We start from the raw sequence: 112,536 nt of genomic DNA, 5'->3' as shown, positions 1-112,536 counted from the left end.
TAGCCAGAAGTATACTCTTTTAAACCCATTGACTTGAAGTGAATTAACAGTGCAGTCCTGAGAATGTTTTCTCAGAAGTCCCATTGAGCCCAGTGGTTTTCATTTCTTTGTGTGCTTAGGAGTGTGATCTTAAACAGAGTTACACTTTGCAGTCCTAACCAGGCACACTCTTCTAAACCCACTTACTTTAATGGGTTTAGAAAGGTGTAACTGTTTAGGATTGCACAAACACACAAAATACTAAACATTTTGAATAAACATTCTCAGGACTGCACTAATTCGCTTTTGAGTAAATCTCATTTTTAATGCCTAACACTAACTCTAGTAATTATTGAATGGTAAATTTATCATTTGACAAGCATTAGCCTGTCATGTCATTAGAGGATTTTTTTTTGCCATCAAGTCACAACTGATTCATGACGACCCCATAGGATTTTAAAGGCAAGAGACCTTCAGAGGTGGTTTGCCATTGCCTGCCTCTGTGTCACCCTGGTATTCCTTGGAGGTCTCCCATCACGGTTAGAATAATCTAATATTTTGGAAAACTTAATTTTTTAATGGGACTATGGATATTACTTGATCTAATCCCATATTTACACTTTCTATTAATTTTATATTAGATATTGATTTAATTGTTAGATAGGATAAGAATATGTTAATTAAAATAGCATTGGGGTTAGCTCTGTTAGCAAAAGTGTATACAATTTATTTTAAGATAGAAGAGAGTGGGGGGGGAAGTCAACTTGCGATTAATTTAGTAATATTATAGAATTTTTAGCATTATTAGTTTTTGTTAATATTGGATACTATGCTTATATGTTGATATATTAAAATGAGAAATATATATATATATATATATATATTTTAAAAGTATAATCTTATACAAGACTTCTGCACCACTCAGGACTGCAAACTGCACAGATTAATGCCTAACGTCTGTCTACCCTACATTCGATTAAAGATGCAGGAGCACTACAAGAAAAAAAATATATTGGCAGCTCTACCTCTATCAGAGAAAGGAAGTAAAGCAATTGCCCGCGTAGGTGAGTTTCAGTGTGAAAATCATCAGAAGATGAAAGCGCCAAAAGCCCCTCCCCCGCCTCGGGTCGTGCGAGTGAGGTTTTAAAAAACAGGGCACCACTGGCCTCCTTTGTGCAAGCGCGTCCCCCCGGCCACTGGCTGTTCCTGCACTTTGCCCGAGGGAGGCGCGCACAATGTGCACCGCGCGCCAGCCGCCTGCACGCCCCAGCAGGCAGTCTGCGTGGAAGCTCGCTCGCTTCTTGCGCTGCCATGGACCTCGCCCGCATTTTGCACCTGGTGGTCGTCTTTTGCCTGACGTGGACGCTGCTCAAAAGCATCCAGCTGTACCGGCAAAGACAGGCGCTTCGGAAAACCATGAGCAGTTTCCCGGGCCCTCCCGCCCATTGGCTATACGGCCACATACGCGAGGTAGGTACCATATACCGCCATGAGACTGAAGCGTTCATTCAACAGGGACAGAAACATCCCTCTAGCGGTGGCGGAGTGCTTGTTTCAAGGCTAGGTAAATGAATGCAGCGGTTCTTGCAATTTACAGCGTATATAGTTAATCCTGTAAGCATTACAAAAAGCAAATGGGATGGATTGGCCAGTTTAGCAATGTATTGGACCGCCAGCTGATTTTCAAAATTCCGGGAACCAGAATTTCGCTTCCATAAAACTATTGTTACTGCTTAACTGTGTAGGTACATGATCAGGTCACACTGCTCCCCCAGTCTTCAGCTTTGCAGAATAAATTGGAACATAAACAATATTAATTTGACAGTGGGTAGCCGTGTTAATCTGTCTGCAGTAGTAGAAATGGGCAAGAGTCCAGTAGCACCTTAAAGACTAACAAAAATATTTTCTGGTAGGGTACAGCGTGGCTCACGAAAGCTCATACTCTACCAGAAAATATTTTTGTTAGTCTTTAAGGTGCTACTGGACTCTTGCCCTTTCCTAATATTAATTTGAGATTGCAAATAGTTAGCTGTTGCTGAGGGAAGTTAAGTTATGTGGACATTTCACAATCAAGCAATACAGGACAAAATAAAGCCGTCTCCCAGGTAATGTGTATGCTGTATGTGACTGAAATTATGCGTATCCAAATGCTGTTTTCAGTGTTATTCTCTTTCCATGTTGTAATTTATTGTTAAATTTAAATTGGGGGTGGGTGGGTGAGTGCTTCTTTTAGAGACGCTGGCTGCAGCCCTGCCCATAGTTACATATTTATGTGGAAAATGTATAGGCCACTGTATCAGAGACCTGCTCAAGGTGGCTAGCAAACACATATTAAATATCTCATCCAACTTAAATCAATAAGATTTTTTCACCTAAATAAAAACTACCTGGTTGCACCAAAAATACACTTTTTTGTTTTTGTTTGAGGTCATATATGTTAAGGACAATTCCACGTTTTATTGGGTCATTACTAAAGCAATTTGAAATTTTAAGAGGAGACTGGCCATTGCCATTGATGAGGAATACACGTATATTGAATAAATTATTTCTTTTTAAAAGTCAAGCATCATTTCTCCATCACTGCACTAATACAATGTCACTTCCATTGTGAACCCAGAAGTGATATCACTGTATCAGAGTGACCCTTTAGGATTCACCTGAAATTCTAGGGTAAAACCATTCTATAGTAAAACCATAGAATTTTGGGTGAATCCTGGAGTATTGCCCCAATGCTGCAATTCACTTTCAGGTTCATGCCAGAAGTGATGTCACAGAGTCACTGTGCTATAGGACCCCCCCCCCCATTTTGCTCCTGCTACTCTACCAAGCAGCAGTGGCAGTCTGGGAGGGTGGAGCAGGATATCTACCGCCAAAGTGTGAAACCTGATCTACCTATTTTCCCCTGTATCCCCTCTTCCACTATTTCTTCTTTCCCTTCCCCAGCAGTCCCCATAGTCTCTTCCCTTTTCCTACTTCCTTCTTTTCTGCTCAGCCACCCACCAACCTACCTCTTGCTATTACAACTGATCTTCAGCTGATAGAGTTCACCTGGAGTAAATGGGCACTTTGGCAATTTGGCCCTATGGCATTGAAGTCCCTCCCCAAACCCCTCTCTCCTCAGGCTCCACCCCAAAAATCTCCAGGTATTTCCCAACCCGGAGCTGACAACCCTATCCCCAAGAAAGATCCAGCCAATTTACAAAATGTGTACAGTGACCAAGATTAAGTTAATTCATGCCATCATATTCCCTATTACTATGTATGGGTGTGAAAGCTGAACATTGAAGAAAGCTGATAGGAAGAAAGTAGATTCCTTTGAAATGTGTTGGAGGAGAGAGTTACAGATACCGTGGACTGCCAAAAAAACAAATCAAGCCTGAACTGACCCTAGAAGCTAAAATGACTAAACTGAGGCTATTGTATTTTGGTCACATTATGAGAAGACAAGAGTCACTAAAAAGGACAGTCACACTAGGAAAAGTTGAGGGCAGCAGGAAAAGAGGAGGGCCCAACAAGAGATGGATTGACTCAATAAAGGAAGCCATAGCCCTCAGTTTGCAAAATCTGATCAAGGCTGTCAAAGATAAGACATTTTGGAGGACATTGATTCATAGGGTCGCCATGAGTTGGAAGTGACTTGACGGCACTTAACTCACACACACGTACATGGACCACCAGGCCTAAGATGTGTAGTAGCCATCATGCTAGAATCATGCAGTAGCCGTTGGGGCCAGCTAGACCTCCTTCATCAGGAATTATGACTGCAGTGGGAGTGGGAACTTTTCCAGGGTTGTTTTGGCCTCCCAGTACACCCCACCCCAATTGGTTTGCTTTGTAGAAACCAAGTCTTGGAAGGCCCAGCAATAGGGTTGACGGGTCCCTCTTTGCCACCTGCGGGAGGTTTTGGGGGTGGAGCCTGAGGAGTGAGGGGTTTTGGGAGGGGAGGGACTCCAATGCCATGGAGCCCAATGGCCAAAGCAGCCATTTTCTCCAGGTGAACAAATCTCTATCAGCTGGAGATCAGTTGTAATAGCAGGAGATCTCCAGCTACTACCCGGAGGTTGGCAACCCTACCCAGCTATATTGTTGTAGTTTTCTAGCACCCCCTACAATGGCTACTGAGAACTCAGTGGGCATTCTTTTCTGAAAGCTATAGGTAGCTGAAGATAGGTAGAGTTGTGGATTTGGCTAAGATTATCAGTACTCTGGTCCCAATCAATTTAAGGTTTGAAAGATAACAACCAGCAATTTGAATTACCCATGGAACTGAATAGGCAGTCTGTCCAGGTCTCTGAAAACTAGTGAGATAAATTCCATGTAATTAATGCCAGTTAGTAATCTATGTGCCTCATTTAGTACCAATTAAAACTTCTAGACTGCCTTCAGCGGTACCTCCACATAACATTACTGTAATCTGGGGCTGGCAGCCTTCAGGTGGTAGATGGAGATCTCCCGCTATTACAACTGATCTCCAGGTGACAGAGATCAGTTCACCTGGAGAAAACGGCTGCTTTGGAAGGCGGACTCTATGGCATGATACCCCGTAGATGTTCCTCCCAAAACCTCACCCTCCTCAGGCTGTACATCCAAAATCTCCAGGTATTTCCCAACCTGGAGCTGGAAACCCTGTTGTCATCTAATCAGAGTACAAATAATCTTGGCCAAATCCCATCTCACTTAAGAAAGTTGGTAAACCAACCCCCCCCCCAAACAAGAAAAATCCCCAGCAAAATCATAAAATATCTGTATAAAAACAGACAGATGTCTTTGATAAAGCAAAAGAACGCTCCAGTCCTCTACCTCCTAAAAAAGTCTGATGTGTGCCCTACAAGCACAGCATATAGGTGTCAAGAACAAAAAATAATACACAATATTGCAAAATTTTGATCATATATAAATGTAACACCTATATATTGTTTTTTAAAAATGAAAAATTGTATATCATAAGAGAGCCAAAATTGTACTATATGTATACCACAAAAGAGCCAAATGGGGTTTGGCAACTAGCATTCTTCAAAAGCACATATTATCAAAACGTTGTAAATATTGTCATGAACACACCACAATATGTAGGTAAAATCATTGTATAAATAGTTCTGATCAGATACAATAAATGTCTCAAGATTAACTAATCAACTCCTCATAACATATAATTCACAGTGGGAATCAACAGATCCTTGTGGTAATCTCATCTGAGTTACAAGGACAGTACTTATAAGCATATGTAGGTGCTGGATGCAGTCATCCGCAGATGTTCTCTTCTGTGTTTATCAGTCATTAGTAGTAAAGTTTATCTTGTCCAGCACAGAAAGTATGTTATCGATTGTCTCCTTCACCTCCACTCACTCTTGTACTATTGCAGCTTTTACCCATGTCCAGCATTTTGAAGAAAGTACAATCCTGGAGCTGTGTTTATCCATTTGCCTTTCCTTTGTGGTTTGGAAGCTTTTCTGCATGTTTAACAATCACACACCCTGATTATGCTAAAACGTTGCTTTCTAGAACAGGTAAGGATAACGTATTTCTCTCTGAATAGTCAGTGGGTTAGGAATGTTTTTGCAACCATATCCTCATGATTGTGGTACAATAAGGAAGCTTAAAGGCCTTGAATTGTTCCATAGAGGAACAATTCAGGTTTTGCTTGAGGTAGTAGTTTCCTCTGAGAAGGAACTGTTTTGAATTCCCTATTTTTACACAGGCAGAAAGGGAGCCAATTCTGTGGAGCTCTTTCTCACAATGCCATGGCCACCTGAGAAGACCTGGGTCCAGATGGGACTTGGGAGAAGCTTCCCCATCCCAGTGTTGCTGTAGTGTCAAGAAGGGGACATTGGTCTGAGGAGAGGCTGCAACGTGTCTTGCTTCCATATGGCCTGGAGATTTTCAGGGTCTCAGCTGTGTAAGGAGTCAATCTCCGACACCACTAGCATAATGTAAGGGGGGGAGGGGGGTTAAGACATTTTTATAAGTAATCTGTAATATACCTGTGAGGAAATTTGAGAATTCTACTGAGTACGATTGACAGAAAATTAGTATAATGCTTTTTTTTTTCTTCAAAAAAATGAGGGTGGGGTAGAGATTGGAGGAGAGGGAACATAAGGGGATTGGGAAATGAGCGAGGTGCTGACTGCTGCTGCTTCAGCTGGCTTCTAGCTCAATATAGAGAGCAGGGATATCCATGATGGCCTGCATGAGTCTCCCAAAAAGGAGCAGGGAGGGGCTAAGAGGGTTGGCTTTATTATTGTAGACGTACACAGCATATTAAAAGTGATTCTTTGGCAACCCCTTCAGCCCATTGTGTGTTATGTGGGGATTTAAAACCTTACAACACCTGACAATAAATGACAATATAATAAATGACAATGGCCTCATAATACATGACAATGTTTGTTACCTACTAGCATATCCCTTTAGCATTTCAAATGTGCAAGTCTGGATTTTGTATTGCAGTAACTTGTGTAATTCCTTCATATATAACTGTTATTATCTCTCAATCAACTGTATGTTGCTTTACTACTTTAATTAAATTCACCACTCATAGCTTTATGATCTGTTCTGTACATACTTCTGAGTGCTATGAGTTAATACTGAAGATTCCCCCCTTTCTCTTGCTCACTTGTCTCTTACAGAGCCAAAAGATGCTTTTGCATATCAGAGTATAATTCCATGGATTGGTATGTATATTCAAGGTTTTCTTGATAAGGAATTTAGTTAAGAACAGGACATAAATCAGTTTTTCTGGTTCTCTGGATTACAGGTATCTGTATCATAGTGGTCTAGAAACTCAAAAGAGCACTGCTATCCATTAGGATGGCAAACTTGAAGCTGGTCCTAGTCCAGATAGTATTTATTACACATAAATAAAAATCTACTAGTGTTTTGGTTACAGAGGAAACCTCACTAATGGGTTAGTCCTTGCCATTTCAGGTGATCAGACAAAAGATGGAATTCAAAGTCTATTACTGGCCGTGCAAAATTAGACTTTTGTTTTCATGTGGGGTTTTTTCAGTTGAACTTTGAGATACCGGAATGAAATTTAGGGAGCATGCTTAGGGCAAAATTCTGAGTTTTGTTTTAGAATTCCAATTTGACACCCCTCACACCCATTTTCAAATGAAAAATGTAACACAATGCAATATTTCTGTTGATCGATAAGATATCAGAATGGAATGTAAAGCTTTTATTCTGGTCTTGGAACTAGTATGTGAAAAAAAGCATTGAGAAGGAAATAAATTACTAAACTTTAGAAATGGTAATTCAAAAGAATGGTGGAAAATTCATAATTGGAAATGTATGATTGAATGGTATCTGAATGTTATCTTTCTTGTCCAACTGCACTGAAACATAACCCTTTGTACCAAATAACCCCTGTGAAGAAATTTAAAAAGTATATTTTTGTATATATATAATTGTAAGCAGAAAAGTACCGTATTTTTCGCTCCATAAGACGCACTTTTTTCCTCCTCAAAAGTGAGGGGAAATGTCCGTTTGTCTTAGGGAGCGAATGCCGGCTGGGTGCGTGCGCGTCGGGACAGCGCGAGCCGGCGTTCCCCGTCCCGACAGCCAGCTGGGAGGTGGGCGGGGCCGCACAGAGCGAGCCTGCGCACGTGCCCAGCCGGCTCTGTGCGCCTCACCCACCTCCCAGCTGGCCGTCGGGGTGGGGAACGCCGGCTCGCCCCGCCAGCTGGGAGGCGGGATTCGCTCCATAAGACAAGTTTTTAGAGGAGGAAAAATAGATTTTTTCTTGTTTTCCTCCTCTAAGAACTAGGTGCGTCTTATGGAAAGGTGTGTCCTATGGAGCGAAAAATACGGTATACATATTAGAATGAATTTCAGTACTGTATTTTTCTGTCTATAAGACCCCCCATTTATAAGACGACCCCTATTTTTTTGAACTCAAAATTAAGAAAAAAATAGGGGTCGTCTTATACATGGGGGCGAAAGAGTCCTGCCGCCCTGGTCAGCCAGCGTCTGGCGTTCAAATCGGTTGTCACCCACCCCGCCCGACAGCTGATGGGCAGGGTGGGCGGCGACTGGTTTGAACACCGGACGCTGGCCGGCCAGGGCAATAGGACTCTTTGGCCGCTGGCTCTCTTCCCTACCTGTCAGCTGACGGGTGGAGAAGAGAGCGAGCAGGGAAAGAGGCCGGTGGCCCTGGCCGGAGTCCGGCATTCAAACCGGTTTGATAGGAGCCAATCAAAAGTTAGATGTTTCAGTCCCCCTTCAACCTATATGTAAAACTAGCTCAGTCAGCCAAAGAGACAGAGGAAGAGCTCTGAAGGGCTTTAGAAAGCAGGGTAACTAGAAATAGCAGAGACTTTCCTTTACTGTGGAAAATGCTGAGAACCACAATAAATAATTCAGTAATCTATCATAACCGTATGTCTGTATAGTCTAAAATTGCAATTCGTGTGCTCCTCAGGGAAAGGTTTGTTGGTGCTCTATGGGCCAAAGTGGGTGCAGCATCGAAAACTGCTGACTCCAGGTTTTCATTATAACATTTTGAAACCCTACATAACACTGATGGCAGATTCCACAAAAATGATGCTGGTAAGTGGTGTCACAGGAATTGTGGAATTTAAAAAGCTGTGTGCTGGAATATACTTAGGGTGTCATATAGTCCATACTACCCATGCAGAATTATCCTGTGAGAGGAGGAGCACCCAAATAAATGTGGAATACTATAGAATAATGAGCCAGTGTGGTGAAACCCAGGTTCGAATCCCTACTCTACCATGGAAAATTGCTGGCTGACCTTGAGCCAGTCACACTCTCTCAGCCTCAACCTTGGCAAGTATTTGGATGGGAGACCTCCAAGGAAGAAGAAGAAGAGTTGGTTTTTATATGCCGACTTTCTCTACCACTTAAGGCAGAATCAAACCAGCTTACAATCACCTTCCCTTCCCCTCCCCACAACAGACACCCTGTGAGGTGGGTGAGGCTGAGAGAGCTGTGACTTGCCCAAGGTCATCCAGCTGGCTTCATGTGTAGGAGTGGGGAAACAAATCTAGTTCACCAGAGAAAGCCGGAATGAAGGGAGAGGGTGGGTCGATCACGCAGGCCGTGCGTGAAGCCTCATTATATTCGCGACAAGCCAGGGAGTTTAGAAGGATAAACGGCCATGCATAAATGGCCTGAGTCTACAAAACAGAGATAAAAAGAGAAACCAACAAGATATAAAAACCTGATAAAGTAAAACAAAAAGCAAAAGACTAGAAATGAAATTAAAATAAAAACTACAGCAATTTGAGATAAACAGAAGAGCCCCAGAGATGGAGCACCATCTTGTAACATTCTGCAATTACACAAAATGGCATCTTGTGGGGTGGAGCCAGTTACAAAATGGCAAGTCGTTCAAAAATTGAAGTGTTTCACAGAAGGTAGTGCTCAAGTGAAACCTTTTGTTGTCCTTGATTTCCTGAAGCAACCTCCCCCGCCCAAATTGTAACTTGCCCTTTAAAGGTTCCACAGCAACTTCTCTCCTCTTTTTTTTTTTTTTGAGTGAGCAGTGTGAAATATGCTCCTCCATGGACTAATGAAGTCACATAATTTATTTGGACAAACAGTCTAAATTTCTTTTGCACTCTTTGAGGGACAAATGGGGAATATGAGCTCTGAACCATTTCCGTCTGACAGGATAAATGGGAACAGCTGATCACACAGGAGACATCAGTGGATCTCTTCAAACATGTGAGCCTGATGACACTTGATAGCATCATGAAATGTGCCTTCAGTTGCGACAGCAACTGTCAAATGGACAGGTTAGTATTTATCACCTGTGACCTATGAGTGAAGGCTCCTTAGTTGGCTTGAAATATATTGTGCAGTGATTTCAAATGATGCAACTGGGTATCCCAGACACTGAATTTCCATTTTACATAATGGTACACTGTTGTGAAATGCACAATAGATCCATCTTATGCTCATAACTTCTACTGTATATAGGAGAGGATTGGCATGTTAATAATCCATTATAGGAGTGTTCACCAATTCCTCCCCTCCTCCCCCGCCTGAGCCAGTGTGGCACAGTAGTTAGAGTGTCAAGAAGACTCCGTTTCAGATCTTTTGGGCAAGTCACTATTCTTTTGCTTAACCTACTTCAATGGGGAGGGGTCATATATGCTACCCTGTGCTGATTGGAGGAAAGGTAAGATAAAAATATGAATAAATAAATCCACTTGTTTATAGTCTCAGTAAGCACTTTTAGTATAGTTGTAGTTTTAGTAAACACTGTTTCTATAGCTGTAGCTTCCATTGTGGAGCACTTATTTTTCATATTATATTACAACAATAAAATACAGAATGAAGGTATATTGTGGTCTAAATGCTGCTTTAGAAACAGGTTCTAGTAGCAAAGCTCATTGGTAGTATTTTGGGGAAGGGCCGTGGCTCAGTGGTAGAGCATCTGCTTGGCATGCAGAAGGTCCCAGGTTCAATCCCTGGCATCTCCAGTTAAAGGGACTAGGCAAGTAGGTGATGTGAAAGACCTCTGCCTAAGACCCTAGACAGCCACTGCCAGTCTGAGTAGGTGATACTGACTTTGATGGACCAAGAGTGTGATTCAGTATGAGGCAGCTTCATGTGTTCATGTGTGTTTGTTTCTTCCTCAGAGAAAACTCCTATGTTCAAGCTGTCTTTGACCTTTGCTTCTTAGTAAATGAAAAAATGTACCATATCCTGTATCAGAATGATCTTATTTACTGGTTCAGTCCACAAGGATATCAGTTCCGGAAAGCCTGCCAAATTGCACACCGCCATACCGGTACTTTTCCTGATCTCTGTCTATCAGATCCAGATTTTGGTTTGTGGGAGTGGATCGAAGAAATGCTAGGCTTTCCACCCCAAAGACTGAAAGAGTAGCCATACCTGTTTTAGGGGAAAGGAATGGATAGTGCCCAGTTATCCCAGAAAAGTAAACAGAGGCAAACCCCAAACTAGTGTCTGAAATAGAATGAATTAGTTCAAACACACCACCCAACATCTTTGAATAATTTTTCCCCGAGACAGTTACAAGTCCTCCTACATCAAAAGGTGATTTTTCAAAATTTTAGTTCACACGGGATATTGATACAAATTTTGCAAATACATATAATTAATAATTTACTGAGATCCAAAATTGGGAAACATTTTGTGGAAGCATATGTTAACTGTTTTGACTAGAAGTATTGGGGGGTTGCTTAGATGTTATATCCTAAGTGGCCACTAAGTCGTGCTGTTGTATCACAACCTCTGAGATTTTCTGGTTTGCAGTTTACCTCCTGGTCAGTTCATTTGCCTTTCTCACTGAGACTTGAGGCAGATTACACAGTGTAAGTCAAATACAGTAAACAGTAGGGGACCTCTAGTATACAAAACAATAACGTCTGGATTGCAGAAATCTGAAAACAAGCAGAATTCTGAAACAGAGCTGAAACCAAGCATATGCATCAACAAGACGCCTTAAATGATGCAGAAATTATATAGTAGGATCATACTTACATCAACATCAATATTCTGTAAGCTTCTCTGAGCCTGGCTTTGGCCAGGAAGAGCAGGGTAGCAAATGGAAATAATAAATAAATAAACAGATAGTACATACTATACACAGTAGTATAGTCCACAGTCCCTATCCCTTTATCAAAGCATCTTTCTGAAACAGTTTGTTATAGTACAGCCCCAATTACCTGTGTAAAAAGGCAGTCCTGAACAATTCATATATCCGGCAATGCATAGTTTGAGGAAAGAGTGGGAGCCTTCCTGACCTCATCAGGCAGCCATTCCATAAGGCCAGGGCCATAAAAGAGAACGCACACATACAGGCTAGTGTTGATTTTGCCCATTTGCAGGATGGCCCCTGCAGAAGGCCCTGCTCTGATGAGCGAAACTGTCATGGCAGAGCATAGGGGGAAAGGCAGTCCCACAAATGTTGTTGTTGTTACAAAATTGGTATCCCACCTATCTGACCGCACAAGGGCCACCAAATTTGTATCCCACCCATCTGACCTCATAAGGGCCACCAAGGCGCCATGTTTATCCATTTGAAAAATTCACGATAAAATCACATTTTAAAACTATTAAAATCAACCGCTCCAATTCACACCACTAAAACAATTAAAAACAATTCATCAAAACAGCATTTAAAACATTGTAGCAGGCACATCAGCTGCATTAATTTCTTTCTCCAGCAGCAATGTTGGAGCTAATCTAATCACTAAACTCATAACCAACTCAGCAAGAGTCAGCTGAATCCCATCAAACGTGGGAAGCACCTTGTTCTTCAAGATCTCTACCTTCCCAACCAGCATTGCTTCTATCTTTTCTGGGTTTGGTTTCAGTGTGTGCACTTTCAGATATTTAACCATAGCGGTATGGCTCAAGACCGCTACTATATCCCCAAGGGATTTGCATAGAGAGATATAGAGCAGGGTGTCATCTACATATTGATGACATTCAATTCCAAAGCTTTGAATGATTTCTCCTAAAGGTATTGTCGAATGCTTTCACGGTCAGAGTTCATTGGTTCTTGTGGGTTATCCGGGCTGTGTAACCGTGGTCTTGGTATTTTCTTTCCTGACGTTTCGCCAGCAGCTGTGGCAGGCATCTTCAGAGGAGTAACACTGAAGGACAGTGAGAGACACTGTCCTTCATTGTTACTCCTCTGAAGTTGCCTGCCACAGCTGCTGGCGAAACGTCAGGAAAGAAAATACCAAGACCACGGTTACACAGCCCGGATCACCCACAAGAACCAATTCTCCTAAAGGCTTTACAGGTTGGGAAATACCTGGAGATTTGGGGGGTTAGAGCCTGAGGAGGGCAGGGTTTGGAAAGGGACTTCAATGGGGTATAATGCCATACAGTCCACCTTCCAAAGCAGCCATTTTCTCCAGGTGAATTGATCTCTGTCGCCTGGAGATCAGTTGTAATAGCAGGTGAACTCCATCTATCACCTGGATGTTGGCAACCCTACTTTACATAGAAATTGAATAAGATTGTGCCCAGTGGAATCCCACAGGACACCTTCCACACTGAAGATAGCTGGTCTCCAATGGCAACCTTTGTGTCCATTCCATGAGGAACAATTTAAACCAGTCCAAAGCACTCACCCTGATACCTACTTCTGTTTGATGCAAAGGTGTAGTAGGCATATCATGCTGAGGCAGTGAAGCTGCTGCAATGAAGCTAATTCTACACCAGTTTCAGATCTTCGAGAAGAAAGCATTTCTTAAAGACAGCACACAGTCATCATAGTATGGTAATAATAACACGTATGTGGTTATTTATTTTTTCTTAGAATTCCAGAATTCAGGATGCAAAAGCTTGAAGAAATTCATTTGGTTTACCACATATTGCTTATAGTTCTCCTATTTCCCTATATAGATCTATGAATGGTCCAGACCAGCACAGATCAACTTTGCTTCATGGGAATCTCCCATAGTCTAGGTTTGCAGCATAACAATAACCACCAAGCTCTTCAAATTACAGAACTATTTAGAATGATGAGGGGATCTTTAATGAATAGTACTTTGTGTTAGACTCACACAGAAACATGAGCACTCATCAAACATTTACACATGCAAAACATCTATAAATGGGCATAGCTGCTGAAGAACTTTGATATACATTTTGGGTGTCTGTGGTCAGTAATTTCTTGCAAGTCATAATAATCACTTTATAATGCAGATAAGATAATTAAGGAGAGAAAGGAATCTCTCAGAAATGAGGAAGAGCAACAAAAGATCCAGACAAAGAAACATCTGGATTTTCTTGACATCCTTCTCTTTGCCAAAGTAAGTATTAAAAATGATTAATTCCATGATTGAATCAGCCAAACCTATTGTGGTGATTTCCATATGGCCTGGGGCATCTGTGGTTCTTTTTAGTCAAATAAGCCCATGGCCATTGTTATTCCTACCTTAAGGTTAAACTAATATCCACTGTCTTATATGTGAGGTTTCCTTTGAGTATTTAGAAGGGCCAGATGATGCAGAAATAGTGACCCACCATCTCATTTTTTAAAAATTGGGGCATTCAAGGAGCCCTTGGTTTACGGTGCTAGTTTGGACCTATAGGCCATTTATGCATGGGAAGTTTTGCCTTGGATTTGCCACTCTCTAGATCAGTGGTTCCCAACCTTTTTTTGACCAGGGACCACTAGGACTTTTTTGTTCGGTGCAGGGACCCCAAGGTTCAAAATAAAAATTCCGAGAATTTGAAAATAAACTTTAATCATAACTGTTAGTTAAACATTAAACTTAGAATAATATTTGAATATATATTTTTATAATAGAGAACTTTTAATTGAAAATATTAATTTATTATGGGTTTATAACTTTGTTTTGCGGACCTTAATTTAGTACTCACGGACCCCTGGGGGTCCGCGGACCCCCGGTTGGGAACCAGTCCTCTAGATGCACATTTTCCCCATCCGAATTCTCAAAACTCTTCATGGGGGCTTATTTTGAACTTTTGAGAATTTGGATGGGGGAAATGTGCATCTAGAGAGCGGCAAATCCAAGACAAAACCTCCCCATGCATAAATGGCCATAAAGAGGTCTAAGATCTGCAGTGTCCAACTGGTCACATATGATTATTTGTTGGGATTGTACCATTTAATAATGTTAGTAGCCCTCAGGCCTGCTACTTTTCTAGATGAATATATAAAATTTAGGAAGAAATGCTGAGTTTTTCTTTTCTGAGGAGACACATTCACTACTCGAGCATTATCTTTGTTCCAGTTCCTAGTAAAGAAGTAAAGCTGTCTTTGATCTTTGTCTCCCTTCCTTCCAGATGCTCAGGTTCCCTATTGCCCAGTTGTGAATAGCATGAACAAATCAGAAATACTATAGATCTACCCCAGTCTAATACCTCTATGCCCCCTGGCCCGTGTCTCCATGCATCTAAAGGCCTTGCTCCTACTCACTTTCTGTATGTTGACAGCACACAACTTGTCCTGTATGGGATCCCTGTGGGAATCGCTTATGCCCTCCTTTCTCCAACGAATGCTGCAAATCATTCACATACTTGTTTCTCCTGATACCAACTGCAGCAAAGAGAGAAAGAAAAATCTAATTCCTGGATAAAATGTTACTACTACTGAAGTTTATCAATTTTCAGGATGAAAATGGAGTTGGACTATCTGATGAAGACCTGCGTGCCGAGGTAGACACTTTCATGTTTGAAGGACATGATACCACAGCCAGTGGCATCTCCTGGATGCTGTATTGCCTTGCCCAGAACCCAGAGCACCAGCAGAAATGTAGAGAAGAGGTAAAAGCCATTCTGGGGGACCATGACACCATTCAATGGTGAGTTTTCATGTTTGATTGCATAGTTTCTCTACCACAGTCCCATTTTAGAAGGAGATTGACTTCTTCTCAAGAAAACCAGGCCTACAGTGATGCATAACTTTTTATTGGGGCAAATGGGACCCTCTAGCCTAGCTCAAGCTTCCACTGTTAGCCTCATTGCCAAATGTAGCTCAGCTGGTCTCTGGACCTGCAGAGAATTGCATGGGTCTCCCTTGCTGCTGGTCACTACCTCTGGTCACTACATGGAGCTTGTGGACAGGGGCTGGGCGGGAGGAAAACCAGAAGTTCTCTGTCCCCCATTGCACCCTTCCCTTGGAGCACCAAGTGAACAAACGCTGTTTAAGGTGAGTTCCCTCTGATGTATGTCTGACTGCAAGTCCAGTCATGCACCTGTGACTGGACTCATGTTGGCTGTATCCTGTAGTTTGGCCCTTTGTCTTCATTCTTATGGAGGGGCATGGTTACAATATTCCTTTTTCACCAGGGGGCATCATAGTATTCTTTGCTTTTGTTTTTTTCCATTTTTTCTTTAAGAAAATCTGTTTCAGGGTAGAATTCAGAGGGGAAAGAGAGTAGAATGGCACAAGTCCATAGTATATTTTGAATTGGGGGGAGGCACTGGGAAAAGTGAAATGTTGCCACTGTAGTTTGACACGTGTTGAAATACATAGCCTTGTGCTTTGGGAAGGAGTAGGGAAACCTACAAGCCTGTAACTCAGCAGCGATTTATACTGGGAGATTCAGGCTATCCATGGCAAGTATTCTACCCAAGCCTGCCTTTCACTTTTAGAACCTCTAAGCAGTCAAGCTCTCTTTCGAAGGGAGTCATTATAAAACAGAAGTGAATATGAGTATGGCACTACACAATATAAACAACAGAATGCTGCTGAAAACATCAGCCCTAGGTTAAATTATTTCCTCCCCCTCAATAAGGTATAGCACAACTTTCTTTGTATCTTTCTGGTGTCATCATACTAAGGGTTGATAAACAGCCTAACTACATTATGAATACCAAAGGGTTATATAAGATAAACCAGCAGAACTTTAATACAAATAGTAAAAAAAAAAAACCAATACAATACAATAGTAAAAAAAAAATCATTAAAACCAAACCCATTTCGGCCATAAGGCCTTCCTCAGTGGTACAAATTCTTAAAATATATACCATAAAGTAAAAGTATTGAAAAAAACAAAGTACAAAATCACTGACCAAGCTTTAAAACCTAGGAAAAAATAGGAGAAAGAAAAAAATATTATAATTTATTGTGTGAGCCATTTATAAAATTGAAAATTGTAATTTAAAAAATTATTAAGCTATATTACTCACACTCATAAGAAGAAGGGCCAGTTCATTAATCCAAATATTTCCCTTTTCAGTACTGGAATATTGAAGAACCAGCATGGTGTAGTGGTTAAAAGTGGTGGACTCTAATCTGGAGAAGCGGGTTTGATTCCCTGCTCCTCCACATGAGCGGCAGACTCTAATCTGGAGAAACGGGTTGGTTTCCTCATTCCTACACATGGAGCCTGCTGGGTTAGTTACAGTTAGTTACAGCCTAGGATTAGTTATAGTTGTCTCCGGACTCTGTCAGCCCTACCTACCTCACAAGGTGTCTGTTGTGGGGAGAGGGAGGGAAGGCAATTGTAAGCCAGTTTGACTCTCCTTAAAGGTAGAGAAAATTGGGGTATAAAAACCAACTCTTCTTCCTCCTCTTCTTCCTCTAAATTAGAACCATCCACAATCATTTTTCAGATTGCTGTTGTTAATGGTCCAAATATCTAAGACATGGTGATTAAAATTAATGCTAAACATGCAAATAACAATTTAAGAAATAAAATAACAGTGTTTTTTTTAAAATTAAAAAAATATTTCCCTTATTTTTTCCACGTTTTAAAGCTTGGTCAGTGATGTTGTACTTTGTATTTTAAATACTTCTACTTTATGATGTATATTTTAAGAATTTGTATCACTGAGGAAGGCCTTGTCGCCAGAAACGCATTTGGTTTTGATGACTTTTTTAAAGGTTCTGCTAGTTTATCTTATATGTGTAGCAGGCCCTCAAAACTCATACCCCCCATTACTGTGGTGTGATAAACCATGCAGAGGAGTGAAAGTACATGATGGGGAGACCAGTATCAAGATCTGCTGGAAAATAATCAACAGACACAAGGGCAACATGCAGCAAGCAGAGGACATGTGCAGTTTTAGCTGAAAATGTTGCCTATGTGAATATCTCTGGAGGAGTTTCACTGGTTGATTGGCTTCTCCTGTCTTTGAATTGTCCAGGGATGACCTCAGTAAGATGACTTACTGCACTATGTGCATTAAAGAGAGCCTTCGCCTTTACCCTCCAGTACCAGGAGTGTCCCGACAGCTCAGCAAACCCATTACATTTTTCGACGGACGGACCTTACCAGAAGGTTTGCTTGGATCTCTTCTTTTGTAGCCCAAACTTGTTTCTAGACATCTAGATGCACATCTGTCAATTCATACCCCGTGTAGAGGAGGGTCAGTTTAAGTATTTTTAAATACCACTGTAAAGCTGAGGACATATGCAGAGTGATACCATGGCTCCAATCCTAAAGACACTATTAAGCAGTAAGCCTCAGTGATCTCAGTGGAACTATTTATTGAGAAATATGCTTAGGATTGCACTACAGACTTCTGCAGACTTCTCCATATAGCATACATGTAACCTACTTTGCACCCTGACCCGGATAGCTCAGGTTAGCCTGATCTCTTCAGATCTCAGAAGATAAGCAGGGTCAACCCTGGCAAGTATTTGGATGGGAGACCTCTAAGGAATACCAGGGTTGTGATGCGGAGGCAGGCAATGGCAAATCACCTCTGAACGTCTCTTGCCTTGAAAACCCCTCCAGGGGTCACCATAAATCAGATGTGACTTGACGGTACCGCCCTTCCTTTGTTACCTTCTTCACTGGCAGCTGCAAGGCAGCCAGAGCAGATCTTCTGTACATGGGCAATTTTTACCATGTGTCCAGTTACCTGCAGCCCAAAGCCTATCTTCAGATCTCACCTGCTGATTCATCTTCTTTCAGACAGTCCTATTACCAACAATGAGTTAGACATTCAGTTCAGTAAATTCAGTGGGACAGAGGTATTTAAGGGACCATATACTTCATGAATGTTCTATTGATGCCAACAGGTAAATTGCAGAGTAAATAGCTCAAGGGTAAGCCCTTCAGCAGTTGAAAATCTTATATTCTAATAGCAAAGATGGCAAAATCTTTGGATATTTAAATCTGGTTACTGGAGCTGTGATGGACAGATCTTTCTACAAACCTGAAAAGGGCCCCAGGTTTGCAGAAAAATGTGAAATCTAAAATAAACATATGGGGGGGGGGGAAATCCGAAAATGATAAAAGAATTGCCATTAGCTTTAAGCAACAGATTCCCCCAGTAACAGTTGCTAGGCACCAACAGTGTTCCAAGGCTTGGTTCTGTCAGTTAAACCAAAAGGGAGGGCAGAGCCCTTTCCAGGCCTATTTTGGGTTTTGAAGGAGGGTACCTGACTAGGGTTGCCATCTCCAGGTTGGGAAAGTCCTGGAAATTTTATGCTGGAGTCTGAGGAGGGCAGGATTTGAGGAGGGGAGAGGCCTCAGCTGAATATAATGCCATCGAGTCCACGTGCCAAAGTGGTTATTTCCTTCAGGGGGACACATCTCTGCCATCTGGAGTTCAGTTATAATTCTGGGAGATCTTTGGGTCCTACCTGGAGTTTGGCACCTAGGCCTGGAAGCAACCTCTGAGTGACTTGATACCATCCATCTTCCATGACTCAACAAGGCCTGGCTGCTTGCTACCTTTCAATAGAAGCCACTCAATGAAAGCCAGTGAGGTGTAGCAGTTAAAGCTTCAGAGTAGGGTATGGGAGACCCAGGTTCAAATCCCCATCTTGTTGTGGAAGCTCACTGGGTGATTTTGGGCCAGTCACATTCTTTCAGCAGGGTTGTTACGTGGATAAAAAGGAGGAGAGGAGAATAATGTAAACTTCTTTGGTCCCCACAGCTGAGAAGGTGGGGTATAAATGAAGTAAATAAATAATAAGTATAGCTGAAGATGGGAGGCAGATAAAAGGTAGGTTGGTGAATGACTGAGAAGGAGGGAATGAGGCAGGGGAAGGAGATAGGATATGGGGGTTGCCAGGATAGCAGTAAGTGGGAAAAGTGTGGAGAGGGGGGATATAGGGAAAAATGAGGTGCCACCCCACAGGTCCTTGAGGGTTCCCTACAATGCAATTGGACCAGTAGCCAGAAACACACAACTGGGCTGCAGTTTTCCTATGTAGAGGATGTCGGGGGTGTGGGGTGGGGAAGGAAAGCTGAAGACAGAGAGGCAAATAAGGGTAGGTTGGCTGTTGGATGGGAAGAAGATAGGGTTGCCAACTCCAGGTTAGGAACTACCTGGAGATTTGGGGGTTAGTGTCTGGAGACGGTGGGGTTTGATGAGGGGAGAAACCTCAGAGGAGTATAATGCCATAGACTCCACTCTCCAAAGCAGCCATTTCCTCCATGAGAACTAGGGTTGCCAATCTCCAGGTGGGGGCTGGAAATCACCCAGAATTACAAGTACTCTCCAGATAACAGATCAGTTACCCTGGAGCTGGCAACCCTAAGGAGGAACTAATCTCTGTACCTGAGAGATCTGTTGTGATTCCAGGAGACCTCCAGGCCCCACCTTGAGGTTGGCAACCCTAGAAGGAGAGAAGCAAGCCGGAAAAGGGGAGAGGCTATGGGGCTTTCAAGAAAGAGAAAGAGGAAATAGTGGGTGAGGGGGAAATGAGATACCTCCCGTAAGTCCTTGCAGGTTCCAACTTGTTATTCCTAAAGGGATTCATGATGTAATCTAAATATTCAGTGGAAGGAAGCATGAACTCAAGAATCTCAAACATATCTTAGCACTTAGTTTTTATCCCAGTCTTATCAGCATGGACATAAAATACACATATGGGTCTATAAGAGTGGTTGGTGACATTCCAGGACGTGCCTAACTTGTCCCCTTTCCTACAATGATTGCTGCCTAGGTTCTTGGGTAGCAGTAAGCATTCATCTGATGCACAGGAACCCCAACATATGGAAAGATCCTGAGGTATGTTATTTTGTCAGTGTAAGTATGTTTATGCAATGCAGTCATCTCTTTCAGTCTGCTAGAGCAAAGTCATTGCTGGGCACCATTCCCTCTGTAAAAATAGGCTTTTAATGTACATTGCTGAGAAAGTATACTGACTACCCCAAACCTTCTGCTTTCAAAGGCCTAGCTGGCATTTATGAATAGTGCACATGGCAGTTCATAAAAATAAAGCAGTTTGAAATGCCCCATAGGTGAAACTTCATTTGTTTAGAGCATTTCTTTTCTGCCTCTCCATAAGAATGCCCAAGGCAAGTTATAGCACATTTCGTAAATACTAACGTCCATATAATTCTATTAATAGAATTTTTAAAACAGCAAAAATTTGAGTAGCGGTGGAATACTACAACAGCAACAATAGCAACCCCAAAGTGCAAAGTACAAATGCAATAAATAGTTGAGATCAAGCTAAAACCAGTTGGGCACTAGCAGCCCATTTCAGAGCTGTTAGCAGCCGGGGATGGCATGGACGGAATGCCGCTGTGGCACCTCCTAACCCATTTCCCAGCTGCCAAAAGCCTTAAAAAAGCCTTTCACCGGCTTTTTAAAGTAAATGGGGCAAAATTCCCCAGCGAGAATAGCAAGGCTGCGCCTGCAAAATAGCAGTCACAGCACCGCCATTCTTGGTGCCAGTGTCTGGGGCCAAAAGGGGACAAGGAGCTGCCTACAGGCAGCTCCACCCCCTGGCCCTCCCTGAGAACACCCCCGGGATGCTCACAGTGGGTGTTGGGGATACTCATGGTGGCGTAAGTAGCCCAAGCGCCGGTGCAGGGCTCCCCAATGCCGGCGCAGCCCTTCCCTGGCCTCCTGAGGACTTTCGTCCTCAGAAGTCAGCAATGGGTTGTAAACTGAGTGTGGTTTTTGGAGAAAAGTGGGATAGAAATAATTAAGATAAATAAATTCAATTAAACCATCACAAATAGAGCATTCATTTAATAGCTTAACCATAAAGCAGTTCCAGCAGTATAACAAACTTTTAAGGTTATCAATTTAATTTTTAAAAAAAGTTTTCACAAGGCTCCTAATGTCAGTGAGGGCATGCAATCGGACCCTGGATAGCGGGGTGACTTTTGTTTCACCTCTCCTTCCCGTGGGAAAGAGAAAGGAAGGAAGAGGCAACAGCCAAAAGCTCGAGAGATCTCCATTTCAAAGTGATTTCCTGATTGTAATCCTGCTCTGATCTTAAGGTGTGAATTCTCTCTCTTGGTGTTGGGGAACCTCTGATGTTTTGCATTTCAAAGCTTTTACTTGTAAACATTCTAGCTTGTGTACTCTATAAGAATGCCCTCCAAATGATTTTGCGCCATTGTAACGTTGTGTTTCATGGATTACTGTACCCTTCCTTTCAAATAAATTCTACTTTAACTCTCTGCTAACGTCTGGAGTGAAGTTGATGATTCCTGAGAGGCAACGGAGTCTTAGAATCTGACAGTACGTTACAATCCCAACCTTTTTTGTTTTCGGGTTAGAAACAGTATTAGGATGTCGGTACCACCCTCGGTGCCGCTCAACGCGGGAGAGGAGCTTCGGCAGACTCCCGCTGATATTGAGGTTGGCCAAGGAGAAGCGACCCCGGAGCAGCAGCGCCCACCCGGGCCTACCGATGTCCCTGGGAGGCTGACGTGGACCCCCCGACTCTCGGGGGCCGGGCAGCGACAGAGAGCAGCGTCAGAACCAGGAGGCGACTTCTACCGGGGACCGCTGGCCGCTTGGTATGGAGAAGGGGAAGGGTGGAAGGACCCCACGCTCGCTCACACCCCTACCCTCACTGCAGAAGCGGCCACTCTGATACGCGGACAGAATCAGATGCTCGTTCTGCAGAATCGGGACCTGCAGACTCAGCTAGACACCTTGCAGCGGGACCTGGCAGCTGTTCTAGGGGCAGTGAGGGGGCTTGGACAGCCAGTGCAACCACCCCAAACGGATTCGCGGCCGACTACAGGGCCGCTCGTTGTTGGGGAGACTCCCACGCCCAGACGCCCTACGGCCAGAGACCTGAAGGTATCTTTCGACGGATCCAGCTCACAGTTGCCTCACTTCTTACTCCAAATCTCCGGCTTCATGAAGGACCAGGGGGAGACCTTTGCCTCGGAAGAAGCTCGAGTCAGGTATGTGATCAGCCTGCTGGAGAAAGAGGCCGTGGAATGGGCAGTGACAGCGGCAGAAACTATGCCTAGGGTTTTGGCCTCCCTGGATGAGTTCTTGTCCGCTCTGCGACGCCGGTTCGAAGACCCCCACCGGGGGGAAAAGGCAAAGATTGCCATGCGTCGTTTGAAGCAGGGAACCCGCTCAGTAAGTGAGTATGCACAGGACTTTTTATCTTTGTCATGCAAGATACGGGAGTGGAGCGAGGCCACCAAGGTCCAGCATTTCCGCGAAGGGTTGCGGTGGGAAGTGCTGGATGGCTGTTTGACTTTGGGAGATCCAGAGTCGGTAGAGGGGTGGGTAAGTTTGGCGGCCCTGGTGGAGAATCGCAAGCTTACCCTCCAGTTCTCCAAGGATCGTCCTTCGAAGACGATCCCTATCCCGCCCGCGAGAGGGGACAACGCAGCAGGCTCCCGGCGAGAGGGAAGACATCGAGGAGTCTACAGTCTTGACAGGGCACGTCGGTTCAGGGAGGGAGCTTGTCTTCAGTGTGGGAAGATGGGCCATTTTGCAGCAAAATGTACCAACACGCCGTCAGAAGGGACGAGCAACAGGGCGACACAAGAGCGGGAGGCGACACCACCTCGGAATCTGGAGCACAGGAGAGCGGAGGGGACGAACGGTCGCCGTGGGGCGGCGGCCCTGCAAGCTGAAACCTCATCGGATTTCCACAACCATTGTACCCGAGATAGTTTCCGAAACCCCTCACCGGCAAAAAACGAGGACGGCCTTCTGTGAGGGAACCGGCACAGAGGGCACCCTCGGAAGAAACCAAACCGGCTCCATGTAGGGTGAGTGATCAGGGAGAGACATTGTTGATACCTGTGGTGTTACAAAACCCCCAAGGGGGGGAACCGGTGGCCGTTGTGGCTATCGTGGACTCCGGGTGCTCCCGGACCCTAATTGATCAGGCGGTGGTAGAACGCCTGAAAATTGGGACTCGAGAACTGGACCAGCCTTTACATTTCCACCAAATGGATGGGAGTGACCTGCGGGGAGGGCCGGTTCATTTGCACACTCGCAAGATGTGGCTGGGGGTGGGAAACCACTGGGAACAGATCCACTTCACGGTAGTTCCTAAGATTTCCTACCCGGTGGTTCTCGGCATCAATTGGTTGGCGGGGCATAACCCGAGCATTGACTGGGAACAAAGGCGGGTGGTGTTTGGAGCTTCCCAGTGCGAAAAACACAGCCGGGATGACTTACCCGGAGGGGGAAGCGCAGCTGCCTTGGAGGAACCCACGTTGCCCCCAGAATATAGTGATTTCGCAGATGTATTTGAGGGGACGGACTGTGACTTATTGCCTCCTCATCGCACTACGGATTGTGCCATCGAACTGATTAAGGACGTTAAACCGTCCAAGGCCCGAGTTTATTCCATGAGTCCCCAAGAGAAAGCAGTGCTGCGAGAATTTCTGGACAAGAACTTGAAGCGGGGTTTCATACGGCCGTCCAAGGCTGCATTTTCTTCTCCCTGCTTCTTTGTGAAGAAGAAAGGTACATCTGATCTCAGACTGTGTGTAGACTATAGGGGGCTTAACGCGATTACTGAAACTAATGCCTACCCCCTTCCCTTAATCCCGGACCTCCTGAGCGCGTTACAGGAGGGTTGTGTTTTCTCGAAAATTGACCTGGCGGAAGCCTACTACAGGGTCCGGATCAAGGAGGGGGATGAAGCTAAGACAGCCGTTTCTTGTTGTTATGGTTTGTTCGAATTTTTAATCATGCCATTCGGTCTGTCGGGGGGGCCCTCGTGCTTCATGCAATTAATTAATGAGATTCTACACGATCTCCTATTTCAAGGTTTAATAGTCTTTCTCGACGATTTACTGATTTACTCCAAGGATCCCGCAGAGCACAGAGAATTGGTGCGGGAGGTGTTGCGTCGTCTAAGAGACAATCATTTGTATGCTAAGTTATCAAAATGTGCATTCAACCAGGACCAATTGTCATTTTTGGGTTATGTGATATCTCCCCAAGGGTTAAGCATGGATCCGGAGAAAGTGCAGGCAGTGTTAGAATGGGAACCTCCCAGAACTCGCAAACAGGTTCAGCAGTTTTTGGGGTTTGCGAACTTTTATAGAAGTTTTATTCAGGATTTCGCTCAAATAGCTTTGCCTATTACTGATTTGCTTAAAACCAAGGGGAAGGGGCAAGAGGCCACCTTTGCACAATACCAGGTACCTTGGACCGCCAGGTGTCAGGCGGCTTTTGAAACTCTTAAGGAGCGCTTTACCTCTGAACCCATTCTGGCGCACCCAGATTGCTCCAGGCCATTCACCTTACAGGTAGATGCCTCGGACAAGGCGATGGGAGGCGCACTCCTTCAGAGGGATGATCAAGGGAGACTTAGACCCTGCGCATATTTTTCTAAGAAGTTCTCTGGCCCTGAACTCAACTGGCCGATTGGGGAAAAGGAGGCCATGGCAATTAAACATGCCCTCACGGTTTGGCGACAGTTCCTGGAGGGAGCGGCCGAGCCCTTTGTGGTCTGTACAGATCACCCTAACCTCGAATCGATTTTGGGTCAGCGGAAGCTGTCCGCCAAACAAGTGCGTTGGTCAACCTTTTTCTCTAAGTTTCATTTTACCATCAAACACATGCCTGGGAAAGAAAACTGCTTAGCAGACGGACTGTCTCGCATGCCGCAATATGAGTGTCAGGTTGAGCGGCCGGTGGGTTCTCTTTTCACACGGGAACACCTGGGTTTGACTCCAGAGGGGAATAGTGCAGGAGTTCTGACCAGAGCACAAAGCCGCCCGGCGGCACAAGACTCGAGTTCGAGTCCTCCTCGAGAAGTGGTCGCTCCCACCTCCTCATCCCCAGCAGTCCCCGGGGAACCTTCGACCACAACCGCTGGGGAAGGGGGGGAAATTTCCCAAATAGAGCGAAGGGACCAGGCTGAAGGGCCAGTACCCACCTCCTTGCCGGGGTCGGATGCTGCCATTCCCCGCCTCTGGGCAGTTCCTGAAAGCCTCCCAGAGGTAGTCAAGACAAGGTGGGGGGAGGCTCTTCAGCGAGAGCGGGAGGAAGAATCTATCCCATCCCAGGTGACGGACAAAAACGGTCTCTGTAAGAACAAACATTACGTGCCCAGGGAACTGAGGCGAGAAGTATTGGAACTGAGCCACAGTTCAACTATAGGGGGACATTTTGGGTTTGTTAAATCCTTGCACCTAATAAGAAGACAGTTTTGGTGGCCTGGGATGCGCCAAGACATCGAGGTATTTATCAAATCCTGCCCTGTGTGCGCAACTAATAAACGTTTGATGGGAAAACCCCCGGGATTACTAAAGCCCCTAGAAACTCCCGAGGCACCCTGGCAAGTGATTGGGATGGACTTCATAACAGACCTCCCGTCCAGTCAGGGGAAGACTGTCCTGTGGGTAATCACGGATCTTTTCTCTAAGCAAGTTCATCTCGTGCCGTGCGAAGGGATGCCATCTGCACACAAATTGGCTCGTTTATTCATACATTCCATATTTAAACTACACGGATTTCCGAAGAAGATAATTTCGGACAGAGCCTCGGTGTTTGTGTCTAAGTTCTGGAAAGCGTTCTTAGGAATTGTAGGTGTGCAGTTGGGTGTGTCATCTGCCTATCACCCCCAGACGGATGGGCAGACCGAAAGGGTCAATGCGGTGATAGAATGTTATTTGCGTTGTTTTGTTAATTATCACCAAGACAATTGGATTGATCTGCTGCCACTGGCAGAGTATGCCTACAATAACTCGGTACACTCTGCAACCGGGATGAGCCCATTCAAAGCAGTTTATGGGATGGATTTTGGACCATTAGGGGCTGTACCTACCCCACCAGAAGGCGATCCCCCCGAGGTGTCTAAATGGGCTCACACAGTGAGGAACACTTGGCCCTGGCTTGTAAAAAACCTGGAACAGGCTAAAGACAGGTACAAAGTACAAGCAGACAAACACAGAGCACCTCAGTGGGAATTGAGGGTCGGAGGGAAGGTGTATCTTTCCACTAAGAACCTCAGGTCTTTACGCCCGTGTAAAAAATTGGGTCAACGATTTGTGGGTCCGTTTCCTATCTCCCGAGTTATCAATGAGGTTACGGTGGAGTTGGAACTACCCAAATCCTTACAAGGGGTACACCCAGTGTTTCACGTGAGTCTGCTAAAACCCTTTCTACAAGCACCAGAATGGCACCCCGAACCCGAAGCGGCAACTCCCATCATGGTGCAGGGCGAACAGCACTTTGAAATCTCCAGGGTGCTCGATTCTCGGAGGCGCAGGGGCCGACTGGAATATCTTGTGCGTTGGAAACATTTAAATTCCAGTCACGATGAGTGGGTGTCCGCTGTTCACGTACAGGCTCCAACCCTTGTAGCGGCTTTCCATCGCCATTACCCTGACAAACCAGGAGATCTGGGGGGGGGGGCCTTTGGGGAGGCGGAGTGTCAGTGAGGGCATGCAATCGGACCCTGGATAGCGGGGTGACTTTTGTTTCACCTCTCCTTCCCGTGGGAAAGAGAAAGGAAGGAAGAGGCAACAGCCAAAAGCTCGAGAGATCTCCATTTCAAAGTGATTTCCTGATTGTAATCCTGCTCTGATCTTAAGGTGTGAATTCTCTCTCTTGGTGTTGGGGAACCTCTGATGTTTTGCATTTCAAAGCTTTTACTTGTAAACATTCTAGCTTGTGTACTCTATAAGAATGCCCTCCAAATGATTTTGCGCCATTGTAACGTTGTGTTTCATGGATTACTGTACCCTTCCTTTCAAATAAATTCTACTTTAACTCTCTGCTAACGTCTGGAGTGAAGTTGATGATTCCTGAGAGGCAACGGAGTCTTAGAATCTGACACCTAAATAGTAACAAGTAAGTACCTGGCAAATTTCTCTGGAGAAGGTATTCTGCAGTTGAGGCTCCACCAGAGAAAAAAATCCTGTCTCCGATTACCACCCACCTCCACTCAGGAGGTATACATTGAGCAGGGAACAAGATGGAACCCTGCAGGACTTCATAGCAAAGAAACCATGAAATTAAGCAATCCCTCCTGCAAAACATCACCTTCTGGAACTGATATAATGGGTAATGGTGCCAAAAACTGCCACTGTCTTCTCCAGGTGAAGGTCATCCATCAGAGCAACCAAGGCCATTCAAAAGGTAAAGGTCCCCTGTGCAAGCACCGGGTCATTCCTGACCCATGGGGTGACGACACATCCCGACGTTTACTAGGCAGACTTTGTTTACGGGGTGGTTTGCCAGTGCCTTCCCCAGTCATCTTCCCTTTACCCCCAGCAAGCTGGGTACTCATTTTACCGATCTCAGAAGGATGGAAGGCCGAGGCAACCTTGAGCCGGCTACCTGAAACCAACTTCCATTGGGATCGAACTCAGGTCGTGAGCAGAGCTTGGACTTCAGTACTGCAGCTTACCACTCTGCGCCATGGGGCCATTTAAACCCCATAAAAGATTTGAAGCTACATTGAAACTGGTCTAGAAAATAAGTTTCCTCCAAAAATGCCTAGAGTTAAACAGCCACCCACACATTATTAAAACTCATTTTAATTCTTCAGAGGTTTTAAGACTGTATCCTTCAAGAGTTGGCACAACCCCCTTCTTTAAGGAAGCATTTACTATCTCCCAACCCCGGTCCTACAGTCTCCAGTGGCAAAATGCAACAAGCCAGAGCAGTTAAGAGTCAAACTGGTTGCACACTTCCAAGCAACTTGTCCATACCCTCAGACCACACCAAACACAATTCATCCAAGAGATTAAGATTTTGACGTTTGTTCAGATTCTAGCAACATTATCAGCCTTGCTCTGTGTCAGGATAAGCTGTTTTTTATGGAATTCAGGAAAGAATACAAAAGCACTCTCTATTATCAGTAGCAGTAGCAACATACTTTTGAAAACAGTAGCCTGTTGTTGTTTTTTAAATAATCAAACTGAATTATTTGTATTAGGTGTTTGATCCTCTGAGGTTTACTCCTGAGAACATATCGAGCAGAGATGCCCATGCCTTCCTGCCTTTCTCTGCTGGACCAAGGTGAAGTTTGTATAATATAGATGTAGTCTTTGAGATATTAAACCTTGGGGTCAAAGCTAATACCAGTTTACCTAGAAGCATTGAATTAGTATAGGGGATTCCAAAACCTCAGTATAGTGAGTATGGGTTTTGATGACTACCGTATTTTTGGCATGGTGGCTACCTATAAATTCACTGCTAGGCAACATGCTATGTTGTCCCCCACATTCAATTGGGGGACATAATAACACTTGTCACAGCATGTCTTGGTGTGCTGTAGGTGGCAAGTTCGTCATCTAAATCAATCCAAATCTGTCTAAATAAAAATATATAATTTTTCATGCCTTGCAAAGACTGGAGCAAAACGAAGGGAACTTGTCAGATCTTTATGGGCAGCTTTCTGTAGCAGTGAAGTCAGGGCTCCCCTCCCAGTATTCTTGGAATCTCATGTGTCTTCTCTGTTTCAGATATGTATGTGCACCATACTACCAAGTATGAGCACAATAAGGAAACTGAAAGAGAAAATCATCTCAGATATGCTCAGGAACGGCTTACAGTCCTATTAGAATTAGATTCAGAAAGGAATAATTGCATAGAATTTAGCCATGTCCCATACAATGATGAAGAAATGCAAGACTGTTTTAGTCAGGTCACAGTTTCTGAGAATGTATTCTTTTTAATGAAGGCGCCAAACAGCGCAGTGCCAAGGTGGGGTGGGGGGCAAATGGGCTGAGGGAGCCGACTGACCTGTACTCCGGCATATCAATCATAGCGGGATGTTGGAGGAGTATGTGCATATAATCCCTCTAGTGCATAGATCTAAAAAGAATAATCTCAAATTGTAGTTCGTATTGATCTAAGGAGATTTGGAAAAAGGCTAAGGACTTGGAAAGGAGTCTTCCAGCAGATGTTCCCTTTTGAAAAAAATCTCTGTTTGTCTTTCAGAAACTGTATTGGTCAGCAGTTTGCCATGAATGAGATGAAAGTAGCCCTTGCCTTGACTTTGCTTCGATTTGAACTCATACCCGATCCTACTAAGCCTCCTCCCATTCCCATGCCTCAGATCATCCTGCGTGCCCACAATGGGATACACCTCAACTTGAAGAAACTGATATGATACTGAAACAGCAGAAGAAATAATCGTGATCTGGAAAGGAGACCTAATAGAGAATGTGAAATTATTTATGAATTTGTTTCAATAAAATCATTTGACAGCATTTTGAAGCTTAGAACCATGGCCTACAAATTATTGTTAACAGTTGTCTCCTCTTTACTATTATGAGCATTCATGGAAGTTTGGGCAGTGTTACAGGGCAGTTATAACGGTGATTGATTAGGAACACCTTCCTCCAGACACTTTTCCAAATTGACAAGCTGCCAAATAGCTTTTGAGGTATTTATTTTCATTTTTATATATGTTATTTATAGTCCACCTTCTCATTGAGACTCAAGGTGGATACACAATACATGTCAATGCAATCAGATATACAGTGCAGTGAGGGAAATTACATGAGTTCATTAAAATATCTTACCCAAAGATCAGCAGGACACAAGTAAAGAACCCTTTCTAAGAAGAAGTTCCTAATCAATTCACTCCCATATTTAAATGTTTTAAAGATCATCCCCCAACAATAGCTAGCTGTCCCAATTGATAAGGGTGCCAATTCTTGGCTGACTAGTTATAATTTCAAACACCATACAGAAGTTATATGTACTTGAATAACTTCTTAGAATGTATAAAACCTGTCAGTTCATTTTTGCTACCTTTTATTATAAAAGTATATTTAAATTAGTGATTACAGGATTCTTATGCATTTAACTATATCGGCCCTTAACCAATGCACCCCATCTTTGTACTATATCTCCACATTCTTGCCATTCTCAAATAATTCTCACACTAGGGCTCTAACTCTTGATATGGGTTAGACTATTTCTAATCTACAGAAGGCCATGTTATTGTTTCTTACCCCTCTCGAAGGTTGTTCTATTCTAGGTCTCTAGACTCTGTGACGGTACATTACCACAAGTTAGTATATAATAGATTATGTTGAAACAAATGGATTGGCGGTTGTCACAACCCTAGTCTCTATTTAAGGGGTTTGTTCTCACTCAAAAATGTTCCTGGTGGTAATTACATCTATTCATCAGCAAGAACATGTTCCCTTTCTGTTGAGGCCCCAACTTTGTGGAATGGCCTACTTGAGGAGTTCATCCTTCCTGGCATTCTACAGAGTCTATAAAAATCCACATACTTTTAAGATCAATGGCTAGGGTCATAGTTGAGTTCTGTATTTGTTGACGTTTTTATTTGATCTGTCATTAGGTGGGAAATGTTCATTGGTCATTATAACTGTTTTAGTTTGCATAATTGATAGTTTATTTTAACATGTAACTTGGAACATGTGATGAGATGGGATATACATTTTTAAAATAAAAGCAAAGATGGGCTGAATAGGGTATTTTATTTTAGTTACTTTTAGGCTGTCCTGTTCTTTGCACTGTTGTTCGATTTGTGTTGGTGTACTATTTTTCTGTTAGCTGTCTTGAATCCGTGGAGAATAATGGGATATAGGTATTTTAGTAAATAGATAAAATCATACTCTCAAGTCCAGTTTGGGGCAGTCATCTTTCCCCCCCAAGAGAGTATTCATTTTCTAAGATTAGACAGGCCGTTTTCAAGGTTTGTTAATTTATGACATTTAAATATTTCCAAGGATCTGCTTTGTTTACTTCAGGTGAGATAATAGAATCCTCTCCATTCTCACCTGCAATCATCCCAGTTGGTTTAATCTTAATGGAAATGCGTGGGTGGGATTTACTGGCTCTGCCCCCATTTTCCTGCTTCCAGTCCTTCCCTTCACATTCAGGTTTGTAGCAAGTACGTGGTGGGTGTGCCCTGGGACATGATTCATCCCTGGGTGGGCCCCATTCCTTGTCAGGTTTGTGCCTTCTTAGAGTTGGCAACTCTGGTCTCTCTGGGATAAGAGCCTACATTTCATGACTGGGCCTGGCCTCTGGAAACACACTTCAGCTTCTCTTGAATATGCAATCATGTGATTGATCCTACACCTATAATCCTTATAAACTGTTCTTTGAAATCACTTGGGAGTTGCAAAAGCAGCAGAGTAGCATATTTAATATATTTTTTTATTGCAACCTCCCTAAAATGATGCTAAGGCAGACGGAAAAGTAGAACAACCTAACAATGCTGTCCTACTTGTGCAAAACTAGGGAGCCAATCCTAAGTAGGTCTATTCAGAAGTAGGTTCCATTGTATTCAATGGGACTTACTCCCAGAAAAGTGCATTTAGGATTGCAGAATAGGTCTACTGGTGGGTGCTGCCCTAGATTTTGATTTCTGCTGGTGTTCTCCACATTCACTTCTTTCTATGCATCGACTCTCAAGCACTTTGGTTCGGGTGACAACCTAGCTTTAATTCTAATTTTGTGTGAAATAAGCTTGCCTGGCACTGTTCAATTTGTGAAACTGCATAGGTTAGTAGAAATCTAACCACACCCTGTAACCGTTAAAGTCTATTAAGCACACTATGAAGGAATAAGTGCCTTGGCTTGAATTATGTTTTTTTCTCCCACACTCTTAAAAAAATTTTTTTTTACATCTAGCATGATGCAAAAAGTTTTGGAAAGCTTCCAGGTTTCATGAAGTGTTGTGTTATTTTGGTTGGTCCTAATGAACAGTATTACATGGGCTTGGGAAGCATGCAGAAAACCCACCAGAAGATTTTCTTTAAACAATTTATTGGGTGCCTTTCCATTTAAAATGCAATAGCATTAAAAAGAATTATGACCACACAACAGTAGTAAAAAAGTTTTAAAGCAGCAGAAAAATAAATTTAACAAAATTACATGAGGGAATGGAACTATAAAAACGAATGACTCAACCAAATGCCTAAGCAGATAAAGAGTTTTCACCTGGCATCTAAAACATAATAAACTCAATGCCATGCAAATTGCTGTGGGAAGGGCTTGCTACAATCAAGACACCATCACAGAGAAAGAATTGGAAGATTCTTTGTTAATCCATGGAGCTCTGCTGTCGCCTTTATTTGCATTCTTCTTGTAGCATGGGAAACTTGCAGCTTCATAACAGATGAAACCGAATATTCATAATGGAGGTCTCCATATCAGCAACCAGGTCAACAAGTTGAAGAAGGTTATCCGAAACACGTTCTTGATTTGACCTGTTGTGCTTTCTGGTTTCTTTATGATTACTTCACGTGACTGCACATTCTTCTCAATATGACTATATTAGTGCTTTGTGTCACAATTGTATATTTATTAGCCCTCAGTGGCTGAATATGTAACACATCATTTTTTGTTATATTTATAACCCAGTGAGGTTTGCTTCAGTTTCTAGCCCTGTGAGGCATTTGTTTTTCCTTTGCCTTTGCACGACTGCATATTGTTTCTTTATTGTATGTTTTACTAGTGCCAGTCCTTAACCCTGTGTGGTTGTGCTTAGTTATTCCAGCCTTAAGCCCTGCGAGGAGTCATACATTTATTTTTTGCTTTCTTTTTTGCTCTGACATTCCTAGTAAATGCAATAATTTACTTTACCTAAAAAAAGCCTCCTTTTGATGCTGCAACCTCTAGGTGGTGGCTGGAGATCTCCTGCAGTTGCAACTGATCTCCAGGTGACAGAGATCAGGTTACCTGGAGAAAATGACCGCTTTGGCATTACACCCTAATGGAAGTCCCTCTCGTCCCCAAACCTCACTCTCCTCGGGCTCCACACCCAAAATCTCAAGGTATTTCCCAACCCAGAAATGGCAACCCTAGATACATCTCAGGACCTACAGTATGAAGCAAGGTCAAGATCAAACTATGCAGTGCCAACAACAAGGGCCAGAAGCAGAGTCAAGATCAGGCTGAGGGCGAAAAGGACAAAAGAGCAGTCCAAGCTGCAAGGGACAGAGGCAAGAAGTACAATTCTGGGCAGGTTACAGGAAACTAGCCAGACTGAAGAGTCACCTGGTAAGCGCGGGCTTCATGGAGCTTAACAATTTGTGCTTTGCTCTTTGGAGCTTGTGCCAGGACTTCATCTGCTCAAGAGACACTGTTATACACAGGCGGCAGCAGCCAGTTCTGTGTATAACAGATGTAAGGTGTTATTTTACTTTATTTACAGCATTGGCTTTATTTTCAAATATGTAAACAGAGCACGCATGGAGGCAATGAGGGACTCCAATAGCACAACAGTTGCACTGCCTGATGACCCAGAGAGAGAGAGAGCCTGTACCCAATGGCACTTCACTTTCACAAGTTCAGAGCTGCTCTGTCTGCTGCCAATTCTCTGTTTCAAACCAAGCCATCCATTATGCACCACCCTTTCTCGTCAGCTGCGGGGGTGGGGATCACCTCTTCCAAGTTGCTGTTGAGGGTTGGATATAGGAATCATATAACCCTGTGTTGAAAGATCTGCATTGTAGGGCTGTTGATTCGGTTCGGCCCGAACTGAAAATCAGCCGAATTTCCCCTGATTCGGTGGTTTTTAGTTCGGGAGGAACCGAACTCAAAACTGGCGGGCAACCGGGGGGGCCGAATTCAGCGAGTTCAGGAGTTCGCTGATAAATTCGGCAAATTCGGCCGTCAGTAAGCAGCATAACCGTCAGTAAGCAGCATTCTCCTCCCCCGGCCAATCGGTGGCCAAGCTGGGTCTTCTTCTGGCCAATCAGTCAGGATTGAGTACTGGAGGAATCAGCTGATGTGCGGCCCGGCCAGGGAGAGAGAGAGAGAGAGAGCGAAATCCTCGTGTGTGTGTGGGGGGTGCTTGTGCACATTCGCTCCTTTCTGTGGCTGCAGGGGGCGTATTTTTTGGGTACAGACACAAAACTTTCAGTGGAGCTTCAGATGAAGCTTCTTAAGATACCCCCCAAGTTTTGTAAACATTGGGTCAGGGGGTCCCGAGATATGGGCTCCCCCCTTTTTCTTTCCATGGCTGCAGGGGGCGCATTTTTGTGGGTACAGACCCCAAACTTTCAGTGGAGCTTCAGATGAAGCTTCTTAAGATACCCCCCAAGTTTTGTAAACATTGGGTCAGGGGGTCTCGAGATATGGGCTCTCCCCCTTTTCCTTCCCCCCTTTTCCATTTATGTGGCTGCAGGGGGCGCTTTTTTTGGGATATAGCCCCCAAACTTTCAGCATAGCTTCAGACAATTATTCTTAAGATACTACCCAAGTTTTGTAAAGATGGGTTCACTGGGGGCAGAAATATCGCCTCCCCCCTTTTCTCTTTCCATGGCTGCAGGGGGCGCATTTTTGGGGATGCAGATCCCAAACTTTGAGCGGAGTTTCAGACCAGTGTTCTTAAGAGACCACCCAAGTTTTGTGAACATTGGGTCAGGGGGTCCCGAGATATGGGCTTTCCCCTTTCCCCTTTTCCCTATTGGGATGAATGGATCAGCTGATCCTGTGTGCATCTTCTCCAGAGCAAAATGTCCCGTGCCTAATTGGAATCATCTTGGATTACAAGTCCTCCCCTCCTGATGGAACAGAAGACAGCCACAGTAAGACCCCTTTGGGGGCTTTAATCTATAATTTTTCTCCTGTGTATGTGTGTGTGTGGGGGGGGAAGCAGAGTCTGTGTGTGTGTGGGAGGGAGCAGTTTCTGTGGGTGGGGGGGAAGCCAAAGGGGGCTTTCGTCGGTTCTGCCTGGGGTGTGTGTTCCCCCTCGAGTCTCTCGTTCCCTGGTTTGAGGAGGGAGGTTTCAGTTGTGTGTCTTCTGGTTTTCCCTGTTGCAAAGATGTTGTTTTACAAGGTTGTGTTGTTTTGCAGTTGCTTTGCAAACGTCTCAGCTGTTGTCGGGGCTGGGAGCTTTGTGCGTGGGCGGCAAGCTCTGCTGAGAGATGCACATTAAGGGTGGGGGGGACCCCTTTCAGGGCCCATATCTCAGCCCCCCCTGACCCAATCTTTACAAAACTTGGGGAGTCTTTCAATAAACGTCCTTTGAAGCTCTGCTGAAAGTTTGGGACCTCTAACCCCAAAAATGCCCCCCCAGAGCCACAGAAAGGCGCAATTGTGTTTTTAATGGCTTTATTCGGCCGAATTTTTTTCCCGAACTTTGAATTCCTGCCGAATTGAACGGATCCGAAGTGGGGGAGTTCGGACTTCGGCATATCCCGAATCTAAACGGGCTGAATTCGGCCGAATCCGAACTATACCGAATTTTTTTTAATTCAACAGCCCTACTGCATTGGCTGCCGATCTGTTCCTGGGCACAATTCACACTGTTGGTACATATATCTAAAGAGCTAAATGGTTAGGGGCCTGGGTATCTGAGGTGTCATTTCCTATACTGTCCTGCTTAGCAGTTCAGATCTTTGTTTCAAAGTCCTGCTCTCTGTGTGGGCTTTCTTAGTGGTGGTGCCTTGTCTTTGGAATGCCCTCTCTCTATTCTGTTGCCTAATCTGTCATCTTCAGGCACTAGGACAAAATGTTGTTTGCCTAGGCCTTTAACGGTGTCTTATCCTATGTGTTTTCATGTAGTCTTATCTGGGATGTTTCAAACTAGGCTTACCAGGTCCTGTCGGTCCATGAACAGGAGGTTTTCTGGAGCGCGCCCTGCGCGTTGCGCCTACGTCACTTCCGGGTTTACCCGGAAGCGACGCGGACGCTCTATCAATCTCGGCCGAAACTCTATGGAAACCATAGAGTTTTGGCTGAAGTTGCTAGAGCGTCCGCGTCGCTTCCGGGTAAACCCTGAAGTGACGTAGGTGCTGCATGCATGAACGTGGTGGCCGCCGGCCCTCAGCTGGTCAACAGGCAGCCCAGTGGATTGGTGGGATTTTACCTGCCACCACCGGGCACCTGGCAATCCTGTTTCAAACCCAGACAAACAGTCTGTTGTATTAAACTTCAATGTCATCCTGTTTGGAAACAAATTGGCATTTCCAAGACTCTGCCAACAGCAATCAGTCAACCTAACCAAAACCCAGCCCTTGTGACAGGCCTATATTTACTTGCTAGGTCAGGCTATTTGTTTATTCACCCATTTGAAAAATTCAATATTTCTCACTCGCAACCCAAAGTTTCTGAGGTGGGTTATAAAACTGGATCAGTGTCATCACATCATAAAACTAGTTCTAAATACAATCAAAATCCCTTCAGAATGAATAAAATAAGAATAAAAATGACAACATCTCTAACTAATTAAAATGTCAGCAATGAAACTTGTATTTATCATAAAAGATACTTTAATTTAAAAAATCTCCCAGCATTCACAGTTTTAACACTGTGCTAAAATCTGTAAATATGCACAAACTGAAACTTCTAAACAGTTATGAAAGAGAGTTTAATTTCAGTAATCTATTCCAGAGACAATCAGAGCGCGAGTAACCATAACTAAATCCTGTCCCTCAAGGAAGTGTCTCCATGGATGTGTAACCCATGCCAACATTGTGGACTTTAGGACCTAGGGAGCTCACTGAGCATGGACTCAGTGACTAATTGCATGTATGTTACTAACTGCAAGGGCCCCACCCCTTAGTCAGTCCAGCCTGCAATGAGGAGGGAAGTCCAGAGTTCAACTGGGGGGGATTAATAATTTTCCTTCACAGGTTAGACTGGGGAGAGAATGTCTGCAGAAGGCTCAGCAGCAGGATTCATGAAGGGTATAAAGGGAAGAAACAGCCCTGCATTTTGAATTAAAATTGTGTACTTTTTTGTCTTTCCCCTTTGTATTATTGGGAATTGTGTGTTGTTCACCAAAATCTTCACTGAAGATTTTGTATACTTTAGTCTGGCTGTGTTTGCAGTCATCATGATTTAGTTACTTCAAGTGGCGTAAGTTGTACTGTTTATATTAAATGTGCAATACCTTAGATTTTTGAAGCAATTTCACATTTGGCCAATGATTCACAAGGGGTGCTGTCATTTTATTGAATTTTGGGAAAACAACAACAACCCATCCTCCAATAAGGATTTGTGTAACTAGGATTGTGATGGGTTACAGATGCCCTGGCCAGAGTTGCTGTAAACACTGTTGCCTTTTCTCTTAACGCAGCTGGGTATAATTTTATTGGGGGGAAAACCTCATGGATAAAGGTTTAAGCACAGCTGTATTTTTAAACAGTTGAGAGATGACTCAAGCAACTACATTTAATCTGATTTGGCAATCTGCTCTGCAAATTTAGGGAAAGGATATTGCCAATCGCCTTGTGAAACATCAAAGAATAGTGGAAATATGAATATTCTTTCATCAAGTATGATTGACACAGTGTCTAACGAATCAGAAGAAGTTATTGTTGCAAGAGATTATTTATTGGCTGAACAATTGTTCAGTTTCTTTTGGCACTGATCGGCTTGTGGAAAATTACAGTTCTGTTTACTCCATTCCTTGCTGAGTACTTTTTGACCAAGATTATGTATTTCTTCTGAAGAATAATTCTTACGGTTCGCCTGGAAAAACGTGTTTTTTTCAAGTCATGTTTCTCAATGTATTGTTTAGCGCTGAGAGTGTTACACCTGACAGTTTGGACAACATGAATCTGATGGAAGAGAGATCAGAGTCTAATGCTGATATGGGAGAAAGCAGGAAAACTCTGCTAGAGGCTCTTAAAAGCTCTTTTTGGTCTTGGTTGCCTCAGGATTTCTATGAGATTTGTCAGTTGATGGTTATTTTGAGCCTCACCTACATGATCCTGAAAGCCATGAAGCTATATCGGCAAAAGCAATACCTGATTAAAGTCCTCAAATGTTTTCCAGGACCTCCTACCCATTGGCTTTATGGCCATGTCAAAATGGTAAGGTGACTACAAGACCTGTGATCTTCATTTTTTTTGTGTGTGTGTGTGTATGTGTGTTTCAAAAGCATGACACTGAGATAGGTAGATGGGTGTTGAAGGTGCTTCTTTTTGCTCCTGAACTGAAACGAAAAATATGGTTTTTATGACCCTTCTACCACTAAAATATTTGAGAGGTGTCAAGAAGTCCAAAGGCCAGGGCTGCTTTGGCTAAAAACCACCAGAAAGAGGGCTAATTGTGCTTAGAGTTCTGAGCATGAAGGGTTGTCATTTTTTCTTTGTTATTTTAGTTTTTACTATCCATACATTCTAATAAGGTCTTTATTATTATTAAAATGGTTCCCAAAAGAGAAATTTCAGAAAAAGGTTCCTTTTAGAAAGATAAAGGAAAGAAAATTGAGTCCAAGTGTTCAATGAGTCAAATCAATTTTTTTAAAAATGGGGACAGGGTAAAAGCTGGAACAAGCATTAAACAAATAATAATTCCACAAAAAATAGTGGCATGCATTGCAGATATTCCAGAACAATATTTTAGAAATAAAAATGTGGAGGCAGCGTGCATTTATTAACCCTTTCCAGGCCAAAATGCCTCTGGAACACCCGGAGGCATTAAACAATAGTTCTGCAAAAAAAAGTGGCCTTTAAAATTAAATCTTTGTGCATAAGGCAGAAGAAGGGGCATGCTCCTGCAATGTGAAACCAGAAGGTCCCTCAGTGCAAGTGACAGATGTATCACGCCCTTATGCAGAACTCAAATGAGTACCAGACCCAGACAAAAGAATAAGAGACCATGACTTGTTTTTGTTCGATAATGTTTAATTCATTTATACCCCACCTTTCTCCCCAATGGGGGCCAAAAGCAGCTTACATTATTCTCCTCTCTATTTTATCCTCACAACAACCCTGTGAGGTAGGTTAGGCTGAGAGTGTGTGACTGGCCCAATGTCACCCAGTGAGCTTCCATGGCACCAGTGGGAATTTGAACCTAGGTCTCCCAGACTTGTCTTGCTTTGCCAAATCACAATTAGTTTAACCAGCGTTGCAAATTTTTCATCTTAAACGCTACCACAAAGCACTTCTAGAAGATATTCACACATGGGTATTCAGTGTGTCTCCAGGGATACAGGTAATCTACAGAAATCTGCATGAAGACTCTTTCTGCTAGAACATGGCAATGAGGAGGGAAGTCCAGAGTTCAACTGGGGGGGGGGGATTAATAATTTTTCTTCACAGTTTAGACTGGGGAGAGAATGTCTGCAGAAGGCTCAGCAGCAGGATTCATGAAGGGCATAAAGGGAAGAAACAGCCCTGCATTTTGAATTAAAATTGTGTACTTTTCTGTCTTTCCCCTTTGTATTATTGGGAATTGTGTGTTGTTCACCAATGTTCTGAATGCCCTTCCTGTCCCTCAATGAAGTGTGCCCTTCCTGAAGGGCACTGAAGAGTTTGTATACTTTAGTGTGGCTGTGTTTGTAGTCATCATGATTTAGTTACTTCAAGTGGCATAATTTCACATTTGGCCAATGATTCACAAGGGGTGCTGTCATTTTATTGAATTTTGGGAAAACAACAACAACCCATCCTCCAATAAGGATTTGTGTAACTAGGATTGTAATGGGTTACAGATGCCCTGGCCAGAGTTGCTGTAAACACTGTTGCCTTTTCTCTTAACGCAGCTGGGTATAATTTTATTGGAAAAATCTAATTGATTTCTGCTAGAACATGGCAAGCAGATAGTACTATGCAGAAGGCACTTCTGGTTGGCTTTGGAGATCACAATAGGAACAGCAAAGGAGACACTGCCTCTTAGCACCATAAACTATTTTAAGGGTATCTGGAACAGAAAAAAATACACACATAACAAAGTTCTTGATCACTGTTTACTAATAGCTTTCAATCAGGCTAAACCTGAAGGCTGAATGACAAACATTAAACTCAGTGTTCAAATAAAGAAATTACTCTAACAGGGGAAGCAAACATTGCTTCTGAGAATACTTTGAGGGGCATGGACAGACAAGTATGAAGAAACCTGATACAATCTGTGGTAAAAATTCAAACTGGCATAAACAGCAAATCTTAACATCCTAAGAACCCAACGATTTTTCTTACCACATTGTACATTCCAGAAGCATAACGTCAACTTACCTGTTGCTGAATAGCTACTGAAGGTATGTTATTTGTTTCTACCAGCAAGACTGGAAGGTAAATAAATCTTCAGTGGAGTGACATTTTTGGAACGCTTGTTCTGTGAAAAATTTTTAAGAGATCATATGTTGGACTTCTGAGTGAAAGCATGCTGATGCTTTTAAATTAATAGAAAACAGGGTGTTGGGATATATTTTCCTTCCTAAAGAACTGGAATCCAGAATACAATTTACTTTGCAGATATCGACAGGATCTTGATAGCTATGAAGCTGACTACCTGCTTCTTGGATCCCTGCCCCTCATGGCTTGTAAAATCATGCCATGAAGCAGTAAGAGACCCTCTGAGACTAAATATTACGGTAATTTGTCTCTTTCATGGGGCTGTTTCCTTAGCTCCCTTAAGGAGGCTATTGTTAGCCCATTGTTAGAGAAACTCTCATTAGATAAAAAGGAGCTGGCCAATGACCACCCTGTGTCTAATTTACCTTTCCTGGGGAAGGTAATTGAGTGAGTGGTGGCTAAGCAACTTCTTGTCTTCCTGGACAAGATATCTGCCCTTGACCCATTTCAGTCAAGCTTCAGGCAGGCTATGGCGCTGAGAAAAGCTCTGCTCACCTTGGTTGATGATCTTCATTTACATCTAGATAAAGGTGTACCAGTGCTGTTGACCCTTTTGGATCTATCATCTGCCTTCAGTACAGTTGGCCATTTGGTCCTGATCAACCGCCTTGCCTCCCTGGGGTTGAGGGACACCACCCTCGGATGGGTCTCCCTGTTCCTTCAGGGATGATCTCACAGGGTTGCTAACGGGGCGATGAAGTCTTCCCAATGAGACCTGAACTGTGGAGTCCCCCAGGATTCGATCCTCCCTCCATTGTTGTTATTATATATATCAGTATATATATTGATGACATGCAGCTCTTCCTCCTGCTGGATAAACAGCTGGTGGCAGGGCTCTTGGCACTATCCCAGTGCCTAGGAAAGACTGAGCCCTAGCTGGAGAATCACTTCCAAGACTAGATAATGTCCTGCTGATAGCTGTAGACTGTAAAAAGCCTTGTTGTGTGGTCAGACTCTAAACTTTTGTTGGAGAAACAAGTGTCCATGGTAGCATGGTCAGCATTTTTTCACCTACACCAGGCTTGCCCACTGGCTCCGTATTTGTTTATGTTGGACTTTACCACAATGATCCATGCCTTCAGATTGGACTACTTCAATTCTCTTTACACAAGACTACCCTTGAAAACGTTTTAGAAATTGCAGGTGGTTCAGACTACGGCTGCTGGGCTGCTGATGGGAACCTCATGGTCAGCTCATATTGCCCTAATTTTGCGGCAGCTGCACTGGCTATAGGCTTGCCAACCTCCAGGTAGTAGCTCAAGATCTCCTGCTATTACAACTGATCTCTAGCCGATATAGATCAGTTCACCTGGAGAAAATGGCTGCTTTGGCAATCAAACTCCATGGCATTGAAGTCCCTCCCCTCCCCAAACCCCTCCCTCCTCAGGCTCCACCCCAAAAATCTTCCGCAATTGGTTAAGAGGGACCTGGCAACCCTAAGTGGCTACCAATTAGTTTCCAGTTCAAGGTAAAGACCTGGTAAAGTTGCCTGGTAAAATTGCTTTAAAGGTTTTTCAAAGAGCACCTTCCCTCTACTCCTCAGGCCTATGACAGAAAACTGAAACGCATGCATATAATTTTTATGGGTATGTTCTTATATCTTCCACACATTTATTGCCTGTGTTTCATGTGAATTCTTAAAAATATAACAAAGTCTTTAGTTTTGTTATGCTCATCAGCTTATCTTCCTCAGCTTTCAAGAGGCTTATTTGGGATTGAAAGGAGAAGGCCAATGCAGAACAGAAAGGGAGTAACATACATGTATACAAACTCAGTTCAATGGTGACTCTGAGTGGTTGTGACTACTAGTACAATTTAAGCATTGACTGTTCATTAAACACTTTACTTTGTTTCTTGTTTGGTTATCTGTTACTGAGCAAATCAGTCCCAGTGACCTGAACTTGCCTTTATACAAATGATGCAGATGACACCAGAAGAAGAGTTCCTGAATGTTGAATCATGGACAAAAAAATATCCACGTTGTCATCCAATATGGTATGGAGGATTCTTAGTTTTTTTAAACCTCAACCACCCTGAATATGCAAAAGCAGTATTTAGCAGAAACGGTAAGGAATTTTATGTTTCTCTGATTGTAAGGTGGTATCAATCTCTTCAACAAAGTGGCTAAGCAATAAGAAACTTGTGCTGATCTATGGCTTTATCAAGGCTATAAATTCAAATTTGATTCATTCAAATATCAGCTGAACATTAAAATTCAGAAAGCAGAGATAGGCTACATATGTGTGGTAGGGATAGATCACTTTCTTGATTCCAGTCAATCCTGTCACCCCTTAAAAGGCCGAATTACCCATTCTAGAGTGCAGGGTCCCCCCACCCCATGCTGTGTAACCTTCAGACATGAGTAGTGGGTTCTCCTCAGTTCCCATGTGCACAGTGCCCTACTGCAGTGGTCATGGAAGGAGGCCTTCATCCTTTTCCTCACAGCATTTTGATAACCTGAAATAGCCAGAGGCTTCCTGGCAATTCCTTTTGATGCCCACCAATACCTTGGGCACAGCAGGAGGAAATGGGGACAGGAAAGGCCTGTTACACTGGCATGCCTACGTCACTTCCAGTTTAAACTGGAAGTGATAGGGCTGCTCTAGCATTATGCAAAAACTTGCGATATGCTAGAATGTCCCTTTGTGTCACTTCCAGTTTAAACCAGAAGTGATATAGGCATGCCAGTGCAATGCCAGCACACCAGACGCTGCCCTAGGGCTGCCAGGTCCCTCTTCGCCACCGGCGGGAGGTTTTTGGGGCGGAGCCTGAGGAGGGCAGGGTTTGGGGAGGGGAGGGACTTCAATGCCATAGAGTCCAATTGCCAAAGCTGCCATTTCCTGCAGGTGAACTGATCTCTATCGGCTGGAGATCAGATGTAATAGTGGGAGATCTCCAGCTAGTACCTGGAGGTTGGCAACCCTACCCTGCCCCCAGTTGCTCTTGGGGCTGGCAACTCTACCCATGGCCCCCATGAATGACTAAAGATGTATATTAGCTATGGTGCTTATGCTCATGGTAGGTTTCTGATGTGCCCTTCAATGCTGAATAGTTTGCCCATCCCTGCCAATAGTGACTTTTAAACAATTGTCTTCCTGCTCACCAAAATATTTGTAAAATAATCAAATCCTGATAATTTCTGTATTTGTATTAAAATTAGTAAAAATACATTTCAGTAAAAACATTTATATTTTATATCTTGATGTTGTTATTCTATGTAGTTTGTATTTAGTTTAACCTGTTTTCTATGACAGATTCAAGTCATGTAGCACCTTGGGGACCAACAAGATTTTCAGGGTATAAGCCTTCAAGAGTCAAAGCTCCCTTCATCAGATACTTCATCTGACAAAGGGAACTTTGAGTCTCAAAAGACCCTGAAAATTGCTGGTAAATGCTAGATTGCTGGTAAATGCTAGTTTCTTGCCAGTTTTATCACACAACCAATGTTGCTTAAGAATAGACCCTGAAAATCTTGTTGGTCTCTAAAGTGCTACTGGACTCAAATCCAGCTGTTCCACAGTTTTCTGCAAAAGCCAGAGAAACCATGTATAATATAATAACAAAACTAAGGACATGGTTAAGCACTTTCAACTCCTATTGTTTACAGCAAACTTAAAAAGTACTTTTCTCACATTGAAATAATGGAACATAAGTGTTTATGTAGAAAATAATATTTATATACGAACAGTAAATTTATGTAGTGAAATATAGTAAAGCATATTTCAGCTGGAGCCCTATGTACCTGTCAGAGCTCTGAGGGTCTACCAGAATTCGCTAAATTGAGGCATTTAGAAAGTTAGAATTATTTGAGTTTTGTTCTCATGGATATTTTATATAATTTTATGCTAACATCGCTGTTTCTTTTGTTTATTAAACTATACAGATCCTAAATCACTTATTGTATATGGCTTCCTGATTCCATGGATTGGTATGTACTGTCAAGCGTTGCATATGTACCATCATTTAAAAATTAAAAATTAAAATGATCTCTTGTCTAGAGGAGATTGCTGGTAAATGCTAGATTGTTTCTTGCCAGATTTATCACACAGCTGTAGCTGTTTGAATAGCACATTCCTACTGACGTTACTTAGGAACAGACTTTTAAAGGTAAAAAAATAGAAGTTCAGAAAACTGTAATATTTTGAAGATATGGTGTGACAATAAAAATGTACATATTTATGGCATTCAAATATATAGCTGTAAGAAAACTTAGCTTCCACCTACCATATTTCAAAAATGCTTTAGCAAGTGTCTTCTCACTTGATTTGCTCACCACCATCCCATTAATTTATTAGGTAAAATGAGCAAACCTATTTCCATTAGGGATTCGGTGACTCTCACAGCAGGCAGGATTGACAAGTGAGAGCACTGCACTTGGATCTCTCCTTCTGTCTTGATTCTGCCAACCACTTGGCCCCCCCAAAGGGTGACTCCTCGCCTCTGAAAGACAGAGAACGAGAGTGCTTCTTGTTCTTTCTTTTTCCTCCCTGTGAAGAACATATATTGAAACACACTGTACCATGTGTTTATGAACTCTCTGATGAACGGTACTGGGCCCTGGTGAACAGCAGCCCATTGAGGGGTCAGTTCCCCTCATACCATGACCGATGGGCAGGGTATGGGATAAACCAGTGGGTATTCAAGCATTCCTAATTTCATGTGTCAAATATGTACATTATTCTCCTGTATCATCAGTTCCTTGCATTAGATTATATAACATAACATAACATGTAACATTAAGGTGGCATACAATGTGTCTAACCCATTTTCCCCCTTAACATGTGTTTCTCATGTCTCCTCAACGGCTGGCAGGAAAGGGGTTACTGATCCTGAATGGGCCGAAGTGGCAGAAGCACCGGAAGCTGCTGACTCCAGGGTTCCATTATGAGGTCCTGAAGCCATATGTTCCTCTAATGGCAGACTCAGTCAACATGATGCTGGTAAGAAATGCCACTGGCAGAAGGTCAATTCTTCTTGTCTTAAGGAAAAGCTGCCATCCCTTATATCACCTTTTCCAGCCTGCGGGCAGCTTGGCATTCTGATGGAGCATTGTGGGCACAGCCACAAAAGGGCCACTGCAGGAGGTGGCACTACAGGCACCACTCTGGGGACCTCTGCGTTGTATCGTTGACATTGTGGGTAGGGGTGGGCATAAAAAAATCAGTATTTTTCAGTTTCAGGTATATTGGAGCTGAAAAATATTGATATTCCCAATATCCCCAAATTCCAATACCAGTATGGTATTCAGATTTGGGTTTTATTCAGGAATCCAAATTTATTTGGCTCCATTATAGCCTATGGGGAGGGTATCTGGGGGTCTGGGGGCTTGTTTTTTAAGCTAGAGTCACCAAATTCACAGCAGTTCCTGCTCACAGAAGAACCCTCAAGTTTCAAGAAAATTGGGTCAGGTGGTCTAATTCTATGGGCCCCCAAAGAAGCTGGCCCCATCCATCTGCCATTGTTTCCAATGGGCAAAAAACAGCTTCCAGGGCAAAAGAGGCATGCCTACAGCAACCACTGGTCAATACCTCCCATGCCAAGAACCAACACAAGCTGAACAGAATCAAAGCAGAGCCCAGGGTTCTGTTAGACACACAGGTCCCTATCCTACTCTATCCTTTTCATCTACAGTAAGATGAAGAACAGTTTGGGTGCAGCTGTATTATTTCCAGCATGCAGTTTCGGTTTGGAGTGGCTGGTAACAATGTGAGCACCACCTCCAACATCCCCCATGCCTCACAGCTAGTAGGGTTCACTTGAGGCATTTTGGTGCAGATGGATTTGGAATGGCATTAGGGATGAGGGGTAGATTCTACCAATCAAATTGGGTAACTGCCCTGCTGCTTCTTTATAGTGACATTTTAATTTAGGGAACAGCGTTTCACTCCGACTTCCCAACAGACTGAGAGAGGATGCAGGCACAAGGACGTGCTCACTTAATTCACCCTAAAGTCCAGAACTGGGAAGTTGAACACTGGCAATTTGACCTTGAGGAAAACCAACTGTTCAACTATCCAGGCGAGCAGGCATGAATGATGTGGGTTGATAATGCCACCCATGTATAGAGAAAACACACTCACTCTGCACGCTCATCGGAGGGCATGAGAGGCATCCGTCCAGACAGTCTCTTTCATGGTCCAGTTGCTCAGTGGATTGGGGGTCTGCAACTCGTAGGGCTACAACTCCCTCAACACTGCAGCCGCTGTATCCTGTCTCATGTGCCTTGTGCTCCCAGAAGGGCCGAGTGCCTGCGCGATGAGCTCCATCTCTAAGATCATCTCTGCAGTTGCCATGGTGTGTGTGTGTGTGGGGGGGGAGACACTGCTTAGTAAAGGAGGTGGGGGATGAACAGCAGTGAAGCTGTTCCCCCCCCCCCAGCCTCCTCTGCTTGTGCCAATGTGCCCCTTTGGGCCTGCATGTGCTCAACACACTGGGAGAGCTAATCTCTCCAATGAATGAGCTGGTCAGCCTGCTCAGTGATCCTGCCCCTGATGCATGGGTCACATATGGTTGTCAACAAGTAGACCTTCTGCTGGGTGAGAGGCTGAAGGCAAGGCACTGATGCCCTCTTGTAGCCTCTGCACCACTGCTGGAAGCAAGACTGCAACAGTTGGCTCCAGAAAGGTGGCCATCTTCTCATGAGCTGTTTAGACCATGGGAATGACCAGAGCCAGGGTTATCATGTCAGATGAGAGCAACAGCATGCAGAAGAGGCAGACTGATAAGGTGATATCACTAGGCTGCACAAGGAGGGTAAGGCAATGGGGCAGGCAGGCAGCAGTAGAAAGATCTTAAGGTAGATTTGCTTGGACAGGGGATAAAGTATGGAGAGTTGCAGGCGAGCAGAGGAGTTCAGATTGCAAGGGGGAAATTGGCACAGCAGAGCAGGCACTGGGAGGAGAGAGGAAGGCAAAGTCCTACCTCATGCCCTACAGTACTGGGACACTTCCCACACACATATATATAATCATAGTAGCTACAGCTTTCAAGCAAGCAAGCTCAGAGCCTCATAATCTCCTTTCCCCAAGGAACTTTGTGCTCTCCCTATGCCTTTTATTAGGAAAATGCCTTCTAAAAGCAAAACCAATAGAGGTAGAGACTGCAACAACAACAAAAACCAGAACAAAATGAAATAAAATCAAAGGGGTTGCTTGGTTATAGGTTGTTTAGATGAGGAATTTGTTTCATTTTCACATTATTTATAATAATTACAAAACTCATTTTTGTAATTATTATAATTAATAACAGAAACATACAAGTCTAATATCCATTATGTAATCAGTTGATTGCTGGCTCCTGAAAAGCTAAGATCCCAGTTTGCTCTAGCATGCACATTCATCCAGCTACTCTTAAAGTATAGACCCAAATGAGTTATGAAGTTTCATCTACAATCTCATAAAACATGTTTTTCTCAAGCATATTTGCTGGCTAAGGGTGATACAAAGACTTGGGCACTTCCAGTGAAGACTCAGTAAATGACAGGAAGAGTTTAATTTTTCCCATACCTGTGAATCCTCCTCCACAATCTTTCCACCCAGGACTTTCCCCACAGCTAGACTTTACCTGCTCAGATATGACTAGGAGGAAAGAAGCCAAGAATGTTACAAATGAAATGGGTACATAGGGAGAGATAAAACTTCGTTTTCCTGTGCTGTGATTCTTTCTTGCAAACACTCCTCAGGTCAAATCTAGTTTATTTCCCTGCTGATTTATGCAGCAGCTTTTTACTCTTCATAAAAACAGGAACTTTGACACCAGCTAAAAGAGAATGTGGAAAAGCCCAATAACTGCCTGGGAAAACTATGGTCCGGTTGCGTAGCTCCAGCCATAGTCTTCACCTGTTGGCTGAAAACAGCAACTAAAGGGGACAGGTAAGTCTCTCTGGGAGAAAAGTTCCAGAGTTTTTGTGCCACTACTGATAAGGCCCTCTTCCAGGTTGCCTTATCTCAGAAGGCAGGGGCAACTGAAGCAGGGTCTTGGAAGATTATCGTAGCAGTCTGGTAGGTCAGTGAGGGTGCAGATGACCCTTCAGGTATGTTGATCGAGCAACACAGAAAATGTGTCAATACAGAAAATGGAATTATAAAAGTAGAGAATAATGCAGTAAGGTCATGCAACAAATAGACATCAGTGCAGTAAGACAATACAACAAATAGATAACATATGATTAGGGCTGTTGAAAAAAAAATCAGTAAAATTCGGATTCAGCAAAATTTGGCCCGTTTTGATTCAGGAAATGCTGAAGTCCAAACTCCCCCGATTCGGATCCATGCAATTCAGTGCGAGATTCAGAGTTCGGGGAAAAATTCGGCCGTTTAAAGCCATTAAAAACACATTTGCCCCTTTCTGCGGCTCCGGGGGGGCATGTTTGGAGGTAGAGGTCCCAAACTTTCAGCGTAGCTTGAGGGAACCCTTCTTGCAAGAACCCCCAAGTTTGGTGACAATTGGGGCAGGGGGTCCCGAGTTATGGTACCTGGAAGGGGTCCCCCCATCTGCCCATTGCAATAAAGCCATCACAAACACATTCACGGCTTTCTGTGGTTCCGGGGGAGCCTTTTTGGAGGTAGAGGCCCCAAACATTCAGCGTAGCTTGAGGGGACCCTTCTTGCAAGAACTCCCAAGTTTGGTGTTGATTGGGGCAGGGGGTCCCGGGTTATGGGGCCCGGAAGTGGTCCCCCCTCCGCCCATTGGAATGAATAGAAATAAATAGACCATTTGGACTCAGAGTTTGCAAAACCATGCAAAGCAACACGTGACGTGACCTTGGGAGTTTGCAAACCATGGAAAGGGACAGTGGCGCGCTAGCTATGCATAAGGAGCAGGTGGGGTGGAATTTCCCCTTTTTCATTGGACTCAGGAGTCGGGAGTCTCGGGACCAGGCAAATGCATTGTTTAAGTCACAATTTGAAAATCAGTTTTGAGCAAGCTTCAGAATAGACCTAACCGATCTTATGAATGAGGGAAAACCTGAGGACACACAACTGAAGCCCCCCTCAAACCAGGGAGAGAAAGACGTGAGCGGGCACCCCCCCAGGCAGAACGGATGAAGCCCCCCTCAAACCAATATGGCTCGGCTCAACCCCAAATGGGAAAAAAACAAAGGAGGAAGCGTGGCCCGGGTGCCAAGAGGAGAGAGACTCATTAGCCACCTCACAGACTGAACTTTAAAAGCAGAACACACACTCCCGCAGAGGCGAGCGGGCACACACCCTCTGCAGAACTGGCGAAGCCCCCCCTCAAACCAGTACTGCTCAGCTCAACCCCAAATGGGAAAAAAACCAAGGAGGAGGAGGCGCGGCCAGCGTACCGAGCGGAGAGAGACTCGCTAGCCCCTGCACAGGCTGAACTTAAAACTTTAAAAGCAGAACACACACTCCCGCAGAGGCGAGCGGGCACACACCCCTCGGCAGAACAGGCGAAAGCCCCCTTTGGCTTCCCTCGCACCCACAGAAACTGCTCCCCCACACACACACAGACAGGAGAAAAGGTGTAGAGAAAAAAACCCAAACTCAAACTGTGTGGATATCTTCCAGCAGGAGCACAGAGGAGAAGTAAATCCAATCCTATTCGGGTAACCACCAGCAGCTCGGCCCAGCCAGGAATCAGATCTCTCAGCAGCACTGCCACCAAAGGCAATGAATACAGTCGGGACGGGAGGGGAGGGACGGGAGTTTTTAGTCCCTTCTCCTGGCCATTTCAAAAGTAAGAATCCCTGCTCTGATTGGCTAGGAGAAGACCCAGCTTGGCCACCATTGGCCGCGGGATAATGCTGCTTACTAACTGACGGTTATGCTGCTGATTCTGAGCCCCCGAAATTTGCCGAATTTATTCAGCAAGCCCCGAACTCACCGAATTCGGCTCGTCGTTTTCCCTCTTTTGAATTCGGTTCCATCCAAACTGAAAACCTCCAAATTGGGGAAAATTCGGCTGTTTTTCGGTTTGGGACGAACCAAATCGACAGCCCTACATATGATACAGAGGGGCACAGACTAAAGTCCTGTTCCCTTAATAAAAGCACCTTCCTGATCCATTGTTATGCCATAGCTCTAATACCTTAATAAAAATGCTCTCCTGAACATTCTGTTTATATAGTTTGCAGAATGACACTCGTTGGAGCCTTTCACACCTCTTACTAACATATTGGATGATCTAAAAATCCAAGGAATTGATCACTGAAGAAAAAAAAAGTCTGGGTTTTCTAATTTCCTTTAATATAGCTCATATCCACTGGAATATTCAAGGTTTTATTTTACTCTGCATGATGAATTCTCTACAAAATCCGCCAACACTAACAGAACATTGACCCGGATCTGAATATAAATCACAAAGTCTTTATGGAAAACTCCCCACTTAAATTTCTAACTGTGCCTTTATGATACTAATAGGACAAATGGGAAACGTTGGTCCCCAAAGACACCAAAACATCAGTGGAATTGTTTGAGCATGTCAGCTTAATGACTCTTGATAGCATCATGAAGTGTGCCTTCAGCTACGAAAGCAATTGTCAGCTGAACAGGTCAGTATAACATGGCTTCTTCAGACAAGGCAGAATCTACAGACAGAGGAAGGTTCATGTGAAGCAAACTGTCTTCTTGTAGGCTTGCCAACTCTGGGTTGGGAAATTCCTGGAGATTTGGAGGTGGAGCCGGGAGAGAGCAGGGTTTGGGCAGGGGAGGGACCTTAGCAGGGTAGAAAGCCATAGAATCCACCCTCCAGAGCAGCCATTTTCTCCAGGTGAACTAGGATTGCTAGGTTACTCCTTGTCAACAGTGGGAGCTTTGTGGTACTGAGGTGGGAGGGGGCTTTCTGCACATGTAAAGCTTGGTGTAATGACATCACCTCTGGGTTTACCCCAGAAGCACCTGCATTGCGCAGGATGCTATTGCACGCTCCTCGAAAAACTCTATGGAAACAATAGCGTTTGGGGTGGAGTATGCTAGAGTGTCCCTGTCGCAGAATGCTCAGGTGTTGTTCCAGTAAAGGTTCAGGAGGAATAAGACCTTAAGTACTCCTTCAAGAAGGTAGAGACACAAGCCTGGTCTCTCCAGGAAAAGGCTTCTGGCCCTTTAAGGTGCCAGGCCTGGTTATAGTGGCAAGTACTCCTGTGGGGTTGGGCTGTGTCTTGGCCTTGTGGAGCTTGAGTGGTAAGTTGGGGATACATCTCAGGGGCTGCAGCAGTCTGAGTAGCAATGCAGGAGAGCTGGCTTAGCCTCTTGGGACTCCTGGACATCACCATGAATACTTCTTTCTAGTTCCGAGGACTTCAGCCTCCTCCTGGTTTTCAGCTTCTTTCTCTTCCAATGCTTTAGCCCATGATACAACCCTACAAATCTAGGAGCTCCTGTGATTTGAATTTACATGTTTCCATATAGACCAGTGGTTCCCAACCTTTTTTTGACCAGGGGCCACTAGGACTTTTTTGTTCGGTGCAGGGACCCCAAGGTTCAAAATAAAAATTCCGGGAATTTGAAAATAAATTTTAATCATAACTGTTAGTTAAACATTAAACTTAGAATTATATTTGAATATATATATTTTATAATAGAGAACTTTTAATTGAAAATATTAATTTATTATGGGTTTATAACTTTGTTTCATGGACCTTAATTTAGTTCTCGCGGACCCCTGGGGATCCACGGACCCCTGGTTGGGAACCAGTGATATAGACAGATCACGTACTAGCATTTCCTCAGGAAATATGACTCCTTCTCTGTAAAAATATACAGATCAGGACTCCACTTGTACTCCTAAAATATCATACACCTTATTTCAAACTCCATGTGGAGATTTTTAGAGGGCTCTTATGCTCATAATTTGAAATTCACTGTTTTTTACTGGTAAAGCTTTGTTTGGTTGTTTAAGGCATTGTGTTTTCTGTGTAGTAGCCAACAGGTCTGAAAACTTTATCTCATTTCTTTGTTTCTGTGATAAATGTGTTTGTTTATCTCTTACAGAACTCACTAGCTTTGTAAAACTTTCAGTATATATGCTAAGTTAGAAGTTCAATGATACTTCCAGTGAATATGGAGTTTTATACATCCCCTTTGTGAATCTAACTTTCTCCTCATCTCTCTGCCCACAGAGAGAATACCTACATTAAAACTGTGTATGAACTCTGCTTCATGTTTTATCAAAGATTGAAAACACCTCTTCACCATAATGACCTCATTTACTGGCTCACTTCAGAAGGACAAAAGTTTCGAAAAAGTTGCAGGCTAGCTCATCTTCACACAGGTATTTCTCATAGTTATGGCCCTTTCTTCCCATTATCACTGCTTGGAAATTTTCTGTAGTTTCCAACAAGTATTTATAGAGCTTCCACAATGTATTTGAATTGCAGTATGTTGGTTATCAGAAACTGAGGATAGAAGGCAAAGATCAGAGGAACCCATATTCAAGCTTTTAGGAAGGACCGTTTTCTTTACAAATGACTATTGTGGAGACAGAAAAGAAGAATAAAGATAAACCCCATCCATGAACAATTTGTCATGACTCCTGCATTCATGATCATTCAGTTTCTTCATGTGGCTATATTATGTACTTACTAATCCAGCCAAAATACATATAAAATAAATTACATTTAGACATGCAGCTGTTAGTAACTAACAGTTTGTTTAAACACAGCCATGTATTTAAAAGCAACAAGCACAATGCAGATAGATTTCTTTGCTCGCATCTTATACATCTCTTTACTCATTGTTTATAATTAATGCAGATAATGTAATAAGAGAGAGGAAAGAGTCCCTCAAGAATGAGCGAGAACTTGAAAAAATCCGTAAGAAGAGGCGCCTGGACTTTCTGGACATTCTTCTTTGTGCAAAGGTGAATGTTATAGCAATTCACCCAAACCCAGAAAAGTGATGCTTATGTTTGATATTGTACATTGGGCTGAATTATGTCTAAGGGCCTATTCATGTGTCGTTCTTTTCCCCGGTGAATACTTCTTTACAAGAAATCAGTTTGGTTGTTGTTGATAAAAGATAATTTTGTAACATCTGCCCCTTGTTTTTCAAAAGGTACCACTGGATGAATGTGCAGCCTCTAGCCTGACACTACTCTACTCTAGCAACCTACTCTCTCCTACCCCCTCAATGGGTTTCCCATAATGGAAAACTGAACAGTTCTCCATGTGAAACACTGATAATTTCCTTAGCAAGTTTTTATGTAGGGATGGAATTTATTGTATTTATTTTTATTCATTAAAATAGTTATATCTTGCTTATATACTAACAAGATTCAAAATATCTCATTAAAAATATTACTCAGTCAATGTAAGTAATATAATATAGCCCTAACTTGAATGGCACAGGCTAGCCCGATCTTCTCAGATCTCAGAAGTTAAGCAGGGACAGCCCTGATTAGCTCTTGGATGGGAGGCCAACAAGGAAGTCCACTGTCTCTACGCAGAGGCAGGCAATGGCAAACCAAACCACCTCTGAATATCTCTTGTCTTAAAAACTCTATGGGAATCACCATACAGTGCTTGTGGCTTGACAGCATAATAATAATAATAACAACAACAACAACAGCAACAACAATAATAAACAATAAAAAAACACCAGTTAATCTACAGAAAAGGAATGAACCTTTTGAACAACTTGGTCTTAGATAATTTTCTAAAATAAGACTGGTGTCCTTACTGTAAAAGCCCAAAGGTTGGCATTGGCAGATTTAAGGGAAGGGATAGCCAAGAAGAAACTTGAGATGAACAGATCTGCCACACAGGTTCATATAGACTGTGCACTGGCAGTTTTGACGGATTTGAAAGAAGGACAGAAGGGAACTAGGCACAAGCTGTCAAATCACACAATATGATTCCACAATATGAGCACTGGGGGTCTATCCCCATAGGCCTACATGCAGACATGACATTCAGCATGAATATTGTGCATGTTCACAAGGTAGGGGGGGAGAGAGGGAGGGGGGGGAGAACCTGCACTGCACTAAGAAGGCTCTCTCTTTTTTTTGCCTTTTCTTCTTGTGTGTGTGTGTGTGTGTGTGTGTGTGTTTACATTATATTTTTATATTGTAAGCAACTTCGGGTCTTGGGAAGGAAAATTTCACATAAATGTGTAAATCAATCTGAAGAAATATGTTCACCCATAGGATACGACTGTTACCTTAGATCTGAGGTCCTGCTCGGGATGCCGCTTTCTTCAGAGGTTATAAGTTTGGTGACTGGAAACAGGACCTTTTCAGGGGTAGTCATAGGATTGCCAGCCAATGGCTGACACCCAGCAGGAGATGGGGGGCAGGGACATGACATCACTTGTGAGGAAAACCAGAAGTGACATCACAATCACTCTAGGTATCATCGGATACTTACAGCAAGACAGAGTTTTTGAAAATCCCTAGAGTGATGTGACATCACTTCCGTGGAAAACCTGAAAGTGACATCATGTCACATGCAGTGACAGTGTTTTTAAAACATTTTGTCCTGTCACCCAAAAGAGAAGCGTGGGTTGCTGGCAGGAGACCTGGCAACTCTGGATAGTGTCCTATCTGTGTGTAATCATCTCCCTAGGGTGGCCTTACCAGCAAGGGTGCTTATCATTTAGGCACCATGCAAAAATCACTTTATTTTTCTGGATTGTTTTTGGATTTTGCTGATCTTTTACTTAGATATTCTTAAAATTTCATACACCACTTTTCTACCCATTGGGTACTCAGTGCACTTACAACATTGTTCTCCTTCCTCCATTTTATCCTTACAACAAGCTGTGAGATAGGTTCGGCTGAGAGAGAGTGCCTGGCCCAAGTTCAACCTGCAGCTTCCATGACAGGGTGGGGATTCAATCATGGGTTTCTCACTGGGATCCTGGGATCCAACAACTACACTGGTTCTGTTGTTGCTGCTGTTTTTAATATGTTAGAAAGGTTTAAAATGGATGCTAGTGGACTTTTTGGTATTCTTGTATGGTGTTTATTGAAATTTAAAATTATTTAAATTTTACGTATACCCTCTTGACCATTTACAGGACATAGATTATTTAAAGAAATCAGTAGTAATGTTGACAGTAAGAATGTTGTTTATAATGTGCACTGATCCATCAACACTGTATGCCTGGATATAGAATCCTTCTGGTCAACAAAGCCATTCATCCCTCTATGGTGAATCTGGTAGACATTGGAAATGGAAGTAGTTTCCCATACCATTAAAGAGAGCCTACACAACTTGTGACTCACCAACCTGAATGCAGCCCACCTGAGAGAGTTTGTGGCAAATCAGATGGGTCACCTTCACTTTAGAGGATCATTCTCAAGTTGTGTAGGTCTATATTAAATAACGAGATAAAGTATGATGTTTCTTTTTTATAATTATGTTAAGCTCAATGTTTGGTCTTACAGAAGCCATAATTCCCTGTCTTTCCTGTGTTGCTAGTATGAAAATGGAAATCCATTGTCAGATGAAGACCTGCGAGCTGAAGTGGACACATTTATGTTTGAAGGTCATGATACTACAGCTAGTGGGATCTCTTGGCTTCTGTATTGTATGGCCCTGAATCCTGAACATCAGCAGAGATGCAGAGAGGAGATACAAGAGATTCTTGGGGAAAGGAGAACTATTCAATGGTCAGACTTCATTTTTGGGGGGGGGGTCATATTTTTTATAAAAGTAAGATTTCTAAAACTTCCTAAGTGGTCATATATATAAAACATGATGATTAAAAACACTTGTGGAAATTAGAAAACCTTATATCTTCTGTGGCCAGATACAAAGTAGTAGCAATTCACTGGTTGGTGTGATAGACATCTGGAAACATTGATAATTTTACGACAGATGCTTGCGTGAGCAAGTTACCATGTTTAAAGACCTAAGGTTGGTGCTATTACTTTACATCTGGCCACAAAAGATATAAGGTTTTTTAATTTCCACAAGTGTTTTACAAGAAGCCGAAATGTGTATGGTCTGTTGATCATTTATATTATATGTTGAATATTTCTGTGACCGTTTATACTGGTGGCTTTATATGTAGCCTGTATTCCAGGTTTAGTGTTTTTATCACATCTATTGTGTACACTTAATAAATATAATTATTTATTAAGATTTTGTAATTTCCAGCTCATCCTTTGAGGCTCCCTGTACTTGTATGGTTGAGTTCCCACCCCCCTTTTGTTGTCTATTCAGATGTCCTGCCCAGCAAACAGTTAGTTTATTAACATCTCCAAAATGTTAATTTTGGAGATGTCCTGCCCAGCAAACAGTTAGTTTATTAACATCTCCAAAAAGCCTCCTCGAAGAATGCTACATACAGATTCAGGAAGCAACTGACAACTAGCTGTCCAGAAAACACTTGGGTAATAAATACTTTACACCTGTACTGGGAGACAACTCCTGTTAAAGGAACATCTGTTTACACCATCTCCCAATCACATTAAAAAATACATACATATAAAATAGATTAAAACATAATAAAAATATACTGTGCAAATAATACAATTATCAAGGTATATATCTTTCTGGTGAAAAGACAAGTCTGCCATGGGATGTTACATATCTAGGACGCCTTTCTTCAGCCTGTAGAACATGTGTCTCACAAGATACACTATTATCCTGAATAACATCTTCCAAATTCCCACTAGACATATTATAAGGCTCACCATATTGCATATAAGGTTCTTTAACAGTAGACACATCCTGCCCTAAGCCCATAGAATCATTTTTTCCAGACACTCTGTGCTGAAATCTTAACCTGCGTCTATTGCGTCGGTAAATACATCCATCGTGAGTCATCACTTGATATGTGTGGGGCTGGTTACACTTTTCTGTCACAGCTGCAGGAAGTAAACAAACATAAACTGACAAACTCAACACAGGGAACAGCTTCTACAGAACTCAATGAGGTGTGATAGAGACAGACTGTTCCTTTTGAAGTAAGTTTATGTAGATGAGCAAATATCAGTTTAAGGTTTCTTATTGTTTCCCTCAGTTTAAAAAGCAAATAGCAGACTGAAGCAGACTGATCTACCAAGCAGGAAGGATCTACTAACCTTGCACAGAATCCTACAAAGGACTCAATAAACCTGTTTGCTACCTTCCTGATACTAAAAAAAATAGATGGTTGTCAGGCACCCAGCTGGCCACACAATTCAAGAGCAGCAGACTGTTTTCAACTTGTTGGTTCATAATTTGTGAAGAATTGTCTTAATGGAAAATACCCTCCCCCCAAGTACCTGCTTTATATCCCAGGCAAAAAATTAGTTTACATCCCAGGCGCTTTGAATTAGTGCCACATTGGGGTTTTGAGCAGTATCAATTTAGATGCTGGTGTTCTTTTTCACTTTATTTTTTATGAAATGTTATAAGACTTTAAATAATCCAATACACTTTCTGTTTTCTCGCAGGGATGACCTGGGAAAGATGACTTATACCACTATGTGTATTAAAGAAAGTCTTCGCATTTACCCTCCTGTACCTATGATAGCTCGAGAATTAGAGGCACCAGTGACATTTGCTGATGGACGAACCTTACCCAAAGGTCCTGCCCTCTTCTTTTTGCAGACTTTCATTTGAATCTTCATATATTCTAATAACATTTTCAGACTTCTGTGTTAACATTTAATTGGACTTCCTCTTATACTTATACAAAAGGGTGATGCGTTTCTACTCTGCATATATATGTGGAAGTCTGCTCTAAGTAGGTTAAGATCCTCTTCTCAAGCCCTGCCCTTTGTACCCCCACCTGTAGAGGTAAGCCAGGTGGCAGCCAGAGAAAGGCAGGGCTTTTTCATTGGTGGCACCTTGCCTTTGGAATACCCTTTCTCTTGAGGCTTGCTGGGCACCTGCTTTGTGCACGGGTGTGTGTGTAAACTGTGGTCAAGTTGCAGCTGACTTACGGTGACCCTGGTGGGGTTTTCAAGGCAAGACATTCAGAGGTGGTTTGCCATTGCCTACCTCTGCATAGCAACCCTGGTACACCTTGGTGTTCTCCCCTCCAAATACTAACCAGTAACCAAAGCTGACCCTGCTTACGAGATCAGGCATCTGCTTTACATTCCTTTAAATGTAAAGTTCAATACCAGCATGATGTAGTGGTTAAGAGTGGTAGTTTGGAGTGGTAGACTCTGATCTGGAGAACCGTGTTTAATTCCCCACTCCTCCACATGAGCGGTGGACGCTAATCTGGTGAACTGAAGTTGTTTCCCCACTCCTACACATGAAGCCAGCTGGGTGACCTTGTACTAGTCACAGCTCTCTTAGAGCTCTCTCAGCCTCACCTATCTCACAGGGTGTCTGTTGTGGGGAGGGGAAGAGAAGGTGATTGTAAGCCAGATGATTCTTCCTTAAGTGGTAGAGAAAGTTGGCATATAAAAACTAACTCCTCTTCTTCTACTACTTCTTCTTCTTTTCCTCCTCCTCCTCCTCCTCCTAGGCTTTTAACTAAGGAGTTCCATCTTTTCAGCTATTTTATGGTCCAATCCTAGCCTTACAACCATTTTATCAATATAATTTTAGACTGCTCTGTTTGTTTTATGTACTTTCATGCTCTGGCTTGTTTGTGTTGAGTTTATTTGGCTTCTTTTATTGTTTTCAATCTGAGCTTCCTCAAGCAGGTCTGGAGAGACAGTATCCATATTTTCTAAATAATGCATGACATTCTGGTTCTGAGTAGATGTGGATTGTTGACTGTCAAGCATTTATTCAATCTATCCACTCCTTGTGGTATCAGGAATACAGCAAGGGAGAGGGGTTAGAAATAATGAGGATTCACCTTGCTCTCACTTTCATTGTGTCCCTTGTGGACACAAGATAATACTTGATACTTACAGGACAATGATTAGCACATTACCTTCAATACTTTACAGGACAATGACTCAGCTCAAACCCTACCCCTTTCTGACTATATATTGCTCTTCCTACACACTTGACACTGAGAGACACTGTCCTTCAGTGTTACTCCTCTGAAGATGCCTGCCACGGCTGTGGGCGAAACGTCAGGAAAGAAAATACCAAGACCACGGTCACACAACCCGGATAACCTACAAGAACCAATATACTCTGACCGTGAAAGCCTTCGACAATATTCACAAGATAGTTCATGTGTGGCTTGCTGCACTGTTTTGAAAGTGCAACCAGGGATAGTGCAGCCATGCTGCCTCCTGAGAAGCTTCCTGGCCATCAAACAAGAATTAAAAGTGCATTTTAAAGAGATCCCTGTGAAACTCTCCCATTGAGTTTCATGGGGCTATGCCAGCTATTTTGCAGGCATAACTGGATGCCTGTAAAATGGCGCATTCTCAGAGCAATAGGGCTGAGGAAGCTGCCTGAAGGCAGCTCCACTCCTGGGAAACTTCCCCCGCCCCCAGATGCTGGTGCGAGCATTCGCGCCAGAAAAATACTGCTGAAGTGGCAGCTCTGCCACAGGAAGCTCGTGCTATCGAGCCACTCCCTGGTGCTGGCATAGGTTGCCCCATGCCAGTGTCTGTGCCACTCTGGACAGTCCAGAATGGCACAGATGCCAGTAGGGTTGCCAGGTCCCTCTTTGCCACCAGCGGGAGGTTTTAGGGGTGGAACCTGAGGAGGGCAGAGTTTGGGGAGGGGAGGGACTTCAATACCATAGGAGCTGTTCCTGTTGGCAGCAGAGGATAGAACTCGCAATAATGGGTTTAAATTGCAGATGGAGAGGTACTGGGTAGATATTAGGAAAAGGTTTTTTACCGTAAGAGTTGTTCGACAGTGGAATCAGCTACCTAGGGAGGTGGTGAGCTCCCATTCACTGGCAGTCTGTAAGGAGAGGCTGGACAATCACTTGACAGGGATGCTCTAGGCTGATCCTGCATTGAGCAGGGGGTTGGACTAGATGGGCTGTATGGCCCCTTCCAACTCTGTGATTTTATGAAATTCATCTCTGGGTTTCTTATGGGTCCAAATATATTGTACCAGAATTTTAAGAGTTCTTATAGGGATAGGAACAATTACATTTTGTAAAATGAGCACAATCTCCCCCTCCAAAACAGTTATGAAGGCTTGCTTCTCACACTTTCCCGCTTCTGTACCCCTGAGTGCTTATATGGACATGGCTTGGAAGCCCCAAGTGCTTCTTAATTAATTTCTTGAGGGAAAGGTAACTTACAACTTTAAAAATAATAATTGTGGAACCAATGCAGTTTGTTCATTCTGCAACTGGCTTCCTTCTGTCTGTGCGGTAGTGGACAGGCACAATGGGTGCAAATTAGCTGCTGATAATTTTTTTTTGTTTAATAGAGGTCATGACACATTAAGTTAATTCTCATAAGGCAGCATTTCTGAGGCTGGAATAGAATTTCTGAGAACATAACAGCCTTCTAATGTATTACTTATCTATTTTCTCACAGGGTTTCTGGCTTTGCTGTATATTTATGCTCTTCACAGAAATCCTGAAATTTGGGACAGTCCTGAGGTAATTGCTGATGATATTAGGGTTGCCATCTGGCAGGGGAGGGGGGAGGGGTCTTACCAGACTTCCCAGAAGTGACATCATTATCCTGGCGACGTTGAGGCCTAGGTCTCATTTTAAGTCTGGTAAGAGCCCCACTGGTCAGCTGGGCTGTGCTAGGGGGAGGGGGCCCAAAGCGGTGGATCCCCAAACCCTGACAGGGGTCTGGCAACCCTAGATGACCTAGATAAAGGCAAGACCATTCTGGTGAAGCTGAAATAACTGGATGTGTTTAATGCTAATATGTGAAAAGTGATGTACAGGAATGATTATTAGAGACATAAAGGACTCTTTAAGAGCAAGGTAGGTAGTCACATAGGCACTGTGTATTTGTATAAGGATTTCCTTTCCTTTTTAGTTATCACAGGATAAGGGAAATGTGTTTGTGTGTGTTAAGTGCAATCAAGTTGCTTCCAACTCATGGAATTACCCCATTTCATTATTGTTTATGAAAATTCATTTCTTTTTACATTTGTTCTTTTAATTTATCCCTGATTTCCAAAGGAAAAACCATTTCCAGATAATTTCTTTGTTTTCCATCCAGTTAAGGTGAAATATGCCAAGACTATGTCTCTCACCCAAGAAATTAAAAGGCAGACAGATGGAAGAAAGAACCTCAGCCTTATAGGCAATTAAATGCAGATTATATTTCTAGCCATAATATCTTGTTCCCTATCTAATTTGGAAGAAACTCTCAGGGACTGTATCCTGCAGGAAAGGATCTTTCCTGCCAAAGGCAGATTTGTGAGTGCTTGTTGAGAATAAACAATCAAGCTCAGTGAAAATCTCTTTAAATGTGTATGCACTGCAATGAATGAGATGCAAACTATTTATGACTGCTTTCATATGGGGATGTTTTGCTGCATGGAAAGCAGGAAGCCCTTGATTTAAATGGGAGCATCAGTTTGTCAGAAGATCATTCTAAGCATACCCATGTGCCTTCTAGGGCTTTCCCTTCTTTGATCCAATTCAAAGAAGGAACTACAGGGTGTCTGCAAGTGGACATTTCATGAAAAGATGTGAAGGCCTGGAGAAAGATGGGACAATTCGGGGTGGGGGTGGGGTTAGGACACTTCTACAGCTACTCATTGGCCTTTTGAAGAAGACTCCTCACCTGTGTAGATGAGCAATCTCCTTCACAAGAGCTCCCTTGGTCATGACTTCAGCTGGATCTGATATCACCCCCCCCCGAAAACCTGCTGTGAAACTGAAGCCCCCGCCCCTGAGTAGAGGTTTCATTTCCCTGCCCCGTGACCATCTCATGAAATCAGATTTTTGATGACAACAATAAAGGACTATTCACAGGATGCTATTTGCCACCAAAAGAGTTTTTTTCTTTGCCTTATTTTTCTACCATTGAAACCTTTTTCCTCAGTTTGGAAGCTAATTTGCATGGAAATCATGCTACGTACCTCAGATATGAAGGGAGCCCTGACTTTGAGGTGCCAGCCTGCCAATTGGCTCTTTCTGCCAGTCCTCGGCAATGCTGAACTTCTGAACCTGAAAATCGATGGACAGCTTGGCTCACAAATGCCTGGAGGATGGGGGAGACCCCTTTGCAGGCCCATAACATTGGACCCCCTCTGCCAAAGTTCACCAAATAGGGGGACTCTACCCCAAAAATGCCCCCACAGGAGCTTTGAAAAATCCCCATAGACTATAATGGGTCTGAATTTTTTCAGGAAACCCAGTAATAAGCTGAATAACGATATTTACCAGTATGGGTATTCGGCTTATTTCAGGTTTATTGAAAAAAACCAAGCCCAATAAACCCGAACCCAAAATTTAACTAATTGTTTTTTGTACAACTCGACTTAAATACCTTGCTTCTGAATGTAGGCAAAGGCATACATACCACAGAACCACGATTCACTCTGACCCTGTTTACTATGATTATTGGACCAGGTATAACATAATCTGAAAAATGATTCTTGATGATCCTAATATATTCTAAGAATGAAGGGGGATTACCTAGTTAATGAACTGGCCCTGCTTCCTTTGTGTGTTTTAAAGCTTGGTCAGAAATGCTGTATTTTAAAAATGTGAATTATTTTACTTTATGGCATGTATTTTTTTTAAAAAAATTGTACCACTGAGGAAGGTGTATTGGCTGAAACGTGTTTGGTTTTATTCAATTGTTTTACTATTTGTACTGAATTAAGGTTTTGTGAATTCATCCCATGTAACCCTTAAGCATTCATTCTGTTATTAGGCATTTTTGTCCATCTTCCTGGTTACCTGGCTTTTCTGAGTTGAAATTTTTCCCCCTTTCTGTTTTGATATCACTTCAATAACTAGGGTTGCCAACCTCCAGGTACTTAGTATGGAGTCGGCTAGTTAATTTCAAGTCAATCACAGACACAAAGTAAGCCAGAACTTGACAATTTATCACATAGGTGCAAAAGTGCAAATGTGCAGTGAAAGCCTTACAACATACAATTCTATATACAATCCTATGTTCTCAATCCTATAAGGTAACAGTCTCCACAATTTTCTCTTGAGTAATCTTCACAAAGGTAACTGGAGAGCAAAATTCAAAATGTCCCGTGAGGGTAAGGTTTCAATAGTATTTCTAGAAGAATGAAGAGGGGGACGATCGTTTCAGTTCTTCTTCAGCCCCTTCAGTTTAATTCAATTAATTCAATTGCATCCCTTTGTGAACAGATAACAGCATCTGAGCAACCACGTATGTGAAATGATATACCCTGAGTGGGAACTTTGAAAAAATATATACAGTATGTGGCTGCAGCTTTATCCTGAATGGAAAAATGGAGATAAGTTGTGAACATATACAATTGAATTAAAAACCTGTAAGAAGTGTTAACTATTTTTTAAAATTTTTGTATTCATTTTCTTAAATTCCTATTGCAGAATTTAGTTCATATTTGTTACGATTTCCCCCATTTCTTTGCATGTAGCATGATTTAAGCCAGTTGGGAATATATATTGCTTCTTTTACTAGTTTCCTTTAAGCCTTTTTTCCCAACAGCTGTCAAAGGCTGTTCAAATCACAGATGTGTCCAAGTGATGTCTTGCTGTCCAAGATAATGGCCCCATTAATTCAGACCTGCACATTTTGTTTTTTCTGCTACAGGTCTTTAATCCTCTAAGGTTCTCCCCAGAAAATTCAGCTACTCGTCATCCATATGCTTTCCTACCTTTTGCTGCAGGAGCAAGGTAAAAAATTAATTTTAAATTTTAAACTGAATTTTGTCTACTTGTTTTGTTTCTTCCATAAAGGGAATTCTGATATTTCTTTTCCATTAAAAACATGGCTATATTCCTGGTTCTAAATCTGCAGATGGGTCTGAAAAGTAATTACCCTTCTGGAATTTGGTAAAATGGTTAACACTCAATTCTGCATTTCAGGATTAGTTTTCTTTGCCTAAATACATTATATGCCTTCCTTTTGAATTTGTGTTCTTTGTTTTCTTTTTCTTTATTTGTGTTCTTTTTTTTCTGTGTAGGAACTGCATTGGGCAACAGTTTGCCATGAATGAGATGAAAGTGACTCTTGCCTTGACACTTCTGCGCTTTGAACTTTTGCCTGATCCTTCCAACACCCCCATTCCCATTCCACAGACTATCACCCGATCTAAGAATGGGATCTTTGTTAATCTGAAGATTCTCCACTGATGCATGATACTTCCACAATGCTATATATTGACAGGCATCATACATATTAATATTATGCAATGTACATTTATCTTCTGTGGAATCTTTCACAATAGTTAGAATAATTAATAATTATTGGCTGGAGATTTTCACATTCTGGTAACACAGAAGCAGGTTAAAAACATCCCAACAGCTCCAAATAAAGATTTTGTCATGAAATTTATTCTATTCTATTCTATTCTATTCTATTCTATTCTATTCTATTCTATTCTATTCTATTCTATTCTATTCTATTCTATATTATCTCAAAACCATTACAGGGTTTACAGAGAGGGTTTTTTTTAAAACGATTCTTAATCCAACATTCTCTCCTGTGCATTTAATATTCCAATTAAGAAAATATTGATAGGGCGTGGCCTGCACACTTGTTTTTCAGTAAATGTTACCACATTCTTGTTGTATGGACTTGGACGTGGATGTGTGAGCTATGAAGACAAATTGCATGGCCTTGAGCAAGTCAGAATAAGTGAGTGAGGATCGACACAATGACAAGAATGATGCTCTTTAGTAGACGTTTTCTAGTGGCTTCCAAGGAATTAACCTGTGACTATCTAATTCCAGTTGTCCTTCCTGTCAGCTCCTGTCACCGACTGGCTAGTGAAAGATGTAGTAAAGTCTTTGGGGTATTTTTCATGGAGATTTGCTGCTGTTTCGACGCTGGTTTGCGTCGGAGTCAAATTTTGGTTATTCACTGCAGATCCGTATTTTCCCTCACTGAGCAAAATAAGCCGCGTTAAAAGAGAGGCAATTCAAACCACTTTTGAGACGATCTTTCCTGTGGACACATGTTTTGTTGCTCGGATGCCCATGAAAAAAGGTTTGCTTCGCTCCCCGGGATGTCTCCTTTCTCCTCCCCCAAGAACGGTGATTGGCTGGGGGAGTTTCGCGCTCGGACAAGAATACCGCCCCTTTTGCTGCCTGCCTGCCTAGAATCCTGGCACTTCTCTCCTTCCGTCCCCGCACGCCTTCCCTGCCCCTCGCCCGGGATGGGCCTTGGAGCTGGGCCCACACCTCCAAGCCCAGGGGGACATCGGACGGACAGCTCCAGGGGGAGACCGGCGGGGCCACGCCATGTGTTCCTTGCGCGCTGGGGGTGGTGGTGGTGGCAGCTCAGTCTAGAGCAGCTGGACCCATGGGGGGGATGTTCAAGGGAAGGGACTTTTGGCCCCTCTGCCCCAGAGGGGAGGGGGATTTTTGAGAATTTGGATGGGAAAAAAGTGTATCATGAGAGCAGAAAACCCAAGGCAAAATTCCCTCCCATTCTGAAGAGGGGGGACCAGCCTGCTCTTATCTCCCTCCTCTCTCTCAATGCACTGTGGCCGGATCATGGCCAGTGCGCAATCCAGGGGCCTTCTTTCCTCCCCCCCCCCGCCATGCACACTGGCTGGATCAGGGCTGGTGCGCAAGCTAGGAGCCCTCCTGTCTCCCACGATGCAATGTGGCCAGATCATGGCCGGCGCGCAATCCAGGGGCCTTCTTTCCTCCCCCCCCGCCATGTACACTGGCTGGATCGGGGCTGGTGCGCAAGCTAGGAGCCCTCCTGTCTCTCACGATGCAATGTGGCCGGATCATGGCCGGCGCGCAATCCAGGGGCCTTCTTTCCTCCCCCCCCCCCGCCATTCCCACTTTCAGCTAAACACTTCTCTGGGCACATGGATTCCCTGCCCCCCCAATCCTGTCTATCATTAAAGGGCAATGGGTTCCACACCTATAGAAAATAGAGGGAAGCTTTGAGGAAAGCGCTGCCTTGCCCCTCTCCCCCAATTTGGAATCCGACTGTTCCAAAAGCAGAACAGAGCAAGGGAGGAAGAAAAATGGAGGAGACCAGAGGGACTGGTGCTTGTTTTTTGTGCTGGAGCTGGTGAACTGCACGAGGTAATCTGCTGGGCGGAGTTGGGGCGGAGCTGGGGGCAGGCATAAACAATGAGCCTGTTGGAAGGGGAGGCCTCCTGCAAAAGGGACAGACCAAACCGTTGTCAAATACAGCGTGCTTTGTTCCCATGAAAAACCAAAACTACATCGAGATTGATGGGGATAAATCGTGGCCATGAAAAAAACATTTAAATCGTGTGTTTTTTTAGTCCATGGCAAAACAGAAGCAAAATCTACCATGAAAAATGCCCCTGTATCTCTTGTATTTGAGCTTAGTTAGTCATAGGAGGTGGAAAACTGGGATGCTGGTCATTACAATGAATTGTCTGCAGTCCTGATGGAATTCTACTAGACAAAAAAACTCCAGTGCCTTCTGAAGTTTTTTTCACTGGCGTTTTTTGTCTTACCATCTCAAGAATTAAGTGTACTGATAAGAATTGTATCCAAAAAGAAAATGGCTAGAATGTTAGTTATATTGTGAGCCCAAACGATAAAAACAAAATATGTTTTAATCATGTAAGTAATAATCTATAACCATAACTTCAGCACAGTATAATATGGGACTGTCAGCATTAAACCTTAGAATGCAGCAGTTTGCCCAGTTGGCTTATAAACACATTATCACAATATGGAAGTCTGTTTTTATTGATATTGTATGGATTCTAATATATAAATTTGTACTTTCTGTATTTAGTCATGTTTGTAATTTACTCTATAAATTGTTTATTTGGAACTGGCAAAATGTATGTCTATATATGTTTGATATAAACTTAGTTCGATATAAAATGTCTTAAGAACATAAGAAAAGCCATGCTGGATCAGACCAAGGCTCCTCAAGTTCAGCAGTCTGTTCACACAGTGGCCAAACAGGTGCCTCTAGGAAGCCCACAAACAAGACAACCGCAGCAGCATTATCCTGCCTGTTTACCACATCACCTCATATAATAGGCATGCTCCTCTGATAATGGAGAGAATAGGTACACCATCATAACTAGCATCCATTTTGACTATTAGCTATGCATAGCCCTATCCTCCAGGGATATGTCCACTCCCCTCTTAAAACCTTCCAAGTTGGCAGCCATCGCCACATCCTGGGGCAGAGAGTTCCACAATTTAGCTACATATTGCATGAATAAATCATTCCTTTTGTCTGTTTTGAATCTCTCACCTTTCAGCTTCAGCAGATGACCCCATGTTCTAGTATTACGACAAAGGAAGAAACTTCTCCCTGTCCACTCTTTCCATACTATGCATAATTTTATAAACCTCTATCATGTCTCCCTTTAATTACCTTTTTTTCTAAGCTGTACAGCCCTAAGTGTTTTCACCACTCCTCATAGGGCAGTTGCTCTAGCCCCCTGATCATTTTGGTCTGCACCTTCTCAAGCTCTGCAATATCCCTTTTTAGGTGTGGTGACCAGAACTGTACCCAGTATTCCAAGTGTGGTCTCACCATAAATGTGTTTAATGACTTGGAGATCATTAATAATAGCAGGAGATCTCCAACCACCACCTGGAGGTTGGCAACCCTAATATCACCTCATGAAACTTGAACTTCCTACTATGATTGCAGTGAACTAGCTTTAACTCTAAAGATGTGGGGCATAGGTTTTCCCTGGCTTTCTGTATGCTTGGACAAACTACAGACAAAATAGTAAAAAAAAAAAAAAAAAAAAAAAAAAAAAGAAAAGAAAGGAAGGAAGGAAGAAAGAAAGCAGGAAATCAAAATGAAGATCCACAGCACTATATAAATTGTATAAGCTTGCCAACTGCCAACAGAAGGATGAACTGGGAAAACAGGTAAAACCTTTCGTTAGTACAAAATCAAACTTGTAATGATTCTCCATTGCGTTAGTATGAACATCCATGCACAACAGCTGCGATGGTTGGGTCTCTTATTCTTGTATAAGAGAAGAAAAAGTGTGTGGCAGAGGAAAGGCTCATAAACCACAACTGACTCTGAAATCATAACAAATCAAGGTTTTAATGCAGCACATAAACAATATATAAACCCAGTCTTTACTGAGGCTGGGCTTGTCAGCAGTAGAAAGGTCCAGAATAGGAGACAAAGGAAAGACCCAGGGTCAAAGGTCAGTAGATCAGAAGAAAAGAGTATGAAGCCAAGGAATGACATAATCAGGATGTGTACGTGAATCACAACATAGCTACATGTAAGTATATATTGTTAAATCAATATTAATTATACTTCCCTCTCAGTTCTATAGAATCCTCAGTTTGGTTGGCCAGACTGAGTACAGAGCTCTATTGACCTTACAGAAGAAGTGAGTTTAGTTTGTCAGCTGGATGGAGACACACTCCCTTCATTCCTCCAGCATGGATCCTTTTATCTACTTCTCAAAGCCATCTCTATAGAGCTTCTTCTGGCTGGGGAATAGATCACTGGTGTGAGCTGACATAATATTTATTTATCTAACTTGTTTACCACTGAAATCTACCTTAGGAGGGAAAAGGAGAAACTAAATCCTAAAAGTTGATAATTTTGTATGGCCTGCGAATGATGTTATAAATATCCAAATGGCCCTTGGCAGAAAAAGGTTCCCCACCCCTGGGATATGGCCTTAAAGTTTATAACTTTTCTCTCCATGGATCTCCAAGTTATACTGTACATCACAGTGACTCTTCAGCAAAGGATTCAGTAAAGTGTCTGATTGCTGGTGTTGTAACTTTCTGGATGTGTCCCTTAAACATATGCTCTGGACATGTCCAGTCATTCAGTTTTTCTGAGAAATTATTACTTATACCAGTTTTGTATTAGAATGTTCATTGATTTTTGAGGATGTCTATGTACTAATAGCAAACTTTTACATGGAATAATTTGGAAAGACACCATTAGAATCGGCACCTTACAAACCTACAGTCTAGTTCAGGTTCGTGGATGATACATTTACTATTTGGAGCCATGGTGAAGAAAAATTAATGGACTTTCTAAACCATCTCAATAATATCCATCCAAACATTCAGTTTACCATGGAAAAAGAAATTGAGGGTAAACTCCCATTTCTTGATACCCTTGTCATCCGTAAAACAAACTTTCAGTTAGGTCACAAGGTCTACCGGAAACCAACTCACACAGATCGCTACTTACACAAAAACTCCAACCACCACCCCCGACAGAAAAGAGGAATAATCAAAACATTAATGGACAGTGCAAGACGGATCTGTGAACCACAGTTTCTCAAGGAAGAAATTAATCATCTAAATCACGCACTCACTGCTAGCAAACGGCTATTCGAGAAATGAAATCAGAAGATCCATTAAACCAAACAAAAATCAGAAAACTCAGGAAAAACAGTCTCCCATAGGAAAGGTATTCTTGCCATTTATTAAAGGAGTCACTGATAGGATGGAGAAACTTTTGAAAAAACATAACCTACAAATAGTGTTTAAACCCACCAAAAAAATACAACAGATGCTACGATCAGAAAAAGACAAAAGAGACACTCTCTCCACTGCAGGAGTATACCGTATACCTTGCAGTTGTGGACAAGTTTATATCGGGACCACAAAACTAGGGCTGTTGATTCGGTTCGGCCCGATCTGAAAATCAGCCGAATTTCCCCTGATTCGGTGGTTTTTAGTTCGGGAGGAACCGAACTCAAAACTGGCGGGCAACCGGGGGGGGCGAATTCAGTGAGTTCGGGGGTTCGCGAATAAATTCAGCAAATTCGAGGCCGTCAGTAAGCAGCATAACCGTCAGTAAGCAGCATTCTCCTCCCCCGGCCAATCGGTGGCCAAGCTGGGTCTTCTTCTGGCCAATCAGTCAGGATTGAGTACTGGAGGAATCAGCTGATGTGCGGCCCGGCCAGGGACAGAGAGAGAGAGAGAGAGCGAAATCCTCGTGTGTGTGTGTGTGTGTGGGTGCTTGTGCACATTCGCTCCTTTCTGTGGCTGCAGGGGGCGTATTTTTGGGGTACAGACACAAAACTTTCAGTGGAGCTTCAGATGAAGCTTCTTAAGATACCCCCCAAGTTTTGTAAACATTGGGTCAGGGGGTCCCGAGATATGGGCTCTCCCCCTTTTCCCTCCCCCCTTTTCCATTTATGTGGCTGCAGGGGCGCTTTTTTGGGGATATAGCCCCCAAACTTTTAGCATAGCTTCAGTCAATTATTCTTAAGATACTACCCAAGTTTTGTAAAGATGGGTTCAGTGGGGGCAGAAATATCGCCTCCCCCCTTTTCTCTTTCCATGGCTGCAGGGGGCGCATTTTTGGGGGTGCAGATACCAAACTTTGAGCGGAGTTTCAGACCAGTGTTCTTAAGATACCCCCCAAGTTTTGTGAACATTGGGTCAGGGGGTCCCGAGATATGGGCTTTCCCCTTTCCCCTTTCCCCTATTGGGATGAATGGATCAGCCGATCCTGTGCATCTCCAGAGCAAAACGTCCCGTGCCTAATTGGAATCATCTTGAATTACAAGTCCTCTTCAGTCCCTCTTGATGGAACAGAAGACAGCCACAGTAAGACCCCTTTGGGGGCTTTAATCTATAATTTTTCTCCTGTGTATGTGTGTGTGTGTGTGTGGGGAAAGCAGAGTCTGTGTGTGTATGGGGAGGGAGCAGTTTCTGTGGGTGGGGGGGAAGCCAAAGGGGGCTTTCGTCGGTTCTGCCTGGGGTGTGTGTTCCCCCTCGAGTCTCTCGCTCCCTGGTTTGAGGGGGAGGTTTCAGTTGTGTGTTGCAAAGGAGTTGTTTAACAAGGTTGGGTTGTTTTGCAGTTGTTTTGCAGTTGCTTTGGAAATTTCTCAGCTGTTGTCGGGGCTGGGAGCTTTGTGCGTGGGCGGCAAGCTCTGCTGAGAGATGCACATTAAGGGTGGGGGGGACCCCTTTCAGGGCCCATATCTCAGCCCTCCCTGACCCAATCTTTACAAAACTTGGGGAGTCTTTCAATAAACGTCCTTTGAAGCTCTGCCGAAAGTTTGGGACCTCTAACCCCAAAAATGCCCCCCCCAGAGCCGCGGAAATGCGCGGTTGTGTTTTTAATGGCTTTATTCGGCCGAATTTTTTTCTGAACTTTGAATTCCCGCCGAATTGAACGGATCTGAAATGGGGGACTTCGGCATATCCCGAATCTAAACGGGCTGAATTCGGCCGAATCCGAACTATACCGAATTTTTTTTAATTCAACAGCCCTACACAAAACGCAGCATACAAACAAGGATAAAAAGAACATGAAAGATACTGCAGACTTGGCCAACCTGAGAAATCAGCAGTGGCTGAACATGGACTGACCCAAACAGGACACAGGGTCTTATTCCAAGACACTAAAAGACTGGACAATTCTACCAACTATTTTGTCAGATTGCACAGAGAAGCCATTGAAATTCATAAACATCAGCCCAACTTTAACAGAAAAGAAGAGAGTTTAAGAATGAATAAGGCTTGGCTTCCTGTCCTGAAAACCTCCAGACTAACGAAGTCTACAGTCCACAGTAGCCATGCGGATTAGCTTTGGATAATAGATCACTTCAGGATACAATGGTTCCACATTAACATACCACACCCTCATTAACACATTATCTTGATACTTACAGGACAATGATTAGCACATTACCTTCAATACTTTGCACGACAGTGACTCAGCTCAAACCTTTTGACTATATATTGCTCTTACTACACACTTGACACTGAGAGACACTGTCCTCCAGTGTTACTCCTCTGAAGATGCCTGCCACAGCTGTGGGCGAAACGTCAGGAAAGAAAATACCAAGACCACAGTCACACAACCCGGATAACCTACAAGAACCAATGAACTCTGACCGTGAAAGCCTTCGACAATATGTCTATGTATGTTTATACTGTTTGCCTGTCTCTTGGAGGCTAACGGATGGCCAACAAAAATGGTTCAGTGCCCTTAGTATAGCTAAAAGATATTGCAACACTAGAATGATAAAAGCCCACCTACGGTAAATCAATGGATTGAGGACCTTAGACCTCTATCAATACTTGAATACATGGCATATAGATGGCAATTGAGTATGGACTTATTTTTAGATATTTGGAAACCATTTATAGAATTTTGTGTGTAGATCTGCCACCACTGTTGTTATATTTTGTCTTTATATATCTTTTTAAAAGTTTTTTTCTTTTTTTGCTGTTGTTTTGTTGAAGAAATAAATGATTTTTTAAAAAAATCTAATTTCCTGGCGAGAGGCAACGATGCATATATAGGCAGGAATAAAGACATTTATTTCATCATCATTAATTCACACCCAGTGTTTAAGTAGATGATTAACTTTCCTGTCCTCCCCCATAAATGGCATTAAGTCTGCAGAGTTTCAAAACATCTGGCAATAATCCAGTAGGAATCTGAGGGTGGGTGATGGTAATGAGTGAAACAGAAGCATGCTAATTTCTAGCAATTGGGAGAAACTCCCCGGGTTCTGCATGTCAGCACTAGATGTGCAGTCCATACTTATGTATGAAGAACTGCCTGCAATACTTGGTAGGTTTTATTTATCAACAGCACCTACAGTCCTAAGGTTGCCCCATTTGTAGATAACAGCCAGATTATAAAAATAGCACATTAAAAAAAAAACTCAGAACCTGACTGTCAAATGATGATGGAATATGAACATTTTTCATATTAATTTTTCACATGATTGTTTTCAGATACTCTTCTAATGCGATAATTCTACGTACAGATCTACAGCTACCCTCTTTGAGACTATTGTGATGCCTTCTCCACAGTAAGCTCTGTGTGCACTGTTGAAGCACTTTGTTTTGATTCTTTGACCAACATTCAACAAAAAGCAAACTCCTGTAAGAGAGGCTCAAGTCCAGCTTGACATACCCAAAAAGGGGAGGATCCAGTACCTGGTGTGTGACACTGAGCAAAGAGCTAGGCGGTGCAACCTTCAGATTGTTATATCACCAGTTGCCAGTTCAGCTTGATCTGGCGCTTTAAGAGGCACACAGAGAGCAGTCGCTGCTAAGAGGGAAAGATTTCAGTGTGTTTTCCAGGCATGCAGGGGGTAATGAGGTACCTACATCCCTTGTGGTCCTGGTTACCTGGAGATTTCTATCAGCTTTTCCATCTGACTGGTGCCTTTGTCCTCACATACGTGGCTCTAAAAGCCATCCACCTAGTTAAAAAAAGACAAGAACTAGCCAATGCTTTAAGGAATTTCCCTGGACCTCCCCCTCATTGGCTTTATGGCCATGTGAAGATGGTAAGGAATCTGTCTTTCTGGACAAAGTCTCTACTTTTCTTTGCAAAATTGTGTTACTGTACTGGGAGGGAGCAAACCTAAGCTGGTCTACTCAGAAGTAAGTCCAATTTTATTCATTGAGACGTACTTCCAGGAAATTTGGGATTGTTTTTGGGATTGCAGTCTAAATGTGCCACAGAGCTGTAGGCAACGAGCGGGACAATTATAGTAAAACTGGGCAATTTTAAGAGTAATGAGTGATTTGCTCGTTTGTTAAATGACTTTTTAAAGTGTCTCCCATGATATGTGAATAAGTTGCTTACCTGTAACTGATGTTTTTCAAGTGTTCACCTGTGCAATTACATTGTGGGAATTGCACCTGTACAGAGCATGATTCTGGAATCTTCTACAGCTGGCATTTTAAGCAAAAGCTTTGCAGTCTCAAACAGAAGCTGCAACAGAAGTATACATGCTTAGCAGGTGGAACCATGTGCCTTCCCATTCAGTTCTTCCCTAGTGATGCAGCAGGCTATCATTCCCCTATTGTATAAAAGGAACGTGGGTTGCCCATATGTGATCATGAGAGAGAGCACTGAGCACTATTGTGCCAAAGGCACAATATCGCTTCTCTGGCCCTGAAATCCAGTCATAGTAACTGAGAAAGGTGGATGATTATAAACAAATTTTTGCTTGACGATATTCTGAAATAGGTATGCTTCTGCAAAAAAGATGTGATTGAGTAGTGTATAACCCTAGTAGACAGCAGTTTGCACATAAGCTCATAACAGAGCCTAATCACTGCTGAGACAGCGACTTTCTTTTTGTCCTCTTCTCCCACTGCAGTCAGGAATGCTGCTCCTGGGAAATGGTGAACCTCAGGAGCAGCATAAGAGGGGGAGTTGAAGGGCTGCCACAGCAGTGGGAACAACTGGTGAAAAATGCATCCCCTCATGCATGTACAGATTGTTTTCATAGGATGTAACCCTCTGACCTTTCTGAGTGCCCTTGTGACACAGAAATAAACTGGGTTGCATCCTGAAAAGTGCAGTTTTGTATAATGCAAGAGCGCTGTAGACGTGTAAGGAGTGTTGTGCTCTAACTAACACCCCCCTCCAAATTCCCAACTATGCTGCTGCTGTGGCAGATGAAAGAGAAGGCATGGTTCTGAACCCCAAGGCATGTATACCAGCAACCTCTGCTTACAGAGGACAGAACTAGGGTCTCTCTCTGTATTAAGTGCTGTCAAGTCACTTTGAACCTATGGCGACTTCCAAAATGTCCTATCATTAACACAGCCTTGCTCGGGTCTTGCAAACTGAGGGCTGTGACTTCCTTTATTGAGTTAATCCATCTACAGTTTGGTCTTCCTCTTTGCCTGCTACCTTCAACTTTCCCCAGTGACTCTTGTCTTCTTATAATGTGACCAATAGTCTCAGTTCAGTCCTTTTAGCTTCTAGGGAGACCTCAGGCTTCATTTAATATAGAACCCACTTATTTGTCTTTTTGGCAGTCCACAGTATCTGTAAAACTCTCATCCAACACTATGTTTCAAAGGAATCTACTTTCTTCCTGTCAGCTTTCTTCATTGTCCAACTTTCACATCCATACATAGTAATGGGGAATACTATGGTATGACTTGTCTTGATCTTGTCATCAATCACACATCCTTATACTTAAAGATCTTTACTAACTCCTTAATGGCTGCCCTTCCCAGTCTCAATCTTATGATTTCTTGGTTGCAGTCTCCCTTTTACTTGATAATTGAGCTGAGAAATTGAAGAATTTAAATTTTATTTTCTTCATCATCGACCTTAAAGTTATGTAATTCTTATGTAAAGTTATGTAGCTACTTAATTATGTAATTAAAATAGTAATTACTCTTGTCTTCTTGATGTTCAGTTGTAATCCTGCTTTGGCACTTTCTGCTTTATTCTTCATCAGTAGTTGTTTCAAGTCTTTTCTGCCAGTAAAGTGGTGTTATCTGCATATCTTTGATTGTTAGCATTCCTTCCACCAATTTTCACTCCACCTTCAACTAAATCTAATCCACCTTTTCTTATGATGTGTTCAGCATATAGATTGAAAAATCTTCAGGTATTTCCCAACCTGGAGTTGGCAATCCTATGTATACAATTTATACTTAAGTATACACTCCCCAAGTTTGAAGAAAAACTGAACAGTTTTTTTTAAAATACATGGGGAGATTTAAATTTTCCCCGATTTAAAAAACAGCATTGTCTGCGCATGCAGTCTGGGTGAGATGCCGAGAGCAGGGCTGGGGGGAGGAGAGAAAGAGAGAGCTGGGGTAGGGGCAGAAAGAGAAAGAGAGAGCTGGGGTAGGTGGGCAGAAAGAGAAAGAAAGAGAGAGTAGAGGTGGGGGAGAAAGAGAGAGATGAGTAGCGGGTCAGAAAGAGAGGGAGAGCACTGGGGTGGGGTGATGAGAGAAAGAAAGAACTGGGATAGGGGTGAGAAAGAGAGTTGGGGAAGCAGGGCAGGAAGAAAGAGCTGAGGTAGGGTGGCAAAAAGAGAGAAAGAGAGTTGGGGTAGTGGGGCAGAAAAATATAGAGAAAGAGAGCTGAGACAGAAAGCAAAAGGAAAGAAAGAGAGCTAGGGTATGGTGGCAGAAAGAGAGAGCTGGTTAGGGTAGCAGAAAAAGGGAGAATAGTAAGAGAAAGGGTGGAAGGACGGAGAAAGAATGAGGGGCAGAGAAGTAGGAGAAAGGGGAGGCAACAAAGGTGAGGGTAATGCCCCCTTCTCTGCAAGTTTTTTTGCAGGTCCCCACTTATATAGGTGTGTGTGCGTAATGCTTTTAATGTTTTCATTCCTTGTTGTTCATTGACATGGGGACCCTATTTGGGTGGAAAGACAGCATATAATGTTTTGAATAAACAAACAAATAAATAATACATCTTATACATCCTACTGCTGTATAACCATTTATTACACTGCACTGATCTAGAGATCTTTTTAAATTCATTCAAGACAACCAATTTTTCAATTGATAGTAACAGAGGGAAAAGACCACATTTTATATCCCCAAAATGTCAGAAACAACAAAATGTATCACGTTAGTATATGTTGTTTTCATCAGTTGTTCTTCTTGCTAAATCTGTTTTGTTTTAATTCTAACATCATTTGTTTTCATCATTTCTGAACCAATGAATTAAAGTGGAAAGCATAGTTGCATGGTAGTATCTACAGAAGATTTGATACTGCAAGTCCACCCTTCCCATATGATGTTTGGATAACTTTTATTCAGAATCCTGCATATAAACTTAGAAATACAGCAGTAATGAACATGAAATATCTTCTAAACATGGCTCTAGAATTTGGATCCACAAATCCTCACAATGGGGCCAGGGGGGACCCTGAGGTTTGCAGAAAATTCCCAAAACAATAAAAACTACAACAACCCCAAATAAAGGAAGAATGATAACTGAGATCTCATGACATGTTGCAGAATCACAGTTGGCACTGTAATGTTACTTAGAAACTGATCCAACAAAGACTGGCCTAGGCAGTTCTATCATTATTGCAGCTTGGGGAAAGCAGCAGCAAGGAGAGAGAACATTGTGAGTGGGGGATGGAAAATAAGATGTGTGGAAAGGGCTGGGAACAGAAAAGAGTGGGCCAGCGTACGGGGTGAGATTTCCTCCTCCACAATTATCATGGGTCCCCAGTTTATATATATTCAAAAACAGAACAAATATTTTAAAAACTAAGTAACTGTCATGATCAGTTGAACCAATAATAAAAAAAGGCTCTCTGTTCATGACCAGTGAACAAAATGTGAGCCAAAACAGTGGGTGTTCGAGCATCCCTTATGTTAATGTTCCACTAATCCTGATAAAAATTAATTAATCAATTACTAATACTTTCATGATTCAACCAAATAAAATTTACCACTGGTTATATAATGTATGCACTATCCACAAGGATCAGATTTCACACATATTTGAAGGCTTTATAATAGATTTTTATATAGACAATTTTGTCAAGGTTAATAATTAATTCCCATATTTTATAAAGCCCTGATTTTTGAAGGGATATTTGCAACCTACAATATTTAATGAATGTTTTCCTTTAAATTCTAAATGTAGCTCGAACCTGGGGAAGACGTAAAAAATCTAGTAGGATGGACAAAAGAATTTCCACGATGCTACCCTTTGTACTTTGGACCGTTCTTGATCTTCTTGGGTATCAACCACCCTGATTACGCCAAAATGGTGTTCAGCAGAGGCGGTAAGAATTTTGCTTCTTACACCCTATTGATCATAATAGGATAGTCATACAGTAACTACGTGGTCCAGTCATAAATGCTTGCATTGGCATATATGCCTGCAGCACCAAAGTAACATCCCTGCAATCCCAGCGTAATGCCATAATCAATTATGTTGGGATGGTGCAGCAGACCACATCAATTCATTCAACAGATCTGTACACTGTTGTCTCCAGTGGAGCCCACTCTTAATCCTTCATAAACAACTTTTAGAACCAATGTGTTGCCACTAGAAAAGCATCTGAATTAGCTCTACTGTGATGAGTGCTTTGGATGAAGAATTATTTTTTTTGGGCCAATGCCTGAAGAATCTCCATAGCCTTGGGGAAAAACCCTGGGAATCCTTGAGACAATGTGATTTAAACCTTCCATTGGTTAAGTTACTCTACTTGTTATGGAGCTGCTGGGCAGCAATTGCAACAGAAAACCTTTTTCCTAGTGGTCTTTCCATAGTGAGCGCAAGATGTCCAGGCCTTCAAGACTTGTCCACAAGAGAGGGCAAGTACAAATTTGTCTTATAGTAATACTTTGGCTACCATTTTTAGATGACATGGATTACAAGGAATTTATTTATAATCTGGAGAATTTTCTGATCTGTTTAATAGCCAGGTCTTCCCTCCGTGTTTTGGACTAATATTCTAAATAATTTAGAACAGGGGTGTCAGTCTCATTTGTTATGAGGGCCGGATATGACATAAATGTCATTTGGTCAGACTGGGCCATGCCTTGCCAGCTCAGCTCAAGAGTGGCAGTGGGGGTGGGGGTGGGTGGTGGGTGGGGTGGCTGACTCAGCTGGCTTGCAGGCTGGATAAGAGCTCTCAAGGGGCCAGATCTAGCTCATGGGCCGTATGCTTGACATGACACCCCTGGCTTAAAATGTTCTCCATAATTCTTTAAGAGTGTATTTTTACAATAGAAATATGTCATAAATGTCTTAATTTCTTATACTGTTTTTCCACCTTTTCTTTACCAATTTCAGGAAAAAAAACAGCTTGTTTATATTATGATCTGGTGCTATTCAGAAAGGATACTACATATGAATTGTGTATTCTTTGAACTGACCCCGTCCTAGATGGCCCAGACTAGCCTGATCTCTAATCTCAGAAGCTAAGCAGGTTTGACCCTGGTTATTATTTGGATAGCAGACCACCAAGGAAGTCACGGGTCTCTGTACAGAGGCAGGCAATGGCAAATCACCTCTGAACTTCTCTTGCCTTGAAAACCCCATGGAGTTGCCATAAGTCAGCTGCAACTTGATAGCACTTTCAACTACTACAATTTTTTTAATGAACTTTATTTCTTCAGCCTCATGTTCTACATGTCATTATGGTGTAATTTAAACACAGTATTTATACAGATGTAAAGTTAGAAACTTAGTGTGTGTTTTATTTCTTTACTTAACTTGCATCACCTTATGCTGAAACCATTTTTATCCTCTTTCTTGTGCTGCCCAGATCCCAAAAGTCTTGCCGTTTACAACTACGTAGTTCCATGGATTGGTATGTATGTTTCACTTTTCATTCCCTGGTTCATGTTAAATGATTTCTCTATGAAAGATGTCATATTTGCATTCTCAAAATATAATTATGCCTTTTAGCATTCAAAAAATAGCTGAACACATTTGGAAAGATAAATGGTGGTAACGTCCCAGCGATCTCTGAGTTACTCACTCCAGTGCAATGATACTGTTAAAGTAAAGGCTGTACATGAAACCTAATTTTACATAGGGTCTGATCCATGGAGACTCTGCACATATGTGCTTATACTCAAATTCAGAAGACATGTGCTGGAGGAAAAAGGCCAATGCTTTTCTGTGGCTAGGACTTTATGATGATGAATGCTACCTAAATTTTGGTCCTCTGGGAAAGGACAAGGTATACTGTGGGTATTTAGAATCCACAGAGGTCAGAGGTAACCTCCTGGCTCCTTCCCCCTGATGTCTGGAAAAGAAGTTGTTGAAAAGCCTGACAAACGCACATACATTTTCTTTTCACAAGAAGAAAAAGAAGGAGAAGACTGTTTTAAGTCCTAGGTCCAGTGGGAGAAACTACTTCCCCATGGTGCATTGTCCAGGGTTACTCTACACCATCCCTCACTGATTGCTAATAAGAGATATCAATCCTAAATGCAAAGGGACAAATTAATCAGCTGCCTCGGTTGTTCCCAATTCTGTCGCCTCCTTGTGCATCTAGACAAAAGTCTTCACATAGCTGAAAAAGGAAGGGACAGATACTCGTCCCAGGTCTTATTCAGGTGGCTCTGATATTCCCAGTTTCCTCTTCCTAGATGAAACACAGGAGCTGTGTGAACAATCTCTCTTTTTTTGAAAAAACTGTAAAGCAGGCACAGGAGACTACCAGTTCCAACAAGGGAACAGAAGGTGGGAGGAGGTGCTTATAAACTTTCCTCTTTTGTTGTTAGACTAGACAAAATGCTCTCCTTACAATGAATTTCTCTCAACTGGAGAAAGAGAGGAAAGCATTGTAAGGATATAAGAACATATGAAGATCCCTGCTGGATCAGACCTATCTAGTCTAGCATCATGTCTCACACAGTAGCCAACCAGTAACTGATAAAGGAGCAAGGCGAGGCTGTCCATTATCACCTCTGTTGTTCAATGTCGTCCTGGAAGTGCTAGCAAATATACTAAAACAAGGTTCAATTATCCAAGGGCTGCAGCTAGAAGGAGAGGAATACAAAATGAAATGTTATGCTGATGATGTGGTGCTAACCATTTCAAATCCTCAGGATTCAATGAGACATTTAATGGACATAGTAGAAAAATTTGGACTCTATTCACGCTATAAAATCAATTCAGACAAGACAAAAATAATCTTAAAGCTACTGTTGAAACAATAAGAAGATACAATTGGATTTGTTACAGGATGCAAAGTGATAGAAGAAGCTATAAAATATGTGGGCACTAAAATAACTGGTCATAATAAGACCCTTTTCAATGACAATTATAAAACAGCATGGGTTAATATAGAGAAGGATATGGCAAGATCATCAAAATTAAAAATGTAATGATTGGGAAGGATCTCAGCTATTAAAACGAATGTCCTGCCCAAATTTAATTTTTATTCCAAATGCTTCCAATCTACTTGTGAACATTCTAATGCAATATTGACATGAGTGACAGCTTTTGCATATAGATCCTAACCCTGTATTTTCTTCATTTGTCTTTCATGTTTTTTTGACTCATAGGAAAGGGGCTGCTAATCCTCAACGGGCCAAAGTGGCATCAGCACCGGAAGCTGCTGACTCCCGGATTCCATTATGAGGTCCTGAAGCCATATGTGGCTCTAATGGCAGATTCAGTCAAAGTGATGTTGGTAGGAAGCACCATTAGTAACAAGTATTTTTGCAAAGCATTAGAAACAGGACTTGAAAGGAATTTACTATACTGGAAAATATGGATACTATCAGACTATTAACACAACTAGATGGGAGCTAAAGTAGTTCAAAATAGACAAAGAACAGAAAAAGACCAGCTACAATGGTTGTAATCAATTTTTTAATATAAATTTTTATTAATTTTTATAACACAAAACAAAACAATACAATAAAAAATTACAAAATACAAAAATTACAAAAGAGTATCTTTATATACTAATTATTACTTTCCTGTTTACCAAACCATTAAATCCAAAAAGATACCCCTTCACCCTCCACCCACCCAAAAAAGTGACCCATCACCCAACTTCTGAAGAAGTGTCTAAACAGTTTTTAAAGCTTATCAACAATAGAATATAAATTTATTAAAACTAATTTCTATAACTCGCTAAATAATATTGTAAAGTCCATTTTTGCCATTTTATCCCAATATGAGGTGGCCTTAAACCATGTTTTTTTTATTCTTCCATATCGTTTCCATGTAGGAATTCCGTTAATTTGGCCATCCTCATATACATCCACAATTTCTCTCTCCAGTCAACAATTCAAGGTCTATGCATTTGCTTCCAAACTTTAGCTATTACAATTCTTGCAGCAGCAAAACTATATTGGCAAACAACCCTATCACTATTAGTCATATTTTTTGTGGAATTCCCAATAAACAAAATACCGTCTTCCTCTTAACTCTACCATTAATCAAATTATTAGTTTCCCTAAGTACTTTTTTCCCAATTTTTTTTACTTTTTTTGCATAACCACCATACATGCATATATGTACCTCTTTCCACATTTCCAACATAAATCTGTACCTCCTCTATCCATTTTTGATATTATCACAGGGGTTATATGCCATCTATAAAACATTTTATATAGGTTTTCTCTAATTTCATTGGTTATTGTAAATTTAAATTCTCTCTTCCATAGATTTCCCCATATGTCCAGTTCAATATTAAACCCTAAATCCTTCATCCATTTTATCATAACTGGTTTAATTCTTTCTTGTTCTAAATTAGTTTCAATTAATAATTTATACATTCTTCCTATCAGTCCCTTATTTCCTTTTATGAATATTTTTTCTAATTCAGATTTATTTTGATTAAGTCCAAGCTGGTTATCTTTATTAAATACATCTTTTAATCTATAATACAGAAACCAATCCTTTATATTAAGTTCTTCTCTGCTTCTTAAAACCCATTTTTCCTCTTTCCATTCAATAAGTTTTCTATACATGTCCATATCTAGATTCAAATGTATCCCACTTCTCATATGAGCTTCTACTGGATTAACCCATCCCGGGGTCTTATTTTCCAAAATCCTTCTGTATTTTTTTCCAAATTTGAAACAATCCAACTCTAACAATATGAATATTAAATTCTTTATTTACCCTTTCCTTATCATACCATAAGTATGCATGCCATCCAAAACGTAAATTATAACCCTCTAATTCTAATATTTTGGCATTTTCTAACATAATCCACGTCTTTAACCAAACAAAACAGGATGCCTCATAATACATTTTAAATCTAGACCTCCTGTTTCTCTGAGTTGAATCAAATTATTATATGCTATTCCATGTTTCTCTTTACCCCATAAAAAGTTTAGAATATATTTTTTCCAAATTTTAAATATTTTAGTTCCTTTTATAATTGGTAAATTTTGAAATAAAAAAAGCATCTTGGGTAAAACCATCATTTTAATTACTGAGATTCTACCCCACAGTGATAAAGGAATTTTTTCCCAATTTTTTTAAATCTAGGGTAATTTGCTGCCATATCTTAGTATAATTATTTTTGAACAGATTAAAATTATTTGAGGTTAACCAGATACCTAAATATTTTATTTTGTGTTCAATAGAAAGACCTATACATTTTTATAGCTCTTGCTGCTGCAAAATTGTAATATTTTTAACCAATATTTTCGTTTTATTTGGTTGTAATCAATTTTATGAGGAGACAGCTTGTCCTGCTTAGCTAGGAGAAAAGGTGGTGTAAAGGGAATATTGCAGAATTACAGGTCTGGAAGAGGAGATATGCTTCAACTTTTTCTCCAAAGGCAAACGTTTCCACTCACCACAGTTAGGCATTGAGTTCAGAGTACAATGTGTCACAAACAGAAATAATCTGTACCACAACCAAGTGTCTGCAGATAGTTCAAGCAAGACTGCAATGTTCACATATATCTAAAGAAGTATGTTAGGCTAAATTCAAAATACACGAATTAATGGCTACAAATAAATGTATATATTAACAATGCCTTTGCACAAATATGTGGACAGCTAAGAAACTGGGTGGTAGAGCTGGCCAGCCAAGGTCTTTAATGATGGTCCATTCTTCCCCTCCCAACTGAACTGTAATATTTCTGGGTATACTGATAAAGACAGGGAAGGGCTGTGGCTCACTGGAAGTGCCTCAGCTTTGCATGGACAAGGTCTCAGGTTCAATCCCTGGCATCTCCAATTAAAAGGATCAGGCAAGAGGTGATGTGAAAGACCTTTTCCTGAGACACTGGAGAGCTGCCATCAATCTGAGTGGACAATACTGACCTTGATGGACTGATGGTCTAGTTCAGTATAAGACAACTTCACATGTGTTCAGACGTGACTACTAGAATAAGGAATGACTTGAAACAACTTTCAAATGAAGAGCAACTAAAACATCTTGTGTAGCAGTCTCGAAGACTTGTCCAAGAACAAACAAAGATCATGTGCTCTTAGGGAAAGGCCACACTCAACAATTCCTCAACACTCTGAACTATAAGGGTATGTCACTAAATCATAATTTCTGTCACTACACAAAGCACTGTGTTTCCAGCATGGATGACCATGGATGTGCTAAATATGGATGTACTAGAGAGGAAGTTATTCAGGTTTGTGGAGCTGAGAGAAAATGAATGGGTGGCCTGGGTCCCACTCCATTCTGTCTACACAAAGCCTCCATGATCTATTTGGGGACCAGAGTCAGCTACAGATCATAAGCACCCAGCAGGAGCTGGAAAATGTTTTAGACTGGGAGTATGTGGCCAGTCCCTTGCCTCAATTCAATTCAATCTCTCGCTTCTAAATGAAGGTTCTCATTATTGTGACCCCTACTTCCTTTTGAGGAAAAAAAAGATAAGGGGAAGGTGTCATATCCACTCAACCTAGCAGTTCCTGGGACAAGTGGGGTTTTGATAACTTGCTGTCTGCTGAGTGCCCCTGCATGTTGCCTTCATGTGCACTATGGAGGAAAACCTCCCAGCCTGAGGCCAAACTAGGGTTGCCAGGTTCCTCTTTGCCACTGGCAGGAGGTTTTTAAGGCAGAGCCTGAGGAAGGTGGGGTTTGGGGAGGGGAGGGGCTTCAGTGCCATAGAGTCCAATTGTCAAAGCAGCCATTTTCTCCAGGTGAACTGATCTCTACAGGCTGGAGATCAGTTGTAATAGCAGGAGATCTCCAGCTATTGCCTGGAGGTTGGCAACCCTAGGCCAAACTCTCTCTCTCTCTGTGTGTGTGTGTGTGTGTGTGTGTGTGTGTGTGTAATGTCAGGTTCTGCTGGGGTCAGGTCTGAGTCCAGGGCTGCCTCACCCTTCAACTCCAGGGTTCCTTTTAGTGGGGCAAGTGTCCCAGGGTACAACCTGAGAATAGACCAAGAAGAGGGGGTTTCTCTTCACCCAATTTTCACACTGCTCTTCCAACTACCTGTTTCATCTGCCATGGAATCAGCCTGTGCCTTCCTCCCTGGCTGCTCCTGGGCATGCCTTTTAAATGTTTCCCCTATGGAGGGCCAGCCCAGGGCTCAGCACTCCTCGCTCCCCAATCCAGCCCTGGGGAGTGACAGGCCCCTGGGCCAATGGATACTTGTCTTGGAGTAATGAGCTCACTGGCCCTTCCCCCTGGACTTTAAATAGCTGGCTGCTAGGGTTACCAACCTCCAGGTACTAATCAAATATATGCAGCCACTATGGCTAAGAATAAATCAGCAAAAACCAACAACACAGTATGTTCTCATAGCGTTATATATTAGTCATTTGTTACTTCACAAATGCTAGAAACTACTTATGAAGTTGCTATTAGTTGCACTTAGGACTCAGTATGCAACCCTTACTCACATGCATATAAAATACAATAAGTACTTATCAATTCAACACAATACAAAAATGTTATGTTAAAAAACAACTATAACAATACAGGATTCTTGTAAATTCCCCTGTTTCAAAATATATTTCCTCAGTTGTTTGACATAAAGGTCCGTTTAAATGCCGTCCTTCTTTCTCTGGCAGCCACTTTTCTGGCAGTATTGCTTGCTGGTTGCCGCTTGTAAAGCTTCAGCAGTTTCAAGTATTTCCTTTTTTTGGTGCCGGGAAGAGGTTTTGGCGGTGCTGGGTTGCCTCCTAAAACCGGCGCAGGCATTCCTTTCAGGAATGTGCTGTTAGTGGTGAAAAATTCTAGTTCACATTATCTTGTGACAGATGCTGGTTTTTATAGGTTTGTTAAGTCCAACTTGCTGACCCAGGGCTGAATGGGAGGGAATGCCGACGCGCTAACAAACTCATAAGACACTTTCTTAATTAACTAATTTATTACAACATAACTTTATTAACATCAACTTTCATAAGGGTTATTTGGAAGATTTTGATTATAATTGGAATGATATAGGCCACAACTTGGAATTGGCAACAGCTGCGACCCCCATGGTGCAGCATTTGCAATGTGTCAGGTACGCAGGCTGACCCCAATACGGCCATGTATGCCAACTGGCCCACATTGTTCCTGCTGTGAGCAACTGGGACGGCGGTGCCAGGTGGACACCAGGACGATCGCCACTGGGTGTTTACCCCTGCTGCTTGGGAAGAGGCAGACAGCCTACCCTCCAGCCAGGGCATGTCCTTGAAGCCTCTCCCAAAACCCCATATTGGGATTCCCAGAGTTAGGAAAGCGACTCCCACCAGCCACTTTCCCCCCAAACTGACACATCTCCATGCCTATCCGCCAAAAAGCTGCGACGGGCCCCCTTTACTCACAGGCCAAAGCAGCTTCTGCCACATCTCACAGCTGCAGCCAATTCAACAGGCCTCCTCAAATGTTCTGGAGCCAAAGATCCATGCCCCAGCTGGTGAGGTGCACGCCATCCCAATGGTATAATTCCGCCATGCAGAAAGAAATGTCCCATTGACGTATTACCAGTCCGCCCAGTCTGATCACCGCTCTACCAATCATGTTGGTGACCTTCCTCCTTGCCACATCTATACGCTTGACATTGCGGGCACCTCTCCAAGACCTCCCTTCCAGAAAATAAGACCCTGCAGATTACCATGCGTGGACATGCATGCCTCTGACAACGCTGCCAAATCCCGGCAGGCTTCCTTTGCCAGGTCTTTTCCCCGTGTGCTGCAGAGGTCATTCTCCCCCAATTGGAGAACCAAAGCGTGGGGGGCCCCCCCCCGTACTCCTTCAACAACCATAACATCACCGGCATTAACAAATGCCTTCACATGCCCCATTGGCCCAGCCAATAAATCCGGACTGCTCGCTCCAGGCCCAGATGTTGTCCTCATCCAGCCGCCACGGCATAACGTCCAATCCACAAACGATACTGTGGCCCACGACCGACAGAGTCCTGCAACTCATAAGCACAATTAAAGAAAACCCCGGTCAGGCAGGACATAATTTGTCCCCCTCCAGCCGCCATGGCATACCATCCGTTCCAAAAAACGATGCTGTACCACACGATCCACACCATCCGACAGTGTCCTGAAACTCAAAAGCACAATTAAAGGAAACCCTGGTCAGGCAGGACATAATTAGTCCCCATCCAGCCGCCGTGGCACACCGTCCATTCCAAAACGATGCTGTAGCACACGATCCACACCGTCCGACAGCGTCCTGAAACTCATAAGCACAATTAAAGGAAAACCCGGTCAGGCAGCACATAATTTTTTGAATGCCGCTGAACGCCACTGGCCAATGGCTTGTATCAGTTCCATTGCCCAGCCAGCCCTGGCTGGCATCAAGGCCGCTCCTATGCGGAAGGAGAGTCCCTCATATTCTCGTGCCAGGAACCCTATCCTGGTGCTTGTGGGTCGGAACTCCCTGACAAACTGGCATCTCGCCATTGTTGTGTGGTCTGCATGGATAAACAAATAGCCCTTGCATCTTGGGAGCACCTTTTAACTGCCACAACGTTTGCACCTTCTTATCAATAGCGTTAATGCCGTGGCGGAAAAGTGAGCGTTGCCCTGTCTGAGTGCCCTCCCAGACCCAGCTAGCCGAGATTGGGCTAAAGTTATCCGACCCTGAGAGCCCCAAAGAAGGTGATGGACCAAGTTGCCTAAGACAAAACGGCCTCATAAAGTCTAAGGAAGACAGAAGTCCAACTCAGCCAGCATGGATAAAGTGACAGGCCTCCTGTCATCTCTGGCAGCTGGTGTGTTTCGCTGCCAGCCTGGAATGACTCTCATGTGTCATGAAAACCCGTGGGCTTTGGAAAAGAGCAATATGGCTGCCATGTACACCCCAATGGCCATGTAAACCCTGATGGTCCTGGCGGCGAACCCCAAGTCCTATAGGTGGGCTAAGTAATGAAGTGCCATTGTTTCCGTGATTGACCATGCTCTGGGGCCCCCCGCACATTGCAGAAAACCCTTGAATTGTGCTGCGGCTCTGTCATATGGCCGATGCATCAGCTAAGCAGTTGTCCAAACCCGGTACGTGCTGAGCTATAAGGTGATGTTATTCGGCCAAACATGTAAAAAACAAATGCCAGATTAGTTGCATGACTCTTTCGGACCTGGATGTTTGCCTGTTGATGACCCTCACCACGGCCTGATTGTCCCACCATAACCTGACCCGTTTATTCTTGAAAAGCTCTGCCAAAATGGAAAACGGCTATTACTAGAGGGAATAGCTCCAGCACCCAGCCACCGATCGGTCCGTCACTGGGCGCATCACTGCCCATTAAATGAAATGCCAAATCCGAAGCTGCCCCCTGCATCGGATTGGACCTGGCAGTCTCGGCCACCGTTAAAACGATACTGCCAGAGGGAGGTGCCATTGCATTTTTCAAGGAGTTGCAACCAAATTTTAATGTCTTCCTTGACGCTTTGGACACTCTGATGCGATGGCGTGGAACATTGACCCTGCAAGTGGCCCACATCACCCGGGCGCAATACGCTCACCCGGGGCAATAATCTGGCGGGTGAAGTTAAAGTGGCAAATAACGGACTGCATTTTCCGTAAGGTGCATTTTTCCTGTTGGCTGCCAAGGTGAGTAACGCCCACAGCGCCAGGAGGTTTTTCTTCTGTATCTAACTCACCCCGAGCATCCCATCGGCACCTTTTTTTTTTTAAGCATGAGGACCCTTGAAACAGACAACTTAATAAACAGAAATCGTCCGGGTGCACAGTGAGTAACCTGAAGGCAGACTATCACATTTTTTCCAGCCGGGCCCCATGGCCACTGGCACTAACCAACTTAGCGTATCTTACAGTGGTGAGGTCTGCCGGAATTCCGTCGGTGACGGAAGCCCCCTTTGGACAGGACAGGTGATGTAACACCATGAATTCCCCTGGGGCCTTCTGTGTCGCCACCTCCATTGGGAAAAACCTCAGGTTGGGAATAGGTGGTGAAGAGAAAGGGGGCTGATGTTCTGCCTAACACAAACTCCTTCCTGGTTTCTTGGAACCCACCTCCGGCAATTACTTGCCTATTTGAGGTTATGTGCTTCCATGGGGACACAGGCATTGAAACAAGGGTGACGGAAACCGTGCAGCCGTCCATTAAATATTGTGCTGCTGTTTTGTTGGGATGTTCAATCAATAGTGGTCTAAATGCATCCTGCAATATTGGTTTGCGGGCCAGACCCCCCCAACACCGGCTCCACATTTGTTGGTTGCATTAGTGTTGGTTGTAGGGCTGCTCTCATTTTGCTATTGGAAAAGCCTGACCTGCCCCCTAGAAAAGGAGGCTGACTCGAATTGTCCCGCTGGCAAGAAGAACGTCGAAAGGGAGGCTGACTCGAATCGCCCCGTGAGCAAGAAGTACGTGGACAGGGGCCAAAACTGACTTGCAGTCATGTTCGAATCTGCATGCCTTGCGCTGGCATTTGCATGTTTTGCACTGGCATTTACTTGGCCGAAGTCCAGCATATACGCCGGGTCCCTGGCCGAAATCCAGCATATACACCGGGTCCCCCCCAGCCTAGCTGGGACTCCCGGCAGGACTGGCGGGGGGCTGGCAGGACCCTCTGCACAGAGGGTTTCCAACGCTGGCTGGGCAGAGGGGATTGGCCACCCCCACCTCCTTCCCCAGAGTCCCTGCAGATGGGGTGGGGGGTCTGGAAACCCCTGTGCCCAGCCAACGCTGGGGAAGGGGGGAAGGGGGGAAGGGGGGGAAGGGGTTTGTAAAGTCCTGGCAGGGCTGGGGGGGGCTTTAAATAGATTTGTGCCTCCCGTCCGGGAGGCGCAGATCTATTTAAAGGGCCTGCCGTGTGCCTCCAGGGAAGTTCCCTGGAGGCGCGCGGCTGGTCTTCAAACAGATCTGTGCTTCCCAGCCGGGAGGCACAGATCTATTTGAAGCCCACCCCCAGCCCTGCTGGGACTCCCGGCAGGGCTGGCGGGGGGCTGGCAGGCCCCACTGCGCAGAGGGTTGCCAGACCCCCCCCCCCAGCCCTGCCGGGACTCCCAGCAGGGCTGTCGGGGGGCTTTAAATAGATTTGTGCCTCCACGTTTGCTAGGGGTGTTCAGCTTTTGGAAGCGTGGTCCTAACCTGCCTGCTGTCACTAGACGTGCCCTGGTTGCTCTCATTCCGTATTGGTGGTAATCTGCGTATTGGTGGTAACCTGCCTGCTGCCTCTATATGCGCCCTGCCTGCTCTCACTCAGTATATTTCATAAGACAGGGAGGAACCTGCAAAGTTACAAATTTGTTGGAGCTGGCACCCCTGAGCCTGGAGGCTGCCTCCAACAAGAGGAGCGATGTAGCTAAGCCGCCTCAGGAGGAGCAGTTTGCCCCTTGCGCAGGGAATACGAGAGGGTGGGGGTGAATAGAGCCTGCACAGCCCTTAAGGCAGACACACAGTAGTGTGTTAGAGGTGCCGCAAGACGCCGCCACCAAAGCCGTGGTGGGGGTGATGCGAGCCTGCAAGGCCCTTGGTGCTGATGCCCAGGCTGCAGTGCTAGCGGCACCTCTAAAAGCCGTGCCGAAGCTGGCGGGTTGTTTGGCCCTGCACCCGGCTATGCGCCCCCCTTACTCCCTCGCCCCTCTCGGTCTCTCTGTGCTTGCCTGCTCCTTAAACTTCGTCTCTCACTCGCTTGTCTGCTCTCTCTCTCTCTCTCTTCCGTCTTCAAAAGAAAAGACAGAGTGAGCTGGAGGCGAGCGCACCTCCTGTTATATACTGCTGGGGGGCTAGCCCCGCCCCTCCTAGCTCCCACCCACGGCCCCCATTGGCTATGAGCCCCGGGCTCCAACCAATGGGAGGCTGTTGCCGGGGAGAGCAGGACTTGCACGAGCCGACGAGTGCACGCAAACGCACATGTCGGCCGTTTTATCTCCCGTCCCCCAGCGCTCTGGCCTCTCCCTCCCACCGCGGGCAGCAAACATGGCTCCTGTTGAGGCGGGAACCAGAGCTTATTCATCAAAACAGCATTCTCTAGAAATGTCTCTTTTAACCTTTCTGTCTTTATCAGAGTAAATGGGAGAAGTTGGTTCAAGAAGACCAAGCAGCATCAGTGGAGATGTTTGAACATGTCAGCTTGATGACCCTTGACAGCATCATGAAATGTGCCTTCAGCTGCCAGAGCAATTGCCAGACAGATAGGTCAGTAAAGCATCCTGTTATGCCCCATTAGTGTGTTGTGGCTGAATTTTGGTACACTGGAATGCCATTATGTTTATGGACTGACAGTATATCTTTGTATATCCTAACCACTACACCACACTGGAGAGCCAGCATAGTGTAATGGTTAAGAGCAGTGGTTAGGAGCAGTGGACTTTGATCTGGAGAACTGGGTTTGATTCCCCACTCCTCCACATGAGCGGTGGAGGCTAATCTGGTGAACTGGATTTGTTTCCTCACTCCTACACATGAAGCCAGCTGGGTGACCTTGGGCTAGTCACACTCTCTCAGCCCCACCTAGCTCACAGGGTGTCTGTTGGGGGGAGGGGAGGGGAAGGTGATTGTAAGCCAGTTCTGGGCCCAGAAAAACCAGAATTATATTGGCTTGCAAGCAGCTAGAGCAACTATGTGATATCAGCAGGCATTGCTGTTTGTGGCCAAGCCACCCGAGCTCCTAAGTGGGGGCGGGTGGGATGAGGAGAGATGGCATGAGGCACAGTGCAGTTTCCCTGAGCTCTGTGCTGGACTTCCCAGCTGCCCTGCAGCACCACCTGCCTTTCTGCTGCCACAGAGGCAATGATGGCAAGGACCAGTGTGCAGCAGCTGCAGGCCATCAGCTATAAGGCAATGGGGACCCCCTACCGTGCCCCTCCCCAGCATTACCTGCAGCCCCTGGCAGTGGCAACCACTGCTCAGTCAGCTGGGAAGGGGATTGCCTGAATTGCAGACTATAGATGAGGGATGGAGGCTGGGGAGGGTGCCACCCTTCCCTTGCTGTCTTCCATGATTGCTCAGCCACTCAGCCTGAAGCAAGAGGACATGGGCTTTCCCCTCTGCCTCAGGCTGGGTGACTCATCCTCCAGAGCAAGCTCCCCAGCAGCCAGCCTGAAACACCTCTTTCAGATCACATATGTAGAAGTTTCCTAAGTGAAGAAGGCAATTGAATTTGACCAGCACTACATCTAATTTTTCCAGTTCTTCTGCAAAGCCTTTTTATTTATTCAAAGACACTAAAATAAGATTCTCAGTATGATGAGGAACATGACTCATTTCACAAATTCCTCAATAGCTAGGCTGTTCCAGGATGGCATAATAGTTAAGAGCAGCAGACCCTAATCTGGAGAAGTGGGTTGGTGTCCCCCACTCTTCCATATGAAGCCTGCAGGGTGACCTTGGGCTAGTCACACTTCTCTTAGAACTCTCTCAGTCCCATATACCTCCCAAAGTATATGTTGTGGGGAGGGAAAGGGAAGGTGATTGCAAGCCGCTTTGAGACTCCTTACAGTAGAGAAAAGTGGGGTATAAAAATCAACTCTTCTTCTTCATTTCATAACTCAAAAGTCTTGAAAGTTTCGAAGGTTTTAAAAAACTTGTAAGCTTTCATAACAAAAATGAGCTCCGCTTCCTAATCCATGTATTTCTTTTTCAAAGGGATAACCCCTACGTTAAAATGGTCTATGATCTAAGCTTTCTCGCTGTTGAGAGATTGAAGACACCTCTATACCACAATGATTTCTTTTACCAACTCTGTTCTCAAGGACGTAAGTTCCATGAGACCTGTAGATTAGCTCATCTCCATACAGGTATGTCCCATCAGTCTTCCTCCATATAACTTTGGCTAAAGATTTTGCCAGGCTATTAGTCTTAGAATCTTGAACATATTCAGCAGTTAATTTATTATAAAACACTCAGCGTGTATACTGGGTTATCTCTCAAAGAGTGCTGAGGTATCTGCTTAGCACCAACAAAAACCAAGTCTGAATTTGATCTTTGGCAAGCATGTGTGTATTGGATTATCACTCAAAGAATGGGGAGGTAGCTGTTTAGCAACAACAGCCAAGTCTGAATTTGATCTTTGGCAAGCATTTGTTTGACAAGCTTTTAAAATGATTAATTTAAACAATGATGACACAATATGTGAAGCTGGGTAAATCTAGACTATTCCCACAATCAGTATATATAATTCTCAACATGGTCAAACTGTGGATATCTAAATCCAGAGACTGGAGCCATGAACAGACAAGACAGATCTTTCTACAAACCAGAAAAAGCCCTGTGTTTGCAGAAAAAGTTAAAATCTTTTAAAAAATAATTGGGGGGTTAACCCTTTTTCCAGAAATAGAAGCAGCTTCTGTAGCTTTAAGAAATGGATGCCCTCAGTGGCCTTTACTAGGCAGCCACAACAGTATTAAAGTGTTCAAGCATTGATTTATATAAATAAAGGGCAGAGGGAGGAGGCAGGGTATCCAGGACTGTATTGACCATTGAGGGCAGACTCATTAGGGCCCAGGCCCACTGGCAACCACCAGGTGACTTGCCTGACTCACGCAGGCCCAGCTGCTTGCTACTGTTCAATAACCACACCACAAAAGCTGGTGTGATACAGTAGCAGGGTTGTCAAGACCCCACCAGGGGCTGAAGATTGCCTGCCCCTGGCTCAGTGGCAGGAGAAAAATTAACGAAAATGTCAGTTGGGTTGATGATGTGAAAACATGGAAGTGATACCAGTCTTCTCTAGGAATTGCCAGAAGCTCCAATGCTGTCATTGATGGGCACCCTTATGTTCCCTAATCTCTGGTCTCCCACTGTGTTTGGCAACCCTATGTAGTGGTTAGGGTTTCAGACTTCAAAGTTGCCCAAACTGTTAAAGTGGCCACGGTAGCCAGCCACATTTCATGGGTTTCTTCAGGAATGCATTTCAGACCTCATCTCTGGGTTCACCATTTTCTTCAGGGTTTATGAAGTCACCACACTTCCTGAGTTCAAATAGCTTTTATTCCTCTGTCAAATAGCCAGGCTCTTACCAACCACAAGACTCCCCTGCCCTCAACGAGCCCCTTTCCCCTTATCCATTAGAAGAACGGAGTACTAAGAAAAGTGGCCCATCTTTCCACAAAAAAGAAACTGGGGGATGGGACCACCTTTCCACGAGTGAAGCATAGCCCCTTCAAATGTTATAGTATAAGCCCCTCCAAGTGTGTGTAATATGTTTATCACATTTAATTTTTTAAAGAATCACATAGACCTCTGGCTGCTCCCCTCCAGGCTCTCTCATTATTCTTTCCTCCCTTTATAATTTGAAATGTTATTAATAAATATTTATGCCAGTTAATTTCATTCTACTTGATAGAAATTCCTTCTATCCTGTATTTCTGTTTTTATTTTACATGGATTTCAATTAGAACTGTGTCCAGTTTTTCAAAACAGTAATGATGAATGTGCAAAAGTTATATTCTATGTTTAAACTGACTAAAAGGATGATGTCCTGCCCTCAAATTTAGGAAAGTACAGTTCATGCATTCTTAGCAAGAAGGATATAGTTTTGCATGCTTCTTATAGCCTTTATTTCTCCTTCATGCCTCTACTGTAGATTGCGTAATTAAAGAGAGAAAGAAATCCCTCAAGAATGAACAAGAGCTTGAGAAGATCTTGAAGAAGAGGCGTCTGGACTTTTTAGACATCCTTCTTTGTGCAAAGGTTAGTGTTGCTGTTATCATTTCACAACATATTGTGAGCCTGAGATCAATGTGCATAGGTATGCAAGTAAGTATATCATTGAGCTGACCTTGCAGGATTCCCATGATAGTGTTATGTCACCAGTGCAATCCCAAGCAGAGTTATAACCTTTTCAGGCCACTGAATTTTCACTGCAACTTCGTGGGATGCCAGTTTATTTTGGACCCAATTCAAAGTGCTGGTGTTGATCCTAAAGGGCTTATGACAAAGGTACTTGTGAGATAGCTTCCACCCATGTAAGCCAGCCCATGATCTGACAGCAGCTTGTGATGCCAGGTGCGCTCAAATTTTATTTGCAAGCTGACTTGAGTACTATTTATAGCAGCAAAGGGTCCTCTGACCCTTATTTTGCATATGTAGGTAACAGTGACGGACTGGCCATTGTGTTAGCTTGCTCGATGGCAAGTGGGCCCTGTGGGCCCCTGATGAAGTGGGCCCCTTAAACATTAGACAATACATTAAAAATAAAAATTAATAAAAATTAAATGATAGCCTTATAGTAGTGGGTGGGCCCCCTTAGTCTCCTGGCAACCAATATTTTTAGACCCAGTCCGCCACTGTTCCCCCACCTATAGTAGCCCACCTGGCATCAGCTAGAGCTTGTGCCTGGTCTGTTGTAGCTTTTCTTTGTGGAACAGGCTCTATGAGGAGGTGATGGTATAAACCACACACCTTTTGTGAGGGAGAAGGGTTATTAGTTTGTATGTTTTAGCTTGCATCTTTATGTTATATGTTTTATTTAAATAATATCACAATCATATAGACAACTCATTTCCCCCTGGTAGTAACTGTTACAAAGCATGCTCCTTGTTTGATTGATTCAGACTTATAACATGGAACAGAAAGGCTTTTTACTTTTAATAGTCTTTGATAAGAACAGCACCCAATTCTTTAAAACACAGAGCAGACTAAAACACAGAGCAAACTATTTTTGACAAGAACAGCACTCAAACCCTACCTATCATAAAAATACCTGAAGTCCTGAATGAACTCTAGCTAACCAGCAGAACTCCTAACTCTTATCTCATCAAAATCCAACAACCCTCAACCCAGTTAGATGGATCCAGCAGTTAAACTGCCAAACTTGATCCCATCGCCCCAAAAAAATTCCAGGCCACAGTTTGAAAGTGATTGGCTGAGGTTTCATGCCACAGTTACCCAACCTAACTCTCATTTCCCTCCATCAGACAGCGGCTGCTGGAAACTCTCAAGCACCACAGGTGGGAGAAGGGGCTTTAGCCATCCCCCTGTGATATTTTCCCCACCTAAAACATTGGGGAGGGCATGTGCAGCCCACCAGACTCAACTTGTCATGTCTACTTATCAACTATATGTAGAGCAGGAACAAAGGAAAAATAAAAACACCTTTCATCAGTAACAAGAGAAACAATAAGGCTCCTTGCTTTGAGAACTGAAAATAGTGTGATCTATACTAGGGCTGTCGATTCGGTTCGTCTCGAACCGAAAAACCGCCGAATTTCCCCCGATTCAGCGGTTTCCGGTTCGGGATGAACCGAATCAAAAAAAGGTGGGAAACGGGGGAGCCGACTTCGCGTGTTCGACAAATAAATTTGGCAAATTCAGGGTTCGGCACAGATCTGTTCCCCCCCCCCCGCGCGCCTTCACGGGGCTTCGCTGAAGACGCGCGCGGGACCCTTTAAACAGATCTGCGCCTCCCAGCTGGGAGGCGCAGATCTGTTTCCCCCCCCCGCGCACCTTCAGGGAAGCCCCGTGAAGGCGCACGGGGGGGGGGGAACAGATCTGCGCCTAACAGCTGTTAGGAGTAGATCTGTTTAAAGCCCCCCCCGTGCGCCTTCAGCGAAGCCCCATGAAGGCGCGCGGGGGGGCTTTAAGCAGATTTGCGCCTAACAGCTGGGAGGTGCAGATCTGTTTAAAGGGCCCCCCACGCGCCTTCACGGGGCTTCGCTGAAGGCGCACGGGGGGCAATTTTTCCCCCAAACTCCGGATCTCGCGCCGAATTTTGCGGATCCGAAGCGGGGGAGTTAGGACTTCGGCAGGCCCGAATTTAAAAGGGCCGAAATTTGCCGAAGCCGAACTGTACCGAATTTTTTTTCAACAGCCCTAATCTATACACAGTCCATATCCATGCAAAATCAACTTTTCATTAATGTTTGTGAACTTAGAAATACAAGAGAGATTGGCAAATAATAACCTAGATCTTTGGAGAAATGGGCAGGGGGTGGAAGGGGTCAGTGGGGTGGAAATGCACTTTTGTTGTGGTCCTCCATGGTCCCAGTTAAAGATCTCTTATAAAATTAGGCTTCTGATTGTTGCATTTTACCTGGTATTTGTTTTCTTTGTGCATGTGAGTGAGAATTAGACCTGCTTGCCAAAATTAGGATGACACCTGCATTTAGATCACGATGGGTAGCTGTGCTAGTCTGTCACTAGCAGTAGAAAAGAGTAGGAGTCCAGTAGCACCTTAAAGACTAACAAAATTTCTGGCAGGGTATGAGCTTTTGTGAGCCACAGCTCACTTCTTCAAATACAGCTAGAATGTGAGTCCATCTATCGTTAAGTAGAGAAGAGTGAATTAGACACACAATGGCAATGTAAATGTAAAAAGGAAGTAGATGACATTAGCAGGCATGATTGGATTAGGTGTGATATGCAGAGGGGTAGTAGGCGTGGAGAAATCAGCACTGGTAATGAGACAGGTATCCTAGATCTCTATTAAGTCCTGGAGAACGCATAGTCTTAAACTTCATTATTAGTTGTAATTCAGCAGTCTCTCTTTCTAATCTCCCTTTGAAATCCTTTTGTAAGAGAACTGCTACTCTTAAATAAGCAACTGGATGTCCTGGAAGGTTAAAATGTTCCCCTACTGGTTTCTGAATGTTGTGGTTTCTGATGACAGACTTATGTCCATTCAGTCTTTGTCGCAGGGACTGGCCTGTTTGTTCAATGTAGAGGGTGGAAGGGCATTGCTGGCATGTGATGGCATAAATCATCTTCTAATGTGATTTATGCCATCACATACAGCAGTGCCCTTCCACCCACTACATTGGACAAATAGGCCAGTCCCTGTGGCAAAGATTCTAGCTGCATCTGAAGAAGTGAGCTGTGGTTCACAAAAGCTCATACCCTGCCAGAAATTGTGTTAGTCTTTAAGGTGCTATTGGACTCCTACTCTTTTCTACGACCTGCATTTAGATGCACCTTTCCTCCTAAGAGCTCAAGGAGGGTGTGCGCTGTTCATTTTCCATTTTATCCCAATAATAACCCTGTGAAGTAGGCTAGACTAAGAGATAGTGATTGGCTTAAGATCATGTAAGAAGTAATATCTCTCAGACGGTCTGTAGATCTTTCATTCTATATCTGACATTCCAACATATTGCCAATTTTTTTTGGGGGGTGACAGTATAGCAAACAGTAGACCCCTTCCCACCTTTGCAGCAGTCCTCCAGCACTAGCTCACCTTCTTCCTTCTAGGACTTGATGCTTAAAGTGGACCTGGGCTAACTGCTGATCTAACTTTGTCCTCTCCCATTCAACTTGGCTGCATCTCTTGGGGCTTGACTCCTTTGTCCAGAGCCAGTACTGTTTTTTAAATATTGGTATTTTTTTGATGGCACAAGGCTGAAAATTAAATTTTAATGGAATTTTAATTGATAGATTTTATGTCCAGTTCCTGTTTCAAGGGGGGAGGGTGTTTGCACCTGTTACACCCCCCTTATTTACAGCCCAGGTCATTACAGCCCCCTCAAGGGAGTGTTCCCACAGAGGCTCATTCCAGGTCTTTGTGAAAAGTTTCATTGGGATTTGTTTAAAAATTTGGTATGGTATAAACATTCAATTTTGTATTTAAAAATCAAACTGCCCTTATCTTTGTATTATCAGGATGAAAAGGGAAAGACATTGTCTGATGAAGACCTACGTGCTGAGGTGGACACTTTCATGTTTGAGGGTCATGATACTACTGCCAGTGGGATCTCTTGGCTTTTCTACTGCATGGCTCAAAACCCTGAGTACCAACAAAGGTGCAGGGAAGAGATAAAGGAGTTCCTTGGGCAAGGAAAGAATATCCAATGGTGCATTTTAAATTTTCAGTCATTAACTTTAAATTTGTGTTTCCTTGTGAACTGTGATATGCTGTTCTAAATTATATCGGGTATAGTAGAATTCAGCCCTGGCCTGGATAGCCCAGGCTAGTCTGACCTCATCAGATCTCAGAAGCTAAGCAGGGTTGACCCTGGCAAATATTTGGATGGTGGACGTCCAAGGAATATTAGGGTTGTGATGCAGAGGCAGACAATGACAAATTACTTCTGATCTTCTCTTGCCTTGAAAACTCCCCATAAGTCAGATGTGTTTGACAGCAATTTTTGTTTGTAGAATTCAGGGATTTCTGGGCACAAAAAGATATCCCAGATGCGTGCAGACTAAACTGTACCTTAGCCCTTCCTGAACAGGTGCTAAAATAATGGAAGAGATAGTAAGTCGGATGACATTTTATTTGGGATCCTTACTTAAATATCTAGAATTTTTCCAATACTAGAAAGCAGCTGATAAATTCTAGATGGCTTCCATGAATTTGGCTTCTCTTTATCCAACAAAAACATTGGTCCTTTCCATAGAAAAAGTAAAATAATATTTTACATAAAGTACACTATATAATACTTGATAAACGCAGTAATAATGTTAAACAATATTATTGAGTAAATTGTGAAAACTTTAAATAAAAAAATTGTAGTGATGATTACTATTACAAATCTAAAAATACATTCCTTAAAGTTTCCCCCCGGATATTCAAAATTAACCATGCAATCCTGAACCAAGGGGCTGAAGCACCATAGGAGCCGGTGTGACCCTGTGCCAGTGCCTGGGCCACTTTGTGCCATGATAAGGGGGCACTTACACAGGAAAGGGGGCACTTACACCAGCTCTAAGGAGCAGCAGAGCTGAGTGACTCATGGGTACTGGCCACCCCACACGGCAGCGTATCTACAGCACAGGGACCTGCGTTGGCATGAAAGGGGGCATTCCCGGGGGCAGGGACAATTTAGTTGGCTTCCTGAGGGCTTTTGCACTGGGAATGCCCACTTTTTCCAGTGTAAAGTTATGCAAGCTAAAATCGTGGCATAGCCCATAGAGCCCTATTATAGGTGTTTGACAGCCTCCCCTTCAGCGTAGCCGGGAGGCCTGGAGAGCTGCCATGAGTGGCTCGGGTCCACCTTGTGGGGTGAGTGCTGGTTTGTCTCTCTCTCTGGGCCACCATGGCAATGGCCTCTGGGCACCTTGGGGCTTTGCCCAGAATGGCACAGGGTGTCACTGAGGGGCAGATGTGAGCAGTGGGAGTCTTGCGTGACCTGTCTCGCTCTCTGTGACCCCTGCACTGGCTGTGGCTGCCTCCACACCACAGCCAGCTCCTCGACCAGTCCAAAGGGATTGCCCTTGTCAAGTAGGGCACCCCTCTGGCTGCTGAAATGGCCACTGAAACCCAGCCGCTCCCCTGGAAGTCAGCAGCTGTGCCCCTCCCTCTTTTCTCCAGCCTCCACCCAGCCCTCTTTGCCACCTGAAGTTTTAGGGGTGGCTTTTTCTCTCAGATTTTCTCTCAGATTCTTTGGACATACTGTCAAAGCTCGTTCTGAGTCCTGCAGTGGCCGAGGTTGGCGTGGCCGCAGCACCGCCACCACACCTCCAGAGTGGTTTCATGACCGCTGCAGGGGGTAAAAGGGGCATTTTCTAAGTAAAAAATGTTTAGAGGGGAAGCCCCATAGAGAAAAGCAATGCTGCACCAGCAAAAACCTGGCGCAGCACCATTGAAGCGTAAGGGGGCATTCCTGGCCTGAAAGGGGTTAAGAGGCTGCCTACTGGCAGCCCTGCCCCTGGAATGCCCTGGGAACGCCTCCCAGGATGTCGGCGTGAGGATTTGTGCTGGCAGGATGCCAGTGGGAGGCCGAGCCGATGTCCCAGGGCCATGCTGTCATGGCAGTCCTGGGGGGCCGGTGCAACTGGCACTGCATGGTGTCTGTGCCAGTTTGCATGGCACAAGTGGCACAGATGTTGGCGTAGTGGTCTGGGCACCTCCTAAGCCCATTTGGCCCCCAGGCTCAGGAATGGGCTGTCAGTTGACAATTCTTCTGCCAGTTGCTTGGCTTGTTTTTCTGTTGTGATTATTCTTTTGCGCTTGGATAATACAACTTCTATAGCGAACAGGATCCTCCAACTATACTTTCTTTGTTTTCTTTGTAGCACTTGTCTTAAAAAATCAAAATATTTCCTTTTTCTCAACAAACTTGTAGGTAAATCTTGAAAAATCCACACTTCTTTCCCTGCCACTTTAACTAGAGATTCTCTTTGTTTATTCAATATGGTATCTCATGTTTTCTTATGTGTAAACCTGACCAGTATGTCCTGTGGTAGTTTATTCATGAATGCAAAACTTGAATTTATTCTAAATATCTGGTCAATATCAGGAAAGTCTCCATGGATCTTCAGGCAGTCTTGTAATAGCTTGTGAAAATTGCTTTCTAAATTTGTCCTCTGGAATTCCTCTAAATCATAGATTACTGCTTCTGCACCTTCAAAGTTTCAGTGTTCAGCCTTCTCCATTGAAAGGTTTTGCCCTTCTAAATGCAATTCAATTCCTTTTTGTCTTTAATTTTCCCAATTTCTTGAGTATTTTCTTGAATACTTTTAAATTTGACAGCCCCTTTGAATTCTCCTGTCTTACTCCTTAAACCTTTTAATCCTTTCGTGTGTTCTCTCTTCTGCTTGCTTAATTTTTTCTTAAGTTCTTTTTTCTGATTGTTTAATTTGATTTGTATCTGTTTAAATTTGTTGCATTAAGTTTTCTGATAGCTTCTCCATTACCTCTAGGACATCCTATTCATAATAATCCCTTCTCTTCTTATCTTTTTGGTGTCCACCTGATGCCATTATTGTCTTTCTTTTATTTCTTTCTTCTTTGCTTAAATATTTTAAACAATTTTTCCATATATTATTCCAAAGGCTAAATATTCAAGAATAGCTAAACCAATAATAATTCAGGAATAGTTAAACCAACAATTTTATCATCTGTTCCATATACAATAATTCAATGGGTCAACCAGAATTTATAAATAAAAAATAGGATTTATCATAAGTATGGTAATTCAAGCAGTTCAACCAATTAACTTCTAACTTAATTTCTTAAACTCTCAATTCATGAAGTTCAAAATAAAAAATGTAGAAAGGAGAAGAAAAAATGAATAAAAGAAAAAATTGAGTATAAGAAAAATAAAAATATATTAGACAAAATATATTTTAAAAAGGAAAGAGAAGATACCGTATATACTCCTGCTGCCACGGAAAGGCCTCCGCCGCCGCCGGGAGCGCCCGGCTCCCCCCGCCCAGGACTGGCCTGGGAGGGCCTTCTGCAGCCACGAGGGGCCTCACCGCCGCCTTTGCCGGGCCTGGAGCGAAGGTAAGCCTGCTGGGGGGGGAGGGGTTAGGCACCTCGGCTTATACGCGGGTTGGCTTATACACGGGTATATACGGTACTAATAAAATATTAGTATTAGTATATTAGTGTATTAATATTAGCATAAAATGTAAAAAATTGTATTATTATATTGTTATATAATACGTAGAGATAAGTAGACTTCTTGGGGATAAATTCTCAGACCACCAGATGGCCCTAAGTTCTTTATAACTGATCTCCAACTTAAACAGATTTCAACTGTGTCATCTCCAAGTCTCTTCTAACAGTCTTTTTGGGAACTTCTGGATCAGAATCTTGATTTGACACATGCACATATCCAATGTTTCTTTGAAATGTAATCAAACTGTCCCATTAAAAAAAGAACACAGAAGGCAAAAAATGGTAGTGACGGAAGAGAAAAAGGACAGCAACAGTCCATTGGGGGGGGGGTGTCTTCAAACAGTCTAGATGTGTTAATAAATCTTGTTATCTTTTGCCAGCACAAAAACAACTGAGGATTTAAGCTGAACAGTCTCAAATATTCAAAATATATGATGTAATCAGACAGGCAGCAGAGAACTTTGCTTTTTAATTGTTTAAACTTCATAAAATCTCTGAAGAGCAAATATGGCAGTGAATGTAACAACAGCATCTTCTCTGTTCTTTTCTCCCATTTTTTAAAACTCCATTGTATAACACCAACAAAATAGGATTGGGAGATTTATGACCTTGCCTCCCTGCTTAATTACTTTATGGTATTACTGAAGCACAGTTATAAATCTCAGGGCATTCTTGGCCAGGCTTGGTTTTAACTCCCGACAAACAATCCAACTGCATCACCATTTTCCAATACTCAGAGATAATTTCATCACAGTCATGTTATCTTTTTAAAAGTGAATCCATATAAAGTCCATATATTAAAGAAAGGAATACGAAAAATAATAGAGAGAAAGAGAGAGAGAAAGGGGAAGGGGAAGTTCAACCTTAGAGGCTTTTTGCCTTTTTTACCTCACTGTTCTTGATGGTTTCAGAGCCTGCAGGTCCCTGGCAATTGGGTCTGCAAAGGCTCACCTGTCAAATTTGTCTCCCCACAGAGAGGGGAGAGGGTGCTAAATGCCCCCGGCATTCTTCTTCAGATACCCCAATGAGGGAAAGCACTTTAGAGCACTTCAGAAATGCTCCTGCTCAGATCACCATTTCCCCTGGAAACTATGATTGTAAATCACCTTGAACCACAGGGAAAGGCAGTATATAAATGTTTTAATAAATGAATAAATAAATAAGATAGCTGACATTTCTTTTCTCCAATGTATGTGCAGGGATGACCTAGGGAAGATGACATATACCACCATGTGTATTAAAGAGAGTCTTCGGCTTTACCCTCCAGTTCCTCTAATAGGTCGAATCTTGAACTCAACAGTAACATTTGATGATGGACGCACCTTACCATCAGGTCATTTTTCCTTCTTTATTTTAATTCTCTCATTTTGAACAAAGTACATTAAGGAGATATTTGCTAGGGTTAGCAGCCTCAAGATGGAGCCTGAGGTTCACCCAGAATTTCAATTGATCCCCATACTACAGAAATCAGTTCCCTTGGAGGAAATGGCATTACATCCCCATTGAGCTCCCTCTTCTTCTCAAACCCTTTGAACCCCAGGCACCACCCCAAATCTCCACAAATTTTCCAAGCCAGAGCTCCCAACCCTAATATTTGAGAAAGCATTGCACAGCGAGCAATGTACATTGTGAGGAATCCTTCAGTGTATATGGAGTGAAGGAAGCTGTGGGATCTAAGGTTCATCAGCAAGTTAGTTTCCCTGACTTATTTGAGCAAGGTGTGAGGAGAAAGACACTCACATGCACAAGCATGCACATACACAGCTATATAGTATGATCAAACCCCCAAAACTGTGTATCAGAAATCTATAACACTAAAGTCCCAACAAAAACTTGTCAATCAAAAAGCACAATTCAAACAACAAATATAATTCCATTAATACAAAGCAAAAGCATTTGGTGGTGGGGGATGGGGGGACGGGACTCACCAGATATTTATGGAACAACCTCCCCAGGGAGGGGTGCCTGGCCCCCGCATTGTCAATCTTCTGGAAGTAGTTGAAGACAGTTTTAATTAGGGCTGAATTTTCATTTATTTAATTTTTATTATTGGTAATCCTAATTGGAGTTTTTAAACTGTGACTTTTATGCATTTTATAATAGTTGTTTTTATTGTTTTATTTTATTTATATTGTTTTATTTATATTGTAAGCAGCCTTGAGTTCTGCAAGGTAGAAAGGTGGCTAATAAATGTTTTAAATAAATACGTATTTTCAAAGGTTGTAATTATGGTAAAAATAAACTTCTTTCCTCAAGAGTGCATATAAATAGATTCAACATTAATGAAAAATATTAATTCAAAGATTCATCATTAATTGATGGTCTTCTGCTGAAGCTGAGGACTCAAAGATCACAGTATCTTCCCTAGGTATTTCTTGTGATAAATCAGACAACTTCTGAACAGCAGCAGTTGGCACTGCAGTGATGCACTGGGAAATAAAACTGCAGAGTTCCCAGTTAATTCTGGAAATAGGCTTTTCAGGGAGAAATCCTATTTTATTCAGTGTGGCTTATTCCATGGGAAATATTCTTAGGATAGCATTATCCTAACAAAATTTCTTTTTGTCTCTTGTAACCAGTTATATATTTTATGACCCTCAACATATCCTGATCCTGAAAAACAACAACAATATGTTGTATTGTCCTCCAATACACATACCAGTATATATGTAATATATGAGAAAATCAGAATGCATAAACATCTCCATCAGACTCCAGAGAGGGGCCATATGTGTTATTCCCATTTTTATTGCAATTTTCTTTCAGTGAAACATATATACATCATACCTCATCTATGTCTATAATTCTATGATTCATTAGTAAGACATATTCATAGTCTTTGTAATTGTGGCATTCTACATATTTATACTGATTTATAGTAATAAATAATATAATCTCTCTTCTATTCAGGTTTCCTAGTTGGATTGAATATTCCTGGTCTCCACAGAAACCCGGAAGCATGGGACCATCCTGATGTAATAATTCATGTATAACAAATAAATGGATTCATGAAAGATATGGAAAACTCAGTTGCCAAAACTGAGGATACTGGAGGACAGTGGCAACAGTTTTAAGAATTATCTTTGTGTTTAAAAGAAAAGAGATCACAGACTACAAAACATATTGAGGGACGGAATATTTAGGTTAACTATGAAAAAGAACTGCTTATATACAAGAAATTTGATCCATGTTAAAAAGAAAAATCCGTTAGGGCTAACTTACCTATTTCATGCTCATCTGTGCAATTTTGTCCTAAGCAGACTGCTAACTTTAATGGGGATCAAAGAAAGAAGGGCAATCTTAAACCAGTCACTCTCTTTCGCTCAGCCTAACTTAATTCAGAGTTTTTATGATGATAAATGGTGCTAGGGAGAAATGTGTACCACCATGAGCTTCTTGGAGGAATTGTGGGAGACAAATGTAATACAAATTATTGGTTTCTTTACAGCATTCTGCATTTCTAGTCTTCTGTTTGATGTAAGATTCTATTCATTCTTTAGTGCCCCTCATTCTTTAATTAGGTGGTTTTCAAGCTATAATTCTGTACCGTATGAGATGCTTTGGGTAAAACAGAGGTCTTTGAAACATCTTGTAATAGGAATTCCAATTGGCTTTGTTAAATTTCATATTAAAGGCCTCTATTTCTATGACAGCAACAAAAACTGGGTATCATGACTTTGAAAAGGGGTAGAGAAAACTGCTTGATGTTTTGCTCTTGTGATCTCAAAGCTTCTTCACAAAATCTTTGGTTCACTGCAAAAAAGCACTGAGAATACTGCATGTGCCAGGGCCAGTCCATATACCAGCACCTACATCACTTACGAAGGAGCCCTGTAGCCCAGAGGGTTAAGCTTCAGTATTGCAGTCAAAAGCTCTGCTCACGACCTGAGTTCGATCCTGATGGAAGTCGGTTTCAGGTAGCCGGCTCAAAGTTGACTCAGCCTTCCAGCCTTCTGAAGTCGGTGAAATGAGTACCCAGCTTGCTGGGGGTAAAGGGAAGATGACTGGGGAAGGCACTGGCAAACCACCCCGCAAACAAAGTCTGCCTTGGAAACATTGGGATGTGACATCACCCCATGGGTCAGGAATCACCTGGTGCTCGCACAGGGGACCTTTACCTTTACCTTTTTACATCTCTTACAGGATCCAGCATTCATTATTTGACAGCCTGTGTTGGAAAGTGTAGGATTTGAGTGGGGGGCGGGGACAAAGTAGAGTGCAAAATCTGAAATTTGAAGGTTGATGGACACATATGATGATCTGACCAAAGCCTAGGAAATGAGACATGCAGAGTTTTCCAATGGCTACCATTCTACTAGGGGTCATGTGATGGCCATGTCACTTCAAATGTTCATATTTTCTCTTTCAGGTCTTTGAACCCCTGAGATTTTCTCCAGAAAATTCATCTGGTCACCATCCATTTGCTTTCCTGCCTTTTTCTGCTGGCCCAAGGTGATACTATTTGTTTACACATGAAACTAGGCTTTTTATTCCTTCAATTGTTTATGTGGTCAAGAATATTTTGCCATAAACTGGCAACTGTGGATCACATCAAAGTTTCCACATATTCATACCTTTCTCCAGCCATGGTTGCTCTAAATGTGTTTTAAACAGAGACTCTCACACAAACAAGCTTCACAAAAGACATTACATTTGTCTGTCACTGATTTAACACAGGTAACCAGTTGTGGATAATCAGGGACTCTTTTCCATGCTTTAATTTTCACCATAGCATGAGGAAGTAATATAAACATCATAAAGTTTATAAGCAGGCAGAGTTGAGTTGAATTTCCAGATCAGTATGATCATCTAATTACCCCCAAAGGATGTGGCTGTTGACCAATTCACACAGAAAAACAGACTCTATTCAAACCTTCTTCATTGCTCCTGAGTACAGGGATAATGTGGAAATATTATATGAACAGGCATTCCTGCTGAGAATTCTATGCTCACAATGGCTCAAAAAGGTGCCACTAGAATGAATGAAAGTTGCAAAAAGGGCATATTCATGGAATTATTTCATTGAACCAAGTTCTACACACAATACCTATACTTTGGGGAAAGTAAGGTGTCACAGTTGTACATTCTTTCTCTGTGTGAACCACTCTTAACAATTCTTGAAATTCACTGTCAGGCCTGTCATTACAGAGGTCCCCTGTCTTTATAGACAGGCCTGAGGTTAGGTGATTCTAAATTATCAATCTTGTTATCCCGGTATACAACCCTATGCTTTGCTTTTGTCACAGTAAAGAAAGAGTTTCTCCTCTGAAGAGAAATTCGGAAATAAGTTAGTCTGTCCCTTTCCTGTCAAAAAGCTGGGGTGGCCACAGATGTCTTCCAAGAGTTTGAAAGAACGGATGTACCTAAATGAACTTTCTGGTTTCAAAGTTTCCTAAAATAGTTTGGAAGCACTGCAAGTTGGGGGTCATACATATGAGCATTTGAATACCAGCTCTTCGTGGAGCTGGTATTCATGTATTGCCCTCACCTTCAAAGAGTAGAGACTCACATCATGATAGAATGAGCAGCAGAACAAATTAATTCTAACATCTGATTTATGGTCCACACACTGTCAGCCTACAGACACCTCCTCCTCCTAGGACATATTAAGTCATCTTTACAGAAGCCAGCCTCCTGGTTCATAATGGATTATTGTAAAGGAATGTTATGGCCCTGACACCCCTGGCTTATGTTTCACAAACACACATAGAAAATAATGGGGGAGGGGGGAAATAGCATACATTCTTCTGGCACTAGGCACTTCTGCTCATACAAGACATACTCTGCTCTCCTACTGTGAGAGGAACATGCTCTGCAGTAGAGGTGCTCCACCTGTACAACATATGAAGAAGAGCGTAAGCAGAAAGACATTAGATATTTCTGTATTGTAAGTCAATGTAAATGGGCGAGTGTGTGTCCTATATCCGGTGTCTAAGCTGTTCTTGGTACCTCAGTACCTATATCCGGGGTCTAAGCTGTTCTTGGTACCTGTGTTTCTAGAGCCATTCATCTCCTCCTAAACCACATTTCATCTCACCAGCAATTTAAGACAGTTTTATTTCAGAAGACCTTTTCATCTGTAAGACAGATGTTCCTGTGAGAATTTCAAATTGTTGGCTGATCTTTCTGATGCTGTCTTCAGCTGTTTTAAATATTGAGTGCTGTTGTCTTATGTTTTGCTGTGTTTTCATTGGCTTAATACTTGTTTTGTTGCTACTTATAAGCTTTATCAGCCTTTCATATCATGTTTTATCTTTTATGTTAGCTTGAATACCTTATAGAAAGGTGACTCAGGTCAATAAGTAAAGTACTATTCAGGGCCAGTCTAGATTTGACACCAGAAAGTCAGTTGTCTTGAATATGGTGAGAATCAAGGCAGATGAGAAGTATTCACTCTGTTAAAAAACTGGAAGCCTCTCACAGTGCTTGGGTTGACAGGATCATAGACTGCAGTGTAGGATCTCTCTACTAATGCTTCATATATTTTAAAATGTAATACTGTCCCATCACTCTCTTTGTTCAGGAACTGCATTGGACAACAGTTTGCTATGATGGAGATGAAAGTAGTTCTTGCTTTGACTTTGCTCCAGTTTGAACTCTTACCAGATCCAGCAAATCCTCCAGTTCCTGTCATTCAGCTTGTTCTGCGTTCCAAGAATGGGATACACCTTAAACTGAAAAAACTTTGTTCCTCATGAGATGAAAAATAAATCCAGCATAGTGATAACGGTGTGTGATGTCATACTGGGCATCAGGTCCTTTCCCACAAATTGCCAAAGGACAAAATCAGCACAAACAATAAAATGAAATCACAATTATCTAAAAATAATAAAAGAAGGAATACATGTTAACTGATGGGGTTGGAAAAAATATTTCGAAGTCTTAGATGTATGAATATAAGAATATTATTACTCTAATTGCTGAAACTACATCAGTTTGTAGATTTGGGGTTGATTCCACCCAGGCTCAGTTGATATATAATGGCACAGGAAAACCTGTCAGGCCTGTCAGAGTTGGTGTTGGTATTAGATAATTCCCATCCTTCCTTCAGTTTTCTGGAGGTGCATTGCCCCTGGACCTATTACAAGCATTATGACATAACCCACTTCCTTCCCAATTTCATCTCATACATAAAATCTCAGCAGTTATGAAAGAAAAGGATCTATTTTATTTCTGAAATATTAAAAAGTCCCTGGAAGTCTTTTCAAGACTGGTAACTATCACCCATCCCTGAAACCCTATCCAACTTCCTTTCTTTTCCCTTTGTGTGCATATGTCCATCGCTTAAAATATATTTCTTGTTTTACTATTTTTATTCTTTAATAAAACCCATTTAATTATACAACTTCCTGATTATTTGAGAGTTTTCACCCAGGACTATCCTGGTATACTACGTTATTGATCCCAGTTACCAACTCTTGCTCTCTGTCCAGTTAATTTTCCCTTTGTGTGCATATGCCCATTGCTTAATATATATTTCTTGTTTTACTATTTTTATTTTTTAATAAAACCCATTTAACTATATAACTGCCTGCTTATTTGAGAATTTTCACCCAGGACTATCTTGGTATACATCCGCTGATCCCAGTTACCCCTTCTCGCTCTCTGTCTCCAGTTACCTAAGGGTTACATAGAGTTGTCAGCCTCCAGATGGTGGCTGGAGATCTCCCACTATTACAACTGATCTCCAGGCAACAGAGATCAGTTCACCTGGAGAAAATAGCTGCCAAACCCACCCTCTTCAGGCTCCACCCCCACAATCTCCAGGAATTTCCCAACCCAGAGCTGGCAACCCTACCCAGCAAACGTCCATGGTAGAGTGGGAATTCAAACCTGAACCTAGTCTGAGGGTGGAGCCTCTCAACTCCCACCATGTTGGCCCGTGCTGAGGGAAGATACCTCAGGCTTCAGAACAGGAGGGAGAGGAGGTTGCAGCACTTTCACCCTCTTCCAGTGTGGTGTAGTGGTTAAGAGTGGTGGTTTGGAGCGGTGGACTCTAATCTGGAGAACTGGATTTGATTCCCCATTCCTACACATGAAATCAGCTGGGTGACCTTGGGCTAGTCACAGCTCTCTTTGAGCTCTCTCTCAGTCCCACCTACCTGTGTGTCTGTTGTCGGGAGGGAAAGGGAAGATGATTGTAAGCCGGTTTGAGTCTCCCTTAAGTGGTAGAGAAAGTCAGCATATAAAAACCAACTCTTCTTCTTCTTATCTAGAACTAGACTGTATATTTGTGTGATGCCTTTCTTTGTCTATGGTAGAAGCTTCTCTATGATTCCTCCTTCTCGTTTTGTGCCTTATTTCTCTCTCTCCTTGCGGTATATACCTGTCTGGAGCTGATGCCTGGCCCAGACTCACCCAGATCCCTGCTGGCCATGGCAGAACTATCCCCACCAATCAGACGGACAGGTGCTTACCTGAGGCCAGGAAGAGTACTGCTTGTTCATCTGCCAGATGGAGACCCAAGCCAGGAAGGGCCCATAGGTGCTGAGGGGAGGAGTCAGCTGGGTTCATCCCGACAAGGTTGATTATATCATTGGCTGATGATAGCCTGCCAGGAGTAGGCCCCAGCATCCTCCAAGACTGCCAGGGGAGCCGACCCCACCCTTGAGAAGGACAACAGCCTTGACAATGGACCCAGCAGTAGCAGCTCAGGCAAGAGGCCAGGGACATGACCGGGCCAAGATGAGCTGTTTTCTGGGGTGGAGACCAGCCCTCACCCACAGGAGGGAAGGAAGAAGCCATGGATTGGGGGTAAGCATTAAGAAGCAGGCAGAAGCCAGGAAGGGGGGTCAAATGCCCCACCCATAGCTCCAGATTGGGCAGAACAGGTGCCAGAGCCTGACAAATAGGGCCAGGATTGGTAAAGAGTGGTAGGGCAGGCAGCCTTCATAATGGAAGCTCAGAGGACAGGCCAAAAAGGAAAGGTGTTGAAATAAGATAGTTGCCTAAAGAAAGGAGGAGGAAGAGGAGGAAGAAGAAGAGTTGGTTTTTATATGCTGACTTTCTCTACCACTTAAGAGAGACTCAAACCGGCTTACAATCATCTTCCCTTCCCCTCCCTACAACAGACACACTGTGAGGTAGGTGAAGCTGAGAGGTCTAAGAGAGCTGTTACTAGCCCAAGGTCACCCAGCTGGCTTCGTGTGTAGGAGTGGGGAAACAAATCCTGTTCACCAGATTAGCCTCTGCCATTCATGTGGAGGAGTGGGAATCAATCCCGGACTCCAGATCAGACTCCACCACTCCAAACCACCACTCTTAACCACTACACCACACTGGTGAAAATATAGTGTCTAAACATGCTGAGTCCCTTTTTCTCCGACGTTTCCTCTCCTGAAAGCTTCCACAGACTCTTCTCTTTTCCTGCTTCTTTCTCTCCTTCTCATCCACCTGCCAACCTACTTTTATCTGCCCCCTTGTCTTTCTCTCCTTTTCTCCCCCTGGTTCTTGATTAGGATCATGCAAAAAAAAAAAATCATTAAATTTCGGGTTGCCGAAAGGGTTAATTTCGGGTTGCCGAAAGGGTTAATTTCGGGTTTATTTTCAGTTCTGCTATATCGAAATGCACAACCCTATTCCTTATACCCAGAAAAACCATGGCCCAGTTGCATGGGTCTGGCCACCAGGCCAGGCTCAGTCGCGCATTGGGGAATCTACAAGAAAGGTTTTGGCCATATTGAGAGAGATATTGATGTTAAGAAATATATTATTACAAGTGGGGGACCCACAAGGACTTGTGGGAGGCATCTCCTTTTCCCCTCCCCCACCATTTCCTCTTCCTTCTTGACAGCCATAATCTACTTCACCACACATGGCAAATGAAGTTCAATGCCGGCAAGTGTGAGGTATTATTTATCTATCTATTTATCTGCCCAATTCCATCCATCTGAACTCACGTCAGTTCCAAACTCTAATGAAATTTGGACCAACCTTATGATGACACCATAGCTCCCAGGCCACCACAGCCACCTCCATCTTTCCCTAAACTTCATGTAGCTCCAATAATGGAGAAGAATCTGTACCAAGCACTCTATCAGGCTTTTAAATTTGTGGCATAAGAACTGCTAATTATAGAATAAGATCTTGTTTTTCAGACTAGGACAATGTCTGGTTTTAATAGACGACACCAATGGCTTATTGTCTCTCAAAACATTTATTTGTTCAATTTTTATAATCCTGTATTTCAGTTATCACATAGTGACTCACAATAATAACATTTAAATACTATGTATCCATAATTAAAAGTGTGCTTAAACCCTTTGGTCATCCAAAGAACGTAAAGTCAGAA

At 43.0% G+C, this 112,536-nt stretch overlaps 3 protein-coding genes across 3 annotated transcripts; all 3 read left to right on the top strand.

Annotated features, from left to right (window-relative positions):
• Positions 1 to 5,345: 5,345 nt before the first annotated feature.
• LOC130494043 (cytochrome P450 4B1-like) lies at positions 5,346 to 29,710 on the top strand. The gene is made up of 11 exons (XM_056867675.1): positions 5,346 to 5,486; positions 6,606 to 6,650; positions 8,399 to 8,526; positions 9,613 to 9,737; positions 10,587 to 10,738; positions 13,636 to 13,742; positions 15,070 to 15,260; positions 17,551 to 17,684; positions 20,309 to 20,373; positions 28,487 to 28,569; positions 29,494 to 29,710. Exons 1-11 carry the CDS (start codon positions 5,351 to 5,353, stop codon positions 29,663 to 29,665), a joined length of 1,338 nt encoding a protein of 445 aa, XP_056723653.1. The 5' UTR covers positions 5,346 to 5,350; the 3' UTR covers positions 29,666 to 29,710.
• Positions 29,711 to 38,057: 8,347 nt separating this feature from the next.
• On the top strand, positions 38,058 to 64,719 carry LOC130493836 (cytochrome P450 4B1-like). Its single transcript, XM_056867414.1, has 12 exons — positions 38,058 to 38,309; positions 42,499 to 42,640; positions 44,458 to 44,502; positions 45,387 to 45,514; positions 50,960 to 51,090; positions 52,657 to 52,808; positions 53,290 to 53,396; positions 55,957 to 56,147; positions 57,921 to 58,054; positions 60,891 to 60,955; positions 64,086 to 64,168; positions 64,459 to 64,719. Exons 1-12 carry the CDS (start codon positions 38,058 to 38,060, stop codon positions 64,625 to 64,627), a joined length of 1,599 nt encoding a protein of 532 aa, XP_056723392.1. The 3' UTR covers positions 64,628 to 64,719.
• Positions 64,720 to 73,527: 8,808 nt separating this feature from the next.
• Positions 73,528 to 108,943, top strand: LOC130493837 (cytochrome P450 4B1-like). Its single transcript, XM_056867416.1, has 12 exons — positions 73,528 to 73,722; positions 77,802 to 77,943; positions 79,435 to 79,479; positions 81,188 to 81,315; positions 91,035 to 91,165; positions 92,615 to 92,766; positions 94,554 to 94,660; positions 98,561 to 98,751; positions 103,445 to 103,578; positions 105,156 to 105,220; positions 106,615 to 106,697; positions 108,769 to 108,943. Exons 1-12 carry the CDS (start codon positions 73,528 to 73,530, stop codon positions 108,941 to 108,943), a joined length of 1,548 nt encoding a protein of 515 aa, XP_056723394.1.
• Positions 108,944 to 112,536: the final 3,593 nt, after the last annotated feature.

Source organism: Euleptes europaea, chromosome 2 (assembly GCF_029931775.1).
Source record: "Euleptes europaea isolate rEulEur1 chromosome 2, rEulEur1.hap1, whole genome shotgun sequence".
NCBI classification, from domain to species: domain Eukaryota; kingdom Metazoa; phylum Chordata; class Lepidosauria; order Squamata; family Sphaerodactylidae; genus Euleptes; species Euleptes europaea.
This window is presented reverse-complemented; position numbering and strand designations above follow the sequence as displayed.

Excerpts from the sequence above, each read along its gene's own strand:
- LOC130493837 (XM_056867416.1), top strand. The coding sequence starts at position 73,528 with ATGAGGTACCTACATCCCTTGTGGTCCTGGTTACCTGGAGATTTCTAT. Across the intron at positions 73,723-77,801 it reads TTTATGGCCATGTGAAGATG|CTCGAACCTGGGGAAGACGT; the intron begins GTAAGGAATCTG and ends TTCTAAATGTAG. Across the intron at positions 105,221-106,614 it reads AAGCATGGGACCATCCTGAT|GTCTTTGAACCCCTGAGATT; the intron begins GTAATAATTCAT and ends TTTCTCTTTCAG.
- LOC130494043 (XM_056867675.1), top strand. The coding sequence starts at position 5,351 with ATGTCCAGCATTTTGAAGAAAGTACAATCCTGGAGCTGTGTTTATCCA. Across the intron at positions 9,738-10,586 it reads AGCAACTGTCAAATGGACAG|AGAAAACTCCTATGTTCAAG; the intron begins GTTAGTATTTAT and ends TTTCTTCCTCAG. Across the intron at positions 13,743-15,069 it reads ACATCCTTCTCTTTGCCAAA|GATGAAAATGGAGTTGGACT; the intron begins GTAAGTATTAAA and ends ATCAATTTTCAG.
- LOC130493836 (XM_056867414.1), top strand. The coding sequence starts at position 38,058 with ATGGAAGAGAGATCAGAGTCTAATGCTGATATGGGAGAAAGCAGGAAA. Across the intron at positions 51,091-52,656 it reads AGCAATTGTCAGCTGAACAG|AGAGAATACCTACATTAAAA; the intron begins GTCAGTATAACA and ends CTCTGCCCACAG. Across the intron at positions 53,397-55,956 it reads ACATTCTTCTTTGTGCAAAG|TATGAAAATGGAAATCCATT; the intron begins GTGAATGTTATA and ends CTGTGTTGCTAG.